Here is a 144,179-nt window from a genome sequence, read left to right as displayed (position 1 = left end):
CTTGGTCCCAAAAATTTATTTTTCATTAAAAAATCTTAAAAATGTCAATAGTGATTTGTCTTGAGAGATGAAATCGAGAAGGCAAATGATCAGCAAGCCAAAGAACGCATTTGAACTTTCGTCTCCAGAGACGAAATTTTTAGATTTATAGCGAAAAATTGACAAAAATGACAAATAAAAATCATTTTCTTGGTCCCAAAAATTTATTTTTCATTAAAAAATCTTAAAAATGTCAATAGTGATTTGTCTGGAGAGATGAAATCGAGCAGGCAAATAATCAGCAAGCAAAGGAACTCATTTGAACTTTCGTCTCCAGAGACACTTAGATTTATAGCGAAAAATTGAAAAAAAAAATAAAAATCATTTTCTTGGTATCAAAAATTTATTTTTCATTAAAAAATCTTACAAATGTCAATAGTGATTTGTCTTGAGAGATAAAATTGAGCAGGCAAATAATCAGCAAGCAAAGGAACTCATTTGAACTTTCGTCTCCAGAGACACTTAGATTTATAGCGAAAAATTGAAAAAAAAAATAAAAATCATTTTCTTGGTCCCAAAAATTTACTTTTCATTAAAAAATCTTACAAATGTCAAAAGTGATTCGTCTTGAGAGATGAAATCGAGCAGGCAAATGATCAGCAAGCCAAAGAACTAATTTTAAATTTCGTCTCCAAGAACACTTAGATTTATAGCGAAAAATTGAAAAAAAAGACAAATAAAAATCATTTTCTTGGTCCCAAAAATTTATTTTTCATTAAAAAATCTTAAAAATGTCAATAGTGATTGGTCTTGAGAGATGAAATCGAGCAGGCAAATAATCAGCAAGCCAAAGAACTAATTTTAAATTTCGTCTCCAAGAACACTTAGATTTATAGCGAAAAATTAAAAAAATAAAAATAAAAATCATTTTCTTGATCCCAAAAATTTATTTTTCATTAAAAAATCTTAAAAATGTCAATAGTGATTTGTCTGGAGAGATGAAATCGAGAAGGCAAATGATCAGCAAGCCAAAGAACTGATTTGAAGTTTCGTCTCCAGGGACACTTAGATTTATAGCGAAAAATTGAAAAAAAAAAATATAAATCATTTTCTTGGTCCCAAAAATTTACTTTTGATTAAAAAATCTTACAAATGTCAAAAGTGATTCGTCCTGAGAGATGAAATCGAGCAGGCAAATGATCAGCAAGCCAAAGAACTGATTTGAACTTTCGTCTCCAGGGACACTTAGATTTATAGCGAAAAATTGATAAAAATTAAATTTAAAAATTATTTTCTTGGTCCCAAAAATTCATTATTTATTAAATAATCTTTAAAATCTCAAAAGTGATTCGTCTTGAGTGATTAAATCGAGAAGGCAAATAATCAGCAAGCGAAAGAACTCACTTCAACTAACGTCTCCTGGAACACTTACATTTATAGCGAAATAATTTTGATATAAAAAATTATTCTAAAATAATTCATGAAAAAAAAGTATTTCTGGATAGCTTTTTAAAAATTTCATTATACAAAAAATTCAATTTTAAATCTGAAACAGTTCAATTATTGTTAAAAATAGGAAGATAAAATCTTTTCAATGTTGAAGAACATAACATTCAGAATTTTCTTATGAATTTTTGAAATTGAATATTCAAGAAATATTTATGTGAAATTCACTTTGTCAGACAAAAAAAAATTAAAAGGACATTAAATATTTAGTTTTCATTAATTAAATGATAAATAATGAAATGAATAAGAGTGCAGTCCCATGCTGTGCAGAAAACAGAATTCAAAGCAGAATTTCGTGAGTGCAAGAGAGATAGTCAGATATCACTATCCTTTCCACTCTCACGACATTCTGCTTTGCATTATATTTTCTGCACAACATGGGACAGTACCCTCATGGAATAAATTTGTAATGATAAAAAGCGCCACAAGATGGCAGCTATTAATGGACAATTAAAAAAAACATTAATTCAAGAGTAAACTATTAAAAATCATTTTTCAATATAATAAAATGAGAAAATAATAGAAATAACTAATATTATTAATTAATTGTTCATTAACCAATTATTTAAAATTAATTAACAATAATAACTTTAAATTATTTGTTTAAAAATGATTATTTTTATCACTGAAAAATTAAATGCAAAATTTAATAAAAAGAAACAGAAAAAAAAATTTCAATCGACCCAGGAGTCAAACGCAGATTTTAATATTACAAGTCCGTCATGGTCGCCACTGAGCCATCACAAGTGATGTTAACCTTTACGGTGATGAAATATTTATGTGAAATTCATTTTGACAGACGAAAAAAAAAATTGATCCTGAAATTGATCAACTGATTAATTCCAGGATCAATTTTTTTTATAAATTTATGAATAGACTGAAATTAAAAGGAATTTAAAATTCTTGTTTTCATCAATTGAAAACGGAAATAATTGTTTCTAAAGAAAGAAGAAATAAATTTGCAATTACAAAAAGCGCCACGAGATGGCAGCTGTTGATGAGCAATTAGAAAAATGTTTCTTCAAAAGTAAACTATTGAAATTTATTTTTCAACATAATAGAATGGGAAAATAATAGAAATAACTAATATTATTAATTATAAATTAATTGTCCATTAATGAATAATTTAAAATTAATTTACAAAAATTACTTTCAATTATTTATTAAAAAATGATTATTTTTGTCACTGAAAAATTAATTGCAAAATTTAATAAAAAGAAAAGAAAGAAAAAAAAATTCAACCGATCCTGGAGTCGAACGCAGACTTTAAATTTTCAAGTCCGTCATGGTCGCCACTGAGCCATCACAAGTGATGTTAACCTTTACAGTGATGAAATATTTATGCGAAATTCATTTTGACAGACCAAAAAAAAATTGATCCTGAAATTAATCAACGGATTAATTTCAGGATCAATTTTTCTTTAATTTTATGAATAGACTGAAATTAGAAGGAATTAAAAATCTTGTTTTCATCATTTGTAAATAAACAGATATAATTGTTCCTAAAGAAAGAAGAAATAAATTTGCAATTATAAAAAGCGCCGCGAGATGGCAGCTGTTGATGGACCATTAGAAAAATATTTGTTTATGAGTATGATATTATAATTAAATTTTCAACATAGTTAATTACAGAAAATTAATTGATAATAGAAAATTTAAAGAATTAATGAATAATTAAATCAATTAACAATAATTATTAAATATGAAATGAATTAATGAATTTTTTTTTGTTTAATTAATTCATTTTTATATTTATTTATTCTAATTCATTAATTAAATTGATTAATGAATTTTTTGTTCAAATAATTAATTGTTTAATTATTTATACAAATTGATTAATTAAATCAATTAATTAATTTTAATTAATTAATTAGATTAATAATTATTAAAGAAAAGAAAAATTTGTAATGATAAAAAGCGCCACGAGATGGCAGCTGTTGATAGGCAATTAGAAAAATGTTTATTCAAAAGTAAACTATTAAAATTCATTTTCCTAACTTAATAAAATGAGAAAATAATAGAAATAAGTAATATTATTAATTAATTGTTCATTAACCAATCATTTAAAATTAATTAACAAAAATAACTTTAAATTATTTGTTAATTAATAATTATTTTTATCACTGAAAAATAAAATGCAAAAATTAAATAAAAAACGGAAAAATAATTAATCGACCCAGGAGCCGAACGCAGACTTTAAATTTACAAGTCTGTCATGGTCGCCACTAAGCCAACACGAGTAATGTTAACCTTTACAGTGATGAAATATTTATTGGAAATTCATTTTGACAGACCAAAAAAAAATTGATCCTGAAATTAATCAACGGATTAATTCCAGGATCAATTTTGTTTTAATTTATAAATAGACTGAAATAAAAATTCTTGTTTCCATCAATTCAATGAATTTCAACATAAATAATTGTTCCTAATAAAGAAAGAAGAAATAAATTTGCAATGAAAAAAAGCGCCGCGAGATGGCAGCTGCTGATGGACCATTAAAAGAAATGTTTATTTGAAAGTAAAGTATGAAAATTAAATTTTCAACATAATTAATTATTGACAATTGTTAAAAGAATTAATAAATAATTTAATGAATTAACAATAATTATTGAATTAATTATTCAAATTTATTGTTCAATGAATTAATTTTTTAATAAATTAATTCAATAATTAAATTAAAAAATTAATTCAATAATTAAAGTAATTAATTAATTAATTAATCATTATTAAAGAAACAACAAAAAATAAATTTGTAATGACAAAAAACGCCGCGAGATGGTAGCTGCTAATGGACAATTAGAAAAATATTTTTTAATGAGTAAAATATCTTGATTTATTTTTCAACATAATTAATTAACAAAAATTACTTTCAATTATTTGTTAAAAAATGATTATTTTTATCACTGAAAAATTAAATGCAAAATTTAATAATAAGAAAAAAAAAATTCAACCGACCCGGGAGCCGAACGCAGACTTTAAATTTACAAGTCCGTCATGGTCGCCACTGAGCCATCACAAGTGATGTTAACCTTTACGTTGATGAAATATTTATGTGAAATTCATTTTGACAGACCAAAAAAAAAAATTGATCCTGAAATTAATCAACGGATTAATTCCAGGATCAATTTTTTTTTTTAATTTATGAATAGACTGAAATTAAAAGGAATTTAAAATTCTTATTTTCATCATTTGTAAATAAACAGAAATAATTGTTCCTAAAAAAAGAAGAAATAAATTTGCAATGATAAAAATCATTGCAATTAATCAATTTAATTAATTAATTAAATTAAATAATAATAATATTAAATTATTTAATTAATTAAATTAATTGAAAAAAACTTTATTTATGTAATAAAAAATTGTATTTAAAATTTTTTTAACCTAACTATTTTTAAAATATTATTAACATTTGTTTATACTTACCGATATTAAATCATTTATCGCCACACTTGAAGCACTTGAAGCACTTGCACTTGTTATTTGATTTTCACATTGTTTTTAATTTCCATTATTGTTTATTGTATTAATTAATTTAAATTACTTTGCAAAGTTGTTTGTTTACATTTTGCAAATTGTTTTGACGTTTCAAGGCAATGTTACACAACATTTTTCAACCAGAAGTTGGCTTTAGGAGAAGATATGCAATTTATTTTGACAATCATTTTTTTCAACAAAAATTCCTCTCGAGCAAAATGGATGCTCTGCCATTCGCTAATTTTATCCAATTTTCAATTTCATCTCATTTAAAATCTATTGAATTAATCGAAAAACTAATTTGTACGTTTTTCTCAGCGCGTTTCAAACTTTCTAACCCTATAGTGGGGGACACTTTTTCTGAATCACCCTGTATATACCCCCACAGCACCGAAACTTTCTTAAAAATTTATTAAATATTTACTTGCAATGTTTGGAATATGTAATTGCAATGTTTATTGAAAGTTGTGTAAAGAACAATTTTCACTAAACATTTCAGTTAAATATGCCGAATATTACAAGTAAATATTCAATAAATTTTTAGGAAAGTTTCGGTGCTGTGGGGGTATATATCCCTACTAAAAAAATAATGAGGAATCATGACAAAACATCAGAGTTCTGATTATTCGTCAGATTCTCTGATGCTTTTTCTTGTCTCTGATGATTTGTCATTTTTCAGATTTTTTCTGACAGAATTTTTAGAATGGATTTGATGTTTTGTGAGAGCTCTATCAGCTTCTCACTTCACTTCACAAACCAGGCTGACCATACTTAAAGCGTATCTTTTAATTTCTTTAAAATAAAGTTTCTTAGAATAAATTTTAGATATTTGGAATCATGAAATATCACAGATTTTGAATTTTTAAATTATAAACTTCAATTAGTTAAATTAAACAAATTTCAAGTCATAAAATTTTTGTTTAAAAAATCATAAACCTTCAGAACAATGCCTTTTTTTGCCCACTTGACTCAACTCAGTCACAATGACCAATTTGATACGCACCTTTCTTTAACAATAGATTTTCCGAATCTATTGTGATGATTTAAAAACAAGAATTTTATAACTTTAAATTCTGCATTTTAACTAATTCAACTTTGTAACATAAAAATTTAGAATATGGTATTTCATGTTTCCAAATATCTAAAATTTATTCTCAAAACCTTCATTTTGAAGAAATTATAAGCTATCTTGTGAACTACACGGAGAAAAATGGAAAAATGATTTATGCAGTCAGTGTAGTACTCCTTTATAGAATAATATGTGACAGGTACACACTATAGTATTAGAAGTTTCATAGCTGAACAGTTTGGGACTCAACACAAGTTATCCCATTCATCAGCTTAAACAAGACTGTTTATATAGTCTAAAAGGGAATAAGAGTATAAAAAATTGGAATGAGAAATTACTTTCTCATGTAATTGTTAAAAGAACGCGGCAGTGTACAAAACACAAGTCAATAATAGAAGCGAATATTGAACAAATAGTACTCAGTCCAGTTCTTTCAAAAAATGAATGCCGTGCACATAAAGTAGATACCTACTCGAAAACCACAAGTTATTCTCTCTCTCTCACACTAATGGTCGTTCACTTATCTTACCGTTTCACTTACTCTTACTACTCTCAACTATTATGCAGTGCAGATAAGTTAATTAAATTATTAAATATTGCTGTGAGAATAATTAATTATACATTTCATTCAAGGTCAATTCACTATTTTGTACACGAAAAAAAAAGAATAATCAAATTTACCATGAGGACTGTCAAACTTAAAAAAGGTTTCAAGGTTATTAAGAAAAAATTAATGTTTTTTATTTATTTATTATTAAATTCTAATAACCGTATCAAATTTAAACTAGTTGACAATATTATTTATTCAATATTATGAATATTGTTGACATCCATACTTACATTAATTACAAAGTAAAATCGACGCATATTCTAATTTATTTCATTGGTAAGGGATGTTTCTTAAATAGGAAATTTCCCCCATCGATTGCGTAGCCGAGAGGCTTAATGTAAAAGCGTGCGATTTATAGTTATGCGTATATTTAGTTGTATGGTTAGGTAGGTGTTCAATCCCGTATGATTGTAAGATTTTCCGATGCATTTAGTTGTTAATTGTAAGTATGAAGATGTGGGAAGAATAAAACTTGTGAATTAAGGAATATGAATATATAAAGAGTGCATTTAACATATTTTTCTTTTTTTTAATGATTGGTTATTGTTTTTTTTATATAAAATTGACGAAGTGAATACAAGGAAACACTCGTTTCGCGTCACGTTGGCCATTTATTTTGACAGGTTCCGCACCTGCGTTCCTTTATTGTGAAAATTTCGAAGTAGGGGACTGAGTCCAGTTTCTCTACTATGCACACTGCAGCGTGCCTTATAATCTTCGCCTGTGTTTCAATGCTCTTTACAGTGACATTTGGAACTAAGACCCTCTATCCACTATACGCAACACCTTAAGATGCTTGATGGAAATGAATTAATGTACTTTTACTGGACTGAGTCCAGTTTTTTCAATATTGACTCCCAGTTTTTCAAACTCTATTTTTCTCAGTGTATAACTGATATGTAAGAACTGATATCATTTTTGAATTTTAATCCAAGACAGTATAAGGTTCCAAAAAAAGAACATTGTTCTAGAATAAGTGTTACAATTTTATTATAGAACAGTTCTAGAGCTTTGTTCTAAATTTGTTCTGGAACAGTTGTTCTGTATCTGTTCTATAACAGACATGTAACATTTGTTCTAAATTAGTTATAGAATTTTGAAGTAACATTGTTCCTACAGTGCTCTAGAACACTGTTACAAAAATTTAATATAACTGTTCTTTCACTATAAACTTGTGTTTATTTTCACTACACGGAAAGATGTTATTATTAAATTTTATAAAAGTATTTTACAAGTGTAGGAAAAAAAGAAAAAAAAAAAAGAAAAAAAAAAAGAAAAAAAAAAAAAAAAAGGAAAATTTTGCTATCAACAAAACTAACACAGTAAATCTTAATTTAAGATCGGTCTTAAATTTAGCACTGTCTGATATAATGTTAAAGGATACTTAACTTATGTTAAACTTATGTTTAACTTTTTTTTATTTAACTTATGTTTAACTTATGTTTAAGGCTGCTTTCCTGCTTTAAAATAAGACTTTCTTTTTACTGTGAAACTTTAACAAAACGTACCTATATAAAATTTAGTAAAGTTATATTAAAATTTGTTAAAAGTTTTCGACATTTGATATAACTTTACTAAATATACTCTCTAAATTTGAATCAGCGAAAAGTCGCTGATTCACCAGCCCAGAGTATGCAGCTGATGAAATAGCGTATATACACTGATGAAACAGCGTATATGCACTGATTTTCCAGCGTATATACGCTGTTTCATCAGCTGCATACTCTGGGCAGGTGAATCAGCGACTTTTCGCTGATTCAAATTTAGAGAGTAGTATAATTTTTATTAAAGTTTAATACTTCTAATATAATAACTAATATAATAACTTTCTTTCCGTGCACTGAGAAAACTGGAGTATTGGACTAAACATCTGGAGGGACAAATCGTTCATATTTGAGAGTTAGCTATTGGATAACAATCTAAATGTTCAAATACACCATTGACAGATATTCGTGCCATTTCTCTTGAAGGGAAAATGAGTTTATAACAGAGGGACAAATTAACCATCTTGAGAAATCCCTTCCTTATCCGGCGCGAAATGAATAAATATGTCAACCTAACCCCTAAATTAAATACATAAAATGTCAGAAAAATAATTTCGCGCGCATCAGATCGTACACATTTTCTGCGCAACTTTTAACCCTCAGTTATAATGGGAGAGAATATACAAGTAGATTTCCATTATCAATTCAAAATTTATTTTAGAAGGACTATTTTTTAACTCTCTTCATAAGCAAAGGAAACATACACTTTTTGAACCTCTGAATTTGACTCTCCAGTTTTCTCAGTGTGTAGAGTGCAGCCGCGTTTTTGCATGAATTACAAAAAATCTTTTGAATTTAGATACTTAGAAAGACTCGTATCGATGATTCGTGAAAAATTAAATAATTTTTCACTGTCAGCTTGCATAAATTTTTAAGATTTTTAAAAACATTATTCACCAACAATAACATCAAATATTTAATTATTTTATTATCAATTATTAATTAATAGGTATACCCTACTAAAAATAAAATCAGGAATCGTCATGAATGGTCAGAATTTCTGAACATTCCTGAACAGTCTCACCACTTCTGACGTTTTCGAACGTTTCTCACCATTCCGAACCAAATACTTTCCAAGCTCCTCCCACTTTACCCCCACCATTATCGAAGCTGTGACCATTTCTGAAATTCCTGACCATTTCTGAAATTCTTGACTATTTCTGAAATGTGTGAACACATAACCTATAAAAATTTTGGTACATCTTTCTAATTTTGGTAAAGTCTCATGAAAATTTATATATACATATAAAATCTTTCAAATTTATTTTTTACATTTCAGAATACATTATTCTATTATAAAAATTGTTCTTTTAACTTAACAAAAGTTCTCATTTTTCAAATTGGTATAATTATTGAATTAATTATACAGCAAAAGTAGGTAAATAAATCAAAACATTCGGACCGTTATTTTAATATATTTATTTAATGTATATTTATAATATATTAATTTAATATATGTACATTTACTTGTAATTATTTAATATAGTTAATTAATAATAAATTTTGTTTCATAATATTAGTAATTTACTATACCAGTCAGTACTTATTATGAGAAGTATTTGCATTATAATTGAAATACAGTTATATTTAAATTATTATTAATCATTAATAGAATAATTTCTTACTATAATGATTATTAATAATTTGAATTTTAAATTTATAAAATTTCAATATTGCATTAATAATTCATTATTATTATAAATTATAATGTTAAATTAAATTAATATTAAATACTAAATTTATTTTAAATGCAGATATAATAAAAATTATTATTAATCTGTATTCGTATTATAGTTTATGAAACATTTCAAATTGTAAAGTTAAGACTTAATTTATTATTGATTCAATTAATAATGTTAATTTTTATTAATTCACATAACCTATTATGACTAAATTGAAATATAATTAATTAATAAAAATTATTTAACAGTTTATTCTTATTTATTGATAATATTGGTAATTGAATTTTACTATTTTACAGTTGCTCTTTATATAGACAGTTGAATCCAGAAATATGTAAGTCGGTTCGGTAGTCGCAGTCGTTAGGGCAGTTAGTTCGAGAGACAGAATAATAACAACTAATTCAGATGACCTCCTGGCAAACCCACAAATTGAATTGCGTTACTCCCAGGACATGCGAAAAAAAGACTCATTAAAGAATTATAGACTAAATAAAAATAAATACTGGTGGCTAAAAAATGCTCCATTGTAAATAAAAGGAAAATGTAAAGAAAAAATCTAATAAGAGGAGTAAGGAAATAAAAATATATAATCAAAGTTTTAATTATTTATTTATTGTTGCATGTTATTTATTTATTTGTTTATTCTTTGTTATTAATAAAAAATATATATATGCATACACCTATAAATTTGGGACGTAAAAGAGAGAGATTACTGATTCAGTTTTTTTTTATATAGTTATTTTAATTATTTTTATTTTAACTTTTTTTCCTGAATCATGAAGCTAACTAAAAAAGGAGCATATAAAAAGATGAATGAAGGAGAAAATGCAAAAACGATATTAATATTATAACAACGACAATTCGACGAGAAGGCTAAATAGCCCGTTCGATAATAAATATAATATGTATAGAGTCACAACGAATTTTTGTTCATTTCTTCGTCAAATTGTATCTATTAATTATATGACTAAAATAAATGAAAAAAAAAAAAATTAGGGCAGTTAGTTTAGGCACTAGGTTAGGTCATGCGTCGGGGTTCGATCCCCGTAGGGTCCAAATTTTAATTTAATTCCGGGAATTAGTTTCAAGTTGTTCCGTATGTAAACAAACTGATATTAATTAATAAAATATATTTTTTAAAATTAATTTGTTGCAACTTTTTGCATATTGTTTAAATAAATAAAACAGAAGTGGCTTAAAAATATGGTCAAAAATGAGATACAAATGGTCTCAAATAGTCACCAATTATGGGCGGGGTCAACAAAGAGGAGGGGATAGTAGCAAACTTGTGACCACTTTACACTTCTTCCTGATCAGTTGTGATAAATTTCTGACGAGATCCATCCAGAATCGTAAGAAAACTGGATTAAAGTGGTCAGGCGGCCTGACCATTCCTGATTTTATTTTTAGTAGGGTGTCATAAAAATACAATAATAAATTATTATTATTAACTAATTAATTAAAATTTGTTATTATTTGTAGCCTAATTATATATTATTATTTGTAATAAAAAAATTTATATATATATATATATATATATCTCCTATATTACAAAAATCTATCGCTGTCGCCGCTGTTTCAAGATTCCATCCCCCCTCCTCAAAGGTCAAAGGTCAAAGGGCAAACATAACCTCAAAAACCCCTTCCCACTCAAGGTCAAAGGGCAAACATAACCTCAAAACCCCGTTCCCACTCATAGGTCAAAGGGCAAACATAACCTCAAAACCCCCTTCCCACTCAAGGTCAAAGGGCAAACATAACCTCAAAACCCCCTTCCCACTCAAGGTCAAAGGACAAACATAACCTCAAAACCCCGTTCCCACTCACAGGTCAAACATAACCTCAAAACCCCCTTCCCACTCAAGGTCAAAGGGCAAACATAACCTCAAAACCCCCTTCCCACTCACAGGTCAAACATAACCTCAAAACTCCCTCCCTACTCATAGGTCACATGGCAAATATGACCACAAACCCCCCTCCCCACTCATAGGTAACATGACAAATGTAACCTCGAAACCCCCTCAAAACATTACCTTAAACCCTCATTTATATTATTACATTACACCCCTTCTTCCCACTCACAGGTCACAGGACAATCATAACCTCAAAATCTCTCCTCTCCTCTATTCTCACTCACATGTCACACGTCAAATATAACCTCAAAATTGCCCCTCCCTCTTTATCCCCAAGGACAGGTCACAGGGCAAGTATAACCTCAAAGGCCTCTTGCAAGTGAAAGCTATAGTATATTCAAAACAACCTTTTTTTTACTTTTATATTAATTATTAATAAATTATAATTATTATAATTAACAATAATAATAAAATTCATAATTTCAACATAGAATTTTATGTTATTTATGTTATTTATTTATGAATTTTATGTTTTTATTTTTTTTTAAACCAATAATTATAATTTTTAAATATTATAAAATACTATTGACGTAAATTATTAAAGAAAGAAGAAGAAAAAACAAGGGGGTTGGCGCGCGAAGCGCGCAGGGGGGCGGAGCCCCCCTAGTATATATATATATATATATATATATATATATATATATATATATATATATATATATATATATATATGGGGCATTCCAGGCCAAATCGAAAATTATTTTGCTTTTGCATCTCAAAAATATTTTTATTTAAAACTACGTGTAAAAACAAAACTTTTCATTATAAAAATGTTCAATTTGATCAATTTTTGACCGAGTTATAAGCATTTAAAAAAAAATTTACGTAAAAAACGTCATTTTTCATAAATCTGTATCTCCTGAACCACTTTATGAAAAAATTTGAAAAAATTCAAGGTAGCTCATTTCAAAGAGTACTAAAAGAAAAAAAATTTGAGATGCAAAAGCAAAATAATTTCCGATTTGGCCTGGAATGCCCCTTATATAGTTATTTTTTTATTAAGTATGTTACATTTCAATTTATAATTTTAGCACTGCACATAACGGTCCCACAATTCAAAAGAAAGTTGAAGTAAAATCACTTCCAAGCTTGCGTGGCTATGCGGTATGCGTATTCGACTTGTGTCCTCTAGGTCTAGGTTTCGATCCCCCGTGCGTGCGAAATTTTTTATTCTTAGTTTTAAGTGTTCTGTGTATAATTCTGAATATTAATACATAAAGTATAAGTTTAAATAATTATTAACAATGCTAATAATAATTAAGTCATTAATTTTGACCTGCCTGTTCCTCACCAGTTACAGAACTTGTTCTTTTTGTTCTGGAATAGTTATAGAATTATTCTGTAACTTTGCACACTGGGAAAACAAATGAATGAACTAAACTTGGTTGCGGTTAAAATTGTCGAGTTTAGTTCATTCATTTGTTTTGCTTCAAATTTCTTTAACTTTTCAAAAAATTTTGTAACTAAAAATATTATATTTTCTAAAGTGATAGAGAATCCCACTTTTTTATTGTTGAAATAAAATCTTAAAAGTATTCTCTATTTGATTATTAAAAAAAATCAAAAAAAAGATGGAGAACAAATTTTTTTTAACTTTAAAAATTAAAAAGTTAATTTATTTAAACAAATTATAATTTTTAATTAAAATTTTGATCATTTATCTAAAGTACAATTCTTCAGGTAAACTCTCCTCCAATTTTTATTAAAATCGGTTCATCCGATCGCGAGTAATTAGCTATTTACTAAAACGCTACAAATTACTTTGATCTTGAATAACTTTGGCAAATATTCGAATTTCGGAAAACTATTTACAAGTTTTTATTATGCCATCATAGGCTATCGAAACATATAAGAATGAGAAAAATCCACCGACCATATGAAAAATAGGGGCCCACTTCAGGAATTCTTACCCTACTACTCTTTAAATCTAAAAAAGTGAAAATTCACTTAGAATACATCAAAAGTATTCCACGTAAGATAATAAGTTTGTATATATATTTAAAAATAAATAAAAAATCATTTATAAATTAGTCTACATACACGTACTTTTTACGTGAAAGACTTATGACGTAACTTTTTAAGCGAATTTTCACTTACTTAAATTTAAAGAGTAATATTTAGTTTATTTTTACTGATTTAAATTTAAAAACTGTTAAATTAGAAAAATAATTTTTCTTTAAAAATTTACGAAGCTCTCAAATTGAAACTTCATTAAATACAGTTGAGCATGTTCTTGTTAAATTTAGAGCTAATAACAATCTTTATATTATTGGGTGTTTTTACATTCCTCCTAATTCGTCTCTTAAAGTTTTTTCTGATGTTTGCAAAGTAGATAGGCAGGGCCGGTTCTAACTCTAGATCCCTGCACCGACATGTTACCGACACTTTTAGCCCAGACTCAAACCACTTAGCCAAGACTTAAACCATTGGGGGGGTAAGAACTTGATGACTAGGCGGAAATGACGTCATACACATTCCTGCACCGACATGTTACCGACACTTTTAGCCCAGACTCAAACCATTGGGGGGGGGGGGAAGATCTTGATGATTAGGCGGAAATGACGTCATACACATTCCTGCACCGACACTTTTAGCCCAGACTCAAACCATTTGGGGGAGGGTGCGATTCAGACCATGATTCTGAGGCGGATATGACATCACAGGTGAGGGTGCGATTCAGACCATGATGCTGAGATGGATATGATGTCACACTTCCTAGAATTTTTGCTTGTGTAATTTGATATATTCTTATCTAAGGAATTTTTACTATTTACTTGTTGTTTATAATGTCTTTGATTTATTGCTTCCGGTTTAGGATTTATCTAAGGAATTTTTCCCACGTGTAATTTGATACCTATTTATTTCTTGGAATTATTGTCTTTATTTAAGCTATTGTTTTACATGTAATTTGATATCTTATTTATTAGATTCTTATCTAAGGAATTCTTTCCATGTACTTGTTGTTTATGATATCTTTGATTTATTGCTTCCGGTCTGCTTTATACAGTTTATTTATTTTGTTTTGACTAAGTTTTATCTAATGAATTTTTACAAACATTTTCGGTACTTTTCATAAGCTTTTAATCATACCTCAATTCTACGAAATATATAATTAACTTCAAGGAAAAAATAGGTCATATCTTGTGTATATAAAGAGAGCAATTTCTCTAAACAAAATCATTCTTGCAGTTTTAGTTGTGTGATGAACATATTAGCAAAGCATAGTGAAATTCAAGTGCGCTTAAACATCTCGTTTTAAAAAAATCGCTATAGTTAAAAGTTCAATTTTAGTCTGATCAGAGTTAATCATTGTAGAGAAAAATTGACAGTTTAAATACAAGTGATAAAAATGAATTTCGATAAATTAAACAAAGCAAGCAAAGTTATGGAAACTGATAAAAGCTCCAGTTATTGTAAAGATTTTGTGAAAATTATGAACGATGCTTTTAAAACATTAGGTAAAAAAACTACAACGGAGGAATTAAATTTTTGGATAAATAATAGTGTAAAAAACATTAGATTGCTGAACAAATTGTTAAGAAATGGATCCGTGTCATGTGGAGAGAAAAGAAAGATTTTGTCAACTATTGGACTACTGAAAGCAAACAGCAGAAAGTTTAAGAAATTAAGAAGAACAGGAACGGGCTTATTTAAAAAGGATGAGAGATAGATCAGGTGGGAAGAATTAAAGAATGCTTTTGAGAATCGAATTAGAACAGGTGTAGTTATAAATTTAAAACATAAAAATATAGATAGTTTTCTAAGTGATGCAAAGAAAATGATTATTTCTCGATTAAAAAATGCATTTAAAAAGACGGGAAACATAAAAGTTAATGTTATTCTTGCAGCAAATTTTAGTGCTCTAGAAGAGGGTAGGGAAATTGAAGAAATTGAAGATATTAAATATTTCAATACTAAAAATTCAAAAATTTTAGAATCAACAAATTTTGACGAATGGTTTGATCATAAAATTCGTGAAAAGATTCTAGTTAAGATTGATGATTTTCAACAAAAAAAGTCAGGTTGGTCTTTGAAAGAAATTATAAACTTAAATGTTAATACACGGAAAAAAAAAGTACGTGAATCCTTCCTTGAAAGTGCTTGACTTTTGGATAGGACACAAAATACAAGGCTGTTCCATATACTTTTTATTAGAAAATATAAGAAAATCCTAGAATTATTCTAGTACTAGTATGGGCAACAGTGTTTTTTAAATTTTAACGAAAAGTCATTTGTTCAGTTTTATAAAGTACGTGAAAAATTAGTTGACTGCGCTTGAAAATTCTGTAGAGCATGCGCAGTGTGCGTTGCGCGTTTCTACCCAAGGTAAATGCCAGCTGATCGTCTGTTTCCACTTGTGTTAATTTGAGATGTGAATATACTATTATTTTATGAAAAACAAATAGTGTTAATATATATTTGTCTTCAAGAATTGACTTTCAAAAAAATATTTTTTATTTTGTGTTTCTCACAAAACAGAATGTTATGTAAGTCTCAGTTTTCAGTGAAATAGCATGTCTCAGAAGTCGTGAAAAATTTCACCATGTGGTATATAAGAACAATTCGATACGTACTTTTAAGTGTTAAGTGTGTGTTTATATTTAAGTTATACGCGAATATATGTGTGTGTTATAGGTTAGTTCATAAGTGTTGATGAACGTCGAAAAGTGATACAATAATTGTTCTTTGTTTGTGTGATTAATTATCAATATATGTGAATGAATGAGTGAATTTCAGAAAAACTCTGTGAACAAGTGGAAATTATTTTTTTATTTTACAGTTTTTTTTGAAAGTCAATGAAATTCTCAAGCAAGGTACTAGAAATTTTCATTGACTGCTTTTGAAACTCTCATGCAAAAGTACTAGACTGTTTTTAGTATTTTGTGTCGTATCCAAAAGTCAAGTACCGAGTCAATGAAAAATTCACGTATTTTTTTTTTCCGTGTATAAATAAGTATGTCCCTTTTGCGGCTGGGTACTCAACTTTTATAAGAATGCCAAAGTTTATAATTGATAAAAGAGCTGTTATTAATGTTATAAATAATGATAAACACTGTTTTTTATGGTCCATCATTGCACAACGTTATCCAGCTGAAATGAATAAGGAACGTACAAGTTCATACCCTCACTTTAAAGATACTGATTTAAAGTTTGATGATTTTGAATTCCCCATTTCTCTCAGCGATATTCCAAAATTTGAAAAATTAAACAACCTGAGTATTAATGTTTATGGAATTGATAAAAGTAATAAAAAGAATGAAATTGTTCCACTTTATTTAAGTAAAAACAAATCAAATGAACCTACTTATCATTTGTTAATGATTGAAAATACTGAAATTGATTTAGACGATGATGATGATGATAATAGTGTTCAAAATAACAAAGTTTATCATTTTGCATTAATCAATAATTTATCTCGATTAGTAAATTCACAGATCTCAAAAAACAGTCATAGAACGTTACTTTGTGATAGATGTTTAATGCCATTTTAAATATGAAAAATCATTTAATAATCATAAATTGGATTGTGATAAAATAAACAAGTGTCGAGTAATTTTGCCTAAAGAAGAGGATTAAATTTGAAAATTTAAAAACTATAGAAATAAAGAAAGTGTTTCCTTTGTCGTGTATGCTGACACTGAAAGTCTCTTAGAACCTATAGTAAGTACACACACAAACACATCAACATACCAAAAACATATCCCAACAAGTTTTGCTTTCTATGTACATTGCAATTTCGACGAATCTCTTTCAGAATTTAAATCATATCGGGGTCCAGATTGTGTTGATTGGTTCATGGCTGAATTAAAACAATTGGCTGAAAAAGCAAATACTTATTTTACCAATATTGTTCCAATGGAAAATTTAACTATTTTACAACAAATTCAATTTAATACTGCAACAGTTTGTCATATTTGTGAAAAACCTTTTGAAAAAGATGACATTAAACACCGTGATCATTGTCATTTCACGGGAAAATATCATGGTCCGGCACATCAAGGTTGCAATGTAAATTATAAAGATTCACATGTTGTTCCCATAATTTTTCACAACTTGTCAGGATATTATTATATATTATTATATTACATTTCATTATTAAAGCTTTAGCAACGTCTTTTGAGGGTAAAATAAAACTGTTACCAATAAACAAAGAAAAGTACATTTCATTTTCAAAATATGTCAAAGGCACAAAAGTAGTATTAAGATTTCTGGATTCATTTAGGTTTATGCCAAGCAGTTTAGACAAATTATCCTCCTATCTTGAAAATGATGAGAAAAAAATTACGAAAAAGTATTGTAAAAATGTCGACGAGTTTAATTTATTAACAAGAAAAGGAATATTTCCTTACGAATATGTTAGTAGCTGGGAAAAATTAGAAGAAGGTCAATTGCCAGTAAAAGACTCTTTCTACTCTAAATTAAATGACTCTCATATTTCAGACGAAGACTATGAGCATGCTTGTAACGTATGGAAAACGTTTAATTTAAAAACAATAGAAGAATACTGACTTGTATTTACAGACTGACGTTCTACTACTTGCCGACATTTTTGAAAATTTTAGAAAAACATGGTTTACAACTTATAACTTGGACGCGTTACATTACTACACGCCCCAGGACTGGCATTTAACGCTATGCTCAAGTTCACAGACATAAAACTTGAATTATTGGCAGATGTGGAAATGTTGCTTTTTATTGAAAAAGGTATAAGAGGTGGAGTTTCACAATGCTCAAACAGATACGCGAAAGCTAATAATAGATTTATGGAAAAAGATTTTAATCCCCTAATACTAGAATCTTATATTATGTATTTCGATATAAATAATCAGTATGGTGCTTCTATGAGCAAGAGCTTGCCATATACAGATTTTGAATGGTTAGAAAATTATAGTAATGACTTTTTCTTGAATATTCCAGATGATTCTCCTGAAGGATATATTCTTGAAGTAGATTTAGATTATCCAACTCAACTTCATGATTCACATAAAGACTTGCCGTTATGCTAGGGCATTTCATACCTCCTCTCCCAAAATGTAAAATTCCTAAATTAATTCCAAATTTATTACCAAAGAAGAACTATACAATTCACTATAGAAATTTAAAGCTATATTTATCTTTGGGAATGAAATTAGCTAAAATACATAGAGTTTTAAAATTTAAGCAAAAGCAGTGGTTAAAACCCTACATTGATTTAAATACCGAGCTTAGAAAAAAATCGAGTAATGAATTTGAAAAGAATTTTTACAAGCTAATGAACAATTCCGTATTTGGCAAGACAATGGAAAATGTTAGAAAACACAAAGATGTTAGATTAATAACAAAATGGGAGGGAAGGTATTGCGCGAAAAATTTGATTGCTCAACCAAACTTTCATAGTTGCACCATATTCGATAAAGATATGGTCATTATTGAGATGAATAAAACAAAGGTATACTTTAACAAACCAATTTACATAGGATTCACTATTCTAGACATATCAAAAATAATAACATATGACTTTCATTACAATTACATTAAAGAGACTTTCAGTGATTTTGCAAAATTACTCTACACAGATACTGACAGTCTTGTTTATCATATTACAGTGCTAAATTTTTATGATTATATTAAAACATGAAGTATTTACTGTTAAACAAAATAAAATTGCTTTAAGTTGGCAGGATGATAAAAGAATTTTGATACCAGGGAAAACTAACACCTTTCCTTGGGGTTACCAACAGCATGATCCAATGGAAATAGATGAAATTAATGTATAAAATGTTAGTTTGTATTAGTTCTCTACTGTTCGCTTTATACAATTTTTACAATAAATTATACTTAAAAATATTGTAATTTATTATAATAAATAAATGTAATCAAAATAAATGTTGTTGTTTCTTATACCTGAAAATAATAGGGTTAGGTTAGGAATAATAATTACAGTCCAATTGATATTTTGTAATTTTATTGAGGAAAAAAATAGAATACACATTTTAAACTAAAATACTTAAATATTTTTGCAAGGATTCAAATTACCAATTAATAAATTTGTTTTAAAAGAATTAGCTATAGTTTCTGTAAATAATGATTCAATACCAATAAATATGGTTTTCCAACCTCCTTGTCCATGGAATTGCGTCACAAACAAATATAAATGTATCAATCGTTGGTTAGAAAATAATTTCCATGGTATTCGTTGGAATGCTGGTGATGAACCGTACGTTTATTTAAAAGAAATTTTAGAAAATGTGTTTAAAGAAGTAAAGACAATTTATGATTTTCAAAATTTTTTACATCCGTATTCTTAATATATTGATTAAGTATATTTTACAAGGCTTTCATACGGTATTATGTTGTTTATTTATTTAATTAATTGACAACGTTTCAATGCTTTTAGAATCCTCATCAGGTCTTTTACATAAACAAACATAGAAAGAAAGAAAGAATTCATTTCACAATTAGACTTTACATTATTTTTAAAGATTAATTCTGCAATAAACTTTACAATTATATCTTTACTATACTGCAAATTGAATTTTGATAGTTCTACATATTTTTGTTCAACACAAGGAATAAGTTTATTAAAAATTGCAAATGAAGTTTCACTAAATGTAAATGATTGATCTAAACGCTCAATTGATATTAAACGATATGTAACACTAAAACGTATTGTAAACGTTTCACAATCCAGCACTGATGCATCACAATCTCCGTTGAAAAATCGCATTATATGTTTTACTGCATCACACAATAGGCGCCATTCTTGAAGCTCCAAAGACAATGATACTCGTGGATGGCTGCTTCTTAGTTGAATTTTTGGTATTATATTTCCATTTGTGTCCAGTTCTGCTCCAACGACAACTTGCTTTGTAAGTGATGGATTCAAGTTGTAAATTTTTGATAATAACATTTCTCTGCATGGTAAATATGACATTTTTTTGTCTTCTACTGCGGTCAACTCCCTCAGGAACAAACTCTATTTGATTGTAAGGTCCTCCACGATTTCTTAAATATACACCACCTCTTACAGCTTCTGCTTTCAGACTGTTGAAAAGATTTGCATCCTCTTCAAATATTTTTAGCATTCTTGGTGGTAGGAAAATGGTAAATTCATTATTTATTTCAGCAACAATTTTCGGACCAAATTTCGTATCAATTTTTCGAATGTCTGTTACTTTATAGAATGCACCGATGGTTAATTCCTTTGTTGTCTTGGTGACAAAGACTTTGCTTGCCTTGTTTAATTTATCGAAATTCATTTTTATCACTTAAATTTAAATTTTCAAATTTTTTCACTAAAATATTTAACTGTGACCTTTCTTCAATTAAACTTTTAACTTTATCAATTTCTTGTATTAATTTGTTAAATCGCACTTGAATTTCACTATGCTTTGCTAATAATATGTTCATCAGCCAACTTAAACTGCAGGAATGATTTCGTTTAGAAAAATTGCTCTATATACACAAGATATGACCTATTTAACCTTGAAGTTAATTATAGTTTTCTTAGAATTGCGGTAAGATCAAAAGCATTTTTATGAAAAGAAATGTTTGTACAAAAAATTCCTTAGATAAAACTTAGTCAAAACAAAATAAATAAACTGTATAATAAGACCGGAAGCAATAAATCAAAGATATCATAAACAACAAGTACATGGAAAGAATTCCTTACATAAGAATCTAATAAATAAGATATCAAATTACATGTAAAACAATAGCTTAAATAAAGACAATAATTCCAAGAAATAAAAAGGTATTAAATTACACGTGGGAAAAATTCCTTAGATAAATCCCAAACAGGAAGCAATAAATCAAAGACATTATAAACAACAAGTAAATGGTAAAAATTCCTTTGATAAGAATACATATATCAAATTACACAAGCAAAAATTCTAGGAAGTGTGACGTCATATCCATCTCAGCATCATGGTCTGAATCGCACCCTCACCCGTGATGTCATATCCGCCTCAGAATCATGGTCTGAATCGCACCCTCCCCCAAATGGTTTGAGTCTGGGCTAAAAGTGTCGGTGCAGGAATGTGTATGACGTCATTTCCGCCTAATCATCAAGATCTTCCCCCCCAATGGTTTGAGTCTGGGCTAAAAGTGTCGGTAACATGTTGGTGCAGGAATGTGTATGACGTCATTTCCGCCTAGTCATCAAGTTCTTACCCCCCCCCGAATGGTTTGAGTCTGGGCTAAAAGTGTCGGTAACATGTCGGTGCAGGGATCTAGAGTTAGAACCTATCTACTTTGCCTATCTACTTTGCAACATTATTGAAGAAGTCCATGATAATTATACTAATGCTATTTTTTTAATCCTTGGGGACTTTAATTTACCATTTATATTTTTTAGTGACTTAGTTTCACAAATTGATTTACCCTGACGTAAGGATGGACTGAAAAAGTACTGAAATTGTACTGGCCTCCAGTACAATTTTAGTCCGTTTTTTAATGTTTAGGTAGACATTTTTAAGGTCCTTTAACAATAGTTTCAAATGTAGGTTATGTCAACAAACCCCTGCTTCAACAATAGACCCGAAAGCCTATTGTTGTATGAGATTATAATTTTATGGCTTAAAAAGTTTACAATTTAAATAATTCAATTTTCAAAACAAAAAAATTTTAATCTGTGATGTTTCATAATTACAAATATCTAAAATTCATTATAAAAAATGTTTAATTAAAAAAGTTATAAACTATCTCGCAAATTTTTATGATTTATGTTTTATAAGGATGAATCTGGTGACACTCCTCTTGAAATCTCTAATCTTTTTGCTAAACATTTTAAAGCTGTTTATACTCTACCGTCGTTAGAAGTCCCAGATTTGACCTTTAATTGCAATGCAGATGTAAGTCTAAATTTTTTAACAATTACTGGGAACGATATCTTTGAAAAAATAAAGAATTTGGATATAAATAAGGGTTCAGGGGCGGAAACAGTACCTTCCTCTATTATAAAGTTATGTGGTTACTCATTTATTGAACCACTATTTATTATTTTTAATAAATCCATTAAAATCATGCATTTTTCCTTTTGAGTGGAGAAAGGGTGTGATAGTTCCTGTTCATAAGTCTGACGATAAAAATAATACCCAAAATTATAGACCTATAAGAATATTAAGTTCATTTGCTAAAATCTTTGAAAGTATTATATTTGATAACTTTTATGCATCGGTCTCAGGAATTATAATTGATGAACAGCATGGATTTGTAAGGGGAAGATCCACATTAACTAATGTTGGTATTTTTACTACTTTTTTAACTAATAATATTGAAAAGGGTCTTCAAATAGACACTATTTATGCTGATATGTCGAAGGCATTTGATAGGGTAGACCATAATATACTATTAAGCAAATTAAATTCACTAGGCATTTCTGACAACATGGTTTCATTTTTTAAAAGTTATCTGTCTGACAGGTATCAAGTTGTAAAAGTTGATGGCGAATATAGTGCACCTTTTTTAGCGACCTCTGGGGTATCTCAGGGATCGCGTCTTGGTCCTTTAATGTTCATTTTGTATATGAATGATGTAAAACCTGTTTTCAGGCATTGCTACTTTTTGCTCTATGCAGATGACCTTAAGTGTTACAAAATAATTATCTCACTTTCAGTAGAAAAAGACACTTTAGATCTGCAAAAGGATCTGAAGAGGTTACAAAAATGGTGTGGTAAAAATCATCTAAGTATTAATATTAAAAAAAGTTATGTTGTTTCATTTTTTAAAGGTAAAGTTAGCTCATATAACTATACTTTAGAGGGTCAGAACTTGGAGAGAGTAACTAGGATGCGTGACTTGGGTGTATTATTCACTAGTAATCTTAGTTTCAATGATCACGTCACTGAAATTGTTTCAAGAACCTCAAAATCCTTAGGATTTTTCGCGCACCCAGATAGCAAAGTGCGCGCATAGTGACGGACGCATGCTCGCACGCGTGCTGATTAATCCGCACGGCGTGTGCTCATTTGAACACTCAGATGCGTCCTCATATGCGACGCATATGCCACGCATGGTGTGAAAGTCGCATGCGTGACGGCAAAAAGCTTGTGCATAATGTGTGTGTCTTTATTCACCAAATAAAATTAGTATTTAAATTATACATTTGAAATACTGTTTAATCAATAAAAATGCGTATTTTATACTGAAATTTAGCATATAATACTCTTTAGAATCTAATCTTAAAGTTAAAAATATATACTATAAATATATTATTATCTTAAGAAAAACATATTCTAAACTGAAAAACATTTTTTGGTTTAAATTAGTGATTTATTGCATATTACACTGGTCGACAAAATTAAGGTTTTTTCTTGCTACAAGAATAAACGAAAGTGATTCTTACAGGATTTTTGACGTAGATTACGAATCTGTAAGTAAAATTATCCCATCACGTCTCAATTTTGAGAAAAACTGGGTCAAAGTGATAAAAAATGGCATTTTTGGCACTTTTTGAAGCACAATAAAAAAGAACGCGACGTGATAAAAAGCTCAAATATGGCTTAAATGAGAGCTCCAACCCTCAACTTTAACAACCAAAAGCAAAAATCCATGTAGAAAGAACTCAAAATTGTGGGGAACAACTTTTTACCAATTTTACCCTACACTGTAAAAAAGGACATTGCTTTATAACACGCCTCGTGTAATTTCACTCAGCAAAACTACAACGTCTGATGTGATAAATTTACGTTGCTACACGTAGTGATATAACCTACAAGTGCAATTCTACACAACTTTGTGTAACTTTATGACGTCCTCACTGAGAGAAAAGAAGGCACACTGCTGTTCATTTGGAGGTTGTGTATCGCAATTCAAATTTGGATCAACTGCGCACTCTATAGGGGCGTGTAACGCCCCTATAGAGCGCGCTGCTGACTCTTGAAGGAGAGTCCAGAATAGAGTCGAAGTCGGTATGAACGCGCTGATACAACGCGCTCGTCCTATGTATTCCATATGGACGAGCGCGTTAATATCAGCGCGTTCATACCGACTTTGACTCTATTCTGGACTCTCCTTCACATGGGACGCAGTGAGCTCGCATGGTCTCCATAACCTAGGTTATTTGACCATGCGGTATCACTGCGTCCCACGAGTCAAGAGTCAGCAGCGCGCTCTAAAGCGGCGCGTTACACTCCCCTTTAGAGTGCGCAGTTGATCCAAATTTGAATTGCGATACACAACCTCCAAATGAACAGCAGTGTGCCTTTTTTTCTCTCATTGTCAGTGCTATAATGTTATTTAACTGAGATCTTGTAATTTTACTAAGTGGGACATTGGAAATAATTTGCTTCACGTCCGACGTAGTAAATTTACATTTTGATGTAAATGTATTGTAAGGTTGCAATAATACATTGTTTGTGTTATTTTACAATCGGGTGATTATTTAACCTGTCGTGCGTGCAAAGAAACATGTCGATTATTGTAAATTCACATTTCACATAAACAGCATATATTGCAACTGTTCACAAGTTCACAATAAATTGTGGTCATTATTTTTGTTCAAACAGCAAGGTAAGCCAATTTTAATTCATTTTGACAATAATGTTAACCTATGCAGTGAAATATATATTAACATTAAGCAATGTTTCCTATGTTATTTACAAATTAGAAATAACTTTAGAATAATAGAAAATAATGCATAATGAATTCGATAACATTAGAAATCAACATATATCATTTCACTGTATGAAGGAGTTTACACCGTAAGCCTTAAATATAAGCCTCCGCAAGCATAAACGGATATGCCTCCATGAGGATATACTTGCGTCTGCGCAAAGTGTTTGCCTGCAGCTGTGTTGTGAAAGAGTTTGCCTTGACCACGTGTTCGCGCAGGCGCAAATATATGCTCCTGGAGGTATATCCGTTTATGCGCGCGGAGGCTTATATTTAAGGCTTACAGTGTAAACTCCTTCTATATTAATAACTGTAACATGAAAGTTTTGAAAATTAAAAAGTAATATTAGATATATTAAATAATAATTTAAACGAAAAAGAAATATAAATAAATTTGTAATAAAAAAGATATATTTGTTTCAGTGTTCAATATTTGAAACGCGACACACGCTGGAGCTGCATGAAAAACAATTTATTTTGTGTAATAAATAATATGTTTAAAACAACTTTTATAAAACAAAAAATATGTTTAATTTAATTCAGTTTGAAATTTTCCTGTGTTTTTTCAGTGATAGAAATTAATTCCTACAAATTTTGAGAAAAATACGCGAACCGCTTACATAACCTTATTTATAGTAATATAACCCAATTTTTTGATATATTTACACACGGCATGTTTCATAACGCAAAAATTGTAATTTTACTTTGAGGTTGTGCAATAACACGCGGATTGTTTCATTACATTTAGGTCCTGTTTTACTACTAGCAGCTTGTAAGCTTACTACGTTGGACGTGAAGCAAATAATTTCCAACGTCCGACGCTGTAAATTAACAACGGAATTTTTTAGAGTGTATATCGTGTATATGATGGGACAATTTCACTTATAGATTCGTAATCTACGTCAAAAATCCTGTAAGAATCACTTTCGTTTATTCTTGTAGCAAAATTTTGTCGAACAGTGTTATCAAATAAGTATTTACTTACACTTTGGTGTAAGTAAATATTTATTTGATTTATTTATACACTGGACAAAGATTTTCTTTGGTCCCGAAGCTTTTTTCCAAATTAATTAATTTTAAACTTTTCACTATTTTTATCACGTTAATACATGTAATTTTTAAAGGACGAAGTTAGGTTTTTTTGTTTAATCGTCTTAAAACAACTCCTGTTTTAAAAATATCACATGTAATAACCTGATAAAAATAGTAAAAAGTTTAAAATTAATTAATTTGGAAAATAGCTTCGAGACCAAAGAAAATCTTTGTCCAGTGTGTGTATTTAGTGATAAAATAATTATTGCCCAATTTTCGTAATTTTTCTGCAAGAAAGTTATTTACATATAAAAATCGTGAAAATAAGCAAAGTGCCAATTTTAATTGCTTATTCTTTTACATTTAGGAAGAAAAAAGGAAGAAAGTGATAAGAAAAACTAAACGTTAATCACAGGTACATACTTATTATATTTGATAAAGTTTTATTCAATTTAATAATTTCTGTTTCTCGCATTAGGGAATGAAATTTTAGAAATTAGGTTATTTGGCAATTTAACTTTAACATCATTTTTCATTTAATAGTTTCTAACAATTTATAATAATAAATTAATTAATCTTAATTAATTCCAATATTTTTTTTACATTTTCATAGTAAATTATGTGTTTTATTTAATATTTTGAAATGAAAAAGTGACAGTTTTTACGACCTTATATACTTTAGATGCTTATTTTACAATAAGTACTGAAAATATTTAAAAAATTATTTTTGTTCAGTAATCCTAATACCTTTAAAATCATTCCTGCAAAATATTATAATTTTTTAAAAATAGTCGGCAACGACTTTAGTCGAAATATAATGAAATGACTCCCTAATATTTTCTGTTAGTGGAGGAATATATCTCATGATTGAAGGAAGGTAAAAATGGTAACTTTTGACAAAAAACTTTGTCAAAAATTAAAATTTCAATTTCCTTAAAAACCCGTTATCTAATCAATATATTACCCCGGTAAGAAGCGAGGAATAGAAAAAGATTAAATTTCCAAAAATATTCTGTTAAACGAGGATTTTTTAATCTTTCTGAATAGGCGAATTTACAAAAAAACCCAATTCCTCTGTGAACAGCAAAATATCAGAAAAATTAATTCTTCTCTATTGTTCGTGTCAATGAGATGATAAAAAAGAATTAAGAGTTTCCATTTTTTTGAATGCGCAAAATTTTTCTGCTTCTCAACGTTCCAAAAAAATACAGAATCCTATCCTTTTGAATCGACAAAGTAAATCTTGTAAAAGCGAACTGAAAAAAATAAGAAATAGCTATTCTTTTCAATCGACTTTAAACGATTCTACGTAGTCAATTCAAACGAATAGAAATTGTTTATTCTTTTCAAATTACTGCTTCGTATTTTAGAAATGCAATAACCTTTAAAGTGCTAAGTGTTGAAAAATCACGCTCAGTGCTAACCCCGGTCTGTCAGACCGCTATTCCCTTTTGACAGTTTTTTAGTCATTTATAATTTTTAAAAGACAACTATTATAAATATTTTTTACTTTTTAACAAAAAAAGTCATTTCTGTATTATGCATTTATTTATTTTATTTATTTTATAAATGCAGTCTATGACAACTGTCAGTAGAACTAGCTGCGCGTCAAGTTGCGCAGACGTCACTCATGGGAATATACTGGAATATACTTTCACTTAAAGCTAACCCCGGTCTCACAGACCGCTTTACTTCAAATATTTATTTATATTACAAAATTTAACGAATAAAAATTTTTGAAAAAGTTGTCTCCTAACAGATTTTCATAAAATATAAAGCTACTAAAAGGTTCAAGTTCTTATTAGGGGAGAGTCTCCAGTTGTGAGACGGGTTTCATTTTTGACCCGTAAATTGTAAACGGGCAAACGAAATTGTAAATAAAATACACCGTTCGAAAGGTAACAGAAATACGCAACTTTTATTAAAAGAAAGTATAGTGTTTCGATGAACTCAAAAAATTTTACGATACATTTTCCGAGCACATCGATTTTTTCAAAAAAAAAAAATGTCTCCAGTTGTGAGACACTCATTAAAAATTGCTAAAATTTAATAAGTTTGACATAAAACGTTATGTTTAGTAGAAATAATTAAATATATTAATAATATATATTATTATATACTAAATAATAATATTTATTCGCCAAAATATGACTATCAAATAAACACAATTTAATAGCTTCAACAAGAGCATTAAAATTGATTTCTTCTGAATCAATTGACTTTTTTCCACTTGACATGCCCAAAAATACTAGAAAAAAGAATCAAAACAACATTTAAATAGTATGCCTGCAAAGTAGTATTTTTTATGCTGCCCAGATGGGTGTTGACACCGTCTCACAACTGGTGATATGCTGTGTCTCACACCCAGAAATTGGCGCTATTTTGAAAAAGGAGAATTAAATTATTTTCAACCGTAGATTGGAACAATGCAATGTTGCATCACAAAATATAAGGAAAACACTAAAAGAAAATGCATTACATTTACCTTTTTCAATTAATTAAATTGCAAAAAAAGTACTTTGCATTTATTGAAAAAACGCTTTTTAGTCGATTATCACACACAGTGTTGGTATTTAACAAAAACAGTTTATATATCCGCCTCGGTGTACACGAAATAGTTGGCTCATATAAAAAGAAATGTTTTTATATAAACCAATCGGCTTTTTAATATTGCATGTTAAAAAAAATTGACTGTCTCACAACTGGAGGTGTCTCACAACTGGAGACTCTCCCCTATACTTTGAAAAAAAGTTACAAGCAAAGAAAATTTTAATAGCGGTCTGTCAGACCGGCATAGCACTTTAAAGGCTAATATTATTATTACCTATTTAAATTATTAATAGAAATATTTATATTAATTAATTAATTATTTTATATATAATTAATTAATTAATTATTAAAAATATTCTTTATAAGTATTAATTATTTTTATTTTAAATTATTGTTTATGATAAAGTTTGTAATGTTATACATATATTTGTTATAAATTTCAAAAGTTTAAATAAATTAAAAATACAAAAACTATAAAATTAATATTATAAAAGAAATAAAAATAATCAAATTTATTATAAAATCTTTTATTAAAAATAGAAAATACTATCAGAAAATATCATTTGCGGAAGAATAATATAAACCTTGTAGAAGACAAATCTATACAACAGGAAATTATAACGTCACTTTTTCCGTCGATGAAATTGCATATATAAAAAGCAAATATAATTAAAATAAATTTTCTATTTTGTCATTAATTTTCATCTAACCAATAGAAATGAAACTTTTTATTTTACTGTAAGTTTCTTTTGAAATAAACTTTTTTAAAATAAAATGAATAAATAAAAGCTCTGCTTTCTCTAAATAAAAACTATATTTTTAATCAAATAAATTAATTTTAATTAAATTATAGAAGTTGCACGATAATTTTCGTCTCAGGAAGATCATCAAATTGGGACATTTTTCATATTCCATTTCGTCAGAATAGTTTGAAAACTTATTTTCATTTTAATTATGAAGAGAGAAAAGCCGAGACGAAAAAAGATTACTCCGTTTGTAGATCACAAGATTGTTTTAAAGTTGGTGAGTCTATTTTATTTTTCATTATGTAATATTTATTTATATTTTTTACTTATTTTATTTATAAATTTTTTATTCATTTATTTTTTGTTTACTTATTTGTTAAAAATTTTGTTATTGATTTTTAATTTACAGTATTTAAAAAGTATAATAGTATTTTATTAGTAAAATAATTTAAGTCCGAGAAAAAAAAATTTTAAAATCTACTTGCAAAAAAATTTTTTGCCTGATATGATTTAATTTTTTTTATTTATTAATAAATTATTTTTTTAATTTCCTGCTGAAAACTATTACAATGACGACAGCTTCAGAATTCTGGGAAAGTATGAACAAATCAGTGGATCCATGTGATGATTTTTATGAATACGCTTGTGGGAACTGGGTGAAAAATAATGCAATTCCACCAGCGGAAATGAAATGGAATACTATTCGAAAAATGACAAAAGAAGTAGAATACAAAATTCGAGGTACACAATTAATATTAATATTAATATTAATATTAATATTAATATTAATATTAATATTAATATTAATTAATACTTTTCCTTTAAATATTTTTTTCTATTTTAATTTCAGATTTTTTGGAAGAGGAATTGAATGCGAATGATTTGTTACCCATAAAACAAGTGAAAAAATTTTACAAATCCTGCATGAATGACGGTAACTTTTTATAACGACTTTCTACATATTTCAATCTTTCTTATTTTTTTTTAATTTAATTTTTTGATACTACTTTTTATGTGATGTATTTAGACGAACTGGAGAAAACAGGACTCAAGCCACTCGAAGCAATAATTTCGAGAAATGGAGGATGGCCTTTACCCAGTGAGAAATTTCTCACCGGTCCAATATCGGTCCAATATTGGGAGCCAAGAGACCGATCATCGGTCCAATAAAGGCTCCCAATATTGGACCAATATGGGCTGATGCTTGGGATGTAACGGCATCGCCAATCATCGGTTGTCAATATTGGTCCAATATTGGCCGAATATTGGCAACCAAGAGAAAAAAATTTTTTTAAATAAATTTTTTTTAATTAAATAATAATAATAAAAAATTAATGTTTATAATTTTTGTTTAATATATTTATTTGTTTAATTATTTATTTTTAATAATTCATGTAAATAATAAATAATTTATTATTTAAAAATTATAATTATTTAAAAATGCAGCAGCTATTAGAAAATAGCATTCTGCAAAAAAATTCTATCATTGAAAAATCAATGATAGGCGAGAGAAATCCGCGTCTTTAAATAGATTCGCAGATGATAGACAAGAGATATCCGCGTCATTAAACGGATTCGCAGATATACTCTGGTCTCGCGACGAATCTCTCGATACTTATATACACTGGAGTCGCCGTGTCAGTTGCGAGAACGGTTACAGCGTCCCTCTTTCGGCGGAGATAAGAATTGTCACGTAAACTGCGGGTATAATAAGGCGGTCGGTAAAGCGATTTAGCAGTTTACGTGACAATTCTTATCTCTGCCGCAAGAGGGACGCTGTAACCGTTCTCGCAACTGACACGGCGACTCCAGTGTATATAAGTATCGAGAGATTCGTCGCGAGACCAGAGTATATCTGCGAATCCGTTTAATGACGCGGATATCTCTTGTCTATCATCTGCGAATCTATTTAAAGACGCGGATTTCTCTCGCCTATCATTGATTTTTCAATGATAGAATTTTTTTGCAGAATGCTATTTTCTAATAGCTGCTGCATTTTTAAATAATTATAATTTTTAAATAATAAATTATTTATTATTTACATGAATTATTAAAAATAAATAATTAAACAAATAAATATATTAAACAAAAATTATAAACATTAATTTTTTATTATTATTATTTAATTAAAAAAAATTTATTTAAAAAAATTTTTTTCTCTTGGTTGCCAATATTCGGCCAATATTGGACCAATATTGACAACCGATGATTGGCGATGCCGTTACATCCCAAGCATCAGCCCATATTGGTCCAATATTGGGAGTCAATCGGCGCCCAGCACGGCAACCAATATTGGACCGATATTGGACCGATTAAAGTCTATTGGCAATTTCTCACTGGGTAATCATGGAATCAGGAGAATGGTTCGAGGAAAATATTAGTTGGCAACAAGTCGATGATATTTATTCGCGTCTTACAGGATCATCATTTTATTCTTTTGACATAACGAAAGATAAACGGAAAATTGAATCGTTTCAAGATTTCAAAATTATCAATTCATCAATAATCGAAGTAATTTCTAAATCTTTATTTCAAAAAGGTCCATTTTAATTTTTAACAGAAATACAAAAAATTAAAATAGAATTTTTATAACTCAATTATTTAATTTTCTTTGCAATTTACAATTTTTTTCGAAATTAAAAGCTGAAATTACCAGAATTACCGCCAGTTATTGCATTGGAAGATGGAATGAAATTCGATCGAAAGAAAATATATGATGATGGAAGTTATGGAAAATTCATCAAGGAAATTGCTCTTGTTTTTATTGAAGAGAGAAATGCCCATGTAAGTGAGGAAACATTAGATGAGGATATTGAGGATTTAATCAATTTCGAAAAAAAATTAGGAGCCGTGAGTTAAATATTTATTTTATAATTATTGATGAAAGAAAAAGTATTTTTTGAAAATAATTAAAAAATTTTTGTTAACAGGAAAGTAAAATTAATCATTTGACTCCATTGTTTACTCCATTAGAATATTTTTCAAAAATGTGCAACACAGAGGAGGGGGAATCTGAATTTCTAAGCAAGCCACAGGTATAATTTTTTGTCTTCAAAATTATAGTTTTATTTTTTACCAAAAAACTTTTTTTTTATTTACTTAAGTATATAATTTTTTTTGCAAAAAGTTACTTTCTTAATTTTGTTTTTTTTTTTTACAAAAAATTCCCAGTGAGAAATTTTTTACCGGTCCAATATCATTCCAATTTTGGGAGCCAAGAGACCAATCATCGGTCCAATAAAGGCTCCCAATATTGGACCAATATGGGCTGATACTTGGGATGTAACGGGTTCGCCAAGCATCGGTTGCTAATATTGGTCCAATCTCTCGATATTTATATACACTGGAGTCGCCGTGTCAGTTGCGAGAACGGTTACAGCGTCCCTCTTTCGGCAGAGATAAGAATTGTCACGTAAACTGCGGGTATAATAAGGCCGTCGGTAAAGCGATTTAGCAGTTTACGTGACAATTCTTATCTCTGCCGCAAGAGGGACGCTGTAACCGTTCTCGCAACTGACACGGCGACTCCAGTGTATATAAATATCGAGAGATTCGTCGCGAGACCAGAGTATATCTGCGAATCTGTTTAATGACGCGGATATCTCTTGCCTATCATCTGCGAATCTATTTAATGACGCAAATATCTCTCGCCTATCATTGATTTTTCAATGATTGAATTTTCTTGCAGAATGCTATTTCCTAATAGCTGCTGCATTTTTAAATAATTATTATTTATAAATAATAAATTATTTATTATTTACATGAATTATTAAAAATAAATAATTAAACAAATAAATACATTAAAAAAAAATTATAAACATTAATTTTTTATTATTATTATTTAATTAAAAAAATTTTTTTCTCTTGGTTGAAAATATTCGGCCAATATTGGACCAATATTAACAACCGATGCTCGGCGAATCCGTTACATCCCAAGCATCAGCCCATATTGGTCCAATATTGGGAGTCAATCGGCGCCCAGCACGGCAACCAATATTGGACCGATATTGGACCGATTAAAGTCTATTGGCAATTTCTCACTGGGTTGCTTCCTTAATTTCTATTTTTCATTAAATTTTTCCAGCTGAATTTGACCAAATCATTTAAGAATTTACTTTTTGAAGCGAATATTGAACTTAGCGGAGAAAATGAATTTTCTGTAATTCCAAAAGTAAAGATGTATTTGGATAATCTTTGTGAAATTCTAAAAGAAACAAAGCCAAGAACGATTGGTACAATATTCTTCGTATTTAAATTATAAACTTTCTTTTGCATTCGATTTCAAAATAATTTCATTTTAATTATAGATATAATTACTAATCATTTGTTAATTAAAAATCTTTTTTCACAGTTAATTATATTCATTGGAATTTCTTAAGTAAAATGTTACCACACACAACATCGAAAATTCGAGAATTCTTCTACGAGTTCAAAAAACATTTGACTGGTGTGAAAATTCAAAAACCAAGGCAATGATGATAAGAAATTAAAGAATAACAGTTTTATAATTTTTAATGTAGTGAATTAAATAATTAAATAATATAAGGCAAATAAAACGAAAACATTCGGACAATAAATAAATATATTTATTTACTTTGACGTTTCTAAATCGAAATGATTAAATAATTTTTATTAATTTTTAGATGGGAGACGTGCATTGTTAATATACAAATGCAACACGCAATGGCTTACTATTTTGTTAAAAAATATTTTAAGGAGAGTATGAAGAACGATGTAAGAATTTTAATTTCCTTACTAACTAAATATCACTGAATAATTATAAATTAAGTTTATTAATTAGGCAAAATAATTAAATATTAAACATTGCCCAAGTTTGCCGTTAATTTTGTCCAAGAATATTATTATTAATATTTCATTTTGGAGCGATATATTATGCTATTTCCCAGGAGGAAAAGTCGGACGAATGTCGGATTATACAACCGCCTGGGATCCGCGCCCTTACGGACCGCCAGCACCGATGGTCTGTACCGATTCGGATCCTAAAATGCAACCGGCGCGGAACAGATTAGGCTCCGACTTTTGGATCCGCCTTTCTACTTTCGTCAGTACTGGCGCGGTACTGGATTTGTTCCGCCTGCAGATTTCATTCTTCTACGCGCGTCGGAAGAATGACGGATGTTAGGTCTGTACTGGCTCGGTGCTGGGGTGGATCCGACTGCGGATCTCGTCATTTATTGTTATAGTTTACATTATCAGTATAATCATAAATTTATTATATTATTATAATTAATTATTACAATAACTATATGAGTCATTCCATTATATTTCGACTAAAGTCGTTGCCGACTAATTTTATAAAATTGTAATATTTTGCAGGAATGATTTTAAAGATATTAAGATCACCGAACAAAAAGAATTTTTTAAATATTTTTTATATTTATTGTAAAATAAGCATCTAAAGTATATCAAGTCGTAAAAACTGACACTTTTTCATCTATTAGAAAATATTAAAGAAAACACATAATTTACTATAAAAACGTAAAAAAATTATTAGAATTTATTAAGAATGAATTATTTTATTATTATAAATTGATAGAAACAATTATTAATAAGAAATATTAAATGAAAAGTAATTTTAAAGTTTTCATGGAAAATAACCTATTTTTGCAAATTTCATTCACTAAATATAAGAAAGAGAAATCATTAAATTGGATAAAACCTTATGAAATATAAAGTACCTGTGATTAACTTTTAGTTTTTCTTATCACTTTCTTCCTGTTTTCTTCACAAATATTAAAAAATAAGCAATTAAAATTGGCACTTTGCTTATTTTCACGATTTTCAAATGTAAATAACTTCTGCCTAGAAAAATTAAAAATTACGAAAATTTGGCAGTAATTAATTCATCACTAGATACACTCACTGGAAAAGATTTTCTTTGGTCCCGAAGCTATTTCTCGAATTAATTAACTTTAAACTTTTGACTATTTTTATCAGGTTAATACATGTGTTTTTTAAAGGACGAAGTTAGCTCTTCTTGTTTAATCGTTTTGAACCAACTTCAGTTTTAAAGAAATCACATTATGTATTAACCTGATAAAAATAGTAAAAAGTTTAAAGTTAATTAATTCGAGAAATAGCTTCGGGACCAAAGAAAATCTTTTTCCAGTAAGTGTATCTAGTGATGAATTAATTATTGCCCAATTTTCGTAATTTTTCATTTTTCTAGGCAAAAGTTATTTACATTTGAAAATCGTGAAAATAAGCAAAGTGCCAATTTTAATTGCTTATTTTTTAATATTTGTGAAGAAAACAGGAAGAAAGTGATAAGAAAAACTAAAAGTTAATCACAGGTACTTTATATTTCATAAGGTTTTATCCAATTTAATGATTTCTCTTTCTCATATTTAGTGAATGAAATTTGCAAAAATAGGTTATTTTCCATGTAAACTTTAAAATTACTTTTCATTTAATATTTCTTATTAATAATTGTTTCTACCAATTTATAATAATAAAATAATTCATTCTTAATAAATTCTAACAATTTTTTTACGTTTTTATAGTAAATTATGTGTTTTCTTTAATATTTTCTAATAGATGAAAAAGTGTCAGTTTTTACGACTTCATATACTTTAGATGCTTATTTTACAATAAATATAAAAAATATTTAAAAAATTCTTTTTGTTCGGTGATCCTAATATCTTTAAAATCATTCCTGCAAAATATTACAATTTTTTAAAATTAGTCGGCAACGACTTTAGTCGAAATATAATGGAATGACTCATATAATTGCATTTATTATAATATTATTATTAGTTAACCAATAGATAAATTAATAGTATTCATGCAAAGGAAGAATATAAGAAACTTAATTTTTTCATTATATATATAAAAATCCAACTTTATTAATGTGCAATTAAATAAATAATTTTTAATAAATAATATATTAATTTGAAAGAAGTAAAATATATTTAACTTGAAAGAAAATGTGATCAATATATTATACACGGAGAAAAATGGATAGTTAAAAGTAGATAGTTAGAAAATATATAATCAAATTTATTATCTGTATAGTCAGAAATATTATCTTCCTGAAATATTATATATTCCCGTTTAGTATATCTAGATAATCAAATTTATTATCCTGGATAGTCAACTTGCCGAGCGCTTGCGCAGAAGTTTGATTACCGATCACGCGCAAGAAAAACGGCACTGCCTGTTTCAAATGACGTGAAATTGGTAAACATTCATTTTCTAACAAATTTTTCTCTGTTCACAGGCACTTTTTACAGAATTTGACAACATACATTTGTCACAAATGTTTTTAATTGTCTGAATTAAAAAGATTTTGTTAATCCATGCAGAAACGCGGTTGATTGGGGTACAAAAGATCCAAACCAAAAGATCCAAGACAAAAGGTCCAAACTGAAAGATCCAAAATTTGTAAGATCCAATAGACAGAAAATCCAATAGACAGAAAATCCAATAGACAGAAGGTCCAAGTTACTAAAAGTTCCAAACGTACAAAAGATCCAAAAAAAATAAATTCAAAAGAAGGATAAATTTATTGAATTGTTAAATATATAAAAATATAAATGTATAACCTAAAAATGTAAGTGGTAACCCAATGTATTTAAATATTTAATTTCTTCATTTTGTTGCACGTATTGATCGTACTGTGATACGATATTAAAAATCCGGTTTTCTATTGTTGAAAAATAATTTGTCGGCAAAGCCCTTATTTTTTGACCCAACTGAAGTTGCCTTTGCATGCATTCTGTTTCGCCTTGTTCCTGTTGCAATTTGTTTAAAAAAGCGTATAGACTCGGATGATATCGTCCAAGAAGAACTTGGAATCTATTATGCCATCCCTCAGACGCGTTATTTGTTCTCGCAATTCCTTGAAGAACGGCATCATATTGGTTCCACAGTTTTGGCTCGTATCTTACAGGCACAGCTTTTCTTCTACCTCTAGCAGTCTTGCCACGAATATAAGTAACCTAAGAAGAATCAATTTATAATTATAATACATGATTAAATACATTGTAATATATTAAAATAATTATTGAAATTGTAACCTCGAAGTATTCTGCAACAGGGACAAATTCCTCTGGTACTTGGTCGAAAAATATATCAAAAACCTTAGGCACATCCGTGGCAGGTACAAACGCAAGAGCGCACATTGTTCGCGTTGCTTCTCGAATACTTATATCGTCCTTGTTGTTATACATAGCCTGCAATCCTTCTGCTTGTATTCTTCTATACACGCTCTGACACAAATGAAATAAACATAAATGTACGATGTTTCCAATGTGGGTTTGCACTGCATTTATTATTGCCAGTTCGAAATCTGACATTATTGTTTGTGGATGAAGAGTTTGAATGCCTAGACGATTTGCCTCAGATATTACAACTTCGATTACTTTTGAGTACGCCTCTTCTTGTTTTCCTTCCAGCAAAGCGTAGACAAATGGAAGTGCTATGTCACGTTCAATTCCCTTGTGAATTTGTTTAACAGTGCCCATTATAACAAAAAGTTGAAAGAAAATAGATGGGACGACCTTGAACGTGCCATCTACAAACCACGTGGAACTTCGAAATAACGATCTCAAGTTTTCTCGGGTTGCATAAACTATAATTCTTTCACAAGACAAGTTATAAGATTCATCTCCATAAGAGTCGTACATTAGGAATTTATCTCCAATTTTAGTTTTTACATATTGATCGGGTATCTCTTGTAGCTCTTCTGCATTCCGAGGGTTAGATGGCATATGCTTTAAACGTTCTCTTTGAATCATTTTAATTGCATTGGTTCGATCAGGAAGTTTTGCTAATACAGCATCAGGTATGTTCTGCAGTTTTCTGGCAATTCTCGAGGGTGGACATTCTGGATGTTCGACGGCAAGTCTTTTTAGATCAATTTTCTCTTTGAGAGCTTCTACTTCTTCAGGATCTGGTGCATGACCGCACGGAAAAAAAAGTTCACGAATCTCTCGTGAACTAGTATATCACTTTTGGATGGGACACAAAATTCTTGAAAATCAACAAACACAGTTCGTCAAAATTTCATCAACTCCGTCACTAGAAACATAGTACGGTTTCCGAACTTTTCGTCAAAGTTAACGAAAAATTTGTGAACTTTTAAAAAATGCTAAAAACAAGAAAAAATAATTTCCAGACACTACTTTTTTATAGTATTTCACTTTATTTGATAACTTGACGCCTATTACGCACCCAACTACACAGAATACACAATTTTATCGCCATTAAAATTCGTAATTCGCTTCACGGGATTCGAACCTAGTACCTATGTATACCCTATGACATAATATTTCTAACAACTAATCGCCACGGCTAAATCTAGATACACTGTCCTTCGACAAACGAAACGATTAGCTTTGTCTGCTGTAAAACTCAGGACCGTGCAAAGTAGAAAAAATCCCTTATCGTAACTTTTAATTCATTTTATGAATTATTTGTTTCACAAAGGAAATTAGCAAACAAAAATATTCACAAAGTAATAAAAAACACTGATTCTAAATAATAACTTTCATCAAAGAATTTTCCCGAATGTAAACACCGATGACACCGGCTGAATCACGAAGTAGTATAAGGAGCTTCCACTCTCCGTAAATAGTGTTTCCGATTTTTCTTTTCTGTTTGACGTCATGGTTAGTTAGCGACAAGAATCCATCTCACATGAAAATGTGCAACTCAAGAATTTTTCTCTTTTTCGTCTGCTAAACGGAAAGACGCATGCGCAGATCAACGCGGTCTTTTTTGAATTTATTAATTCACATATCCGCCATTTGTAATGGCGGATCTCTCACCTGAGTTGTAGGTGTTTCCCCGCAAGAGCGCTAGTTTCGCTAACTAACCACGAGCCGAACAGAAAAGAAAAATCGTCATCAAAATATTTCAAACTACCCATTGAGTGGAAGCTCCTTATACTACTTCGTGGGCTGAATGATGAATGCTTGATCAGCCATATTTGATGCGCATTACGAACTGCGCATACTACTGACACTCGCGAGTTCACGACTTTTTCGTGAACTTCTCCAGAAAGAATTTCAACATTATCTCCTATACTAGTTGTAGTTGCCCTAGCGCCGCATTGCTTTTTTTCTTTGCATCTCCAATATATTTTTGTCCCAACTCCAGAACTGTGCTTTGTGTATAAATATCCACTTACATGTAAATATCTCGTTTTGCCTTTTGTTAAAATTTCAATTTCCATTTTAAATATAATTACTCAATAATTTTGAAACACAACAAATTTTGAACTACGTTGACAAACCTAAACTGACGGAAACTGTTATGAAAAGACGGTTATTCGAACAACTTAACAACTTCAAGTGTAAATAAAAAAAAATGAAGGTCTGAATTGAAAAATTGTTTCCTTTAGTATTTAAATTTAAATTTTTGGATATTTAATTCCTTGGACTTTTTGTGTTTTGGATCTTCAAAGTCTTGGACTTTTCGGTTTTGACCTTTTGTTTTGGATTGGTTGCAGGATTGGAAATAAAAAAGTAATGTAATGACAGGCCACTATACGTATGTTACAGCCATTTTGACAGTAGAGGGCAGAAGCATGCAGGGAGCGTAAAGTCTCAGCTGTCAAAATGATTCGCATTACATTGCTATGGTAATTCCAATCCTGCAACCGCGTTTCTACATGGATTGACAAAATCTTTTCAATTCAGACAATTAAAAACATTTGTGGCAAATGTACGTTGTCATATTTTGTAAAAAGTGCCTGTGAACAGAGAAAAATTTGTTAGAAAGTGAATGTTTACCAATTACACGTCATTTAAACCGGTCAGTGCCGTATTTGTTGGGTGATAACTGTTGGTCGCACATTATCGAGAAATTTGAGAGACCATCGAACACCGTATTATTCGAAATTTAAATATTGTCAAGCTTTTTTATACTGAATTTCAGATATAATATTGCTTAAAAAATATTGTTAAAAAATATATAAAACTTACAATTAGCAACATAACCTTTAAACCTGTCAAAAGAATTTAAACATTTCAAGGGTATCGTTAAATTAATGTATTTTGTTCTTTAAAATTTTCAGATTTTCCATAAAAAATTGTTTATCTAGGCAAAATGTTCACTAATTTCTAAAAAAATTAACTTTTATCATTAAATATTTCTTATTGATCAATTTAGATGTGTATGTAGGTATAAACACAGCAACTTGCGTTTATTATCTAAGATAGTCAAATGTGAACATCTTGGATAATGGCAATTAGTATGTAAGTTTGATTATCCCAAGATACTAAATTTGAATATCTAGATAATTGTCCTATAGTTGAGTATCCAAGATCATCACCCATGATTATCTAGATAATAAATTTGACTATCCATTTTTCTCCGTGTATAATGCCTACAATAAATAACATATTAAATACAATATATAAAAAAGAGATTATTATTAATTAATTTATTATTAATTAATTAATAATCTCTTTTTAATTTAAACAATATATTAAGTAATTATTTATTGACACTTTTCTGCAAATTAAATAATTAAAAAAATGTGTTGTGCATTAAAATTTTATTCAATTTAATACTATTACTTATATGTTATAAATTGTTTTGCAGTGAAGTTATGTTCATATTAGTCGATATATTATGTAATAAAATATTAAAAAACATAATAATAAAAATATAACATCTTTTTTAAACGAAATATTGAAATATTCATAAATACACATTCAGTAAAGTATTGAAAATATACCGGTATTACATCAGTTCGTATTTCCAAATTGCCTATTGCCGCGTAGTAATTTTACAATTTTTATTTCAGCTAGTGAGACTTGAAAGCATTTAAGGTTTGAGAGTTCCATGCGAGCGTAGCATAGTGGTTAGCGTGCGAGATTTCGGTGCGTAAATATTCGGTTAGGCGTAGGTTCGTACCCCCAAGCGTTAGGATTTTTCAAATGTGTATGTAATAAAAAATTGCGTTTAAGTGTATAAAGAAATGTGTAAAGTGAACTATCAATGAATTGTTATCAGTATTTATCTTTTGCAATTAATTATTATTTTTTTATTGATATTTGTTGAAATTATTATTTTGATCCGAGCCGGTTGTCAGGCGGTAGAATGCCAGCATTGCCAGCGCATATCTGGCTAGGAAATGAAAGATCCGCAGTCGGTACAGTGCCGGGTCCCAGCCGGTTGAATTATACACGGAACGGCTCTTCGCGGCCGGTTACCGGGCGGTAGAATGCCAGTTCCGAGACGGATGGCCAGCCAGCTCCTGGCCAAGTCATCTTTTGGTAGAATACCAGTTCTCGGGCGGTAGGCAGGCGGTTCCCAGCCAGTACCACTACTCCGGCGTCGGTACAGGCGAGGATCCGCGCCGGTTGGAAATTTCCCACTGGGTTGATGTAATTTTAATAAAGTTAAATACTTTTTAAAAAAGTTAAAATTTGTTAATTTTCAGGGAGTGGAAATGCTTCGAACAATTCAGAAAGCGATGATAAAGCAAATTTTAAAGTCAGACTGGCTTAGCGAAAATGCGAAAAAAATTGAACTTGAAAAAATTAAGAATATAGGTACCATTTTTGGTTACCCTAATTGGTACAATAATGATGTAGCTTTTACAAATTATTATCGTGGGGTATGTATTCTTAAATTATTGTTCAATTTCGAAATCAAATAATTATTTGATAGCAAAATATAAGTACAATAACCGTTAAACTAAATTAACATAAACTAATTACTAATATATATATATATATATATATATATATATATATATATATATATATATATATATATATATATATATATATATATATATATATATATTAGGGTGGCCGTTAAAAATGACATTTTGGAAGTTTGTCCATTTCCGGATCATATTTTGTCACAAATTGAAAAAAATTAGATACGTATTTTTTATTTTTTTTTAAATTAATATTTGGGCAATTCTCTGTAACCTTTAACTTTAGGCTTGGAAACAAAATTTAAAAATTAAAATTAATTAAATTATTGCGGAGAAGTTTACTAAAATGTTTAAAAAGAACTGAATTTCTGTGAAAAATTTTGTTATTTTTGAACACACCTGTTTATGCTTTAGTTTTAAAGGACTGTGAACTCGTCCCCACTCTTTACAATACTCACTCATACTTCATACTGTCGACAGTATAAAAATAGTTGAAATTCTTCGATGAGTTTTATTATTTATGAAAATAATTAAATTCAAGCTTAGAATTATTTTATCAAAATTTTTTTTAAAAAATTGATTTTTCATGAAAAATGTTATTATTAGTGAAAGTAATTGAATTATTGTAAAAAATAAATTGTATAAAATTTTGTTAAATAATTGATTTTTTCGAAATGGTTTTGAAAATGCTATTTTAAATTAATTCAATTATTTTGCGAGATTTCATGAAAATACTAGATATTGAAAATAATTGAATTTCGAATATTTTTTGAAAATAATTGAATTTTTTTAAAGAATTTGATTATAATTTTTGAGAATAGTTTTTTGATTTCTACACAGTAAAAAGAAAATCTTATTTTAAGGCACGAAAGCTACCTTAAATTAAGATGCAACATTTTTAAGACAGTCAATGTTGAATTTACGCACGTTTTTCGTATTCTTTAACATTATAGCAGACAGTGTTGAATTTAAGGCAGCTCTTAAATTAAGATTTACTTTTTACTGTGTAGTATTAGCGACTTTAAAGTAGTGAAAATTCTTTAAAAAATTATTATTCATATTATATTAAAGGAGGAAGAAATTCTTTGTTAAAAAAGTTAAATATTATAATAATTTTTTTACCTCCTCTATTCTTCAGAATAATTAAAATTTTCGTAATGAAGATTATGTTTAATTTGAAAATGAAAGTATAAAACAACAATTTTTGCAAAATTCAATTTCTCTTGTACAAGAAAATTTAATTATTTTCAATTTAGAAAATCTGATATCAAATTGGAAATTAGTATCAAAATTTGTTAAAGTTTTTTTTATATACGTTAAAGTTTAAAAATAATATAAATTGAAAATTTAATTCTAATTAGTTTTTCAATTATGTGTCATAATAATTATTTCTTTAAAAATTACTTAAATTAAAATGATTTGAAATTGTTTGCAATAATCAGTGCAATACAACATTCTCGCGCGCTTGCGCTCGGATAATTTGGCTAGTTAAAATATTAATTACAGTAGAGACCCATTAGTCCGGATAATAGGGTCGTCTCTACTGTAATAGAAATTTAATTTCCATAGATGCCAATTGGACACCAGTATCTGGATAATATATTAGTGTACAAAATATATTTATTGAAGAAAAAATTACGAAAGTTAGGAAATTATGAAATTGATTTAGAGTAAGTTTTATTTATATATATCATTAAAAAAATGTACACTGAAAAAAATGATATTGTCGATTTTGTCATACTAGCTCCTCCGACGGCCGCAAGCGGCCGTCTACGGTGCTAGTTTTTATATGTCCATTGTCCAAGTCCATTATTTCATTAATAATAATATTCAAATTTTTTCAGTTAATAATTTGCTTATTTATATTTGAAATGTTGACGTTTTTTTTGACAATGCAAAATAAGATTTATAATGAGTACTTTCTCTTAACAAAAATAAAATTTATATACACTCTTAGATTGAATCAGTCAAATTTGACTGATTCTCAGTCAAAAATGACTGATTCAATCAGTCCAGACCCGCTCACTGGCGGACCAGTCCGTTTGACTGATTCAAACCAATCATATACTGTTATTGATTGAATCAGTCAAATACACAGAAGAAATCAGTTGTTTTGAATGATAGAAATTGTTGAATCTATTATTTCATTCAATTGTTTGTATTATTTAAATCATTAACTTTTATTGAAATTTCAATAATTTTTGTCATTTAAATCAGTAATTTTGACTGTCTCAAATAATGATTTTTATTGATGAAATTAATAAAATATACTGTTTGTATAGTTTAATTTGACTGATAGCATCAGTCAATGCTAATGAAAAAAGCAGTTGTTATGAATGATAGAAATTGTAAATTTAATTAATTTAACAAGTTATTATCATTATTTACATAATTCATTTTCATCAAAATATCAATTATATTCACTTTTTAAAATTAGTTATTGTCACTAAAGAAAATAATGATTTTTATTGATAAAATAATAAACTTTATTGTTTAAATCAATTATTTTAATTATACTTAACAATAATTTATTTTCATGAAAGTAATCATTTTTATTTTCAAAATCCGTTATTTTTATCAAATTTAAGAATAAATTTTATCAATAAATTTATGAAGTTTTACTGATTTGTAAATTGGATTAATTAATCGATCAATGGTTTCCACTGCACTTAAAAAATTTTTTTATTAATAATAAAAGCATAGGTAACAAAAATTATTATTGTTACAATATTTATTAAATAAAATAAAATATAAATTAAATAAATATAAATTTTTATTGTTTAAAATAATTATTCTAATTGAAGTTATTAATGATTATTATTGATATAATAGCAAATTTCATTGTTCAAATTGATTATTTTTAATAATATTACATTAATTCAATGACTAATTTATTAAAATATTTAATAATTTTAATATAAGGTGTGCAAGGTTTCAAAACTCTTAAACAAATTTTTAAAACATTGTTTATTGAACAAAAATTAGATAAGTAACTGAAATTTGTTTAATGCACAAAAATTGTTATATAACAATCATAAATAAGTAAAGACAACTAAATTATTTGAAAGCACTACCACTCAATTTTGCAAAATTATAAATTAATTTTGTCTATACAATTCTTAAGTACCGTTCTAAAATATTTAACTCCAATCAGTTGGAATTAAATACTATTGAATCACTTCACAATCACTTCAGAATATTACTATCACTATATATTGAACAACTTTGAATAATCAGGATGAAAAGAAGAAATATCAGTCATTAGTCAATTACTAAAACTTAAAATATTTTTCTTACTCGCGGCGTCAGTTTTCCTCATGCCAAAGCTGAAGAGCAACTGACGCTTCAAAGCATCTTGAAAGACTTTTTAAAGAAAATGTATGAAATTTTCGTATACTTCCATCTTATATTTAAGTACAAAAAAATTTCACAAACTTTCTACCTAAATAAATTCATAAGAAAAAAAGGGTCCCGAAAAAGTCATAAAACACGGACCTATTGTAACGAGAAACCTATAGTTCGACATCCTAAGACAAACCAGATGTGGCAAACCTTTTGAAACGAAGGAATTCTTTCAAATATTTTATTTTCGAATAGTATATAATATAAACTACAAATATTTTACAAAACATAACTATTTACAGCAATGCATTTTATTAGTAAAAGAAAAATAGTTGCTTGTATTTTTTTGTTTAAAAAAAGAAAGTTTTTGATTTTTAATAAACAATATATTTGTTAAAAAATCATAATAATATATCATTTAATGTAAAAATTGTCAACAAATATATTTATATTAAGAAATAATGTTATTTTGTCTATATTGCAGATAAATATAATTTATTTGCATATTTAAAAAAAACAGGTGTATTTGTTAAAATGACTGATCTAAGTCAGTTAAAATAATCAACAGACAAATCAGTTAAATGAAATGACTGGTTTACAGTTAAATTCAGTGACTGATTGAATCAGTGACAATATTTGACAGATTTACCAGTCAAAATGATTATTGTGCCAATGAAAATCAATGATTTGTCAGTGAAAATGTGCGTGACTGATTGAATCAATCACATTTTGACTGATTCAAACTAAGAGTGTATTCGCGCTCTTTTTAAATAACATACGACTGCAGCGCCACCTTCACATGTACAAACAATTTTAAAAACACCCTTCTATTAAGATTTTACATTCTCATTGCCCATTCTTTACTTCGATACTTTTCGATACATTCGACCTTTCCACTCCATGTCTTTTTTAAGAAAGGACTCGTATGGTTAGGATGTATAGCTGAATCAGCAATACTGTATTTTTGTTCTTCAAATACAGTATTGGTGTCCTTCACATTGGGTAAAGTGCGGATAGATGCCCCCTTTCTCAGATCTCCAATATGAAAGAAACGTCCCACACAGCACATGATATTTCCTGAATACTTCCTGAATATTTCACTGAAAGATTGAAATATTTCATTGCAAGATTCAGGAAATATTTCTGCAAACAGGAAAATGTCCGCTTATGTAGGAATATTGACGCGAAAATTGAGAAAATATTTCATTGAAATATTCCTGCAATATTACACATAAAGATTCTGCAATATTGTGAAAATATTTCAAAAAATGGAAAAATTTGTTAAACACCTCAAATCAATAGGAATTTTCTGAAATATTTTAAAACCCATAGGATATAGAAGCCCTGCTGGAAGTAAAGAGATACAAAGAGATTAAAAAAAAGGGATAAAAAAAGATTAAAAGGTATAATAGTTTGGAGATGCAAAATGGATACTTAAAAGAGATACAAATTGTTTATCTCTTTCTATAACCTTATATTTATATCTCTTTTTATCCCTTCTAATCTCTTTATATACAGTTTCAGATATAGAAATATATACAAAAAAATATATAGAAAGAGATAAAAAATTGGGGATGCAAAGTGGTGAATTAAAGAAGATAGAACTTTTCTATTCATACATTTCTATCTTTCTCTATCTATTTTCACATCCTTTTTAATCCAAAGGAAAGTAAAAAAGAGATATCCCTTATAGAAGAGATTGATTAATTTCAATTAAAAACTTTCTCTACTGTTGTTAATTGAGTTTCTTAACCGTGTTGTTCTCTAATTCATTACGATTAACTATAAAAATTTTGCAAGTAAATCTGTAATATATTTTTAGAAAAGTTTGGGTGCTGTGTGAGTTTAAAACTAATTTTGGTTGTCTATATTACTGATAAGCATTTATTGGTTAAATATATTTACAATAAACTACAAAAATATGAAAGTTAAACTCAAACAAAAACGTAAAATCGCACAGTGCATAACACACGCTATCTGATCCTCGGATCTACTGACCCGACGCCATGACACATAACAGCTGGGAAGATCGACGCATGCGCGTATAAGTTGATTAGTATGTATATAGAAAGAGATATACTATAGTAGATTAGAAGAGATAAACTTATTATATCTCCTCAAATCCCCATATTCTTGTCTATCCCTATCTCTTCTAAATGAAGTAAGAAGATAGAATATGGGATTGAAAGAAGATAAAAAGAATACCATTCGGAAAAGAAGAATGATAAAAAGGAATAGAAAAAGTTTATAGTTTTGCAGTCTCGCATTTCTATCTTTTTCTATCTTATTATAATGGGAATAAATAAGTGTCAATAAGATCCTACATAAAAAGCGATGGAAGCTTATAAATAGGATATTAATAGTTATTAAGAAAAGGTTATAAATGTGGACAAAGAAGATTATCAAGAACTTCTGTCATAGAAAGAGATAAAAGTTTAAAGACAGGTTATTAAAAGGTATTGAGAATAGGTTATTAATAGGTATAAAGAATAGTGTCTATAAAGTCTAACATTGAAAGAGATACAAGGAAATAGACAGGATTTTAAAAGTAATAGAGAAAAGGTGATTGAAAGGGATAACAAAAAGTTGTGATAAGATTGTATATAAAAAGAGATAGAAGGGTTTAAAAAGGCTATTAAAAGTTATTCAAAAAACGTGATTAAAAGAAATAGCGAGCAAGTTGATAAAGGTAGAAATAGAAAGGCATAAAGAAGTATAGGTAAGAGATTAAAAGTTATACAATATTCATATCTCTTTCTATATTTGCAATAGAAAGGGATTAAAAGAGAAAAGGTTTCTATCTATTTACTTCCAGCAGGGAGGAGTTTACACCGTAAGCCTTAAATATAAGCCTCCGCGCGCATAAACGGATATACCTCCAGGAGCATATATTTGCGCCTGCGCGAACACGTGGTCAAGGCAAACTCTTTCACAACACAGCTGCAGGCAAACACTTTGCGCAGACGCAAGTATATCCTCATGGAGGCATATCCGTTTATGCTCGCGAAGGCTTATATTTAAGGCTTACGGTGTAAACTCCTTCATAGTAAGCCAAAAACTACTGCGCAACTCTACAGGCCATAGAAACTGAGTTCGACCAGTGCGCATCATTTCAGTTGAATATTTCCAAAATATTTCAATGAAATATTTTCTCAACTTTCGCGTCAATATTCCCACATAAGCGGACATTTTCCTGTTTGCAGAAATATTTCCTGAGAAATATGAGAAATCTCTCATACGAGCCTTTTCCGTAATGAGAAGTGTATTGATGCTTGTATACGAGGTGACTTTTAAAGCATTTTTATTAATGTAACACTATTTTAAAGTAAGTGTAGATAATAGAAATGAATTTTCTCTTTTAAAACAAAGCTAAATTCATAAGGGAAATGAAGTTTTAAGAAAAAAAGGATAATTTTGTTCAAAAAATTTATTCACACTGAAAAAAGGTTAGAATTTGATAATTCCTTGCTACTCTTACTTACCGACATTAGATATTTCTCGGATGCAGTAAGCACGATTTTGTATTAGCGGTAGAATAAATAAGTTTTTCTTCATTACTAATTAATAATATATTATTATTTATTTATTATATAAATGTTCTTATATAAAATAATTAAATTTAATCCAAAATCGTGCTTACCGCATCCGAGAAATATCTAATGTCGGTAAGTAAGAGAAACAAGGAATTATCAAATTCTAACCTTTTTTCAGTGTGAATAAATTTTTTGAACAAAATTATCCTTTTTTTCTTAAAACTTCATTTCCCTTATGAATTTAGCTTTGTTTTAAAAGAGAAAATTCATTTCTATTATCTACATTTACTTTAAAATAGAGTTACATTAGTAAAAATGCTTTAAAAGTCACCTCGTATACAAGCATCTATACACTTCTCATTACGGAAAAGGCTCGTATGAGAGTTTTCTCATATTTCTCATACGAGCTACCGAGCTCGTATACGAACTCCGCGGTCCGTGTATCGAATTTTTTTACCCAGGTGGGATATATGGCAAAACGCAGACCTTTTCTATTTTTATTCTGATTAATTTATTATTTATTGTAGGTATTTAGTCCATATACATATGTCAATGATAAATAGTAATAGTGTGTAAAAATCGAACAGTCAATTAAAAATAATAATTGTTCAATTTAGATGTAATCTTCAAATTGGGGGGCATCTATCCGCACTTTCCCTGACAGAATGTGTTGAGTGAGATTTAAGCGAATTCTATCAAAATTCTCTCAGGTTTGATCAAAAGGTTACATTAGAGCTAATAAGTGATATTGGGTAAAAAAATCTATTGAAATTAGTAAATTAAGATTTAGGGAATTGATTTGTGTAATAATTAAGTGTAACAAAGTTGTTATTTAATAATAAACAGTATTTGAAGCGAACGATGTGCGGTGGTTTCCTGTCAGTTTGGAACTGCTTGAATTTTCTCTATTTTAACGATAAGAATTCCCAAAATATAAAAAAAAACTGTTTTTCTTATAATAGAGTAATAGTTAAATTATAAGAAATCCTTAAAATAATGTCTATTCCAGCAGAACGTATATATTTTTGGCAGAAGTATAGACATATAAATATGCAGGCTGAGAGACTTGTCAATATAACATATGCGTGATACTTGTAGCGATTATTAAAATAAATGAATTCATTCAAATAAATATTATTCAAAGCTAAAAAACAGTATTTTACTTAAAAAAATAAATCTGAATAAAAATCTTTTAAACAATTTCATGTAAAAAATACATAACCTGCACAATTAATTTTGATTGAAAATCAATTATTATTATTGTATTTAGTAGAATTATAAAAAATAAAAATGCAGAAAATAAGTAGAATTAATGCTACAATCAATTATACTAAAAAAGATAAAATAGACAATTTTTTCCCATCTTTCTAAAATAATTAGAAAATTTACTTTTCAGACCAACTACAATGAGATTCTAACTCCACCTACTTTAAGAAAGCAATTTTTTTATTCGTTGGTTCAACAGTACAAAAAGGGAGTGAATATTTAATTTTTAAAAAGTTACATTTAGTCTTAACTCATTAAGAAAAAAAAGACTTCTGGCCAAAAAATATAAGCTCCTCCTATTTTCAAAGAGCAACTTTTTATTTGTTGGTTGAGTTAAAGAAAATGGAGAAAGCAATTAATATTTAAAAAATAACACATATATAATCCCAACCCCCTAAGAAAAAATGGATGATTTAGACCAATAAAAATAATAAACAAACTCCTCCCATTTTCAAAATCAATTTTTCTATTTGTTGGTTGAGTTAAACAAACTGGAGAAAATATTAAACTTTAAAAAATATAAAATTTAGTCTCACTAATGAATAAAAATATAGGAGTTTGATTTTTTTATTGGCTAATAGAAGTCTGTTTTTTCGTGAGGGGTTGAGACTAAATTTTATATTTTTTAAAGTTTAATATTATCTCCAGTTTGTTTAACTCAACCAACAAATAGAAAAATAGGTTTCTTTAAGAAGGAGGAGTTTAAATTTTATTTTAATGGGTCTAAATCATCCATTTTTCCTTTTAAGGGTTGGAATTATATGATTTATTTTTTCTCCATTTTGTTTAACTCAACCAACAAATAGAAAAATTGATTTGGAAAATGGGAGGAGTTTGTTTATTATTTTTATTGGTCTAAATCATCCATTTTTTTTTAGGGGGTTGGGATTATATATGTGTTATTTTTTAAATATTAATTGCTTTCTCCATTTTCTTTAACTCAACCAACAAATAAAAAGTTGCTCTTTGAAAATAGGAGGAGCTTATATTTTTTGGCCAGAAGTCTTTTTTTTCTTAATGAGTTAAGACTAAATGTAACTTTTTAAAAATTAAATATTCACTCCCTTTTTGTACTGTTGAACCAACGAATAAAAAAATTGCTTTCTTAAAGTAGGTGGAGTTAGAATCTCATTGTAGTTGGTCTGAAAAGTAAATTTTCTAATTATTTTAGAAAGATGGGAAAAAATTGTCTATTTTATCTTTTTTAGTATAATTGATTGTAGCATTAATTCTACTTATTTTCTGCATTTTTATTTTTTATAATTCTACTAAATACAATAATAATAATTGATTTTCAATCAAAATTAATTGTGCAGGTTATGTATTTTTTACATGAAATTGTTTAAAAGATTTTTATTCAGATTTATTTTTTTAAGTAAAATACTGTTTTTTAGCTTTGAATAATATTTATTTGAATGAATTCATTTATTTTAATAATCGCTACAAGTATCACGCATATGTTACATTGACAAGTCTCTCAGCCTGCATATTTATATGTCTATACTTCTGCCAAAAATATATACGTTCTGCTGGAATAGACATTATTTTAAGGATTTCTTATAATTTAACTATTACTCTATTATAAGAAAAACAGTTTTTTTATATTTTGGGAATTTTTATCGTTAAAATAGAGAAAATTCAAGCAGTTCCAAACTGACAGGAAACCACCGCACATCGTTCGCTTCAAATACTGTTTATTATTAAGTAACAACTTTGTTACACTTAATTATTACACAAATCAATTCCCTAAATCTTAATTTACTAATTTCAATAGATTTTTTTACCCAATATCACTTATTAGCTCTAATGTAACCTTTTGATCAAACCTGAGAGAATTTTGATAGAATTCGCTCAAATCTCACTCAACACATTCCGTCAGGGTTACCCTACATATTACTGTCTCTCATATACATATGGCTGTTCTACACTGCGTATGGCTGAAACAGCAATACTGTATGACTGTTCCATAATATAATAAGTGAGAATTGGACATATTTATGGCAGTACCATAAATATATTTTTTTCAGTGTATAATAAATTGTTTGTAGGAGAATAATTTTTTTTATATTTTAGGTGGTTTCCAACTATCGTAAATGCTGCTTACAACACATTGTACCATGAATTATGTAATAAACTTTTAGATTCAAGAATTTCAAAAATGAATTAAAATTTGAAAGAAAAATTCCTCTACGAAAGGAAGTAGGGATAATAATTAAATTATTTATTCATTCGCAGTTTTGCCAGCCAGCCTGTTTCAATATCCATTTTATTCTCCAACTCAACCCGAGTAAGTAATAATATAATCTATAGTATAATGAAATCAGACAATCGTAACCGCAAGCGTAAGAATGAGTTAGAGAAGGATAAACAATATACCTATTCTTCTTTAACTCATTCTTACGGTTACGCTTACGATTGCGGTTCCGTTTAAAGTCGGTTCTACAATGAGCACGGTTGTTCGTGTTCGCTATCGTGAACGTGTACGTGCTCCATGCTAAACTAAATGGAACGCGTACACGTTCACGACAGCGAACACGAACGACCGTGCTCATTGTAGAACCGACTTCAAGGCCTAAGCACAACTGGTTCGGTTTCGGGAGACGGTTTCGGGATATGTAAGATTTACATATATTTTGTACGGAAGCGCCTATACGCGCCACGAGGCAAAGAGAGGAAACCTGTTTCTGCTAATGTCGTTTTAGCTTGTGGAACATAGGAACACGTTCGATGGTTCGCTGGTTCGGTGGTTCGATGATGTGATTGTTGCTAAATAAAAAATTTAAAATAAGAAATAAAAAAATTGGACAAGTGCGAGTTGTACTCGCACTGCAATAGCGGGTTCCGCACACAAATATTAAAACAATACTTGCAACATTGATCGGTAATTGGTAGAATTAAAATAAACAATTATAAAAATATATTAAAATCATTTGATAAAAAAAAATAACTAAAAAAAATTAAAGTATTGTATATCTAATATTGTAAACAATAATAAGCAGAGGAACTATAATAAATTTTGAAAATTTTGTTCCTCTGCTTATTATTGTTTACAATATTAGATATATACAATACTTTAATTTTTTTTAGTTATTTTTTTTATCAAATGATTTTAATATATTTTTATAATTGTTTATTTTAATTCCACTAATTACCGATCAATGTTGCAAGTATTGTTTTAATATTTGTGTGCGGAACCCGCCATTGCAGTGCGAGTACAACTCGCACTTGTCCAATTTTTTTTTATTTTTAGTTAAGAAATTAAAGTCAGAAAACAATCTCTCATTCATTCTCTTAAAATTTCACTCTCTTCCTTAAAATATTTAATGCCACGTGTTTAAACTAAAAAAAATTAAACAAAAATTTTTTTTGATTTTTTTTCAAAAAGTTTCTTAAATAAATTTTTTGTCGTCAGACTGTAATAATACACTAGGATACCAATTTTCAGCTCATTAGGTCAAATAATGTAAAAGTTAGGAAAAAAAAATTTTTTTTTAAAAATTTTTTAGTTTTTCCTTGACAACGCTATGGCCATCATTACATATCAAGTTCTCTATATTTTTCCTGTAATATTCGAGTAAAAATACACCAGCATGCAAAATTTCAGCTCTCCATGTCGAATAGTTTAGAAGTTAAGGGGGGGGGGGGGGGAATGGTCACTTTTTATGCATTTTTGGCCAAAAATCTTGTTATTTCCTTGACAACGCTATGCCCATCACGTCCAATCACATTCGCTATATTTTTCCTGTAATCTACGTGTGAAAATACATATCTGTACCAAATTTGAGCTCTTTAGGTCAAATAGTTTAGCCGCTAGGGGGGGGGGACACGATTTGGCTACGGACAACAGAGTCTCACCAATAGGGTTCCGCCGATACACCGTAGGTGTACGGAACCCTAAAAATGAACCAAATTAATTTAAATTGACAATTTTAATGTAATAAAATATTTTTTAGGTATTATTTATAACAGATATTAATCACGCGAGGTAAATTAGGTGCTTTAAAAAAAATCATATATTTTGAGGTTATAAAATGTTATCACATTTAAGGCCTAATGTTGACCTTTTTCCATTACTTTTCCATAACACATTTTATAACCTCAAAATATATGATTTTTTTTAAAATTTTTTTTTATATTTTTTTTCCTCTCTTCCCTGCCAGATTTGGTTCTACCATATGTCCACTTTTAGAGTAGACAAATGGTAGACAAAAGGTAGACATACGGTAAAAGTGGAAATAAACTATTTAGAAGGTGTTTGATAGCAAAAGGAAGTATTGATAATGTAAAATGGATATTTAGAGATTCGATTTAATCAAAAATTGCAATAAATAAATCTCTAAATAATTAATAATTACTTGAAATTCCTGACAGATTCGATAAACATAAATGTACATAGGTGGTTAGACTTTAAATAGTGGAAAAAAGTTCATCAAAAAAACTAAAAATGTTAGAAAAAGCTCTTATAATTAATAAATTAACTATTCTACAGTCGATTTATCCATTATTTAAGTTGAATTAAATCGTAAATTGTTCAATTATTAATGATAAATATGCGAACTGTGAGACCTGTCAATGTATTGGTAACATGCGTGATACTTGTAGCAGACTACGATTCACTACGATCATATTCTGAACGGCGGAACGAAAGGAACTGATTTGGATAAACGCGCGAAGTTTCAAAATGATGTGTAAATATAGTAAACATTGAAAAAAATTGCTTTCTTTGATTTAAGAGATATTACTAATAAATCATATCTTTTACTTTTAAAAAACGTTTTTTTAAAACAATGTGATCAAAAATTAGAAATTTAACAAAACTTTTTCAATTATTAAAAAAAATGAATTTATTTAAATAAATATTATTCAAAGCTAAAAATCAGTATTTTACTTAGAAAAATAAATTTGAATAAAATTTTTTTAAACAATTTCATGTAAAAAATAAATAACATGAACAATTAATTTTGATTGAAAATTAATTATTATTATTATATTTAGTAGAATATAAAAAATAACTCCTCCTACTTTAAGAAAGCAATTTTTTTATTCGTTGGTTCAACAGTACAAAAAGGGAGTGAATATTTAATTTTTAAAAAGTTACATTTAGTCTTAACTCATTAAGAAAAAAAGGCTTCTGGCCAATAAAAATAAGCACCTCCTATTTTCAAAGTGCAATTTTTTATTTGCTGGTTGAGTTAAAGAAAATGGAGAAAGTAATTAATATTTGAAAAATAACATATATTACCAACCCCCAAAGAAAAAATGGATGATTTAGACCAATAAAAATAATAAACAAACTCCTCCCATTTTCAAAATCAATTTTTCTATTTGTTGGTTGAGCTAAACAAAATGGAGAAAAAATTAAATATTTAAATTTAAAACATACTATTCCAACCCCCAAAAGAAAAAATGGATGTTCTAGACCAATTAAAATAAAATTTAAACTCCTCCTTCTTAAAGAAACCTTTTTTCTATTTGTTGCTTCAATAGAACAAAATAGAGAAAACATTAAACGTTAAAAAATATATAATTTAGTCCCAACCCCCAAAAGATAAAATGGATGTTTAAGACCAATTAAATTAAAATTTAAACTCCTCCCTTTTAATAAAAACTATTTTTTATTCGTGGGTTCAAAAGAACGAAATAAAAATTTAGGAGGAGTTTGATTTTTTTATTGGCTAATAGCAGTTTTTTTTCTTGAGGGGTTGAGACTTATATTTTTTAAATTTTAATATTTTATCCATTTCGTTCTTTTAAACCCACGAATGAAAAATAGTTTTTATTAAAAGGGAGGAGTTTAAATTTTAATTAAATTGGTCTTAAACATCCATTTTATCTTACGAGGGTTGGGACTAAATTTTAAATTTTTTAAAGTTTAATATTCTCTTCATTTTGTTCTATTGAACCAGCAAATAGAAAAAAGGTTTCTTTAAGAAGGAGGAGTTTAAATTTTATTTTAATTGGTCTAGAACATCCATTTTTTTCTTTTGATGGTTGGAATAGTATGTTTTAAATTTAAATATTTAATTTTTTCTCCATTTTGTTTAGCTCAACCAACAAATAGAAAAATTGATTTTGAAAATGGGAGGAGTTTGTTTATTATTTTTATTGGTCTAAATCATCCATTTTTTCTTTGGGGGTTGGTAATATATGTTATTTTTCAAATATTAATTACTTTCTCCATTTTCTTTAACTCAACCAGCAAATAAAAAATTGCACTTTGAAAATAGGAGGTGCTTATTTTTATTGGCCAGAAGCCTTTTTTTCTTAATGAGTTAAGACTAAATGTAACTTTTTAAAAATTAAATATTCACTCCCTTTTTGTACTGTTGAACCAACGAATAAAAAAATTGCTTTCTTAAAGTAGGAGGAGTTATTTTTTATATTCTACTAAATATAATAATAATAATTTTCAATCAAAATTAATTGTTCATGTTATTTATTTTTTACATGAAATTGTTTAAAAAAATTTTATTTAAATTTATTTTTCTAAGTAAAATACTGATTTTTAGCTTTGAATAATATTTATTTAAATAAATTCATTTTTTTTAATAATTGAAAAAGTTTTGCTAAATTTCTAATTTTTGATCACATTGTTTTAAAAAAACGTTTTTTAAAAGTAAAAGATATGATTTATTAGTAATATCTCTTAAATCAAAGAAAGCAATTTTTTTCAATGTTTACTATATTTACACATCATTTTGAAACTTCGCGCGTTTATCCAAATCAGTTCCTTTCGTTCCGCCGTTCAGAATATGATCGTATTGAATCGTAGTCTGCTACAAGTATCACGCATGTTACCAATACATTGACAGGTCTCACAGTTCGCATATTTATCATTAATAATTGAACAATTTACGATTTAATTCAACTTAAATAATGGATAAATCGACTGTAGAATAGTTAATTTATTAATTATAAGAGCTTTTTCTAACATTTTTAGTTTTTTTGATGAACTTTTTTCCACTATTTAAAGTCTAACCACCTATGTACATTTATGTTTATCGAATCTGTCAGGAATTTCAAGTAATTATTAATTATTTAGAGATTTATTTATTGCAATTTTTGATTAAATCGAATCTCTAAATATCCATTTTACATTATCAATACTTCCTTTTGCTATCAAACACCTTCTAAATAGTTTATTTCCACTTTTACCGTATGTCTACCTTTTGTCTACCATTTGTCTACTCTAAAAGTGGACATATGGTAGAACCAAATCTGGCAGGGAATTTGCCTCGTGGCGCGTAGGCGCTTCCGTAATTTTGAGGTTAGGAAGCCCATATCCCGAAACCGTCTCCCGAAACCGAACAGTTGTGCTTAGGCCTTTAAGATTCTATTCTGCGTTGGCCTTTATGGGGAATCCACACTTCGATCTAAGATGCATATAAGCGGGACGCTCTTTCGTGACGCTCTTATGTATATAGATATAGTAAAATATAGGAAGCGCCACGAATAAGCGTCCCGCTTAGCTTCTTAGATCAAAGTGTGGATTCCCCATTAGAGCGCGCTGCTGACTCTTGACTTGTGGGGATTGGCCAATAGATCTCGCATCTACGCCAATTTCCCATATAGATCTCTCACAAGTGCAATACGGGCTAGTCTTGTAGCATATATACAAGTTCCGAATTTGCTTAACCCGTCTAGGGCAGGTCTCCCACTACGTAGCCTTACTGATGAGTCCAAGTAGTGGGGACCGGGACGAAACGATATAAAGTGGTCTTAACCACTTCACTGGCGGGGCGTTCCAAATGGCGTTCCACGCGCCGAGGCCCAGACTAGCAAAAACACCAAAATGGCGTTCCTAATAAAACTTTATTTTTAAAGAGTGTACACTACTTTTTACTACTACAAAGCAATATTTCTATAGTTTAGACATCAGGGAACAAGATTATCACAATGAAAATTTCAGTTTTTGAGATTTTCAATTTTTCTTCGAACGTTGAAATAGTCGATTTTTAACACTTTTTAACAAATGGCGTTCCACTTTTGTTATTATTAATAATTATTAAATTTTATTTATTAATTATTAATATTTATTTTTTACTTATTACATTATTATATTATAATGTTTTGTATGTAAATATATTTTTTAAATAAAAAATATGAGTTTTACTGCGTAAAAATTGAAAAAAAGTGGAACGCCATTTGGTGAAAAGTGGTAAAAATTGACTATTTCAACGTTTAAAAAAAAACATTGAAAATCCCAAAAACTAAAATTTTTATTGTGATAATCTTGTTCCCTGATGTCTAAACTATAGAAATATTGCTTTGCATAAGTTAAAAGTAGTGTACACTCTTTAAAAATAAAGTTTTATTAGGAACGCCATTTCGGTGTTTTTGCCAGTCTGGGCCTCGGCGCGTGGAACGCCATTTGGAACGCCCCGCCAGTGAAGTGGTTAATACCACTCTATGGATGATATACTTTTAAATCACCACCCAATGGGAAGTAAACGATTGGTTCAATAATGGGCCATTCTTGGCGAACTCCGTTCCATTATTGGAACATTAATGGCAACCATCATTGGACCACCAATGGTTTAAACTTGGGATGATCACGCTACTGCCAATGATCGGTAGCCAAGCATCGGGCCAATATTAGTTGCCAAGGAATTGCCAAGGAACTGTTTTCTGGCGCGCATGCATATCCTGACGTTATCGACACAGCGCTTGGCAACCAACGTTGCGCCACTTCCGACAAGCGCCGCCAGAGTGCATGCTAGTGATTTGTTCTCGCTTGTGACCTTTCTCACTGGCTCTATATAAGTACCTGCTCCTCTCTCGCAAAGACATTCACAGTCATCCCTCCACTGTAAGATATAAAGTGAGGGAATTTATCAGTCTTTCATCTTTGTTTTACCAGAGGTGACAAATTAAATTAATATGTTCTATTAATTTAAAAAAATATATATTTTTGAAAAATATATTTTTCTAAAATAAATTTTTGAACAATATATTTTTTAAAAATAAATTTTAATTAATAATTAAAAAAAATAAATTTTCAAAACCTTGGTTTTTTGTTGGCTGCCAATAAAAAATCAAGCTTTTGAAAATCGATTTTGTCTCCTTGGCAATTCCTTGGCAACTAATATTGGCCCGATGCTTGGCTACCGATCATTGGCAGTAGCGTGATCATCCCAAGTTTAAACCATTGGTGGTCCAATGATGGTTGCCAATTGTTTTGCCAAGAAAAAACCATTGGGTACCAAGCATGGCCCATTATTGAACCAATCGTTAACATTGGCAACTTCCCGTTGGGCATAGACTCGTGGGACGCAGTGAGATCGCATGGTCTCCATAACCTCGGTTATTTGACCATGCGGCACGGAGTAATAATGAGACTGTACTACCAGTGAGATACCGTGCCAAATGTCTGCCTTGGTTCACTGCAAGAAGGCTAGAGACAGGGGGTGAAACTTCGGTAGTGGGGATGAGTCAAGAACCTTTCTTTAACCAGGCGTTTTTCGTTTCGAAAAGTCGCCGGCGCAATGCTTCTGCACATCACTCACACATTCAAATTCTTGTATACCGTGTGTTTCACATGTGTATGATATGATTTTAATTTAAGGTTAACTTTAAAGTGCAATCGAGACACAATGTGTGTCATAACGGATATATACACAGAAAAAAAAGTACGTGAATCCTTCCTTGAAAGTGCTTGACTTTTGGATAGGACACAAAATACAAGGCTGTATCATATACTTTTTATTAGAAAATATAGAAAAGTCCTAGAGTTATTCTAGTACTAGTATGGGCAACAGTGTTTTTTAAATTTTAACGAAAAGTCATTTGTTCAGTTTTATAAAGTACGTGAAAGATTAGTTGACTGCGCTTGAAAATTCTGTAGAGCATGCGCAGTGTGCGTTGCGCGTTTCTACCCAAGGTAAATGCCAGCTGATCGTCTGTTTCCATTTGTGTTAATTTCAGATGTGAATATACTATTATTTTATGAAAAACAAATAGTGTTAATATATATTTGTCTTCAAGAATTGACTTTCAAAAAAATATTTTTTATTTTGTGTTTCTCACAAAACAGAATGTTATGTAAGTCTCAGTTTTCAGCGTGAAATAGCATGTCTCAGAAGTCGTAAAAAATTTCACCATGTGGTATATAAGAACAATTCGATACGTACTTTTAAGTGTTAAGTGTGTGTTTATATTTGACCCTTTAACGCCCAGTGGTACATACGCTGTACCACAAATGCATTAAAGTCATCATAACTTTGAAACTAATACATATTACTAAAAATTTTAAATTCTTAGCTCTAGTAAAACTTTTCCAGCAGATAATTAAAAAAAACAAAAGTAAAAAAATAATAATAAATAAATAAAATAATAATAAATAAAAAAAGTGTCAAGATACATTTTCTCCTATGACGGACGAAAAAATTAATCAGATTCGTTTAAAACTTGTTACTCGGGGGTTTTTGGGGTCGCTGATTACGAATATGAAGTCAAAATTGCAAAATTCAAAATGGCGGATCCAATATGGCGGACGTAAAAATAAAAAATAATAGAATTTATATGAAACTTGTCACTCGGGGGTTCTTGGGGTCGCTGATTACGAATATCAAGTTAAAATTGCAAAATTCAATATGGCGGATCCAATATGGAGGACAAAAAAATAAAAAATAATGGGATTGACATTAAATTTGATGCTTGGGTTTTTGGGGTTTCTGAAATTAAAATGGTAAGAATCATAATGGTGGATCTAATAGGGCGAATTATGTTTAATAAAAGTAAGAAATTTAATCCATTTGTGAAAGGAAACCTGGAACGCTTGACTCAAACGAAAAAGAACAAATGAAAATCAGCTGGCCAATCAATAAAAACAATTGACAGCCCTGGAAAGCATGACTTAAATCAACAAGAACAAATGATAGTCAGCTGGTAACAATATTCAAGTAAATCCTATTTAATTTTTAATTGTCGTCCGCCATATTGGATCCGCCATTTTGAATTTTGCAATTTTGACTTTATATTTGCAATCAGCGACCCCAAAAACCCCCGAGTAACAAGTTTCATATAAATCCCATTATTTTTTTTTATCCGACATTTTAAATTTTGCAATTTCGACTTCATATTCGTAATTAGCGACCCCAAAAACCCCCAAGTGACAAGTTTCATATAAATCTTATTAATTTTTAATTTTTTTGTCCGCCATATTGGATCCGCCATTTTGAATTTTGCAATTTTGACTTCATATTCGTAATCAGCGACCAAAAAAAACCCCGAGTAACAAGTTTCATATAAATCCCATTATTTTTTATTTTTTCGTCCGCCATATTGGATCCGCCATTTTGAATTTTGCAATTTTGACTTCAGATTCGTAATCAGCGACTCCAAAAAACCATTATATACCAAGTGTGGTTGAAATCGAATCGGTGGAAATAATTTGGGCTTTAAAGGGTTAAGTTATAAGCGAATATATGTGTGTGTTATAGGTTAGTTCATAAGTGTTGACGAACGTCGAAAAGTGATACAATAATTGTTCTTTGTTTGTGTGATTAATTATCCAAATATGTGAATGAATGAGTGAATTTCAGAAAAACTGTGTGAACAATTACAAGTGGAAATTATTTTTTTTATTTTACAATTTTTTTGAAAGTCAATGAAATTCTCAAGCAACCCAGCTGGAAGGGTTTCCGGAAAGTTTCCGGAAAACTTCCGGAAAATTTCCGGAAATTTATTTTTTTTACGGAAATCTTCCGGAAAATTTCCGGAAATTTATTTTTTTTTACGGAAATCATCCGGAAATCTTCCGGAAATTTGTTTTTTTTACGGAAATCTTCCGGAAAATTTCCGTGTTACATCCCGAGCAGAAGGCGAGTTTGATAGGTTAGGTTAAAGAATTTTGGAGGAATGGTAGGCTGATTATGGTCAAGTTGGTAAAGCTTGACCTTTATTTTTAAGTAGGATCGTTTGTACTTGTCAAAACTACGGGTTTTGAGTTACAACAACAATAAATATTCCCTTTTTAACAATTTATTTAAATATTCAAGAGTATGTTTACAAAATTATACAATGTTACTTACTTTTAGTTTACAGATTAGTCGTAGATTCAAAATTGAAGCGCTGGTCGATATAAGTTTGGTTTTCAAGATGTTGTTTCAATTGAATGAAACTGAGAAAGTTTGTTATGTTACACTTATGTAACTTTCACAACTTTAGGGTTTTTGCGTTTGTTTCAAGAGTTAGTACCGTTTCTAAGTGTTACTTATCGTCACTTGCACCTAATTATGGAAAGAAACTTGTTTCTAAGTGTGAGAAAAGCAACTTGCACAATAATTGAGTACAATTCGGTCTGCAATTGCCAATTAAAGAAAGAATTGGTGAAAAACTACAATTAATGAAACTTGACACGCAAAATACGACAGTTAATACATTAAAATTATTGATTCTAAGTGTCAAATTGCTTTTCTTGCACCTTTTACGGAAAGAAACTTGTTTCTAAGTGAATAACAAAATTGACTTGCACAATAACCGAGTACAACTCGAACTGCAGTTGCCGATTAAAGAAAGAATACAATAAATAATGAAAAACTGAAGGGTCGCTCTACAATGACTACTGGTCTTATAAACCGCACCGGAACTTTTGACAATTTGTGTTAAAAAGCTTTGCCTTATATACTATAAAATTATTAAAAGTGGGAGAGTTTGTAGACAGTTATGGGGGTAAAAGGTGTCAATTCTTTAGAATAATACTTATTCATTATAGTTCTATTTATAATTAAGATTCGAAGAAAGAATGCGTCTCATCGGCAACTAGCCAACATTTTACCTCATATATGGAAAATATGATGCTCGAGTTACAAGCGATTTTTCCTAGAACTCGGGTTGCGGGAAAGAGGTCATAGCCGGCGCGCTCGAGCTTACGTGAGTCACTTTTTGATTCAACGCATTGTTCTTTATTTTTGTTAATTTCTATCTCTGGTTTTGTTTTTTTGATCATTATTCTAATATGTAGGACAAAGTATAAGATTTCAGTTATAACTTCTATCTCATTTATTGTATTTTTACGTTTTTTACTTGAGTATTATGTGTTGAAATTAAGATAGTGAAGTTACATTGCAGATATGCCTTTATAATCAAAATAAAAAATGTATCTGGGATGTAACATTCCCGAAATTTATTTTTTTTTACGGAAATCTTCCGGAAAATTTCCGGAAATTTTTTTTTTACGGAAATCATCCGGAAATCTTCCGGAAATTTATTTTTTTTGTACGGAAATCTTCCGGAAAATTTCCGGAAATTTGTTTTTTTTACGGAAATCTTCCGGAAATTTGTTTTTTTTTACGGAAATCTTCCGGAAAATTTCCGGAAATTTGTTTTTTTTACGGAAATCTTCCGGAAATTTTTTTTTACGGAAATCTTCCGGAAAATTTCCGGAAATTTTTTTTTACGGAAATCTTCCGGAAATTTGTTTTTTTTTTACGGAAATCTTCCGGAAAATTTACGGAAATTTTTTTTTTTTTACGGAAATCTTCCGGAAAATTTCCGGAAATTTATTTTTTTTTACGGAAATCTTCCGGAAATTTTTTTTTTACGGAAATCATCCGGAAATCTTCCGGAAATTTTTTTTTTTTACGGAAATCTTCCGGAAATTTTTTTTTACGGAAATCTTCCGGAAAATTTCCGGAAATTTATTTTTTTTTACGGAAATCTTCCGGAAAATTTCCGGAAATTTATTTTTTTTTGTACGGAAATCTTCCGGAAAATTTCCAGAAATTTTTTTTTTTACGGAAATCATCCGGAAATCTTCCGGAAATTTATTTTTTTTTGTACGGAAATCTTCCGGAAAATTTCCGAAAATTTGTTTTTGTTTAGGGACCGTCCATAAACCACGTAGCCCCATTTTTGGGGAATTTTGACCCCCCCCCTCCCCCATGTAGTACGCTATTACATATATTAGCGCCATTTTTTCCTCTTGTCGTAGTCAATTGCTTGACCCCCCCCCTCCCCCTCAAGAGGCTACGTGGTTTATGGATGGCCCCTTACGGAAATCTTCCGGAAATTTATTTTTCTTTTACGGAAATCTTCCGGAAATTTATTTTTTTTTTTACGGAAATCTTCCGGAAAATTTCCGAAAATTTGTTTTTGTTTAGGGACCGTCCATAAACCACGTAGCCCCATTTTTGGGGAATTTTGACCCCCCCCCCCCTCCCCCATGTAGTACGCTATTACATATATTAGCGCCATTTTTTCCTCTTGTCGTAGTCAATTGCTTGACCCCCCCCTCCCCCTCAAGAGGCTACGTGGTTTATGGATGGCTTCTTACGGAAATCTTCCGGAAATTTATTTTTCTTTTACGGAAATCTTCCGGAAATTTATTTTTTTTTTTACGGAAATCTTCCGGAAAATTTCCGGAAATTTTTTTTTTTTTTTTTTTACGGAAATCATCCGGAAATCTTCCGGAAATTTATTTTTTTTTTTTACGGAAATCTTCCGGAAAATTTCCGGAAATTTGTTTTTTTTTACGGAAATCATCCGGAAATCTTCCGGAAATTTATTTTTTTTTTGTACGGAAATCTTCCGGAAAATTTCCGGAAATTTATTTTTTTTTACGGAAATCTTCCGGAAAATTTCTGGAAATTTATTTTTTTTTACGGAAATCATCCGGAAATCTTCCGGAAAATTTCCGGAAATTTGTTTTTTTTTACGGAAATCTTCCGGAAATTTGTTTTTTTTTGCAGAAATCTTCCGGAAAATTTCCGGAAATTTATTTTTCTTTTACGGAAATCTTCCGGAAATTTATTTTTTTTTTACGGAAATCATCCGGAAATCTTCCGGAAAATTTCCGGAAATTTGTTTTTTTTTAAGGAAATCTTCCGGAAAATTTCCGGAAATTTATTTTTTTTTTTACGGAAATCTTCCGGTAAATTTCCGGAAATTTATTTTCTTTGTACTGGTATCTTCCGGAAATTTATTTTTTTAACGTAATTTTTCCGGAACATTTCCGGAAATTTTTTTTTACGCAATTCTTCCGGAAAATTTCCGGAAATTTATTTTTTTTGTACGGAAATCTTTGGAAATTTTCTGGAAATTTATTTTTTTTTACGGAAATATTCCGGAACATTTCCGGAAATTTTTTTTTTACGCAATTCTTCCGGAAAATTTCCGGAAATTTTTTTTTTTGTACGGAAATCTTCGGAAATTTTCTGGAAATTTATTTTTTTTTTGTGGAAATCATCTGGAAACTTTCCGGAAATTTATTTTTTTTGTACGGAAATCTTCCGGAAAATTTCCGGAAATTTATTTTTTTACGGAAATCATCCAGAATCTTTCTGGAAATTATTTTTATTTTACGGAAAACATCGGGAATTTTTCCTGAAATCTATTTTTTAAGGAAATCAGTCGGATTTCAGTCACACTTGTAGTTAATATTATTTGATATTCATGAATTTTATTATATTGCGAAAAATCAAACTCAAGTGATAAAATTTTGTAAAGTAATTAAACTCATTGTGGAAATTGATTCTTATAGGCAGGTATTAAGATATAAATCATCTTTTCTAAAGGTAAGTAAAACTTTTACAATTGATACCCATTACAAAAAATTCATATAAATATTTCAGCGATTTTAAAAATAAGTTTTAAATATTCTGGAATATGACCCAATTTTTAAAAATTTGATTTTTTCCGAGCATGGTAAAAATATGACGAACTACGGAAATATTTATTTTTTATTTTTAAGTAATTATTTCAAGATAATTTAACCTCGAAAATTAATTTTTTTTAAATATGGATAATTTAACCTTTAAATGTTACTATTGTAAAGTATCAACAAAGTTTTAAAGATTGTGATTGGGAATTATGAAGGAAAAAAAAGTATTTTTTAAACGTTTTTGAGGAATTATTTTTTGTTCATTTACACGGAGAGAAAAATCAAACGTTTGTAGTATGGACAGTTAACCTTATTTCGTAGAAGAATGCACATGCGCAATAGGCGTAAAATGTGTGCTGTATTTGTATCAATTTCTACGTTATCAGCATAAAAGTTCTACCTTTAACGCATGGGACGTCAGTATACTACAATTGCAAGAGAACCATGCTTTTTTAGTATATGTTTCATACAACTGAGATATAAGGACACGCCTCTTTAGCAGGACGTTCATACAAAATTACCATAGGAAGTCTCCATACTACAAACGCTTGATTTTTCTCTCCGTGTATGACTACAATTTTACTGCACGGTACTGTCAATTTTGTAGCATGGCACTGTAAATTCTATAGCATGACACTGTCAATTCTATACCATCTGTTTTTGAACGTATTTGAATACATATTTTGTAATAACAAAAGCACATGCTATTGATTCAAAGGCATATTTCATCGTCTAAAATATACATCTATATAAACTGTAAATACTGTTTAATAGAGATGTGCAAAAAGCTCGAAATGTCGAGCCGAGCCAAGCCGAAATGTTTTCGAACCGAGCCAAGCCCAAGTCGACTCGATGTATCGAGTACTCGGGTAAATTCGATTACTTGATTAAATTCGAGTACTCAAATTCACTCTAGTACTCAAAAAAATTCGAGTACTCGAATTTTTCGAGCTCATTACACAGTTCGGCTCGAGCTCGAACTGATTAGGCTTGGCTCGGCTCGAAAAATGAAAAGCTCGAAATAGCTCGATCGAGCCTCGAGCTTCACACTTTTTGCACACCTCTACTATTTAATAATTTAACAATATTGTATTTAAAATAATTGTAAAAATTATTTCAAACTAACTACTATCCGTGAGAAAATGATAGGCCCCTGAAAAATGTTTGAGTTTGACTTGAAATATCTCTGTTAAAAAAATTATTTGAAAAAAATGAGAAATATTTTTGAAAAGCGTGGAATCTCATATGTTTGTATACGAAAATCCAATACTAAAAAATTTTTTTGCACCGTACAGGTGCAAAATTACATCACAGTGTACCCCATTTTTCGACATTTTCAAAAATGGTCGACTTTGGTACAAGATTTTACATGGAAGCGATTATTCAAAAACTTCGAAAAAATAACTATTTATTAACTGAAGCTGTCCAAACGAATTTGCTTTATAATTATTCAAAAATCTTAATTATTATTGCATTTATTAACAATAATAGGATACAATGTTATCTCTGGTTCTAATAGTCTAATTGAAATAAATCAAATTGGAAGTTGTAATTAATTAATCTTTTTATTATCTTAGCTCATTAATTAAAGAAAACAAAATTCTTCTATTAATTACATTTTTCAACATTTATTTGGACATTTTTTTCAGAACAAGTATAAAACAGTTGCAAAAACCAAATTTTTTTTCGACAAAATCCTTACCCTGTCATAAATAATACTACGTACTTCTCCAAAATGTGGGCTCAGAATAAAGCTTAGAATTTTTTCACATAGGCTCTACAGTGCATGCCAGATTTTTATTTATGACAGGGTTAAGATTTTGTCGAAAAAAATTGGGTTTTTGCAACCGTTTTACACTTGTTCTGAAGGAAAGAAAACTGTCCAAATAAATGTTGAAAAATGTAATTAATAGAAGAATTTCCTTTTCTTTAATGAGCTAAGATAATAAAAAGATTAATTAATTACAACTTCCAATTTGATTTATTTCAATTAGACTGTTAGAACCAGAGATAACATTGTATCCTATTACTGTTAATAAATACAATAATAATTAAGATTTTTGAATAATTATAAAGCAAATTCGTTTGGACAGATTCAGTTAATAAATAGTTATTTTTTCGAAGTTTTTGAATAATCGCTTCCATGTAAAATCTTGTACCAAAGTCGACCATTTTTGAAAATGTCGAAAAATGGGGTACACTGTGATGTAATTTTGCACCTGTACGGTGCAAAAAATTTTTTTAGTATTGGATTTTCTTATACAAACATATGAGATTCCACGCTTTTTAAAAATATTTCTCATTTTTTTCAAATAATTTTTTTAACAGAGATATTTCAAGTCAAACTCAAACATTTTTCAGGGGCCTATCATTTTCTCGCGAATAATAATATTTTATTAATAAAATTGTATCAACCTTACATCTCAATCAGTTTACATGTTTTATTAGACAACATTATGCTTCTAGTTCTAAATGATAAATTAATATATTTTAACATATATTTTCTTAATTCAATACACAAGTTATTCTCTCAACAAAATTAAATTCAATAGCTTTGGTGCTATTGGGCCAACAGTTTTTTTCAAAGTGTAGATTTGTTCATAAATCTTATATACACGGAGAGAAAAAAAAGTAAGCGGCTCTACCTGTCGGTAGAGCGGTTGCGTTAAATGCGAAACAGCCGTTCAACTTGAGGTTAAGCACGCTGCTTACTCTCGAGGGGAGAACGGTTCTCCTTTTTGGGAAAAGCGGGTACACTTTTTGGAAAGTAAGCGGCTCTATTTGTGTGGAGAAGAGAACCGATACTCCTCAAAAAGTATAACCGTTCGACGTTTGCGGCGCAACTGCTGCGCTTTATAAAGGGAAAACAGCGCTCTCTTGCCAAATCAAACGGCTCACTTTTTTTTCTCTCCGTGTACACATGCGGCGATCCACTTAGCTGTTATGTGTCATGGCGTCGCGCCGTTTGATTAAACAGCGTGTGCCCAAATAGCACGTAACATTACGTAATGTAATGTTACAGTAACATTACATGGTAATGTTGTTACCTAATTATGTTGTTTTCTCTGTAAAATATAATTTGTTTTCTAAATGTACACTTAAAAAATGCTTTTGTATGTTGATTTATATACTACAAAATTGTTTCAAAAAATGTTCTTAAGATAATTTAATTTCGAGAAATCAATAAAAGGAAATTTCTGCAATTGTTTTCTTTATACCTTTTTTGTTTTATCTATTCCTAATCCAAAATCATTAGTTTATTTTTAACATTCATACACGGAGAAAAAAATCAAGCGTTTGCAGTATGGATATGGTTCATACTTCAAAAGCACGGCGCTGTTTATCTAGATTTGTAAAAATATATGTTGAAAGAGTAGAAATCTATACTTTTTTAGCATAGATTTCGACAAATCGAGTATAAACAGCACCGTGCTGTTTATACGCTGTTTAAACAACTGCTGTTTAAACGTTTGATTTTTCTCTCCGTGTAAATGAACAAAAAATAATTCCTCAAAAACGTTTAAAAAATACTTTTTTTTCCTTCATAATTTTTGAATGTTCAATTCCTTTCAAATCCGATTATTTCTAAGAATAAACTGAAATATATAGAACTTAACATTTTCTCATGTCTGCCAGTGGAAAAAAGGCTCAGAATTAAAATTAGGAATTTCCAATACAAGTCCTCAAACTACAAATCCTGAAATATTGCGTACGCATTCCCAATCACTTTAAATTATTTATTTGTTTCTAAGTGAGAGTTAAGAAAAACAATCTTTAAAACTTTGTTGATACTTTACAATAGTAACATTTAAAGGTTAAATTATCCATATTTAAAAAAAATTAATTTTCGAGGTTAAATTATCTTGAAATAATTACTTAAAAATAAAAAATAAATATTTCCGTAGTTCGTCATATTTTTACCATGCTCGGAAAAAATCAAATTTTTAAAAATTGGGTCATATTCCAGAATATTTAAAAATTATTTTTAAAATCGGTGAAATATTTATATGAATTTTTTGTAATGGGTATCAATAGTAAAAGTTTTACTTACTTTTAGAAAAGATGATTTATAACTTAATAGCTGCCTATAAGAATCAATTTCCACAATGAGTTTAATTACTTTACAAAACTTTAACACTTGAGTTTCATTTCTCGCAATATATTAAAATTCATGAATATCAAATAATATTAATTACAAGTGTGACTGAAATCCGACTGATTTCCTTAAAAAATAGATTTCCGGAAAAATTCCCGATGTTTTCGGTAAAATAAAATTAATTTCCAAAAAGATTCTGGATGATTACAGTAAAAAAATAAATTTCCGGAAATTTTCCGGAAGATTTCCGTACAAAAAAAATAAATTTCCGGAAAGTTTCCAGATGATTTCCACAAAAAAAAATAAATTTCCGGAAAATTTCCGAAGATTTCCGTAAAAAAAAAAATTTCCGGAAGATTTCCGTACAAAAAAAATAAATTTCCGGAAATTTTCCGGAAGATTTCCGTAAAAAAAATCAATTTCTGGAAATTTCTGGAAGATTTCCGTACAAAAAAAATAAATTTCCGGAAATTTTCCATAAAAAAAAAATTTCCGAAAATTTTCTTAAAGATTTCCGTACAAAAAAAATAAATTTCCGGAAGATTTCCGTACAGATTCCGGATGATTTCCGTAAAAAAAATCAATTTCCGGAAATTTTCCGGAAGATTTCCGTACAAAAAAAAAATTTCCGGAAGATTTCCGGATGATTTCCGTAAAAAAAATAAATTTCCGGAAGATTTCCGAATGATTTCTGTAAAAAAAAATAAATTTCCGGAAATTTTCCGGAAGATTTCCGTACAAAAAAAATATAAATTTCCGGAAGATTTCCGTAAAAAAAAAAAATTTCCGGATGATTTCCGTAAAATAAAAATAAATTTATGGAAGATTTCTGTACAAAAAAAATAAATTTTCGGATGATTTCCGTAAAAAAAATAAATTTCCGGAAATTTTCCGGAAGATTTCCGTACAAAAAAAATAAATTTCCGGCAGATTTCCGTAAAAAAAATAAATTTCCGGAATATTTCCGTACAAAAAAAATAAATTTCCAGCGGGCGGAAAAGTCGTTTTTCCGCCCGCTAAGGCCATGGAGGCGGGCGGAAAAGTGATTTTTCCGCCCGCTGCTGGTAAGCGGGCGGAAAAGTAGTTTTTCCGCCCGCTGTTGGTAGTCGGGCGGCAAAAGCTTACTTTCCGCCCGCTTTGCATGCACGGAAAGTCGAATTTATCACGCATGTAGGACAAAAAAATTTTTTTTTAAAAAAAATTTTCAAAAAAAATTTATGAAATTTTCAAAATTTTTTTTTTGGGTTATTTTTTAAAGTGACCACTTTCTATTTTGTTGTAAAAAGTACCTTATAATGTCCCCTTTAACATATATTTTTTCCAAATTTTTTAAAAATATAGTTTTTTAGTAAAATGGCAAAAACCATGGTCATGCTATTTATCACGTACGGTAATATTATATGCACATATATGTATACATATGGGCAATTTCATGTGATAGGGTATAGCAAAATAAGTAGGGAAAAAGTGACCCGAATATATTTTTTTCATTCATTCCTACTGACTTAACAATAACTTTTTGTTAAGCATTGTTTAGCATTTTTCTCAAAAACTACTGTATGCATTTTAATCAGCTTTGGATATGTTGAAAAGACAATTAAAGAGATTCCAAAAAAATTTTCAAATTTTTTTTTCAATAAATTCGAAAAAAAAAATTTTTTTGAAAATTTCAAAATGAAAATTTTTTGAAATTTTCAAAAAAAAAATTTTTTAGTTTTATAAATGTACCAATTTTATGTATTTTCTCATTTTATTCTCTTTTGTGATCTACTTAATAAAAAATTTTTTTTTGTTTGTCTAAAATATTTTTTTATTTTATTTAGCAACCTCAATAACCCACTAGTAAGTAAAAAAAAGATTTCCGGATGATTTCCGTAAAAAAAAAAATTTCCGGAAATTTTCCGGAAGATTTCCGTAAAAAAAAACAAATTTCCGGAAATTTTCCAAGAGATTTCCGGATGATTTCCGTAAAAAAAAAATAAATTTCCGGAAATTTTCCGGAAGATTTCCGTAAAAAAAAACAAATTTCCGGAAATTTTCCGGAAGATTTCCGGATGATTTCCGTAAAAAAAAATAAATTTACGGAAATTTTCCGGAAGATTTCCGTAAAAAAAACAAATTTCCGGAAAATTTCCGGAAATTTTCTGGAAGATTTCCGTAAAAAAAAAATAAATTTCCGAAAATTTTCCGGAAGATTTCCGTACAAAAAAAATAATTTTCCGGAAGATTTCCGGATGATTTCCGTAAAAAAAAAAATTTCCGGAAGATTTCCGGAAGATTTTCGTACAAAAAAAATAATTTTCCGGAAGATTTCCGTAAAAAAAAATAAATTTCCGGAAATTTTCCGGAAGATTTCCGTACAAGAAAAAATAAATTTCCGGAAATTTTCCGGAAGATTTCCGTACAAAAAAATAAATTTCCGGAAATTTTCCGGAAGATTTCCGTAAAAAAAAATAAATTTCCGGAAAGGGACACGCACTTTTTATATTAAATTTGGCTTTCAGCCAATTTTTGTTATATTTTGTAGTTTTGTAGTTTATGATCCCCTGAACAAAAAATGTATATGACAAATTAAAAAATAATGAACAGTTTTTGAGTTATTAAGCCCGAAAGTTGCAAAAAACCCCAAAAAAATGTAAACTGCAGTTTTTCGTAATTCTTATTCAAATCGGCCAAATTGTTTAAAAAATTGTTACTCTTGCGTTTTTGAGGTTGATCAGGACAAAAATAAGAGATGAGATTTAAATAATTCAGGATGGCGGATATAAAATGGCGGCCAAAAATGAAACTTATTGCTTACAATTGCTAAAAACTTGTTACTTATGTGTATTACGGATTGTTAATAAGCTATACTCTAAGTTCTGTTTTGCGGGAAATAAACATTAATAATTCATTTGTTTTGCAAAATGTAAACATGTACTTAATATCGTTTGTCCAATTATTATTATTTTTATTGGCCAAAAGTCTTTTATTTTTTTAAGGGGTTGAGACTAAGAGTTATATTTTTAAAAATAAAATATTCTCGCCATTTTTGTAATGGAGAAACGAATAAGGAGACAGTGTTTTTTAAATAGGAGGAGTTTAAATCTCGTTTTTATTGGCCAAAAGTATTTTTTTTAAGGGGTTGAGACTAAGAGTTATATTTTTAAAAATAAAATATTCTCGACATTTTTGTAATGGAGAAACGAATAAGGAAACAGTATTTTTTAAATAGGAGCAGTTTAAATCTTGTTTTTATTGACCAAAAGTATTTTTTTAAGGGGTTGAGACTAACAGTTATATTTTAAAAAATAAAAAATTCTCGCCATTTTTTTAATGGAGAAACGAATAAGGAAACAGTATTTTTTAAATAGAAGGAGTTTAAATCTCGTTTTTATTGGCCAAAAGTCATTTATTTTTTTTAAGGTGTTGAGACTAAGAGTTATATTTTCAAAAATAAAATATTCTCGACATTTTTGTAATGGAGAAACGAATAAGGAGACAGTGTTTTTTAAATAGGAGGAGTTAAAATCTCGTTTTTATTGGCCAAAAGTCTTTTATTTTTTTAAGGGGTTGAGACTAAGAGTTATATTTTAAATAAAAAAATTCTTGCCATTTTTTTAATGGAGAAACGAATAAGGAGACAGTGTTTTTTAAATAGGAGGAGTTTAAATCTCGTTTTTATTGGCCAAAAGTCATTTATTTTTTTAAGGTGTTGAGACTAAGAGTTATATTTTCAAAAATAAAATATTCTCGCCATTTTTGTAATGGAGAAACGAATAAGGAGACAGTGTTTTTTAAATAGGAGGAGTTTAAATCTTGTTTTTATTGGCCAAAAGTATTTTTTTTAGGGGTTGAGACTAACAGTTATATTTTTAAAAATAAAATATTCTCGCCATTTTTGTAATGGAGAAACAAATAAGGAAACAGTATTTTTTAAATAGGAGGAGTTTAAATCTCGTTTTTATTGGCCAAAAGTCATTTATTTTTTTAAGGTGTTGAGACTAAGAGTTATATTTTCAAAAATAAAAAATTCTCGCAATTTTTTTAATAGAGAAACGAATAAGGAAACAGTATTTTTTAAATAGGAGGAGTTTAAATCTTGTTTTTATTGGCCAAAAGTATTTTTTAAGGGGTTGAGAATAAGAGTTATATTTTTAAAAATAAAAAATTCTCGCCATTTTTTTAATGGAGAAACGAATAAGGAAACAGTATTTTTTAAATAGGAGGAGTTTAAATCTCGTTTTTATTGGCCAAAAGTATTTTTTTAGGGGTTGAGACTAACAGTTATATTTTTAAAAATAAAATATTCTCGCCATTTTTGTAATGGAGAAACGAATAAGGAGACAGTGTTTTTTAAATAGGAGGAGTTTAAATCTCGTTTTTATTGGCCAAAAGTATTTTTTTTAGGGGTTGAGACTAACAGTTATATTTTTAAAAATAAAATATTCTCGCCATTTTTGTAATGGAGAAACGAATAAGGAGACAGTGTTTTTTAAATAGGAGGAGTTTAAATCTCGTTTTTATTGGCCAAAAGTATTTTTTTAAGGGGTTGAGACTAAGAGTTATATTTTTAAAAATAAAATATTCTCGACATTTATGTAATGGAGAAACGAATAAGGAGACAGTGTTTTTTAAATAGGAGGAGTTTAAATCTCGTTTTTATTAGCCAAAAGTCTTTTATTTTTTTAAGGGGTTGAGACTAAGAGTTATATTTAAAAAAATAAAAAATTCTTGCCATTTTTTTAATGGAGAAACGAATAAGGAAACAGTATTTTTTAAATAGGAGGAGTTTAAATCTTGTTTTTATTGGCCAAAAGTATTTTTTTAAGGGGTTGAGACTAACAGTTATATTTTAAAAAATAAAAAATTCTCGCCATTTTTTTAATGGAGAAACGAATAAGGAAACAGTATTTTTTAAATAGGAGGAGTTTAAATCTCGTTTTTATTGGCCAAAAGTCATTTATTTTTTTTAAGGAGTTGAGACTAAGAGTTATATTTTCAAAAATAAAATATTATCGCCATTTTTGTAATAGAGAAACGAATAAGGAGACAGTGTTTTTTAAATAGGAAGAGTTTAAATCTCGTTTTTATTGGCCAAAAGTATTTTTTTTAATGGGTTGAGACTAACAGTTATATTTTTAAAAATAAAAAATTCTCGCCATTTTTTTAATGGAGAAACGAATAAGGAAACAGTATTTTTTAAATAGGAGGAGTTTAAATCTTGTTTTTATTGGCCAAAAGTATTTTTTTAAGGGGTTGAGACTAACAGTTATATTTTTAAAAATAAAAAATTCTCGCAATTTTTTTAATGGAGAAACGAATAAGGAAACAGTATTTTTTAAATAGGAGGAGTTTAAATCTCGTTTTTATTGGCCAAAAGTCATTTATTTTTTTTAAGGAGTTGAGACTAAGAGTTATATTTTCAAAAATAAAATATTATCGCCATTTTTGTAATAGAGAAACGAATAAGGAAACAGTATTTTTTAAATAGGAGGAGTTTAAATCTTGTTTTTATTGGACAAAAGTATGTTTTTAAGGGGTTGAGACTAACAGTTATATTTTTAAAAATAAAATATTCTCGCCATTTTTGTAATGGAGAAACGAATAAGGAGACAGTGTTTTTTAAATAGGAGGAGTTTAAATCTCGTTTTTATTGGCCAAAAGTATTTTTTTTAAGGGGTTGAGACTAAGAGTTATATTTTTAAAAATAAAATATTCTCGACATTTTTGTAATGGAGAAACGAATAAGGAAACAGTATTTTTTAAATAGGAGGAGTTTAAATCTTGTTTTTATTGGCCAAAAGTATTTTTTTAAGGGGTTGAGACTAACAGTTATTTTTTTAAAAATAAAAAATTTTCGACATTTTTTTAATGGAGAAACGAATAAGGAAACAGTATTTTTTAAATAGGAGGAGTTTAAATCTCGTTTTTATTGGCCAAAAGTCTTTTATTTTTTTAGGGGGTTTAGACTAAGAGTTATATTTTAAAAAATAAAATATTCTTGCAATTTTTTTTAGTGGAGAAACGAATAAGGATACATTATTTTTTAAATTGGAGGTGTTTAAATCTCGTCTTTATTGGCTAAAAGTCTTTTTAGTCTCATCTTGAAAAAAATAAAGATTAATTAAAATAAGGCTGATACCTTTTGTGAATTTCTAATGTTTGTTTGTAGTTGAATCACTTCTTTATGGTGTATTTGCTGCTTAGAACCAAAATATATTTTTTACTCATTAATATTATTATATTATAATAATTAACAGGAAATGTGTAAACAAAACCATAGTATTATTTAATGAAATTCTCCAGTTATTAAAAATATTAGAAAATATTGTCTATTGCATTCGCAACTTGAAAATATACATCTTTGGAAGTCCTGCACTTGCGTGTTTGTGGTAGCCAATCAGAGAACTTCTTGGTGAACGCGTGAGGTTTCCCCCACTATTATAATACCGTCTAGGACGTGTGTGAGTAGCAGGCTCGTACATTGTTTAACCTGAACGCCAAAGAGCTTTATTAAAAATAGTTTACAATTGATTTAAGAAATCTGATTATTAACATTTTGCTTTCTCATATGTATTCGACATTTACAAACCGTAATTGAACAGTCATAATAGTATTTCTTTAGATTTGAATGTGAACTTTTATGTATTTTATGTAGTCTTGTTTTCTTGTCAATTATTGTTGAATGCGTTTGTTTTGTTTCACACATTTCAAATAATTTAGAGATTTGAACAAATTGCCTTACTTATATTTCATGTTTATTTGGAATTGTTTATTAAAAAGCCAAAAGAATTAATTTTTGTTATTTAGTTGATGTTTGTGCATAAATTATTATATTTAGTATACATAAAAATAATTTTTATCGAGTGTCTTTATATGTTTTGACAAAAATTATTTTTTTTATTGCTTATAATTAAGAAACAAAATGGCGTTCAGGCGTCGATTCTTATGTTACACATGTAACAGACAATTCCAAGGACAGCAAATGCGATTATTAAACGGTGTCGAAAATATTATTAGACGTCAAATTGCTATAACAATGAGAGAAGGTTTAAATCATCCTCCTCTTCCTGTTAATGAAGATTCCAAATTATGTTTTAATTGTTATACGTCAATAACGAACGAAATCAATGCTATGCAAGAAGATCCAAATTGTACAAGACTAAATGTAGTCCATCAGACATCGAGTCATTCTTGTATTATTTGCAATGCACAGGATAATGTGCAAAGACTCTCTGTTGAATGCAGAGTAAATGTCTTTATAGTAAGAAATATTTATGTACCCGAGAATGTGAGATCTTGTGCACATCATTTAGATGAAAACGGGCTTTTTCTTGGTCACTTTTTAGTCGATTTCAGGTACATTAATAGACCATATATTTTAAAAGGTAATATACTAGAATCATTTTTACAGAATCTAAGAGAAACTTCTACCAAAAAAGAAAGATTTTAAAGTGAAAATGATTTTACAGATGAAGAATTTGAATGCATTGCACCTATTACAAAAGAACAATTTCATGATCTTTATACTTACTGCGAACCAGTTCTCCAGTATGGAAACAATAGAGAAGTTTCGAAAAAGGATCTTATGACTTTTTTATGCAAATTAAGGCAAGGTTTACCCGATAATTTGTTAAAAATAATATTTGACTATCGTAGTAGACAAACTGTCAGTTTAGTTGTTGACAATGTTCGAAAATCTTTACTTCAAAGGTTTACTCGAGAGAATATTGGGCTTGAATCTATAACTAGACAAGACTTTATTGCAGCTCATGTCACGGAATTTGCTCAGCATTTATACAATGCTGATCCAGAAACTCCTAAAGCCATTGCAGCTATTGATGCAACATATGCATACGTGGAAAAAAGTTCAAACTTTCGCGTTCTTCGTCAAACATATTCGATGCACAAAAGCAAACATCTTGTAAAACCAACGATGGTGGTTGCACCAGATGGTTATATTTTAACTATTTTAGGGCCACACTTTGCAGATTCAAGAAATAATGATGCGCGAATTTTAGAAAGCGACTTGGATAAAGATGTAGACTCTTTAAGAGACTGGTTCGAAGACGGCGATATTGTTTTAGTGGATAGAGGGTATCGTGACGTAATGCCTCTTCTAGAACGGTTAGGAATCAATGTAAAAATGCCATCTTTTCTTAGACGTGGAGAAAGACAATTATTGTCTACAGAAGACGCGAATCAGAGTCGCATTGTCACTAAAAGTCGATGGATTGTAGAAGCCCGAAATGGTCATTTGCAACTGATATTTAAATTCTTTGCCAAAAGAATTGGTATCCATCATTTGAAAAAATTACAGAGCTACTACTGTATAGCAGGAGCTCTAATAAATAAATATCACCCTACTATTCAAATGGAAGGGGCAAATGCAGACCTTGCCAGACAAATTCTTCAAAGATCTCAAGTTCCTAATGCAGTTCAGAATCGAGTGCAGTTGGAAAATCTGCGGACAAGAAACGGACAATGGCGAAGACTTAATAATGGTCATGTAGGAGATTTCCCAATTGTAAGTATGGAATTTTTAAAAGAACTTATGATTAGTTGTTACCAAATCAACTTGGCGCCATCATATGCTCAAGACAAGATTCAAAAAGAAAATGACTACGAATTTCAATTGGATGAACATTTCAACGAACACGGGTTTCTAAGAATCCGTATGTATTCTCGATTCCGAAATAGTACAAAACATTATGTCTTCATAAAATACACCGTGCAAGAGCTAGAAGATGAGCCAACTGAAGAACCAATTAAAGGCTACTACTGTACATGCCAAACTGGAGCAAGAACAGTAGGATCATGTTCACATGTCGCATGTGTCATATGGTTCTCAGGTTTTGCCAGACATCAAGAACGTGTCAAATATCTAGACGAAGCTTTATTAAATATAATATTAGACGCAGATGGTAGAGAACCACCAAGGCAATACGAAAATCCGGTCGATTGAAATTCCAACCTTAATTGGCCGAATAACATGCTATTCTTGCCTTTGCTGGCTGGAAAATCGCCAATTCTGCATTAATTAGCCGAATAACATGCTATTCTTGCCTTTGCTGGCTGGACAATTATCAATCCTGCCTTAATTGGCCGAATAACATGCTATTCTTGCCTTTGCTGGCTGGACAATCGCCAATTCTGCCTTAATTGGCCGAATAACATGCTATTCTTGCCTTTGCTGGCTGGACAATTATCAATCCTGCCTTAATTGGCCGAATAACATGCTATTCTTGCCTTTGCTGGCTGGACAATCGCCAATTCTGCCTTAATTGGCCGAATAACATGCTATTCTTGCCTTTGCTGGCTGGACAATCGCCAATTCTGCCTTAATTGGCCGAATAACATGCTATTCTTGCTTTTGCTGGCTGGACAATTATCAATCCTGCCTTAATTGGCCGAATAACATGCTATTCTTGCCTTTGCTGGCTGGACAATCGCTAATTCTGCCTTAATTGGCCGAATAACATGCTATTCTTGCCTTTGCTGGCTGGACAATCGCCCATTCTGCCTTAATTGGCCGAATAACATGCTATTCTTGCCTTTGCTGGCTGGACAATTAACAATCCTAAAAACACTCAATTAACAAGTTGCAAGCAAATCTTAGCGATAATTATAATTTTATCAGAAAGGTTAATCCCGCCATCTTGAATTTATAAAATCTCACCTGAGATTTTTGTTCTAATCAGTCTCAAAAGCCCACGAGTAACAATTTTTTAAACAAATTGGTCGATTTTTTAAATAAGGACAAAAACATAAGTTAACATTTTTTAAAATTATATTACAACTTTGAGGCTTAATAACTCAAAAACTGTTCATTATCTTTAATTTTGCTATTTACATTTTTTGTTCAGGGGATCATAAACTACAAAATATAAAAGAAATTGGCTGAAAGCCAAATTCAATATAAAAAGTGCGTGGTCCTTTTCCGGAAGATTTCCGTAAAAAAAAATAAATTTCCGGAAATTTTCCGGAAGATTTCCGTAAAAAAAATTAATTTCCGGAAGATTTCCTTAAAAAAAAACAAATTTCCGGAAATTTTCCGGAAGATTTCCGGATGATTTCCGTAAAAAAAAAATAAATTTCCGGAAATTTTCCGGAAGATTTCCGTAAAAAAAAATAAATTTCCGGAAATTTTCCGGAAGATTTTCGTAAAAAAAACAAATTTCCGGAAATTTTCCGGAAGATTTCCGGATGATTTCCGTAAAAAAAAAATAAATTTCCGGAAATTTTCCGGAAGATTTCCGTACAAAAAAAATAAATTTCCGGAAATTTTCCGGAAGATTTCCGTAAAAAAAAATAAATTTCCGGAAATTTTCCGGAAGATTTTCGTAAAAAAAACAAATTTCCGGAAATTTTCCGGAAGATTTCCGGATGATTTCCGTAAAAAAAAATAAATTTCCGGAAATTTTCCGGAAGATTTCCATACAAAAAAAATAAATTTCCGGAAATATTCCGGAAGATTTCCGTACAAGAAAAATAAATTTCCGGATGATTTCCGTAAAAAGAAAAAATTTCCGGAAATTTTCCGGAAGATTTCCGTAAAAAAAACAATTTTCCGGAAGATTTCTGGATGATTTCCGTAAAAAAAAATAAATTTCCGGAAATTTTCCGGAAGATTTCCGTACAAAAAAAATAAATTTCCGGAAGATTTCCGTACAAAGAAAATAAATTTCCGGAAGATTTCCGAATAATTTCTGAACAAAAAAAAATTTCCGGAAATTTTCCGGAAAACTTCCGGAAGCCGCTTCCGGAAAGTTTCCGGAAACCCTTCCAGCTGGGAAGGTACTAGAAATTTTCATTGACTGCTTTTGAAACTCTCATGCAAAAGTACAAGACTGTTTTCAGTATTTTGTGTCGTATCGAAAAGTCAAGTACCGAGTCAATGAAAATTTCACGTACTTTTTTTTCCGTGTATAGAAATAATGTGAGTGATTATTAAATTAAGTGTTATTCAAATAATTAAAAATTCCGAAAACGTGCTGTGTGAAAAGTTGTAACAAGAAGAAATAAGATAAACACAGCACTATGACTATTACTTTTTGTTAACTTTTAATACACTTCATGCTACAGTTTACAAATTTTTTTGTTTTTAAAACTTTTTTTTTTAATAACTAAAAGATGTTTGAAAATATAAACACTTATATTTCATATTGTATTTGTATAGAATATATTTTCCCGTGTTTACGTGTGTAGCTGCGCAGAAGTCCGTGTGGTCTATTGCGGCGAAAACTTTTTTTGAAAGTAAACGCCTGACCATACATCAGCTGAGCGACTCAGCATTGCCATACCCCCACTACCGAAGTTTTACCTCCTGTCTCTAGTCTTCTTGGTTCACTGAGTATATAGTAAATTATTATTATAAATGCGATAGTAGATCGCATGCGTTGGCCTTGTGTGGACATGATGTCCTGTACATATAGCCATAGTATATAGTAAAGACTTCTCAAAAATAAAGCGCATGCGCAATTTGCAACTATCTTCGTCACTCTTGAAAGAACGATGAGAGAGATCATTATTTTGACGTGCGAGTTAGAAAGTGTGGTTATGTTTTATTGTTGACAACTGCAACTATACGGGAAAATCAAGATTTAAATAAGAAAAAACATTAATTCGCTTGCTGGGTGTAAAATCATGATACCTCGGATTAGCGTTGAAAAACATGATACCACGGATTTGATTTGAAAAACATGACATATCGTCGTTTGGTTTGAAGAACATGACACGTCGAAACAAAAATTTTTTATTGAAATTTTGTTTGGTACCACTGACCGCGAAATTTAAAATGATTTGTTATATTACATTTTTAAAAAATATATGATAAGAGATTAAAATCAAAGTAAAATCTTGCACTTTACTCATACACGGAAAAAAAAGTTCACGAATCTCTCGTGAACTAGTATATCACTTTTGGATGGGACACAAAATTTCAAAATTTTCATTCACTTTTGATTAGAAATGGCGAACGTCAACGAAAAACTGAAACAAAGTTAATGAATTTTTGATGAACTGTTAATGAAGAGTAGTTCGTCAAAAGTAGAGGTACAAGTTGACGAAAAAATCGTGAACTCGCGAGTTTCAGTAGTATGCGCAGTTCGTAATGCGCATCAAATATGGCTGATCAAGCATTCATCATTCAGTCGGTGTCATCGGTGTTTACATTCGGGCAAATTCTTTGATGAAAGTTATTATTTAGAATCAGTGTTTTTTATTACTTAGTGAATATTTTGTTTGCTAATTTCCTTTGTGAAACAAATAATTCATAAAATGAATTAAAAGTTAAGATAAGGGACTTTTTCTACTTTGCACGGTCCTGAGTTTTACAGCAGACAAAGCTAATCGTTTCGTTTGTCGAAGGACAGTGTATCTAGATTTAGCCGTGGCGGTTAGTTGTTAGAAATATTATGTTATAGGGTATAGGTACTAGGTTCGAATCCCATGAAGCGAATTACGAATTTTAATGGCGATAAAATTGTGTATTCTGTGTAGTTGGGTGCGTAATAGGCGTCAAGTTATCAAATTAAGGGGCCATCCATAAACCACGTAGCCTCTTGAGGGGGAGGGGGGGTCAATCAATTGACTACGACAAGAGGAAAAAATGGCGCTAATACATGTAATAGCGTACTACATGGGGGAGGGGGGGGGTCAAAATTCCCAAAAAATGGGGCTACGTGGTTTATGGACGGCCCTAAGTGAAATACTATAAAAAAGTAGTGTCTAAAAATTATTTTTTCTTGTTTTTAGCATTTTTTAAAAGTTCACGAATTTTTCGTTAACTTTGACGAAAAGTTCGGAAACCGTACTATGTTTCTAGTGAAGGAGTTGATGAAATTTTGACGAACTGTGTTTGTTGATTTTCAAGAATTTTGTGTCCCATCCAAAAGTGATATACTAGTTCACGAGAGATTCGTGAACTTTTTTTTTCCGTGTATAATTTTAAATATTTCACGACATGAAATTTATTTTAATTCCCTATATTAAAGAACCAGTTGAGACTAGTAGAAATTGAACATGGATCTACTGGTGTCTACTGGTTTTAACTTCGAAATCCGATTTATGTAACTGAAATGAATATCCAATATAAAATTGAAATGGATTTATTCTGGATTGTCCTCTTCAATTTTTGTTTCGACTTGTTTTAACATGGATTTCTAATCTTATAATTTCTACTTGCATTTCCAAGTTCGCACATACTAAAAGTATCAGCTTGCAATTCCAAATACAAAAATTAAGTTTAAGTATCTACTTGGTTCAATTTGGATTCTCGAATACTACATTCTACTTGACATGTCAAATTAAAAATCATCAAGCTAAGTTTAATTTGAATCGGGGATACATTCAGTTCTATGTGGAATTTCAAGTCTAAATTTAAAGAGTTTGATTTATAGCGAATTGGAAGTCACAGAATTGTTATTTTCGCCAATTGTTATTTTGTAAATTGTCATTTTTGCAAATTTCCATTCTTACAAAATATTAATTTTTTCACTGTTATTTTTGCAAACTTGCTTTCTTCGCATTAACAGTCTAAAGAATTGATAGATGCTTCTGCTAATTGTTAATTTTTGCGAAATTGTTTTGTTATGAGTTGTTATTTTTGGTAATTGTTGTTTCGCTAACTTGCATTTCCCTGTTTAAAAAAATTATTTAAATGGATAGGATTGGATAGAATTTTCTTCCTTCAATCCTTGAAATTCGAATCCAATTTAATCAAATATTAAAAATCCAATCCACTTCTATCCAAAGTAGAAAATTAAATCCATTCCTATCATAAGTTTTGATGTATTATCTATCAAAGTTAATAATATACTAAAATTCAATATTTTACTATCAAGAGTTTGGATACAAATTCTATCAAATTCTATGAATCGAAAAATCTTATAATTTTCTATCCATGAGTTTTGATTGAATACCTATCAAATTCTTTCCAAATGAAAATTTAATATTTCTCTATCCAAGATTTGGATACAAATTCTATCAAATTTTATGAGTCGAAAATTCTTATAGTTTTCTATCCATGAGTTTTGATTGAATACCTATCAAATTCTTTCCAAATGAAAATTTAATATTTCTCTATCCAAGATTTGGATACAAATTCTATCAAATTTTATGAGTCGAAAATTCTTATAGTTTTCTATCCATGAGTTTTGATTGAATACCTATCAAATTCTTTCCAAATGAAAATTTAATATTTCTCTATCCAAGATTTGGATACAAATTCTATCAAATTCTATGAGTCGAAAAATCTTATAATTTTCTATCTATGAGTTTTGATTGAATACCTATCAAATTCTTTCAACAAGAAAATACTATATTTCTCTATCAAAGATCTGGATACATTTTCTACCAAATCCTATTATCTGAAACGTCTTATAACTTTCTATCTATGAGTTTTGATGGAACACCTATTAAATTCCTTCCACATGAAATTTCACTTGTCATGTCAAATTAAAAATCAACAAGCTTGAGTTTGGATCTTGAATAATGTCATCTTGGTTTAATTTTATTCGGGGATGCATTCTATTTGGAATTTAAAGAGTTTGATTAATCGCGAATTGGAATTCATAAAATTGTCATTTTCGCCAATAGTTATTTTTGCAAAAAATTATTATTGCAAATTTACATTTTTACAAATATTTATTTTACTAAACTGTTATTTTGCAAATTTGTTACTTTTGCAAACTTGCATTCTTCGCAATTGACAGTTTTACAAATTGTTAGATACTTTTGCTAATTGTTATTTTTTCTTTTTTGCAAAACTGCTCTGTTATGAATCATTATTTCTGCTAATTGTTGTTTTGCAAATTTTATTTTTGCAAATTTGCATTTCTGGAATTGATATTTTTATGAATTTGTTACAGTTGCTATTTGTAATTTTGCCAATAGTAGGGTCAGACCGGCTAAACTGTGTTAAAAAATTTTCTCAATTTCATGCAATTTCACATGTAAAAATTCATTGTGTCACGTTTAGTGGAGACCCCCCCTCCCCCCAAAAACGTGACATCATTTGTGAACGCTCCCAATGTACATAACGAATTTTTTTATTAAAAACGCGCGCCAACTCCATAGTGGGAAAAAGTTGATTGTTGTGGAAAATTCAGTCTATAGAGGTCACAAATATTATTTGTTTTTAATAATTTTTTTTTTAAATGAAATTTTGTAAAATTGCGCACCGATCTGTGGCGGTAGAATTTTGAAAACTGTTAACAAATATTTTTTATTTAACAACATATATGAACAAAAGAGGAAAAAATTTCCAAAATATTAGTTAACAAATGCGTAGCAATAATATTTTTTAAAGTTAAGATATCAGATTTAATCTGATTGGTGCACAATTTTATAAACTTTCATTTAAAAAAATTTATTAAAAACAAATAATATTTGTAACTTCTAGACTGAATTTTCCACGACAATCAAATTTTTCCCATTGTGGAGTGGACGCGCGTTTTTAATAAAAAATTCGTTAGGTACATTCCAAATTGAAAATACCAAAATTGTTTATTAGGAGCTTCAAGAAAAGACTACTGAGTATACTTCCTATGAGTTTTATTGCATTTGGAGGGGTAGAGAACACAAAAATAATTCAAATTGTTTATAAAATTGTTATTAAAAATAGGGAATTTTTAAATTTACAATCATGCAAATATTTTCTTTTAAAAGAGTGAACAATTTTGTGTAATCAGTGTTAATTTTATTAATTTATGGTAAACGACTTTTGAGTTATTAATTTTTTTTAAAGTTTGTAATATTTTGTTAATGCAAAAAAATAACAAAAATTTCAAAAAACGATTAAAAGTGTTTTATTGTTTTGTTGTGAACTACAGAGTTTCATAAAAGTTTTAATATTTTAGAAAATCATTGAAATTTTTTTAACACAGTTGAGCTGGCCTGACCCAGTCATTTTGCGAATTTTAATTTTTACGAATTTTCTGTTTTTTATTTCGCTTAATGTTATTTTTTGCAAATATTTGCAAAAAATTACAAAGCGGTCAAATGACATTTGAGCAAAAATGTATTAAATATTTAATTAATATTTTTAACATAATAGCATATATTGCAAATCTCTATAAATATTTTAATTTCTGCTTGTATTTTTTTAGGTACTTACAAAAATTATAATATTTTACATAAACTTACGTTTTTCAAAGTTGCAGTTAATATAGACAGGTCGAAAAATATTTCTCACGTCGATTCGATAGCCGCGGTCGTTAAGCGTTTAGATAGATAGGTCATAGGTGCGGGGTTCGATTCCCATAGGGTACAAGTTTTAATTTAATTCCTCCAGTTTAATTTAGAATGTTTGTATGTTTGGAGTGTGCTAAGAATATAATGTTACTAATGGTCATAAGAATCTTTTATTATTTTTTCCACAAATTTTTTTTTAAAACTATGTTTTCAATCGGATACAATGGGAAAGAACTTTTTGTTATTTTTCGATACAGGATTTGATAGAATTTAAATCAAAAAATCTTATTGGATTGGAAACAATTTTTAATAATCAATTTTGATAGAATTTGATAGGACTTTCTTCGAAATCAGTGGGACAACGCATGGGACAATTTTCGGATAGACAAAGTATTGATTTGGATAGACTTTCTATTAAAATTATGTGATAGAAACTGATTGTAATTGTTGAAAATTTTTGATTCAGAAACAGGATTGAAATGGAAAGAAATTTTTTTCTTTCCATTTCTATCAAATTTTTTAAACAGGGTTCTCGAATTGATATTTTTATGAATTGTAACTGTTGTTATAAAAAATTATTTTACCTTATTCTCCTTCGACCTGACATATTATGAAGCGAAATTATTTATTTCATATAAGTTTCAAATATTTGACACATTTTAAATTTCGCGGTCAGTGGTACCAACCAAAATTTGAATAAAAATTTTTTGTTTTCGACGTGTCATGTTCTTCAAACCAAACGACGATATGTCATGTTTTTCAAATCAAAACCGAGGTATCATGTTTTTCAACGCTAATCCGAGGTATCATGATTTTACACCCAGCAAGCGAATTAACAAACTGCAAAGAGAAAAGTAAGTACAATATATTATAATATTAATAAATTGTAATATAGGTGTGAGTAGATATTAATAAAAAGATTATTTTTGTCGAACCGGAGTAATTCCAGTAATTCTTTTCTTTGTATGATAAAGTGAATGAATACAATATAATATAATGCTATAATCGCTATAATGCTAATATAATTAATATCTACTCACACATTTCCTATATTACAATTTATTAATATCATTTAATAGTATAATATATATTGTCAACAGTAAAACATAACCACACTTTCCAACTCGCACGTCAAAATAATTATCTCTCTCATCGTTCTTTCAAGAGTGACGAAGATAGTTGCAAACTGCACATGCGCGTTATTTTTTAAAAGTCACCCACATAGCACAATAGTATGAGGTAAGGTTATGTTGAGTACTAATCGTAAGGCTCATAAGGTTACACGATATTGCTGTGGTAGACCTGAGGTGAACTAAAAACTTCCGCCATGGAGGTAAGGTTACATGTTAAGCTGAGTCCAGAATGAGAGAGTCTGTGCACCGATGTTCATAGCTATAGGTATACTACAGCATGCTTTAGTATATCTATAGATATGAACATCGGTGCGCACCCTCTCTCATTCTGGACTCAGCTTTAGAGTGTGGTAAGTATATATGATAACCCTATATTAAAGAACCAGTAGAACCGGGTAGAATCAGGAGCCTACTTGCTTTAAGTTGGTTATTGTCACGTAAGTTCCAATTTCAAACCAGTAGATAAGTATTTTTAGCTGGTTTGAATTTGGAATGTCAAGTTCAAAATGAACTGGTCTCAGTTTGAACATTACAGTCAACAGGAAATTCCAAATAGGTTACATTGTACAACATGAACTTGTTTCAACTTGGATATCGATTCACAATTGGAAATCCAAGGTGGTAACAATTGAGCAGATATTTTTGAAAAAAAAATATTTGTGGAAAAAATAATAAAAGATTCTTATGACCATTAATAACTTTATATTCTTAGCACGCTCCAGACATACAAACATTTTAATTAAACTGGAAGTATTAAATAAAAACTTGTACCCTATGGGAATCGAACCCCGTACCTATGACCTATCTATCTAAACGCTTAACGACCGCGGCTATCGAATCGACGTGAGAAATATTTTTCGACCTGTCTATATAAACTGCAACTTTGGAAAACGTAATAAGTTTATGTAAAATATTATAATTTTTGTAAGTACCTATAAAAATACAAGCAGAAATTAAAATATTTATAGAGATTTGCAAATATATGATATTATGTAAAAAATATTAATTAAATATTTAATACATTTTTGCTCAAATGTCATTTGACCGCTTTGTAATTTTTTGCAAATATTTGCAAAAAATAACATTAAGCGAAATAAAAAACAGAAAATTCGTAAAAATTAAAATTCCCAAAATGACTGGGCCAGACCAGCTCAGCTGTGTTAAAAAATTTCATTGATTTTCTAAAATGTTAAAACTTTTATAAAAATCTGTAGTTCACAACAAAACAATAAAACACTCTTAACCGTTTTTTGAAATTTGAAATTTTTGTTATTTTTTTGCATTAACAAAATATTACAAAATTTTAAAATAATTAATAACTCAAAAGCCTTTTACCATAAATTAATAAAACTTACACTGATTACACAAAATTGTTCACTCTCTTACAAGAAAATATTAGCATGATTGTAAATTTAAAAATTTCATATTTTTAATAACAATTTTATAAATAATTTGAATTATTTATGTGTTCTACCCCTCCATAATTGCAATGAAACTCATAGGAGGTATAGTCATAGTAGTCTCTTTTTGAAGACCCTAATAAAAAATTTTCAATTTGGAATGTACATAACGTATTTTTTAATAAAAACGCGCGTCCATTCCACAATGGGAAAAATGTGATTGTCGTGGAAAATTTAGTCTAGTCGTTACAATTATTATATGTTTTTTATACATTTTTTTTAAATAAAAGACTGAATTTACCACAACAATCAACTTTTTCCCACTGTGGAGTTGGCGCGCGATTTTAATAAAAAAATTCGTTATGTACATTCCAAATTGAAAATACCAACATTTTTTTTAGGGTTTCAAGAAGAGACTACTAAGTATACTTCCTATGAGTTTCATTGCAACAGGAGCGGTCGAACACATAAATAATTAAAATTGTTTTTAAAAATACGGAATTTTTAAATTTACAATCATGCAAATATTTTCTATTAAAAGAGTGTAAACAATTTTGTGTAAATAGTGTAAGTTTCATTAATTTATTGTAAACGGCTTTTATGAGTTATTAATTTTTTTTAAATTTTGTAATATTTTGTTAATGCAAAAAATAACAAAAATTTAAAATTTCAAAAAAACGGTTAAAAGTGCTTTATTGTTTTGTTGTGAACTACAGATTTTCATAAAATTACAAATAATTAAAATAGCAACAGTAACAAATTCATAAAAATATCAATTCGAGAAATGCAAATTCGCAAAAATAAAATTATCAAAACAACAATTAGCAGAAATAATGATACACAACAAAGCAGTTTCGCAAAAAATAACAATTAGCAAAAGTATCTAACAAATTGTAAAACTGTCCATTGCGAAGAATGCAAGTTTGCAAAAATAACAAATTTGAAAAATAACAGTAAACTAAAATAAATATTTGTAAAATGTAAATTTGCAATAATAATTCTTTGCAAAAATAACAATTGGCGAAAATGACAATTTAAAGAATTCCAATTAGCGATTAATCAAACTCTTTAAATTTGAACTTGAAATTCCAAATAGAATGCATCCCCGATTCAAATTAAACCAAGATGACATTAATTCTTCACTGTGCTATATAAATTTGGAGTTGGAAGTTCCAAACTCAAGCTTGTTGATTTTTAATTTGACAGGACAAGTGAAATGTAGTATTCGAGAATCCAAATTGAACCAAGTAGATACTTGAACTTAATTTTGTATTTGGAAATGCAAGCTGATACTTGTAGTACGTGCGAACTTGGAAATACAAGTAGAAATGATAAGATTGGAAATCCATGTTAAAACAAGTCGAAACAAAAATTGAAGAGGATAAGATAGAACCATTTCAATTTTATCTTGGATATCCGTTTCAGTTACACGAGATCAAGCATTTTTAAAATGATTCTAGAAAGTTATTTAAATTTCTTTACAAGTTTAATTGTTGAAAAAGTAGATAATGTTAGTGACTTAGACGGGAAAGTTGTTAATTTATTACTTGCATTTCTTAATTACAAAAAAGAAAAATCATTTTATATCACTAAAAAGTAGTATTTTACACAATTTTTAAAAACTTACCTCCTTATCCTTATTTTTAATCACAAAAATTTTTTTCGTCTTTTAATTTTAAAAAGAGAAAAAAAGTGTTCTTCACATTGCACTTTTATTTTTCTGTATTATATAATGCGAAAATCTGTTAATAAACTATAACTACACTGTAAAAAAAGAGAGTTAAATTTTAACTCCCCAGGGGATTCTATAAAAGTCGCACCCATTGGGGAGTTAATGCCAGGGGAGTTAAATAAAGAGAGTTAAAGCTTCACACCTAAATGCTAACTCCCCAATGAAAAAATAACTCGCGCGGGTGTTGAATGAAGGGAGTTAGAAATTAACTCTCTTTTGGAGTTGATTTTTAACTCGAAAAATTTCACTCCAAACTCCCGAGTCCGTTAACTCCCTAAATTTTTTACAGTGTATATATGTATACTCAAGTATAAAATAGACTACCAACTCTCTCTCTCTCTCTCTCTCTCTCTCTCTCGTCACTCAATAGACTGCCTACTGGTTGAAAGAAACCCTTCAAACAATAGGCCAGGTACTCGAGCAGGCCTTTCGTTTCTCTTTAAATTTTATATATATATATATCTTTCAAATATCTTTCTGTCTTCTTCTTTCTAAACAAATAACATAAATCGGTCCCTGTTTATAACGCAGAAAATCTAACGCTATTGCTTTCTTTCTCTTTCGAGGATAAGCAACATTGGACTGTCTCTCTTTACCTAATTTGCATATCTACTCGTTTCATATTAAGGATAAATAGGATTTCCAAGTTAAAACCAGTAGAATTGCTACACGGAAAAGTTTTTCAATTTGGAAAGTAAGTTGACACCAGTAGATCCATGTTCAATTTCTACTGGTCTCAACTGGTTCTTTAATATGGGGAAGGCTATGGTAACCTTACACGTTAAGGTTGAGATAACCTTACACGTTAAGGTTGATGTAACCTTACACGTTAAGGTTGATGTAACCTTACACGTTAAGGTTGAGGTAACGTTACACGTTAAGGTTGAGGTAACGTTACACGTTAATGTTGAGTTAAGGTTATATGTCAAGGTTAAGGTAAGGTAATTATTAAGTTGTAAGGTTGAGGTAAGGTTAAGGTAAGGTAATTAATAAGTTGTAAGGTTAAGGAAAATATTGACAAAATAATTAATAATATAATAAATAAATATTAAATTAGAAAGTTAAGTTTGTTGCTCTTCTCTATTTTGGAAACCTGACATGAAGCAGAAAATTTTGAAAACAGATTTGGGGGGACTGGGATTCGAACTCGGGATCGACGCGCATAAACCTCCCAGGCGCGAAAGACCAGTGCTGACGATGGGTTGAAACTTGACTGAGTCTTGAACGCCCAGCGTGGGTAACCCAGAGTTGAAGCAGTCTTTATATCATTGTCACTCAATATTGGTTCAGCATGGGACACCAATGTTGGTCCCATGCTCGATTTAACACTCGGTCAATCTTCGTGAGTGGAGCTTCAACATCCAGTCTTTATTCAAGCTTGAATCAATCTTGATAGTTTATTTATTACCGTGTGCACTTAACAATATTAGATATAAATACTTATAAATTATTTAATATTAAAATATTATTTCTGATAATTTTTAGTAATTTTTTATACTATTTAAAAATTATTATTATTAATTATTATTAAATAATATAATAAGTATTATTATTATTGTTATTAAGATATCAATTGGTAAATAAATATTAATATTTATTTAGTGTATAATATTTATATTAATTACATAAGATTCATATCAATAAAGTTAAATTATTATATATTATTTTTTTTCTTGCACAGAGTCAAATTATTATTTCAAAGTTCAAGAGTTTCGTTTATCTGAAAAATTTTCAGTGAAAAAAATGCTCATTAGGTAGTAATAAATATTTATGCCTAGTACTTTTACACTAGGTTTAACTGTTTACTGAATATTATCAAAAATATATTTTTCGTCAAACGCGCGCGACTAAACACAAATAACCTTGAGACGTTGCGATTGTCGTGCTCCCACCATCCCATCTACTCAATGCTTTCCCCTCATGACGTCACATGCGGGGAGTGTATTGAGTAGATGGGATGGTGGGAGCACGACAATCGCAACGTCACGCTGTAAAGTCTCAAGGTTATTTGTGTTTAGTCGCGCGCGTTTGACGAAAAATATATTTTTGATAATATTCAGTAAACAGTTAATCCTAGTGTAAAACTACTAGGCATAAATATTTACTACTACCTAATGAACATTTTTTTCACTGAAAATTTTACCGATAAACGAAACTCTTGAACTTTGAAAATAATAATTTGACACTGTGCGAGAAAAAAAATAATATATAATTTAACTTATAAAATTATCAGAAAAAATATTTTAATATTAAATAATTTATAAATATTTATATTTAATATTGTACAGTGCACACGGCAATAAAGGAACTGAATATTGTAACAAGATTGACCGAGTCTTGAATCGAGCATGGGACGAACATTGGTGTCCCATACTGAGTGACGGCACTGGCATTGATATAGTAGATTAGGCGAGAAGCCTTCCAGCCATCTGTGGCCGAGCGGTTTAAATGCGTGCGTTGAGAACTTCCGGTATGCGTTAGGGGGGCGGGGTGCGTGAGTTTCGATCCCACATGCGAGCGAATATTTTTCATTCTTTGTTATATAAGCGTTTATATAAAAAAATAAAATTGTGTGTTGTGTCGTGAATAAAAAATGTGAACATGTTTATAAATAATGTTAAAAGTATGTTAAAAATCAAGAAAAAAATGTAACGATTAACAGAAAAATTGTCTTTTTTTACTAAAATTATTTTTTTAAAATTACTATTCAAATGATATTTATTGTTAGTAATATATTCTTATTTATATGAAAATAATATAATATTATTACAAATAATAACTTATTGTCATTAAATATATATGTATATATACGCACATGAATTAAAATAATAACAATAATATTTATTATTATTATTAATAATTCATATATTCACATTATATTGAATAAACGTGAGAAACGAGTAAATTTGGGAACAGTGGAAGCAGTCTTGTTTCAGTCCTGCATTAGGCGTCCGCAGCATTGATTGAGCATTGATGTCCAATGCTGAATCAAGGCTCGCGCTGCAGTCTGGAATCAGTGTTACATTAAAGCTTCGATCATTCCTGCTCTCGCTGATTCACTCATGCTCAATCAATGTTGACCAATGCTCGGCCAATCTTTATAAAGCCTGAACTCGGCGTCACTTCGTGCCTGGGCTAACATCCTAACTAACTGAGCTAAGTGGAGAACTGGTAGCAAGAAAATTAATTTTGCCTTTAAGGAGTTAATCATATTCTTGGTTCACCTTAAAGGCAAAATTGATTTTCCTTCTGACAGTTCTGTGCTTAGCTCAGTTAGTTAGAATGATTGGTTTATGCGCGTCGATCCCGGGTTCGAATCCCAGTCCCCCCAAATTTGTTTTCAAAATTTTCTGCTTCATGTCAGGTTTCCAAAATAGAGAAGAGTAACAAACTTAACTTTTTAATTTAATATTTATTTATTAATTATATTATTAATTATTTTGTCAATATTTTCCATAACTGGTAAACTTATCACAACCTTACCTTAACCTTACAACTTATTAATTACCTTACCTCAACCTTGACATATAACCTTACCTCAACCTTAACGTGTAACGTTACCTCAACCTTAACGTGTAAGGTTACCTCAACCTTAACGTGTAAGGTTACATCAACCTTAACGTGTAAGGTTATCTCAACCTTAACGTGTAAGGTTACCATAGCCTTATCATATATACTTACCACACCCTAACATATAACCTTACCTCCATGGCGGAAGTTTTTAGTTCACCTTAGGTCTACCACAGAAATATCGTGTAACCTTATGAGCCTTACGATTAGTATTCAACATATAGGCCAGTCGGTGAGTGCAAAAACTGCCCAAAAATGCAAACAGCAAAGTCTCAACGGTTTCTGGTAGTTTGGGGGCTCCTTATAAGAGCCCCACAGTTTGCTCTCGATTTCCGGGTGCGAAAAACAGTGTAAACAATCGCCAAAGTTTGTAAAACATGGTTTTTCGATGCTCGTTGCTTCCGGTTAAGTTTTAGGGGAAAAAGTTGTTATTGAAAGTTATAGAGCTTGGAAATACCTTTCAAATGATGGGTCATATGTTAAAAAAGGTTAATTAGTTTAGTTGCAAATGAATTTAAACCATTAAAAATAGCACTTCTTTAATTGTTTAATAACTTTGTTAATAATTATCGAATTTGTTCATAACTTACCAGGAAAGTTCTCCTTGCGTAGCTGAATAAATCCCAAAAAAAATTAACTAGATCGGAGAAATAGTTTATGCATAATTCCATTTGTTAACTAAAAACATGTAATTTTTCAACGGAATTTCCCCACTTTTGGTACATCGAATTTCGATTTTTTTTTTGGAAAGTACACTTAAGAAGTCAAACTTTCATCCTATTTAAATGGCCAATTGATTTTTTTTTATCTAAGTGCATAATAAAAAGGGGTAAAAAAAGAGTGTGTTTTTTTGTCATAAACAAATGGAATTACTCAGCCAATTTTCACTTTATCAATTAGCTATAAACGGCATAAAATTCCATTTGTTTCCACAAAACTTTTCAAAAAAAAAATCCGACTTAACTTGAAGGGGGGGGAGTTAACTTTTTTTAAAAAAAAATTCCTGAGAAGTTAATTATTAATATTTTTTATTAAAACTCGCACGACTTTTAGTTCAAAACATGTATTTTATGAAAAAAAATTAAACTTAACGTTTTGTGCTTTTATTTTTCATTTATATCAAGACAGTGAAAGTACTTGAATATTTTTTCAACCCTTGGACGGCGGAGTGGGGGAACTCGGTACGCGGGAATTTCGCCCGCCACAAACAGAATTCAGCCGTCAAATTCACAAAAATGGTCATAACTTCGTTAATTATTGACCGATTTTAATCTTTTTTTTTTAATTCCATGTATTTTTTTATGCTGAATCCAAATATGAATTTATATATTTTTTAAATAAAATATTTTTTGTAGAAATAAAAAACTTAAACTCGATGCTACACGCTTATTGGTAAATAATTTCAGTTTTTTTTTTAAATAACATTATTTTAAATTAAATGAAATAAGATGTACGAAGAAAAATTTTTGTTATATATAATAAATAATAATAAAAATTTGTTGTTAAAAAAATATTTTTTTATTTCTACAAAAAATATTTTATTTAAAAAATATATAAATTCATATTTGGATTCAGCATAAAAAAATACATGGAATTAAAAAAAAAAGATTAAAATCGGTCAATAATTAACGAAGTTATGACCATTTTTGTGAATTTGACGGCTGAATTCTGTTTGTGGCGGGCGAAATTCCCGCGTACCGAGTTCCCCCACTCCGCCGTCCAAGGGTTGAAAAAATATTCAAGTACTTTCACTGTCTTGATATAAATGAAAAATAAAAGCACAAAACGTTAAGTTTAATTTTTTTTCATAAAATACATGTTTTAAACTAAAAGTCGTGCGAGTTTTAATAAAAAATATTAATAATTAACTTCTCAGGAATTTTTTTTTAAAAAAAAGTTAACTCCCCCCCCCCCTTCAAGTTAAGTCGGATTTTTTTTTGAAAAGTTTTGTGGAAACAAATGGAATTTTATGCCGTTTATAGCTAATTGATAAAGTGAAAATTGGCTGAGTAATTCCATTTGTTTATGACAAAAAAACACACTCTTTTTTAACCCTTTTTATTATGCACTTAGATAAAAAAAATCAATTGGCCATTTAAATAGGATGAAAGTTTGACTTCTTAAGTGTACTTTCCAAAAAAAAAATCGAAATTCGATGTACCAAAAGTGGGGAAATTCCGTTGAAAAATTACATGTTTTTAGTTAACAAATGGAATTATGCATAAACTATTTCTCCGATCTAGTTAATTTTTTTTGGGATTTATTCAGCTACGCAAGGAGAACTTTCCTGGTAAGTTATGAACAAATTCGATAATTATTAACAAAGTTATTAAACAATTAAAGAAGTGCTATTTTTAATGGTTTAAATTCATTTGCAACTAAACTAATTAACCTTTTTTAACATATGACCCATCATTTGAAAGGTATTTCCAAGCTCTATAACTTTCAATAACAACTTTTTCCCCTAAAACTTAACCGGAAGCAACGAGCATCGAAAAACCATGTTTTACAAACTTTGGCGATTGTTTACACTGTTTTTCGCACCCGGAAATCGAGAGCAAACTGTGGGGCTCTTATAAGGAGCCCCCAAACTACCAGAAACCGTTGAGACTTTGCTGTTTGCATTTTTGGGCAGTTTTTGCACCCACCGACTGGCCTAATGGAGAGTCTACAATAGGTGCAAAAGGCAAGAAGTGCAAGTGCGAACCAATGCTAAATGTATAGGAATCGCACTTGCACTTGGACTTGCTACCTACATATTTGCACATATTGTGGACTCTCCATAATAACCTTACCTCATACTATTGTGCTATGTGGGCATTACTACTCAGTGAACCAAGGCAGAATTCTGGCACCAGTCTAACTAGGGGATACGCTGGAGAGCAGTCTCCTTATTATTACTCCGTGCCATGCGGTCTCACTTGCGTCCCACGAGTTAAGAGTCAGCAGCGCGTTACACGCCCCTTTAGAGTGCGCAGTTGATCCAAATTTGAATTGCGATACACAACCTCCAAATGAACAGCAGTGCACCTTCTTTTCTCTCAGTGTGCGTACTCTGAAAGGGGCTTGTAACGCGCCCCCGAGGGCGCGCTGCTGACTCTTTTCTCGCGGTCCCACAAATCAAGTCAACAGCACGCTCTCGAAAAAGTCAGCAGTGCGCTCTCAGGGGCGCGTTACACGCCCCTTAGTACGGAAGCGCCTACGCGCCACGAGGCAAAGAGAGGAAACCTGTTTCTGCTAATGTCGTTTTAGCTTGTGAAACATAGGAACACGTTTGATGGTTCGCTGGTTCGGTGGTTCGATGATGTAATTGTTGCTAAATAAAGAATTTAAAATAAGAAATAAAAATGAACCAAATTAATTTAAATTGACAATTTTAATGTAATAAAATATTTTTTAGGTATTATTTATAACAGATATTAATTACGAGGTAAATTAGGTGCTTTAAAAAAAATCATATATTTTGAGGTTATAAAATGTGTTATGAAAAAGTAATAGAAAAAGGTCAACATTAGGCCTTAAATGTGATAACATTTTATAACCTCAAAATATATGATTTTTTTTAAAGCACCTAATTTACCTCGTAATTAATATCTGTTATAAATAATACCTAAAAAATATTTTATTACATTAAAATTGTCAATTTAAATTAATTTGGTTCATTTTTATTTCTTATTTTAAATTTTTAATTTAGCAACAATCACATCATCGAACCACCGAACCAGCGAACCATCGAACGTATTCTTTAATATGAGCGGTGAGCGCCTTTGGGCCTGTCACTGCTACCCGATTGGTATTAGCGCATGCGTTTAAGCGCTCGGCGATAAAGGTACACTCTCACCTCTACTGCTTGCCTGCGCAGGCAGGCGCAATGAGAGTGAGAGAGAAAAAACATTTAATTTGAATTTTTGACTCTCTTACTCTTATGTGTTACCATGACAACTTGCAGGCAGGCAGGCAGTAGGAGCTGTGCTTGCGCCTTTACACTTGCAATCAGAATACTTTATTTGTTAAAAATTGAATCAGTTTATTTTGAATAGGTACTTAATTTTTCGCTACATATTTGATATAATTACACAGAACCAAAAAGGGAAATTGAGGTAGACATGTTCTAAGCATAGGTGAGCTTTATGTTTTTTGGGTCGTTGATTACGATGCCGTTGTCCGTATGACCTTATCACGTCAGCATCAAGGTCAACTTAAGGTCAAACATCTCATTTTGCAATATTTAATTTTTTTGACCCCTGATTCGGAAAGAGCGGAAAATTTTACGTCCGAATACGTTTTGACCATATTTATGAACCAATATTTAAGGGGACATTTCAGTTCAAAATGTCAAAAAAATCGATTTTTTTTCTTTTTTTTCGGATTTCTTATAATAGTGTCAAGAATACTCTCCTAAAATATTATTTTATTGCGGATAAGCAATCGAATGATTTAAATGTTTTCTTATTTGCATTTTTTATGAGACAAACAAAAATGTATTTGGTGTTGCTGATCACAAATTAGATATCAAATTTTCAAAATTCAAAATGGTGGATCCAATATGGCGGAAAAGAAAATTTTTATATTTTAAATAATTGTAGATATTACAATACATAATAAATGACTTATAAAAAACGAAACGAAAATTTCTATCAATACACAGATATTTTTTATATTTTAATTTTTTTTTCGTTTAATTTTTTTTTCGTTCACCATATTGCATCCGCCATTTTTAATTTTGAAAAAATTATGTCATATTCGTAATCAGCGACCCCAAAAACCCCCCGTAAGTAACGATTTTCAAGCAGATCTAATGATTTTGAAAAAAATGGCCGCCATATTGGATCCGCCATTTTGAATTTTAAAAATCTGATTCCATATTCGTAATTAGCGACACTAAAAACAAAGTCTTCCTTTAAGCCCGAAATTTGTCTTTTTTCAAGGTGTAAACGGAAGTAGACCATGTTGGCTGAATGTCAGTAATGATTAGAAGTTTAAAAAGAATACTCCCCAATTGATACAAGTAAGGTGTTAAATGAACTGAAATTCAACTGTAAGCTAGTAAGAAGGCTATAATTTAGCCAAACCATCTAGCTAAATTTCAGCCTTCTTACAAGCTTACAGTTGAATTTAAGTTTATTTAACACCTTACTTGTATCAATTGGGGAGTCTTCCGTTTACACCTTGAAAAAAGACAAATTTCGAGCTTAAAGGCGGTGTCAAAGTCGATGCGATTTTTCCATTGAAGCTCAATGCAAAAATCCAATCCACTTTGACACCGCCTCAAAGAAAGACTTTGTTTTTACAGTGTATGTTCATATTCTTGAATAAAATAAACATATGTCACATTTAATTTCTTATAACAAACAACAATTATTAAATCTATCAGTGGAAATTTCTCTCTTTAAGATAAAGAATTAAATGCTAAAGCACATATATATTAGGTGAAATTAAGATTATAAAATGTTTATAAACTTGTTTATAATCGAATTAAAATATTAACATACTAATAAAACTAAACTTTCTGTCTAAGATTCACCAATTATAAATATAATTTATGGACTTATATATTATTAATAAAACACGAGTCAAAAGTAAACCGACAAACCGGCGACGCGACGCGCTATTCAGACTTTTCATGCGTCCCTTGTGACGTCACAATAAACTTTTTCAGCCTCGCCAGACTTACAGTCAGCTGTTAGCGTACCTTATTAGAAGTTAACTTCATCTAACTTTTTATTAATAGCATTGGATCTGAAATTAAGTCCGGTGTATTACAAATAAATTACAAACTGAGTTTTATTTAAGTAAGAGTACAACTAACTTTAATTTTCAGTTAGTTTTTACACGGAAAAAAATTTCCTGTGAAAATTACAAGATTTCCTGTGCCATCTATGAACGGCGGTTGTAGTATCCACAAACGGCTGAGTTTGGGAAATACACAAACCAGAATGGGTCTTGTCACAAACTTCAGTTTATGATTCCAACAGCTTAAACAGTCACGCAGCAGACGACAAGCAGACGTTCACTTGAATTTTCTTGCGCATGCGTGGATTTCTTGGTGTAAGGTAGTCCAAGTTGGGTGGGGGAAATGCAATATGGCTGACATCAGCTGATTTACCGGAGGACAAACAATGCATTGAATTCAATGGGACAAATTAGTTTTTTAACCATAACTTTTTAAATATTCATTTTTGAACCATAGTGTAATGGAAAATTATTCTTTATTTATCGAAATCTATTTTTTAAAACAATAAAACCAAAAAATTTAATTTTATTGTTTTAAAAAATAGATTTCGATAAATAAAGAATAATTTTCCATTACACTATGGTTCAAAAATGAATATTTAAAAAGTTATGGTTAAAAAACTGATTTGTCCCATTGAATTCAATGCATTGTTTGTCCTCCGGTAAATCAGCTGATGTCAGCCATATTGAATTTCCCCCAACCAACTTGGACTACCTTGTTATAACAGATTGGTTTGTGGTACACACAAACCAGCTTGTTGGAAACACAAAACTCGCCTGCATAATGCACAACTTAACCTATTTGTATATTTTACGAAAAAGTTTGTGTTTTCTATAAGAAATTTTTTTCCGTGTATGATTATAAATAAAGTTGATAGCTTAAGATAAGTCAAAAATTAAAACTAGCCACCATTAAATTTAAGACTTTGTTTTTACTGTGGACCTCAAAAACCCCCGAGTAACAATTTTCAAGCAAATACGATGATTTTTTTAAAAAAATTTCGAAACTTATGAACAAAAACTTTAAATGCGTTTTTCTCAAAATGTCTTTTTTTGATCTGGTAAGAGTGATATCTCGAGTTCTTCTGAAGCTATTTTAAAAAAACAAACAGCTTTTGATTTAGCGTCATCATGCCTATAAGTGGAACCTCAAAAACTGGAAAATTTCCAACTCCCCTTTATTTTATAAGAGAAATTCTGAATAAAAACATCTTTCTTTTGCATATTTTGGGGAAAAAGTACTCTAAAAAAAGGGGGGAAGAAAATTCCACTTTTTGGAGGTTCCACACCTAAAGAAATATCTAACGAAGAGAATGTCACTTCGTTTTTGGTTTTATCTGTTTTAGAAAGTTTGGAATCGATCTTACCACCGAAAATGGGCATTTTCGAAAATGGCGTATATCGCCGTCATTTTGAAATAAAAATAAAAAATTTTTTTTTTACAGATTCTTAAATAAATTATTTATTACATGAAAAAGAAAATGTTTAAATAAATGTCATAGTTATTTTAATAATATATACTAAAAAGCCTTCTTTTTGCCTGTTTTGAACTGGAATGTCTCCTTAAAGGCCAATTGAAGGTCATCTTTGTCCAGTGTTAGAAAAATGAAATATTTCGAACTAAGGTTCTTGACCTTGACGCTGACATAATGGAGTGATATGGACACCTGGATCGTAATCAGCGACTATAAAAACATAAAAAGCAATTTGTTTTAAAATCCATTCCTAGCTAACTTTCCGGAGAAGAGAATGAAATTAAAATTTGACCTTCTAGATGACCTCCATTTGACCTTGAAAGTTGGTTTCCTTTCTTTCCGAATCCGAGGTTAAAAAAACTAAATATTGCAAAATGAGGTGTTTGACCTTGAGTTGATAAATTGACCTTTATGCTGACGTGATGATGGTCATACGGACACCGGCATCGTAATCAGCGACTTCAAAAACATAAAGGTCACGTATACGCTTAGAGCATGTCCACCTCAATTTCCCTCTGTGGTCCTGTGTTATATACATAGGGTGATGTGGGGTGATGTGCAACGTTTTTTTCGTTGGACGAAAAACATGTCAAATAATTAAATTTTTAAACATTTCAAAATTGAATGAGTTAGAGGCATTATAATAGAATATTCCTGCATTATTAGATTTTCAGAATTTTAAATTTTTCCTACAAATGTTTCGCTTTTTCAAAAACGTCTGTTTTTGCATTTTCCAAAAAAGTTGGGGTAATGTGCAACACCAGTAAAATTCAGGTATGTAATGCATTAAATATCGATGAAAATCTCTTTAATTATTAATTTCAGGCTTTTTCAATGCAAACTAATCAAAATCTGCCACAAAAAAATTTACTAAGGTATAGTTGACCTCTAAAAAGTGGAGATTTCACCAAAGAAAAAAAAATTTTTTTGTTCAATTTTTTATTTATTCATAGTAGCTGAATAAGGAATATAATTAAAAGAAAATAACTAAGCATTTTTTATTGATCATGTGAATCGCAGTTATGGCACGTAAATAGTATATTAAGCAACAAGGGTATAAAGGCAGCCATTTGTTTACGGTGATTTTTGTGACACGAGTGGAGGTCGAGGGCGCCGTAGGCCCCGAGACCGGAACAAGTGTCTCAAAAATCATCGTAAACAAATTAGCTGCCTTTATTCCCGTGTTACTTACGATATTTTTTATTCCTAATGCACAAAAGTGGCGATTCAGATAGCAGACGACAGGGAATAAAAGTCAGTCACTTGTTCGACTTATATGGCGGCCGTTTTCTCCCTTGGACAAAAATAACGCATGGGATCAGCGGTTATGTTTGCACATGGGAGAAAATGGACGCCATTTTCATATGGTCAAACAAATGAGTGACTTTACTCCCTGTCGTCAGTTATCTAAAAGCGCCATTTTTGTGCATGTGGGATAAAAAAGTAGTTACGTCCACCCCAAAAAAAAGTGTTGCACATCACCCCAAATATGATATTTTGCGAAAAATGATTTGTACGCAATACAATGCAATGGAAACACAAAATATAAACAGATATTTAAAAACACTTAAAAACCCAACAATAAACACACTCTTATCTATAATATAGTATATTGTGCAACAAGTACAGAAAGAAGCTGTTTTCCGACGAGTGCAAAGTTTGTTGCTCCGAGCGAAGCGAGGGCAGTAATTTGCGCACGAAGTCGGAAAATCTTCTTTCGTACGTGTAGCACACAGTACTTTGTGCAACACCTGTTTACCGAAAAAATAAATTAAAACCCTTCACGAAACGACTAGAAATGTAAAGCGCGAGAAATTTAAGTCAACTTACGTACAGCAAACCTAGCTGCGAGCTGTCTCGTGAATTTTATATCAAAAACAAGCTATTGAGGACACAAACAAATAGCAATACTTGGCTTTTTCAATATCGCCGAACTGTAGATCAGAAATCGGCGGTGTTGCACATCCCCCCATGTTTCACATCACCCTACCTATAGATTTTATTAAGGATAAAAGACGAATTATGCAGAATGTAATTTTAATTGATATTTACAGAACAATTAATTTTGGTAGTCTTGGTACTATAATGGGTCACGAAATTGCTCATGCCTTTGACGGTAGTGGTAAGTATATGTATAAATATCCTCGGTATGTACACGGAAAAAAAAAGTTCACGAATCTCTCGTGAACTAGTATATCACTTTTGGATGGGACACAAAATTCTTGAAAATCAACAAACACAGTTCGTCAAAATTTCATCAACTCCTTCACTAGAAACATAGTACGGTTTCCGAACTTTTCGTCAAAGTTAACGAAAAATTCGTGAACTTTTAAAAAATGCTAAAAACAAGAAAAAATAATTTTCAGACACTACTTTTTTATAGTATTTCACTTAATTTGATAACTTGACGCCTATACGCACCCAACTACACAGAATACACAATTTTATCGCCATTAAAATTCGTTATTCGCTTCACGGGATTCGAACCTAGTACCCTATAACATAATATTTCTAACAACTAACCGCCACGGCTAAACCTATATACACAGTACTTTTGCAAATGGCACGATTAGCTTTGTCTGCTGTAAAACTCAGGACCGTGCAAAGTAGAAAAAGACCCTTGTCGTAACCTTTAATTTATTTTATGAATTATTTGTTTCACAAAAGAAATTACCACACAAAAATATTCATTAAATAATAAAAAACACTGTTTCTAAATAATAACTTTCATCAAAGAATTTGCCCGAATGTAAACACCCGAATGTTCAAGAATGGACTGAAATTGTACTGGGGAATTAGTACTGAGAGCTCAGTGCTATTTCAGTGAAAATTTGCTGCGTTTCAGCACTGAAATTGTACTGGGAAAAATTACCTGCAAAAGGGTCGCTATCGGTGATGTTTATGGCCTGACCGTCATTAAATTGAAGGACGAATATTTCTTTGTTAATGTTAAAAATAATTTTTATTTATATTTCAACATTATATTTGTTTTTCATGAACTCAGATTCTTTACAAGTAATTATTATGTATGCTAAATATTCATGTTAATCTAAATTCAAAAATAATATCCGTTTTTACGTAACAATTAGAGTTTGCGAGATCCCAGTAAACGAAAACTAATTGAAATGAATTAAAAAGAATTCACAAAGAGCTTTCGTGAATCCCGCTTTGTGACAAATACGAATTGGAGCCATGATGCAATTTTCCTGAATTCGTGAAACTGTATTGAACTTCCGAACCTTCTATCGGTACCAATTCACTGGACAAGTTTTGAGCCTTTAATTTTTTTCAATTCGTTAGCACGAATTCAATGCATTCCTTGGCCATTTCTTTCGAATGCGAATTCGTTTGGACAAATTGGTACATATTGAATTAAATTCAATTGAATATACAAAGAGCTTGAGTGAATCCCGCTTTGTGACAAATACGAATTGGAGCCTACCAAAAATGTTAATTCGTTTCAATTCATTTAAATTAGTTTTTTTTTACTGGGATAGTTTATAACTTTTTTAATTAAACATTTTTTATAATGAATTTTAGATATTTGTAATCATAAAACATCACAGATTCAAATTTTTTTGTTTTGAAAATTGAATTATTTAAATTGTAAACTTTTTAAGCCATAAAATTATAATCCCATACAACAGTAGGCTTTCGGGTCTATTGTTAAAGCAGGGGTTGCAATATAAGTTTAAAATTTAACGGGAATTTCGTTAAAAATTTTGTTAACCTTTTTTTATTTTCACTTCCAAACGGTTAACAATGGTTTGTTGACATAACCTACATTTGAAACTATTGTTAAAGATCTTTAAAAATGTCTAACGAAACATTAAAAAAAACGGACTGAAATTGTACTGGAGGCCAGTTCAATTTCAGTACTTTTTCCATCCATTCTTCCGGCAGGGATGACACTGACTGAATGATGAATGTAGATCAGCCATATTTGATGCGCATTACGAACTGCGCATACTACTGAAACTCGCGAGTTCACGATTTTTTCGTGAACTGGTACCTCTACTTTTGACGAACTACTCATCCTTAACACAGTTCATCAAAAATTCATTAACTTTGTTTCAGTTTTTCGTTGACGTTCGCCATTTCTAATCAAAAGTTAATGAAAATTTTGTGTCCCATCCAAAAGTGATATACTAGTTCACGAGAGATTCGTGAACTTTTTTTTCCGTGTAATAATTCTTGGAATTAAAAAATATTTATGTGAATGTGAAGCAAATTTGACTAAAAAAATAATTATCAGGAATAAATTTTAATTTAACAATAGGAATACTTTTCGACAAGAATGGAAATCCTGTTGATTGGTCGGAAGAAGATGGAATGGAATTGGAAAAAAATGCAATGTGCTTTTTCACACAGTATGGAAAATTTTATCAAATTGATGAAGACGATTCTTTAATGGTTAGTTATTGAAAGATTTTAAAATTATTAATAAAATTATTTTAAGATATTTTTTCTTAATTTGTAAGTAATTTTTTTTTATTTAAGGGTGGTCGAGAAAAAACATTGGATGAAGATATGGCTGATTCACTAGGAGTCGATATAGTTTTTGAGGCTTTTGAAGAAATGGAAAAGGAAAAAAATGAACCACGATTGCCAGGATTTGAGAAATTAAGCAATGAACAAATTTTCTTTTTAAGGAGGTTCTCCGGCTGCTACTCTTGAAAAAATCGATTTTCTTCCAATTTTATTTAAATTTTGAGAAAATGTTTCTTCGAGTGCGCTCTAAATGTGGTAGAAATTTCAGAACCCTTTGCCATGCTAAATTTTGAAATATTCAAGTTCAAACTTCAGCTTCTACATGCGATTATTTTGAAAATGAAAAATGCCAACTACGATATCTCGTTTTTTGACATGGCAAAGGGTTCTGAAATTTCTACCACATTTAGAGCGCACTCGAAGAAACATTTTCTCAAAATTTAAATAAAATTGGAAGAAAATCGATTTTTTCAAGAGTAGCAGCCGGAGAACCTCCTTAAGTTACGCCAAAGTAATTACAAACAAGTTGTTAATTTCATGACCATTTAGCTTCCTCAACATATAAAATATAAATTCGTGACGTAATTCACTTACAAAATTTTAGCAAACTCCATCTAAACATATGTATAAAATTAAATTTATCGCATAGAATCGGGATAGAATCCAATCAAACATATAAAATATTTACTAAAGTTAATAATATATTCATTAGTTCATTTTAGGTACAAATCTCCATGAAAACCAAATTATGATTTTTCAAAAGCATAACAATCAAAGCATACATTCTTCTTAAGGAAATATCTTTTTGATGCAGCAAGATATATTCATAAATTAAATGTAATTATATTGCGGTTTGCAAACTTTTGCAATTCGAAATGATTCGAATTTTCTGTTGTCGAGTCGATTAATGTTCGGTTCGACTCGATTAAATGCACACCTCTATGTCATATGCAAATTGCTTCTTTTTTATGATAGAATAATCATTTAAAAATATTAATATTAAATAAATTATGAAAAAATACAAAATTTGAATTTTTTGTGAAAAAGAAAAATTTCTATTAATTTTATAAATTTTGATAAAAAATATACTTTGTATACATCAATCGATTCGTTTTCTTGTCAGGAATGTAATTTTGAGAATAATTAATTAAAATATTAACAAATAAAAAAATTATTTACAAAAATAAAAAAAAAAAATTTTTTTGAATTTTAAAAAAATTGTATAAAAATTTTTTTTTTAGATATTTTTGAAAATCCTTGTGTCAGATTTTAGGTATTAATGACTGCAATAAACCTGCAAAATTTCAAGACAATCCATCAAAATTTGTTTGAGATAATTTGTACACAATTTTTGTGACATACACACACACACATACATCTGGACATTTGCTCAGAATTGAATATACATATGTTATAGATGAAAATGAGTCCATATAACCTTCTTTTGAAAAATTGAAAATCGTCACGAATGCAAAGCTTCCTTATGAGGAAGCAAAAAAATATTTAAAAATCAAAAAAGAAAAATGTTAGTTAAGAAGATTTTTTAATTAAAAATTTTTTTTTTTAATTTTCTCTTAGCAAAATTAGAATAATTTTATTTGCTTAATTATTATTATTTCTTTTTAATTTGCATCAATGAAAGTAAAAAAGTTTTTTAATTTACTTTTTGGATTTAATTAAAAATTAGTGTATTAGTAAAATTAGTATTTGTTTCTTAAATTATAGATTTGGTGCACCAGCGCAACTCCAGAATATGAAGAATTGGTTGGAAAAGAAGATGTACACAGTCCATCGCGTTATAGAGTGATTACAACTGTTCAAAATTCTGAAGGATTCTCCAAAGCTTTTAATTGCCCGAAAGAAAGTCCAATGAATCCAAAAGAAAAATGCCGACTTTGGAAAAAATAACAAATATGTGAAATTAAATAATCGAATTTTTCCTGTAATAGATAATTATTATCAAAATAAAAAAAACCATTTTTAATTCATGAACAGAAAAATTATAACTTAGGGAAATAGTTGTTAATTCATTTTTTGAATTAATAAATAATCTTTTTATCCGGTAAGTTCTCAAATGCGCCACTGGACAAATGCGCCACGGACAATTGCGTCACTGGACAAAGGCCCCACATTTGTCATATTTGAGGAAAGTGAAAAGTTTGTTCGAGAGATGGAGCTAGGTGTTCTTGGTATAGAAATTTGTCAAGTGAATTCAATTTCTTGCCAATTTCGCTCCATATAGTGAAAATAAATTTAAGTGATGTGTTAATTAACTGGTAATTAATTAAATGTTCTATATCAATTGCGGATAACATTTTTGAGGTAAGTTGCTGTTTTTATTTTATATTAATAATAATAATAATAAATATTATTATTATTGTTTAAAGAAATGTGGAAATTTTTTTTAATAACTAATTTATGAAACATTTTATTTTTAAATCGTTTTTATTTATATTTTTTCTTTGGAATAATTTAATAATTCCTTTAATAATAAGATTTTTTGATATTTTCAAAAGCTCTTTATTTTTATAGAATTAGTTTGTATTTTAATTAAATAACGAGATTAAGAATTCTTTATTGTATTATACTTAATTTTACTTTCATAATTATAAATTAATTGCATTTATTTTAAACTTAGAAAGTACTTAAATTTTCTTGAAGACAAATAAAATATAATTTATTAACAATTGTAATATTGAATATAATTCTATTTTCTAATTTGAATTTCATTTAATTAATTTTTTAAATTAGCTAACGTAAAAGTTTTTCTGAATTCACGTTCATACTTTTAGAAATGATAAGACTTCTTATAAAGTTTCCAATATTACGGAAGTTTAGAAAAATTATTCCAATTTTTATTTTATAATTAATGGTATTTATATTAAAAACAGTAATATTTTAAAAAATAATTTTTTTTTTGGAAACGTAATATATAAAAAAAGCAGGCTTCGCACTCATCTACTAAAATCTATACTATTTACTCCTTTTTTTTGTCAAATTTCTGACACTAAATTATAATTATATTTGTTATTGAAAATTCTTTTAAACAATTGGAAATTGAAGAATGTTCGCAATGTTTTTTTAATATTAAATTACCATGTATTGATGCGAAAAACTCCAAGGATTAATTTAAAAAATGACAAATCAGTAAACTCCAATATTATATAGAAATTGTGTAGAATTTTCTGCCAAAATGCAGCCGAAAATCGACTTTTAATCTTAAAAATCCGCTTGGAAGCGTGAAGTTTTCAACAAAACAAGAGAAGATCTTATTTATATTCGTTTGCAATTTTATTTTTTTCCTGGAGCTCGAGTTGATTGTCGTCTGCATTTTGGCAATAAAATAATTTTTTTGCCAATAAATTTATATTCTTAATTATATTACAATTTTTATACTCACTTTATAATTTTTCTATAGTTATTAATATAATTTTTCTATAATTTTTCTATAGAATAATGCAATTTGTAATTGTTTTTGTTTAATATTTTTGAGAGATAGGATAGATATTAATTTAGCAATAATAGAGGGGTAAATAAGGATTTTATTTAAAAAAATTTAATTGACGAATAAAGTTACAAAATTTGGTCGAAAAATTGAGATTCAATTTTAACATATTTTTCAAAACTTTTAATTACATTATTTGGCTTTAATATAATTTTTAAAATTGTAACGGTCTGTGATGCCTAATTGAGTGCTTGGATACAACAAGGGGACGTACGCTCGGCGAGCCGCTTTAAAGTCAGTCAAAGGTACCGTAAAGTGTAAAAAATGAAAATTCAAAATTTTGAATTTTGAAAACTGCCATCTTATTGGAAATAGAAATGCGCATCTTTTTTTCCTTTGAAATTTCTTTGAATAATTAATATTTTTATATGATAATGGAAAAAATGTGATAAATTTTCATTGTCAAATTTCATTGAATTTTAAAATATAAATCGTCGTATCTCCGACAAAAATGAATGAATTCTTTTGATTTTTGGTATACAAATGCATTTGGACCTATAGAAGACGACAATATCACGAAAATGTTAAAAGCAATTAATTGTTTATTGATTTTTAATTGTTAATACTGACCGGTCAAAAATAATTTTTTCTTATCTTTGACTGCAAAAAGTATGCGGGGAACTTTAAAATTCAAACAACTTCCAGTGAGACATTTGTTTATTACGATGTAAAGAAGTTTTCTGTAAAATTGCAGAAAGATTAGTTTTATATTTACAGAAATACAATAGTTTTAAGAAAAATGCTCGCGCCGCCAACGATCCCTACTCTCTAAATTTGAATCAGTGAAAATACTACTGAATCAAACAGTAATAAAATATTTCACTGATGAATCAGTGATTGAACAGATTTTGACTAATTAATTCAGTAGTTTCTTGTTACTGAATTAAATCAGTGAATTCAACGCAGGCGCAGAAGCTATTGACAGAAGAAATTAGTTTTCACTTACCAACGCGTGCGTCAAAGCGTCTGTTTTGTGTTTTTTTCTTTTGCACTTCGTGATGGTAAATAAAATTGTTTAAACTGTTGCAAAATAGTTCGGAGAAATACAAATAGTGTTATTCGTAAGTATTTTACTAATTATATATTTTCGTATTTATGTAATTGTTACAGATAAATTGTATTGCTTTTCATAAAGAATTCTAACCTAAAATTTAGCATTTGTAAACAAAATTTTCTACTTATATTTAATAACAATTATATACACAATTGTATTGCATAAATTATGAGATTTGATAGAATAGAAATTGACGTTTTAAAATGTGGTTTAACCTTTTCTCAAGCTTAACTTTAAAATCTCACATTAAATAGAAAGATTATTGAATTTTTTTTAGCTAACTATTTCTTATGTATTATTTCAATATCTAAGTAATTTTATTATTGTCATTTAACATCATCAAAAGTATAATTATTATATTTAACTGAATTATCTTTTCGAAAATTAAACTTATATTTTATCTCAAGAATGATATTTGTAGTTCAATTAGAAAAATCGGTTATAAAAAAATAAATTAGAATTTGAAAAAACTTTTAATTTACTTTTATTTTATTTTTCATTAGTTAGTAACTGTTAAAATTTTTTATTATTTATTTCATTAGTTATTATTTTATTTTCATAAATTAAAACCAAAAAAATTTTAGGACTATTTTCTTTAATATATTTTATAATTAATTGTTAATTTAATTTATTTTTAGATACAATTTGGAAATAAAAAATGAATTTCGAGAGCTTGACGGTCGAGGAGCTAGCGACTCACTTAATAAATGGCCATAATATTGATCAGGAAACAATTGAGATCTTGAAAGGTACATAATTAATTTAAAATCACTTAAGTTCAAAAGTAAAAAAATAAATTTTTATTAAATTTATCTATTTTAATAGGAAAACAAATTTTATAATATCAAATATGATTTTTTGCCTTACTTTGATATAAATACTTTTAAAAAATGGAGCGTATTCGATGTTTTAAATGCAGAGAATTTGTAAACGGAGGTGTTGATGGTTTAAGCATACATCTAAAATTTAATCATGGATATACAATAAATAGAGGTTATGGTAATACTGGATTTGAATGTGCACAAGGTGAATGCCGAAAACGGTTTGCTCTTTTCAGTTCATTGAGAAGACATATTGTACAAAATCACTCACAACATGAAGAATTCGAGGAAAATAATGAATTGTTAAATGAAAATAATGAATTTTTAAATGAAAATAATGACAGATTTGAAAATGAACTTGAGGTTGAGAATGCTAATAATGAAGAACACAGAGATTTTGAATTTCAAGAATATGAAAATGTAAATTTCGACATTCATTTGCGTTCATTAGTAGCATCTATGATAAGTAGATTACAGTCAAAGCCTTCCATGACTGGAGCAACTGTAGCTGACGTATTAGACGAATGTGAGCAATTGTTAATAAATTCAACGCGCTTTTTACAATTTAAAGTAAAAAACTTTTTACGTGAAAGAGAAATTGTGAATACTGAAGAAAGTCAAATCCTGCTAGGTCATTTCAATTTCGAAAATGTTTTTTCCGGACTAGAGACTACCGAACAGCAGATGAAGGTTCTAAGAGAAAATTATAACTATATTGACGCCATAGAAATTCCTCTTGGTTACAGGGAAGATACAGTCCTTGACAGAGAATCAGGAACCTTCATTCCAAAATTGATAACGGAAACGTTTCAATACGTTCCAATAATTAAAGTTTTATCACTGGTTTTACAAAGTGATGAAGTTAGAAACTCCATTTTATCGGAAACTGGGTCTGAAGAAGGAGTTCTTAATTCCTTTGTCGATGGTCAACATTTCAAACAACATGAGTTCTTTCAGAGGTATAAATCCGCCTTAAGAATCGAACTCTATTTCGATGATGTTGAAATAGCTAACCCCTTAGGCTCAAAAACCGTTATACATAAAATGGGAGTCGTCTTATTCAGAATTCAAAATATGCCTGTTCATATGAATTCTAAACTAGGAAGCATTCATACAGTTTGTATAGCTTACAGTGACGATATAAAAAAATACGGTTTTGAGAAAATTTTTCAACCATTAATGCGTGATATAAAAAAACTGGAGTCAGATGAAGGTGTGACCATTCAAATAGGAAATGAAAATTTTGTTCTTCGAGCTAGCATTGCTGGATTATGTGGAGATGGGTTAGCTATTCACCAAGTATGTGGACATCTTGATCCTTCTGCCAATAAATTTTGTAGAACATGCCTCATAACCCGTGCAGAACTTCATCGAAAAGATTTTACACCGAAACAAGAAAGAACGAAAGAGATTTTTGAACAGCATGTCGCTCAAATAAAAAATGCAAGAAATAGAGTACAAGAAATTATGACAGAAACAGGAATTAAAAATAGCTGTCCATTAAATGAATCGAAATATTTTCACAATTCGCGTAATAAGATTTTTGACCCAATGCATGACTTTTTACAAGGTATTGTACCCATGATTTTGAAATTAGTTCTACATCAATTTGTATTTGTGGATAACTTGTTCAATGTTTCGTATTTAAATAATCGAATTTCTGCATTTAATTACGGCGTAACTGAATCCAAAAATAAGCCTTCACCAAATTTTACAGAGGCAATACTTCGTAACACCAATGACCATTCTCTTCCACAGAAAGCTATGCAAATGTGGTGTTTGATTAGAGTATTTCCCTTTTTAATTGCTGAAAAAGTAGCCCAGGGAAATAAATATATGAATATAATCATTTTACTTCTACGAGTGATGGAAATTGTCATGGCACCTAAGGTAACAAAAAGTATTTTGCCATATTTAAGGAACTTAATCACAGACATGTTTAAAGTCTTTGGAAACTTATTCCCTACTGTGAATTTTATTAATAAATTTCATCACGCAAGTCACTACGCAGATTTTATGGAGTGGTCAGGCCCAATGTCTCTTTATTCTTGTATGAGATATGAAGGAAATCATGCTCCAATGAAACAGAGAGCTCAAGTTATACATAACTTTAAAAATTGTCCAAAAAGTCTCGTCCGAATTTATCAAACCACTCAATCTGCATTCTGGGGAGCAAAAGACGTTCAACTTCATACTGTAAAATGTGAAGAGGGTGAAATCGTAGAAGTAGCAGATTGTTTAAGTTCAAATGATTTACAAAACCTTGGTTTCTTAGAGACAGATAAAGTTTTTAGTTTAAAGTCAGTAAGAGTTGATGGCGCTCTTTATAGGACAGGTTTAGTTGTTTGCCTTGATGTAAAAGGTGAAAAAGACATTAACTTACCAAAATTTGGATGTATTAGAGAAATAATAGTCTTAAATAGGAGAGATGTGTATCTCCTGTGCATTCAATGTGAAACAAATCACCTTGATCCTGATTTAAATGCTTTTTCTATTGAAATTGATGAAGAAAGGGGTTTAACTTGTTTTGTGTCTACAAATGCTCTTGGTCATTACAAAACATTCTCTATTTGGTCGCACGCTATGTCAAATGAACTTTTTGTTAGTTTGCGATACCTATTACTTTAAAACTTATCATAATTCAATCATATTTTGCAGACCAGTATATTGATGGAAGCAGTTTCTTAGAACTAACACTAACCGATTTAGTGGATTTAATGAAAATAAAAATTGGACCTGCAAAAAAAATACAAAAAGTAATTAAACAGAATAAAGGAGCTAACATGCAAATGGTCGAAAATGTAAGTTTATTACTTGATTATATTAGCACTAAAGATTCTTAACACTCGACAGTAAACTATTATATTTTTCTAGGTGATGGAGTTTATTGTGGATCCACAAACTGGAGCATTAGATGATGTCCCTCCTGTTGCAATTAATGTCCCTCAAGCTCCACAACATATTAATCGACCAACAACTGGGGAAGATATTCCATTTTCAGTAAGTATCTTTACAAAATTGATATTAATAATTTTTACATATAGGGCAATGAAATAAGTTTATTTACATTTTTATATAGAAATATACAACAGTCAGGGAAACACTGGAACAACACACTCAAGGAATTTCTCTGATAAGTGCTATTAACAAAGGTCATTTTGGGGAAGAAGACCGACGTGCCTTGGTACGAATATTGGTTTCGGAATTGATAAGCAAATATGAAAATCTGTAAGTAATCATACACATAATAATAATTAATTCAGGGTGGCCACATGTCAGTAATGCCAGGGAACTGTCAGTGAAACAAAATTTCTATCAGTTAAGTCAGGGAAATAAATTTTTTGTCAGTAAAGTCAGGGAAATGTCAGGAAAAAAAATTTGTTGTCAGAGAATTTAAGAAAATTGCGACTTTTTTGACTTATTTTCAAAAATTGTGACTTTTTGGATTTTTCTTCCAAACATTGCAACAAAATCCCACAATTTTTAGCAAAAAAAGTGCAATTTATTAGGATTTTTCTAATGCGAAAAGTAACTATAAACAAATCTTTCAAAAATTGTCTTTGAATAATTTTTTAAGGAAATTAAATTTTTCAAATATATCTATAATAAAAATCTTTTTGAATAATTGAAATTTTGTACAATTTAATTAAAAATAATTAATTTTTTCCAAGTATTTTGTTGCATTTTTGAAAATCAACTTTTGAAGAATTTTCATTGAAAATTGTAAAAAGAATTGTATTATATCAATAATGTTAATGAAAAATCTTTAGATGTAAATTTAAAAATAAAAATAAGCTTATAATTTTTCAAAATTCAATATTTTAAGTATTTTTAATTACATATTTCCGAAGATTCAAATATATATACTAAAAATAATAAAATTTTAGAATTATTTTTAACATTTTGAAGAAAAAAACCATGTTCAAAAATTTTTAATTAAAATTTTTTGAAAAATTAATTAGTTACTATAAATTATACAAAAATTCTTTTAAGAAATTCAATTATTTTTGAAAAATTACATTAAAATATTGTTAAAAACTAAGTATTAGAATTTGATCATTTTCAGAGCTCGCATTGTGCAACTTTTTCGACATTTCTAAGGAAATATGATTTTTTCTACTTTTTTGTGAAAAAATGCGACTAATCGACTTTTTCGAGATTTTTTTTTAGTAAAATGCGACTGAAATTAAAATTTTTTTTAGAAAATTAAACGAAAAAGTTTTATTGAAAAAAATGTTCTTTTACATTTATTTACAAATTTCTTTCAAATTTTTCGAAAACATCAATAACTTCTTTTTTAAATAAATATTTAATTATTATTTTTAAAAATAATTGAAATCGTGAGGAAAATTTAAAAAAAAATTTTGAAAATAATTGAATTTCTGCTAAGAATTTTCTTACTTTTGAAGATAATTGAATTTTGCAAAGAATTTTGTCAGAACTTTAGAAAATAATTAAATTTTCATGATGAATTTTATTATTTATGAAGATAATGATAATTTTGACAAGAAATTTAAAAAGAAATTTGGAAATAGTTGAATAACTGCGAAGAATTTTATTACTTTTGAAAATAATTGAATTTCTAGGATGAATTTTATTATTTATAAAGATAATTGAAATTTTGACAAGAATTTTATTAAAATTCATTGCAAATAATTGAATTTTAGATAAGAATTTTATTATATTTATAATTTATAAAAATAATTGAAATTTTGAACAGATTTTTTTTAAAAAAGTTTAATAGTAATTGAATTTTGCAGAAGAATTTTGATATTTATAAGGATAATTGAAATTTTGAGGAGAATTTAAAAAAAATTTTATAAAATAATTCAATTTCTGAGAAGAATTTTATTACTTTTGAAAATAATTGAATTTTGCAAAGAATTTTATCAGAACTTTTGAAAATAATTAAATTTTCATGATGAATTTTATTATTTATGAAGATAATGATAATTTTGACGAGAAATTTAAAAAGAAATTTGGAAATAGTTGAATTACTGCGAAGAATTTTTTTACTTTTGAAAAGAATTGAATTTCTAGGATAAATTTTATTATTTATAAAGATAATTGAAATTTTGACAAGAATTTTATTAAAATTTTTTTTAAATAATTGAATTTCGGAGAAGAATTTTATTATTTGTAAAAATAATTGAAATTTTGAACAAATTTTTTTAAAAAATGTTAAAAATACCTAATTAAAATTTTGCAATGAATTTTATTAAATATTATTCCGGATTGTTTGATATTAATGATTTTTTTACAATTTTGACAATTTCGTGTTTCCTTTAAGACATTTTTTCTAAAATTTCATGCGACTTTTTTCCGACTTTTTCCGAAATTTTATGCGACTAAAGCGACTTTTTTGAGTCTTAAAGACGATTCGAGCCCTGCATTTTTATTTATATTTTTTAAAAATTCAATTATTTTTAAAAGATATAACCAAATCTTAATTTTTTAAAATTGAAAAACTATTTTATTATGCAATTATTATTAAAAAAAATTGAATTCATGAAGGTTTATAATGATAATTTTTAGAAATTATTAAAATTCACAAATTTTATTCATTTTCCGAAAACATTCATATTTTTCTGAAAAAGGAATTTTGTCAGAAAAAGTAATTTTAATAGCAGTAAATTGTCAGAGAAATGTCAGTGAAATTGATAAACTGAAACTTGTGACCACCCTGTTAATCCTCACATTTTTTAAACTCAAAATAATTTGTATATTTTTTTAGATATCCTCCAGATGACGCTAAATGGGCTTTAGCTAAAGCTATAGTTAGGGAATTTCCTTCCTTAAGAGATGTGAGTGTACCTGGATCAGCGGGATGTGTAAGTTTTCTTAGTATCTAAATTTTTCTAAATTTTCTTTCTAAATTTATGTTATATTAACGTTTAAAATTTTAATTTAAGGAACACTTTTTTGATAAAACAACCAGAAAAGGATTTCTAGAGTTTAGACTCTGGAATGCTCGAAAAGTTGTCAGCCCTTCAAAAAAAAAATATGTCACAACAAAAAATAAAAGTTCCAGGACGAAGAAGACAAGTGATGCAACTGTTGCTGATGTGGATAATTTGTTGCTTCCGGAAGAATTAGAAGAAAAAGTACAGACACACTATATATAAAATTTATACAGATTTATAAACTTTTAATATATATTATATCAGTTTTTATTTATTTCTCAATAAAATTCTTATACTTTTATTTTTAATCTCTTGTAGATAACTTGGATGCAACTCACTATGCCTCGTGTTGATAAAAAAAGGGGGATAACTGATTGTTTGATGGAAACTTATAATGACAGACGCAACTGGATTAAAACTGAAATCCCTACGATTCATGACATTATGTCGAAATACCCACGGCTGTTTGATTTTAATGGAGAAATGGTAATCATTTTTAAATAACTACTTTTAAGAAATTTTTTTGCAACTAAACAAAGTAATGAAAATTGTTTTATGAAAGTTTTATAAATTTTATTTATAACAGGGTTGCCACAAACATTTAATTTTATTTTTTCTTAATTTCCAAACAAAGTTTTCACTTTTTCCCTGACCCTAAGGAATATTCTGATTCTCTCTAAAAATTATTAGATACTCAAAAAAATGTTCTATTACATTTATTTACAAATTTCTTCAATTGTAAAAATATTCGAAAACAACAATAACTTCTTTTTTAAATAAATATTTAATACCAATAAAATCTTTCGCAAGAATTCACTTATTTTTACAAGTAGTAAAATTTCTCAAAAAATTCAATTATTTAAAAAAAATGTAATACAATTCGTTGCAATAATTCAATTATTTTCATAAATAATAAATCGATTATTCGGTAATTTATTTTTAAATCAATTTTTATTAGAAAATTCTAGAAGAATTCAATTATTTAAATTAAAAAATAAATAATTTATTAAATAATTGAATGTTTGTTAAAACTGAATTCTCATAAAGAATTTTATCAATAAATTTTTAAATAATTTAAATCTTTTTATAAATTTTAATAAAATTGTTAAGATCAATTGTATTTTTCGAGGAATTCAATTGATAAATTGTCTCAAAAGTAATTAAAATCCTGCGATGAGTTTTATTATTTATGAAAATAATTAAAATTTTTAATTTTCTCAAGAATTTTATTAAAATTTTTTAATTTCGGAGAAGAATTTTATTATTTATAAAAATACTTGAAATTTTCACAAGATTTTTTTCTAATTTTTGAACATAATTGAATTTCTGCGAAGAATTTTATTAATTCTTTTGAAAATAATTTAATTCTTGAAACGAATTTTATTCAGATTAAAAAAATTACTGAATTTTTGTGAAGAATTTTATTATTTATATAAATAATTGAATTCTTGCAAAGAATTTTATTGAAGTTTATAAAAATAATTTAATTTCGGTGAAGAATTTTATTATTTATAAAAATAATTGAATTAATTCAAAGAAATTTATTAATAATTTTGTAGATAATTGAATCCCTATAAACTTTTGCCAAGATTGAAATTGAAATTTTGACGAGAATTTTTTTTTAATTTTTGAACATAATTGAAATTGTGCGAAGAATTTTTATAACTTTTGAAAATAATTGAATTTTTAGAATCATTTGTAACTCTTCCAAAATTCAATTTTTTTAGTATTTTTAACAAAAATTCTTCTATCAATCTAGTATTTATGAAAATTGTAAAAATTATTCATTAAATAATAATTTATAAGTAATAATTTTATGATAGTTCTTAAAACATTAAGTTATTTGAAAAGAAATTATTGTAAGTTACAGCAAAAATTGAAGGTTTTGTGTTAAAATTCGTGGGAATCTTATAGTTTACGAGGCAAACAAAAAAACATCAAAATTTAGAGTTTTCTCATGAGTTTTAAAAATTCATTTTTTCCAGTACTTTTAATAAAAATTCCTGAGTTTTCCCTGAATTCCTTGACTTCCCTGACCTGTGGCAACACAGTATAAGTAAAAAGTATTAAATAATATTAATTCAATTTTTCACTCGTATGTGGTATTTTAATAGTAAGTTTCATTAAATCTATCACTCCGAGTTAGATAAAGAAGAAAATAATAAATATAGCTATTAATAATTTTTATATAATTTTTACATTACCTGACAGAGTAATCGATTTACTCAACTATACTAAAAAAATATTAAATGTGTCTTAAATGTTGTTTAGATCGAATTGGAGTTCATAAAGTTATTTACCGAAGAATTAAACAATAATTTTTTGGCTCGTTTCCCAACATACTACACAGAAATTATAATTGGATATTGCAAAACAAAGCGTCCCGATATTTTTCGGAAAACTTCTGTGTTAAAAGACGGTCAGTTTCAATATTATTCGATTTCAATTCATAACCAATATTCAAAATGTAATATTTTTACCGTTTATTATTATTTTTAATGAATTTTTACTATAATTATTTGTGTTCTATAGAAAATTGGAAAGCCTTAGCAATTTTAGATGCACTGCTGCCTTCTTCTAATTTTATAAAGAAAAGAAAAGCCAACGAAATTTCCAAAGGCAAAAAAAAGGTCAGTTCCTTTTTTTGTTTTAATATTCTTTGCACTTACATCAGAAAAATTAACACAGTTCTTTAATTAAATTATTGTACTATAAAACAATTTGAAGAAATACTTTACTTATTTTCCAAATTTATATTTGCAGGCCAAACTTTCAGAAAATCAGGCACAAGAAAAAATAGTAGCTGATGTCTGTTCATCGTCAAACAGTTTTCCAAACCCAGATTTAATTAGAATTCTCCCGGTAAGAAAATTGTTTTCATTTAAAATTCTTAATTTATTTCTTCTTATAATTCTGCAATGTAAATTGTATAATTTTAATGTTGAAAATATCACAAATTATTTTTAAAAGTTGACTATGATGGAAAGATTTCAAAATAGTTAAATTTTTATATTCTTTGTAAATATTTCTTGAAATATTGTATGTATAAATCTTATAATGAAGGAATTTCTTTCAGGAAGGAACAAATGTTACTGATTATATTCAAAACGTAATTAAGGAAGCAAGTGGAAGTCTTCAACCTTATGTTTTATGTGTGTCAGGTCAAAAATTGGATAAATATTTTATCCAAGTCGATGGAAAATTAATAGAAATTGATTCTAATGCACACCCGATCACTGCCTTTGACATTCTTTTTAAAATTCATTTTGTGACAAATGTTGAATTTGCAGATTCTCTTTTTTTCTTTTATAATTTCATAGAATATTATGTCTACAAAAGACAAGTGACATTAAAAAATTCTGTTGCGTCAATGCATTCTTCACTCAATAATTTTAAGGAACAAAACTAAAGACAATTTGATTGTTTTAATTTTTAAAAAAGTTTAGCTTTATGCAACTTGTTTTTCGATTTACAAAAATGTTCAATATTCATTAATGTATCATTTAATAAAAAATAAAAATTTTGTTTAATCTTTTCTAAAAAAATATTTTACTGATTTAAATAGTACATTATTGATTTTAACTAATTGATTCAGTAGTTTTTACTCACTGTTTCAATCAGTAATGGTTATATCACTGATTGATTTAGTAATATTTCACTGATTCACAGTCGCTAAATTCCAGCTATTTGAATCAGTGAAATCTCACTGAAAATCAGTGCAATTTCACTGATTCAAATTTAGAGAGTACCGCACAGATTTTAAGGTTAGTTGCACAGTAAAGTTTTATTTACATATAAATACATATATGTGTGTAATATTTGCATTGAATTATTTATTAACTATTACATACTATATATACAACATAGGTATAAACTTTCAATAATTTTGTAAAATATTATGTGTATGAATATAAATATTACAAATAATTCTAGCAGTATTTAATTAAATTAAGATTAATATCTGTGTTAAAAGAAATGTTTTTATTTTAAACATTATTAAATTTATAAAACGTTTTTAGATGTTAATATTATTGTTTAAAAACTAGGAAAAATTTTTATTTTAAACAATTTTTGACAATTGTGATATTTTGAACTATTATATTTTAATAGATATTATTAGATTATACTAGATTCAACATAGTATGCAATTAAAAAGGACATTAAGTCTTGTTGTAGCATATTAAGTAATAGTTTTAATACATTATAGAGTCAATAAAAATTGAGTTGTAAATAAACGATATACTAACAAAAATAAATTTCAGAAATAATCTTAATTTAATTAAATACTGCTAGAATTATTTGTAATATTTATATTCATACACATAATATTTTACAAAATTATTGAAAGTTTATACCTATGTTGTATATATAGTATGTAATAGTTAATAAATAATTCAATGCAAATATTACACACATATATGTATTTATATGTAAATAAAACTTTACTGTGCAACTAACCTTAAAATCTGTGCGGTAGGGATCGTTGGCGGCGCGAGCATTTTTCTTAAAACTATTGTATTTCTGTAAATATAAAACTAATCTTTCTGCAATTTTACAGAAAACTTCTTTACATCGTAATAAACAAATGTCTCACTGGAAGTTGTTTGAATTTTAAAGTTCCCCGCATACTTTTTGCAGTCAAAGATAAGAAAAAATTATTTTTGACCGGTCAGTATTAACAATTAAAAATCAATAAACAATTAATTGCTTTTAACATTTTCGTGATATTGTCGTCTTCTATAGGTCCAAATGCATTTGTATACCAAAAATCAAAAGAATTCATTCATTTTTGTCGGAGATACGACGATTTATATTTTAAAATTCAATTAAATTTAACATTGAAAATTAATCACATTTTTTCCATTATCATATAAAAATATTAATTATTCAAAGAAATTTCAAAGGAAAAAAAGATGCGCATTTCTATTTCCAATAAGATGGCAGTTTTCAAAATTCAAAATTTTGAATTTTCATTTTTTACACTTTACGGTACCTTTGACTGACTTTAAAGCGGCTCGCCGAGCGTACGTCCCCTTGTTGTATCCAAGCACTCAATTACACAGGCACACAAAAAAAAGTGTCGTGGCCGAGACACTACAGTAGTATATTCCCATGTATTTTTGGCCGCTGAATCCGAATCTGAAGTCCGAATGCTCAAATTGGTTCTTTTTTTGAGTTATACTCAAAAAACGACTCAAAACACGAATTTGAACCAAAAAAATTAAAAATTTTTTGTGAGACATGACAATAGCATATTTCCATGTATTTTTTCGAGCTGAATCCGGATTCGAAGTCAGAATTGACAGATGTACTCAAAATTATGAGCTAAACTCAAAAAACGACTCAAAAAACCGAATTAAAATGACGAAAATGAAAAATTTTTTCTGTGACATTGCAAAAGTATATTCCTATGTATTTTTTCATGCTGAATCCGAATTCGAAGTCAAAATTGACAGATTTGCTCAAAATTTTGAGATAAACTCAAAAAACCACTCAAAAAAAGACTCAAAAAACCGAATTAAGATAAAAAAAATTTTTTATGACACTACACTACTATATTCCCATGTACTTTTACCCGCTGAATCCGAATTCGCAGTCAGAATTGACAGATTTGCTCAAAATTTTGAGATAAGCTCAAAGAACTGATAAAAAAGCGATTTAAAATAAAGAAATGGAAATTTTTTGCTATGACACTACATTACAGTATTTCCATATCGGATCTCGCATTTAAAGTCAGAATTGACAGATTTATGACTGATTTGCTCAAAATTTTAAGATATACTCAAAAAACTGATAAAAATGTAATTTAATATGAATAAAGGAAATTTTTTGCTATGACACTACCAGGGTGGCCACTTTTTTTGTAAAAAAAAATTCACGGTCATTTCCCGGTCATAAATAATAACTCTGAAAATAAATTATTCCATGAAAGATTGAAAGAATTTCCTGATTTTTAGACAAAACTTTGACTTTTTTCCAAACCCTAAAAATATTTTAATTTACTCTAAAAATAATTTTGAACTTAAATAGATTTTTTGAAATAAATATTTAATTATTATCCATTATTTTTCCATATAGTAGGTATTCAAATTTCAAAAAAAAAATCAAATTTCAAATCCTTTAAATTAGAATAATTTTTAAGAATTGCTATACTGTAACTTATTAAAAATTATTTTCAAAATTTCAATTCAATTATATTCTAGAAATAACTAAAATATTTTTAAAACCCACTTGTTTACAAGACAATTTCATGAAATTTTGAATAATTTGAAAATTTTTCAATTAAATATTACATATTTAAAAACATAACTAATTTGAAAAAATGTGAATAAAAATATTTTTAAAAACTAACTTATTCAGAATTTTTAATTAAAATCTTTTAAAATTCAACTTTTATAAAACTTCAATTTGAAATTTTTTAAAATTCAGTCTATAATAATATTAGTATAATATTAATTTAACATTCTAAAATATAGAAAAATTTGCTTATGAATAATTGTAAAAAAACTAATTGATATTAATGAAAAATACGGTTTTTTAAAATTTATTTTCTAAGAAAAGAAATTTTATTTATTTTTATTTACTTTATTTATTATTCAAAAATTAATTTTTATAAATTTCGTATCACTTTTGTTCTAATTAGTTCAAATTTTTAATAATTCTTATTTGTTTTGTTATATAATATTATTGCAAAACAATTTTTAAATTTCTTTATTTTTCACTATTTTATAGGATGTAAAATTTTTTCTCTTTGAAATTTTTTTGACAAATTTAATTAAAATTATATTTTGTTTAATTATTGTTAGAAATAGAAAGAATTTAAAATTAAATTTAATATTTTCTTTTTCTAAGTCTGTTACGTTGGACAACAAAATTCATAATTTTCTTATAAATTCTAGAAATTGAATATTTTTATAGTACTTTTTATAAAATTCTCTGACAAAATATAAATAGATTTTATAGATCATTCAATCTTTTTTAATGAAATATAGTTAATACCAAAGTCTTAAAATAAATATTTCTATTTTTTCTCACAAAGTAATGTGTGTTTTTAAAAAAAAAATTCCAAAATCCCGGTCAAGATCAAAATTCACTGTCATTTCCCGGTTTTTCCCTGTCCAAAAAAATTCACTGTCATTTCCCGGTTTTCCCGGTCCAGCGGCCACCCTGCACTACACTAGTGTATTCCCATGTATTTTTTCACTGTGATTCCAAAGTCAGAATTTTCAAAGTGGCTCAAAATTTTGGATTTCATTAAAAGTGCTCAAAAACATGCATGCTTGTACCTGTAACCAGGGTTTGAGTTCTAAAAAATTTTATGTCATTCTGATAATTCTAACTTCGAATTTGTATTCAGCGTATATAAAATTCATGAGAATACACTACCGAATACCAAAAAAATGAACTCTTTTGCATTATATTAAATTCTGAGCATTTTTGGATTTAACTTAAAATTTTGAGCCAATTTAATAATTTTAACTTTGAATTTAGAAGCAGATGTAAAAACATGAGAATATACTAATGTAGTGTACTAGCAAGAAAAGTACCCTGCTAAAAATAAAATCAGAAATAAAGAGAGAACGTCAGAAATTTTGATGTTTTGTGACTACTTTGACGATTCCTGAAGCTTTTGGTTAATTCTGACTAAAGGATTTTTTATGCTCCTGTTAAATCCTGATGTTTATGGATTGTGATTATTGAGCATTGAAATCTTTTTTTTTATTTACAGCCCCTCACCGAAATATAGCCGGTAAATGTAAAGTACCGTTAAAACTTGAAATTTGTGCGTAGCCCTTTTTTCACAATAGAATTGCGGGTCTATTGTTACGAGGTTCGGGTCTCTAACCTAATTTTTATTGCTCAAAAGTTTTGCAATTTTAAAATTTCAAGTAAAATGAATATAAATTCAAAATCTAGAAATCTCCACAATTACAAATATCTAAAATTTATTATAAAAAACATTTTTTTAAGGAAACTGTAACGTATCTCGAAAACCGTAATTGTTAAATAAAAAAGGATATCATTTTTGAATTTAAGTTCTAAAGGATATACTGCATGCATAATAAGAGCATATATTGTTAGATGAATTCTAAGTCGATGAAAAATAAGTATAATGTTTAAATAAATATGAATATAAACAAATAAAAAGATTTCCCTTCAATTTTATGACGGTCAGTTGACCTTTTTCCAGGTAAAAAAGGGTGTCGACTTTGTATAAAAAAACCTGACTACTTTTGAAGCTGTCTGATGAAACATGACTCAATTTCTGTCGTTTTGTGATTTTATTTTTAGTAGGGTAGAGTTTCTTGACTTTAATTTTTGTAACTTAACAGATTTTCTTGTGTGTCTCAAAATTTTGAGCCATTAGAATAATTCTGACTTCAAATGCGAGATCCGAGTGTAAAAATATATGGAAATACTGTAATGTAGTGTCATAGCAAAAAATTGCCATTTCTTTATTTTAAATCGCTTTTTTTATCAGTTCTTTGAGCTTATCTCAAAATTTTGAACAAATCTGTCAATTCTGACTGCGAATTCGGATTCAGCGGGAAAAAGTACATGGTAATATAGTAGTGTAGTGTCATAAAAAATTTTTTTCATCTTAATTCGGTTTTTTGAGTCTTTTTTTGAGTTTATCTCAAAATTTTGAGCAAATCTGTCAATTTTGACTTCGAATTCGGATTTAGCGGGAAAAAATACATGGAAATATGCTATTGTCATGTCTCACAAAAAATTTTTTAAATTTTTTTGGTTCAAATTCGTGTTTTGAGTCGTTTTTTGAGTATAACTCAAAAAAAAGAACCAATTTGAGCATTCGGACTTCAGATTCGGATTCAGCGGCCAAAAATACATGGGAATATACTACTGTAGTGTCTCGGCCACGAAACTTTTTTTTTTGTGTGCCTGTGTTATTTATAACTTTTTTTTATCGTCACTACATCTTAAGGCTCGATTTTAATCATCAGAGCTTCACTTTGATAAGAATCTAAAAAAAAGAAGTCACATATTTTAAGAGGTTAAAATAATGAAATATTTATAGAATTCAATACCATTGTCAAATAATTAATAAATTATTACTCTTTCAGGCTTCGCACTCGACAATTACTTTTAAAAAAGTAGCAGAAAGTAGCTTTAAATCTGAAAATAGTAGTAAAAAGTAGCAATCGAAAAATTTAAATTTGACGATTAAAAAAATCTCGTTTTAATCGAATCACAAAAAATTGATTAAGAATAATTTTTTTTCAATCATTAGAGGATTTAAACTAATGTAATTTGTGAAAATGTATCTTTTAGTGTCAGAAATTTGACAAAAAAAGGAGTAAATAGTATAGATTTTAGTAGATGAGTGCGAAGCCTGTTTTTTTATATATTAAAAAAATTATTTTTTAAAATATTACTGTTTTTAATATAAATACCATTAATTATAAAATAAAAATTGGAATAATTTTTCTAGACTTCCGTAATATTTGAAACTTTATAAGAAGTCTTATCATTTCTAAAAGTATGAACGTGAATTCAGAAAAACTTTTACGTTAGCTAATTTAAAAAATTACCCAGTAAACGAAAACTAATTGAAATGAATTAAAAAGAATTCACAAAGAGCTTTCGTGAATCCCGCTTTGTGACAAATACGAATTGGAGCCATGATGCAATTTTCCTGAATTCGTGAAACTGTATTGAACTTCCGAACCTTCTATCCGTACCAATTCACTGGACAAGTTTTGAGCCTTTAATTTTTTTCAATTCGTTAGCACAAATTCAATGCATTCCTTGGCCATTTCTTTCGAATGCGAATTCGTTTGGACAAATTGGTACATATTGAATTAAATTCAATTGAATATACAAAGAGCTTGAGTGAATCCCGCTTTGTGACAAATACGAATTGGAGCCTACCAAAAATGTTAATTCGTTTCAATTCATTTGAATTAGTTTTTTTTTTACTGGGTAATTAAATGAAATTCAATTTAGAAAATAGAATTATATTCAATATTACAATTGTTAATAAATTATATTTTATTTGTCTTCAAGAAAATTTAAGTACTTTCTAAGTTTAAAATAAATGCAATTAATTTATAATTATGAAAGTAAAATTAAGTATAATACAATAAAGAATTCTTAATCTCGTTATTTAATTAAAATACAAACTAATTCTATAAAAATAAAGAGCTTTTGAAAATATCAAAAAATCTTATTATTAAAGGAATTATTAAATTATTCCAAAGAAAAAATATAAATAAAAACGATTTAAAAATAAAATGTTTCATAAATTAGTTATTAAAAAAAATTTTCACATTTCTTTAAACAATAATAATAATATTTATTATTATTATTATTATTATTATTATTATTATTATTATATACAATAAAAACAGCAACTTACCTCAAAAATGTTATCCGCAATTGATATAGAACATTTAATTAATTACCAGTTAATTAACACTTCACTTAAATTTATTTTCACTATACGGAGCGAAATTGGCAAGAAATTGAATTCACTTGGCAAATTTCTATACCATGTAACGCGCAACTCAATTTATTGGCGCGAAACTTTGGAATATTTAAAAGTTCCTATAGAAATTGGATTCGTTCACAATTAAGGGTATAGAAACCCAACCCATCGATGAGATCCTCTTCGAATAGAAATCCGGTGCCAACGTCGAATCGAATAATCTTTAAATTTTATACCGAAACTTCAAGAAAAATAGAGAAATCAAAAGCAAAAAGGCAAAAGAAATAAAAGCAATTAAAAAGTCAAGTAATTTGGGTTTTACATAAGAAAAACAATTTATTTTCTCTACTTCAAGCTGAATTAGCATATAATTACAACTAAGTACAACCGTTCGCGACAAGTTGCGACAAGTCCCAAATTCCTTCTGAGTAAACTGGCCGCTCAAGCGGGCCCAGGTACTTCTACTTTCTTGCTCTAGGTATGCGCGCGCCATCCAGGTTGGAAATTTGCCTGGTTCGAGCCGACTCAATGTTTTTGGAATCGTTTGCAATATCATAAGTATAATTATTAATAGAGATATTGAAAAAGAAATTAAACTTAAACATTTTACAATAATTAAAAATAGGTCTCTATTAATTAAATTTATAAGGATATTAGCTTTCGTTTCTTTATCTCTATCTTTGTCCCTATCGCTATCTCTATCTCTCGTTGAATTAAAATGTAGAAGACCTTTTGTATTTCTTTTAAGAAATCTCACTATCAACACTCATACATCGTACTTACAACAATCGTTTAATTCAATTATCATTCTTAAAAATTCTAAAAGTTTATTATATTTAATTATGAAGTTGACTAATCTATACACTTATGTGAAAATAGTCGTCGTTGCAAAAATGTTTATGATTTATAAAGGATTACATTTGTCAAATTTGTTTTACTAATGTTGAGTTATATATATTGAAAAGCAATGATCAAATATTAGATTTAAATTAATTAAGGATGTTAATTCAAAAGTTCAATTTTAAAATTGATGTAGTACTCATCAAGTTTCAATTTAATAATTAGATGTTAGGTGTTAATTCAAAAGCTCAATTTAAAATTGATGTAGTACTCATCAAGTTTCAATTTAATAATCGCTTGGATAGGTTGCAATTCTCTGCTTTGACATTTTATAGTTTTTACGTGACTCTTTTTAGCAAAAAAGGCTAAGTTCAATTTTATGAGACCCAGATGTTTAGGCTTTTGTTTGTAAAAAGGGGCGATACGAGATTGACCATTGCTATGTTATTTTTAGTTTTATTACTTTTACTGCAGGGTTTGGGTTTTTACTCTATTTATTGCCTTCTAGTCTGATTTCAATTTCTATAAAGTCATAAAGGGATTTGCAACCCACCGATTTCATACCATTCCTTCTAACTAGCCTAAAATAACAAATTCGAGAGATGAGATAAAAAATTGGTTTTCCCCATTTTCTCTGATTTCGTTTTTGTAAGAAAAAACGAAGAGAGAAAAGACATATTGTAATCTATATATATATAATATATATTCATTTGCTTTTTCTAGTCAAATTGTCCAACGCGTAACTGTTTGCCAATCATATTATTTAATTAGTTTAATTTATTAATATCATATACATATTTTGTTATTCAAAAGTTTACCGCGCTTTCATCTCCCTCGATAGTGCTGTTTTTAACGGCGAGCTCGCGAATCTTACGCGCTCGTTACAACCAAGAACACCTAGCTCCATCTCTCGAACAAACTTTTCACTTTCCTCAAATATGACAAATGTGGGGCCTTTGTCCAGTGGCGCAATTGATCCGTGGCGCATTTGTCCAGTGGCGCATTTGAGAACTTACCCACTACCCTTCTAAAGTCCAACGCACAATAGGCTCGCGAAAGTCGTTCGCGAACGAGACACATGAGATAGACAAGGACACAAATATATCTCTGTCCTTTTCTAACTCATGCTTTGCGTTCGCGAACGACTTTCGCGAACCTATTGTGCTTAGGCCTTATTAAAGGCCTAAGCACAACTGTTCGGTTTCGGGAGACGGTTTCGGGATATGTAAGATTTACATACATTTTGAGGTTAGGAAGCCCATATCCCGAAGTTGGTTATATTACCCAGAGAATATTACCGAGAATATAACCGACGATTAAATTCTCTGAGAATTTAAGAGAATGTGACATAACCTCACTTTTGTCATTACACTGTGGTAAATTCGATTGTCCGACGTTGTGTTTTTATTTAAGGCCAACGCAGAATAGATCTGTAACCGGTAGTGTTCTAAGTCGGTTATATTACCCAGAGAATATTACCGAGAACGAGAATATTACCGAGAATATAACCGACGATTAAATTCTCTGAGAATTTAAGAGAATGTGACATAACCTCACTTTTGTCATTGCTCTGTGGTAAATTCGATTGTCCGACGTTGTGTTTTTATTTAGTAGTTGTTATTTTGTTTATTTAAGTGACTATATATTTAAAGATTTAAAAAATGACAAAACCAAAGAGTGTAAAATGGAAATATTTTAAAAGCAATGAATACAAAAACAATTAAATTCTTCTGTAAATTTTGTAAATAATAATATGCCACAAATGCTATATATTAAAGGTACTTGCACAGCTCTACTGACTGCAGGTTGTCATGGTAACACATAAGAGTAAGAGAGTCAGAAAATTCAAATTAAATGGTTTTTCTCTCACAAATGGTACACTCTCACCTCACTGCCTGCCTGCCTGCGCAGACAGGCGCCATAAGAGTGAGAGAGAAAAAACATTTAATTTGAATTTTCTGACTCTCTTACTCTTATGTGTTACCATGTCAACCTGCAGGCAGGCAGGCAGTAGGAGCTGTGCTAGCGCCTTTACTCTCGCAGCAGAGCTGACAGAGAGCCTTTATTCACAAATAATTTCAAAATATTTATTTTAAAAAATTTTAAATTCATTGTATATAATGTTAAATATATTACTTATTCTTTATTTATATATGTCTATATTCAAAAGTATCTAAACTTTTATTCGTACTAAGTTACGCATATTTTATAAACCTTATAAATGTAAATCACATTAAATTTTTAACTTAAAAAATATGTGGTTTTACTTTTTTTTATTTACATAAATAACTTAAAGAATTCTTTTAGATAAAAGTAATCATCGCAATTGTGCTGAAATATATGTATTTATATTAATAAAAATAATAAATATACATTATTTAAATAAATAAACTTAAATTCTCAATATTCTCTTAAATTCTCTTATAGTCTCTTAAAAAAATTAAATTACCGTAATTTCCTTAGGGAAATTACCCCAACTTAAATTCTCGAGAATTGAAGAACACTAGTAACCGGAACCGCAATCGTAAGCGGAACCGTAAGAATGAGTTAGAGAAGGATAGGTATATTGTTTATCCTTCTCTAACTCATTCTTATGCTTACGGTTACGATTGCGGTTCCAGTTACAGATCTATTCTGCGTTGGCCTTTAGTAGTTGTTATTTTGTTTATTAAAGTGGCTATATATATTTGAAGATTTAAAAAATGACAAAACCAAAGAGTGTAAAATGGAAATATTTTAAAAGCAATGAATACAAAAACAATTAAATTCTTCTGAAAATTTTGTAAACAAGAATATGCCACAAATGCTACACGGAAAAAAAAATCAGCCTAATAATGCATGGAGTCTATTGGTTCGATTTTTACATGAGCCCATTTTGCAAATATCACACAGGAGTTTACTAAAAATGCATGGCTTTTGTGACTTTTGCCACAGCACCATGCGAAAATAGGATGGATTCCAAGCTAATCACGCATGGTAGTGTGCGTGCAATATACACAACAGACGCTCATGTGTTTTTAGCCTAGTATTTTTTTCCGTGTACACTGAAAAAATGTTGAGTACCGTGCAATCCCAATCGTCGGAAAGTAGAGGAACTATAGTTTGGATGCTGCGTTCTCAATTCGGGAAATCTACGTTCCCATGTCGGTGGCGCCGAACACCCAAAATTTGAGACCCAAACCTTGAGACTGCAATAGCCGCATCTTGGGCGCTCAGCACGCCCGAGTTGGAAATGCAGCTCCTCCAAACTAAAGTCGTATCGCATTCGTAAATTTTCGGTCTACTTGGAACGGCTCGTCACCCAAAATTTTTTCCGTGTATATATTAAAGGAACTTGCACAGCTCTACTGACTGCAGGTTGTCATGGTAACACATAAGAGTAAGAGAGTCAGAAAATTCAAATTAAATGGTTTTTCTCTCTTACTCTCGCAGCAGAGCTGACAGAGAGCCTTTATTCACAAATAATTTCAAAATATTTATTTAAAAATTTTTTTAATACATTGTATATAATGTTAAATATAATCCTTATTCTTCTTTATTTATATATATTCAAAAGCATATAAACTTTTATTCGTACTAAGTTACGCATATTTTATAAACCTTATAAATGTAAATGACATTAAATTTATAACTTAAAAAATAATATGTGGTTTTACTGTTTTTTATTTACATATATAACTTAAAGAATTCTTTTAGATAAAAGTAATCATCGCAATTGTGCTGAAATATATGTATTTATATTAATTAGAATAATAAATATACATTATTTAAATAAATAAACTTAAATTCTCAATTATTTCTCTTAAATTCTCTTAAAAAATTAAATTACCCCAACTTAAATTCTCGAGAATTTAAGAACACTACCGAAAATAAAGGAATAATTTCCGGTTTATATGCGACTATGTTTTTTCCACCTACTATCGGAAATATTTCCTATAAAATATTCGGAAAAACTGATTTCCCCCTAATTTAATTTTCCGTCATATATATTATTGGATAAAATTCGAAAATTTTTTACAACGTTTCGAAATTTAGGCTTGCAGGTTGACCAACCTTGAAAAATTGATAATAATAATATAATATGGAAAAGCTCAAATAAATTTATTAAATTTCACTAACATTTAATGTTTCTGAACATAATAATATTAATTTTAGTAGGTAAACAGGGAGCGTTCTAACTCAAGCTCCCTGCACCGACATGTTACCGACACTTTTAGCCCAGACTCAAACCACTTAGCCAAGACTCAAACCCTTGTGGGGGGGGGGTATTCAGACTGTTATGCTGAGCCAGATATGACGTCATACTTCCTAGAATTTTCGGGGGGGGGATATTGAGATCATGATGCGAATGTGATTCTTGGAATTTATCTAATTTCTTGGAATTATAAAACAATCCTAGAATTTGATGACACATTATCATTGGTATTTCCTGTTTTTGTTTTTTTACAGGGTGCATTCTTTAACGATGACGCATAATTTCTTTGTTTTTCGCAAAATAGGGTTGATGACTCAGAGTTTTGGAATTTTTTATTGATGACTCATTTCCTGTTTTTGTTTTTTACATGGTGCATTCTTTAACGATGACGCATAATTTCTTTGTTTTTCGCAAAATAGGGTTGATGACTCAGAGTTTTGGAATTTTTTATGGATGACTCATTATCATTGGTATTTCCTGTTTTTGTTTTTACTTATTTTATTCTTGGAATTATTATTTTCGTCTAAATATTGCAAATCACTGTTTATTAGATTCTTATCTAAGGAATTTTTACAAACATTTTTGGTTCTTTTCATAAGAATGCTTTTGATCTTACCGAAATTCCAAGAAATCTATAATTAACTTGAAGGTCAAATAGGTCATATCTCATGTATATAAAGAGGGCAATTTTTATAAACGAAATCATTCCTGCAGTTTAAGTTGGTTAATGAACATATTAGCAGAACAACGTCGTGAAATTCAAGTGCGCTTGAACAAATTAATTCAAGAAATACATAAAGTTAAAAGTTTAATTGAAGCAAGGTCGCAGTTAAATATTTTAATAAAAAAATTTGAAAATTTAAATTTAAGTGATGAAAATGAATTTCGATAAATTAAACAAAGCAAGCAAAGTCTTGGTCACCAAAACAACAAAGGAGTTAACCATCGATGCATTCTATAAAGTAACAGACATTCGAAAAATTAATACGAAATTTTGTCCGAAAATTGTTGCTGAAATAAATAATGAATTTAACATTTTCCTACCACCAAGAATGCTAAAAATATTTGAAGAGGATGCAAATCTTTTCAACAGTCTAAAAGCTGAAGCTGTCAGAGGTGGTGTATATTTAAGAAATCGTGGAGGACCTTACAATCAGATAGAGTTTGTTCCTGAGGGAGTTGACCAGTAGAAGACATAAAATGGCATATTTACCATGCAGAGAAATGTTATTATCAAAAATTTACAACTTGAATCCATCATTTACAAAGCAAGTTGTCGTTGGAGCAGAACTAGACATAAATGGGAATATAGTACCTAAAATTCAACTAAGAAGCAGCCATCCACGAGTATCATTGTCTTTGGAGCTTCAAGAATGGCGCCTATTGTGTGATGCAGTAAAACATATAATGCGATTTTTCAACGGAGATTGTGATGCATCAGTGCTGGATTGTGAAACGTTTACAATACGTTTTAGTGTTACATATCGTTTAATATCAATTGAGCGTTTAGATCAATCATTTACATTTAGTGAAACTTCATTTGCAATTTTTAATGAACTTATTCCTTGTGTTAAACAAAAATATGTAGAACTATCAAAATTCAATTTGCAGTATAGTAAAGATATAATTGTAAAGTTTATTGCAGAATTAATCTTTAAAAATAATGTAAAGTCTACAAAACATGCCACGGATTTTATTAAAAAACATTACAGTAGAATACTTCAAAAAGTGATGGGAAGAACTAATGTTTTAAATTTAGAGACATTATTGCTGGAACTTGTCACATTTCACTGTAAACAAATATCAAATGAAGCTATTCAACAAATGTCAAATATTCAATATATCAATGGTAAATTATTGTAAAGAGAGGATAAATAAATACAAAAATGCATACAATTCAATTTATTTTTATTTTAACCTTTCTTAAATACATTATAATTCAGATTCGTTTATCCAACTGTTATGAGAATTATCAAAACCCAACCATTTTACAAATACATTAGATCCTCGTTTTTTTAATACTTTTTTAACTAAATATACATCTGGATATTTAACTTTAGAAAGTTCTTGCTCGTAAAAGCATCCACTTATTAGATTTTCCTGATAATCCTTTAAGACATATGTTATTGGATTAGTATTTTTTACATCGCTTATAGTAAATATTTCTGTAGTCCAATTTGGTGTATAATCTTTCTCAAAAACATGTTTAACTTTACTTATACGTACTCTATCTCCAACTTTAAATTTCTTATTATATTGCCTGTTTACTGCAACTTTTTTAAATACATTAAACAACAAATTATTTTCATTTTCAGCATTTACATCTATTGGTTTCATTTTTATTGTTCGATGTTTACTATTATTATACGCATTTACTAAATCACTTAATATATCTATCCATTTGTAATTACCGCGTAAACTAAATTGCATCCACATTTTATTCTTCAAAGTACGATTAAATCGTTCACAAATTGACGCTTTCAAATTACTATGAGTAGAATACAAATTAATGTTATAATTTTTAATAAGATTTTCAAAATGTGAATTATAAAATTCTTTTCCTTTATCTACTTGCAAATTTTTCGGTATGCGTTTTTTAATTAAAATAGATTTCATTGCCGCAGTCACATCTTCACCTTTTTTAGACTTTACTGGAACAGCCCAGGCAAACTTTGAAAATGTATCAATGACGGTTAACAGGTACTTGTAACCTTTATTTTCTCTCGCATAAGGTTGCATTTCAACAAGATCAGCTTGCCAAGTCTCGTCAAAACCTCGAATGTCAACACTTCTTCGCTTATAATTTTTTCTCGCTGGTTTATGTAACTCTTTCACCAACTGTAGTTTTTGATCCTCCATTGCTAATTACCTTCAAGTGTGCGCAGTCTGCTGTCTAATTGTAAAATAATGTCTTTGTTGGTAGACATCATCTCTATATTTCTTTCAATACTGATTCTTAGATTTTCAAAATATTTTTTTATCAAATCTTCTAGATCTAAAATCTTTACTACATTGTCATTTACATCATTTCTCACGGAACCGATTACATCATAGATGGCGTTCGCTTTAGATTCAATAACTTTGTTTACAATATTCAAGTTTACTGCATCACCGTTGCTCTCGGCATCAGCTACGTTACAAAGTTTCTTATTTTCAATAGTAAAATCTCCTTCAGCAGTCAACTTAAAACCAAGTCCTGGTGGACCTCGATTTGAAGTTTCTGTGCTTTTAAACTGACGTCCGAATATGTCGATACTCATCATGAAAATGATAAAAATTTCTACAACTGTTAATTAATAAACAATTCCAGCTTCTCTCAACTCTTCAATAATTGATATAATCTCATTATTATGACTGGGATTTCCAGCTGCTTGAGATGACAAGAGCAATCTTAAACGATCAACCAATTCATTAGGATCATCCCAATAAACATAATCAATTTTTGCATCTTCTTGTTGAGTCATATATTCTGGAATTAAACCTTCACCAGAATGTACTGCTATATAGTTTAGATATTTTAAACTCTTTTTATCTCTAACAGCGCCATCTGCTTTGTAATATTTTCTATGAGCATTAGTTGATATTACAATATTTTTATAATTTTCCCGATCAACTACACTTAAAACAGCTTCTTCTGGAACTTTTTTGAATAAAAGCTCAAGTAAACCTTTCGTTGCAGGATATGTTTTATTACCTACACTAATATTATTTTGTTCAAAATTTATTCCTGAATTACCAATCATTAATTGCCCTTTAGATAATTTACGAACTCCATATGAAGGATCTAAATCTTTTCCCTTTTCATCCAACATTTGAAGATATAAAATAGCACCATCTTTCTCTGATTTATCTCCATCTCCATTATCATCTCCATCATCATCATCATAATCATCACCGTTATCGTCATCATCAGCAGCTGTTGCAAATGATAAGTCATCTCTTAAAAATGAATCATTCTCTCTCTTAACTTCTTGATCTTCTTCAAACTCTAAAGGAAGGTCTCCCTCTCTTTCAATTTTTACTGGTCGAATTTGTTTGACAATTTCAATGTCGTCAACTAATTTCTGAATTGGTGTCACTATAGGTTTAAAGGTATTATTTAAAGTCTGTTCAATTTCTTCCTTGCCCAATTTCATCAGTCTATGCTTTCGTCGAATAGCATCACTGGCTTTTGCAATTTGACCAAGAATATCTTTTTGTTTTCGCAAATGTTTCAAGTGTGTAGAAGACATGTTGATTGACCAATGTCTTGAATGAAACTGTTTATAAAGAATATCATTTCTCTAATTTTATAAAACAATCAAAACACTTTCTATATCTGCCTTCATTGATATCACGATCTTTATCAATCACTATAAAATCATGCTTATTTTTCCAACAAGAGTTGCAAAGTTTTTTAAATTCCATAAATGTCATATCAGTATTTACATGATCATCATAAATATGTCTAAGATTCATTTCATCTTGTTTGAATAAAACTAGTAAATTAACATTGTCACGTATTAAATGTTTTGGAATGCGCGCATATGTTTGACATAAATAAAAGCAATCCACCGCTTTGTGTCTTCCCATAGCAAAAAAAGCTTTAATATTATCTTGTTTTTCACATGCTACGTCATCAAATATAAATATTGAGTTTGGTAACGCATTGTTTGGTTCTACAACATCCACATGTTCATTAAATGGAAAGTAGCCAACACCCTCTACTGGTTGCAAAATGTTTTCTAAAAATTTGTATTTTGGTTGATATAACGATTTTGAGTACACATAAACATTTTCAAATCGTAATCCATTGGGATGTATTAAAAGAGCAAGTAAAGCATTTGTCTTTCCACAATTTGACGGTCCACAAAATATTGCTCGCACACTATTTGGCAATAAATTTCCATGACGATTATCTGTTTTTTTATTACAATCTTGAACAAGAGTGTCAAAATTGTAAACTGGTAATTTAATCGATTGTGCTTCGAACTCCATTCTTACGATAACTGAGGTTAAAACTATAAATACAAGGTTTTTAATAGTTTCAATGTCAGTTTACTGTAGTCGCTTGTAACGTTTGCATGCAAGTCCAATAATAAGGTCCATGCTACTTTACAGCATCTGATTGCTAGGTCTAGTTTTTTAGGAGAGGTTTGCGATTTGGTGTCGATCGTCAACTCTTTCATGCTTTGGACAAGGTCCACGTTTCCTACTGTCGGAGGCAATTGGGATAATTGACTATTACTGTGATAATTGACTATTGCTGTCATAATTTTTTTGTTAGATCATTAAAGGTCGACTGTTTGTAGTCAAATGGCAAAAAACTATAAATACATTGGTTATATAGATTTCCCCTTTAGTCTTGAAAAAGTTTTCTAACCGTAAAGAATATAAATATGGGTGTAAATAAAAAACAAATTAGTTTAAAGAAAACTTCGAAAAGAGTAAGACGAGGTAGAGGTATTTTGAATAAAATTATCAATAAATTACCTTTCGAACTTCATATACCTGGCTATCAATACTGTGGTCCAGGAACAAAATTAGCAAAGAGATTAGCACGAGGTGATCCAGGAATCAACCCTCTCGACGCTGCTTGTAAACAGCACGATATTTCTTATTCAAAAAATAGGGAAAGTGTAGAAGCGAGAAACGCAGCTGATAGAGTACTTGCTGATAAAGCTTGGCATCGTGTGTTTGCTCCTGACGCAAATTATAGTGAAAGAGCTGCAGCTTACGCAATAACAAATGCAATGAAGGTCAAATCAAAATTGGGCATGGGAATCAAGTCAAAAGAAAATATGAAGAAAAAGAGGGAAAATAAAAAATCAACGTTGAGGAAGATTGTAACCGCAGCTAAAAAATCTATGAAATTGGATACAAATGCCCAGTCTACTATTAAATCAGCACTTGAAGGTGCACGTTTGGCAGTTAAAATTGCTGGTGGCAGGCGAAAAATTAATAAACCTCGAGTTTTACCGATACCTTCTAAAGTGGGAGGAATTTTACCTTTTCTTATTCCTTTGTTTGCGGGTTTAAGTGCAACAGGGGCTCTAGCAGGGGGAGCAGCTGGCATAGCTAAAGCTGTAAATGATGCAAATTCTGCAAAACGTCAACTAGAGGAAAGCAAGCGACACAATCAAACAATGGAGTCTATTGCCTTAGGAAAAGGGCTCTATTTAAAACCATATAGGACAGGTCTAGGGTTACACCTTAAACCTTATAAAGCAGGACAAGGATGCAAGTCAAAAAACTTGAAGTAAAGCTACCTCACCGAGCCCTAACCGACTTAGATTTACTTAAATTTGCAAAGCTTTTAAAAATTCCATATTTTCGAGGAGTTTTTATGCGAAATGAACTACCTATGCGTGGTCCTAAAGAAACTGAATTTGCAATTATTAATCTAGATGATAAAAATGGTCCCGGTACACATTGGTGTGCATATAAAAAGAATAAAGATAAAATCGTATATTTTGATAGCTTCGGTAATCTTCGACCACCTTCGGATCTTGTTAAATATTTTGGTGTTGGTAGCATGAAATATAATCATAAACGATATCAAAACTATAATACATATGTATGCGGACATTTATGTCTTAAATTTTTATGTAAACAATTGAATATTCCTGATTTGTATACTCTGCATATAAATAAATGATATTCTTAGTTTAAACGTTAGTTATTACTTTGACGCTTTGATGCTAGTCAAAATAAATTTCTTGAAAATGTTGGCTGGTTAGAATTTACGAATGAACCAACCTTAACAAATGCACAAGGTTATTTTGATGTTTGTATTCCTTTAAGTATGATTTTTGGTTTTGCTGAAGATTACCAAAATGTTATTATTAACGCAAAACATGAGCTTATTTTAATCAGATCAAGAACTGATGCTAACGCAGTGTTGCAAGTAGCACCTTTAGAAGAGTTTAAAATTGTTATTGAAAAAATTAAATGGTTATTACCATACATAAAATTATCAGATGCTCGAAAATTTAAATTATTAAAATATATTGAAAAAGATCCATCTATTCCAATAAGTTTTAGAACTTGGGAATTGTATGAATATCCTTTATTACCAATTACTCCTAAGCATATTTGGAGTGTAAAAACTTCAAGTCAATTAGAGAAACCTAGATTTATTGTATTAGGGTTTCAGAGAAACAGAAAAAATAATACAGTTCAAAACTCTAGTTGTTTCGATCATTGTGATTTATCTGATGTAAAATTATTTTTAAATTCACAATGTTATCCTTATGGTAACATGAATCTGAATATTGGTAGAAATCAGTACTCTACTTTATATGAAATGTTTACAAATTTTCAAGCATCTTATTATAGTAAAAAGTCTCAACCAATTTTATCAAAAAAAGAATTTTTACAATATGCTCCTTTAGTTGTAGTAGATTGTTCAAAACAAAATGAGTCTTTAAAAAGTGGACCAGTTGATATCCGCTTAGAATTTGAATCAAAAGAAAATTTTCCCGCCAATACTTCAGCTTATTGCTTAGTTTTGCATGACCGCATCGTTGAATATAAACCAATCAGTGGAATTGTCAAAAAAATTGTTTAACTTTAAGCTTATATATATTTAACTCTTTACGCGTAATGAGATTAGTTGATTTAAAAATGCAGTACTTGATGGATGTGCAAGGATTCAAATTGCCAATTAATAAATTTGTTTTAAAAGAATTAGCTATAGTTTCTGTAAATAATGATTCAATACCAATAAATATGGTTTTCCAACCTCCTTGTCCATGGAATTGCGTTACAAACAAATATAAATGTATCAATCGTTGGTTAGAAAATAATTTCCATGGTATTCGTTGGAATGCTGGTGATGTACCGTACGTTTATTTAAAAGAAATTTTAGAAAATGTGTTTAAAGAAGCAAAGACAATTTATGTTAAAGGTTTAGAGAAGAAAAAATGGTTAAAAAGCTTAATCGATGAAAAATATTGTATTGAAATTATCGACATGAATGATTTAAATTGTCCTTCATTAAAAAAGTTAAACATTGAAACATGTATTAAAACTTGTTCAAAACATTTAATCAACAAGAAAACATTTACTTGTGCTCTTCAGAATGTTATAAACTTAAAAACTTGGTTCTGCAAAAACTGTAATATTTAAGTATTTTAGTTTAAAATGTATTCTATTTTTTTCCTCAATAAAATTACAAAATATCAATTGGACTGTAATTATTATTTCTAACCTAACCTTATTGTTTTCAGGAATAAGAAACGACATTTATTTTGATTACATTCATTTATTATAATAAATTACAATATTTTTTAAGTATAATTTATTGTAAAAATTGTATAAATCGAATAGCAGAGAACTAATACAAACTACATTTTAAATAAATATTTACATTTTATACATCAATTTCATCTATTTCCATTGGATCATGCTGTTGGTAACCCCAAGGAAAGGTGTCAGTTTTCCCTGGTATCAAAATTCTTTTATCATCCTGCCAACTGAGAGCAATTTTATTTTGTTTGACAGTAAATACTTCATGTTTTTTGCTGCGTATAAAGTGCTGAGATCGGATCAGGTTTTCATTTTCATTGAGAGTATGCTTAAAATCATCGAAACCTATTTTTTTTAAAGTTGAATATTTTACCCCTTTTGCTTTCTTTTTAGCTTCCTCATCACCCCATAACTTGAATGCATATAGTTTTGATCTTAAACCTATAAATTCGTCTACAATTTTACCGTTATTTTCGTCTTTCATAAGACCCAGGATTTTTTTATTTGCAAGTGGTATATCATAAATGTTGTTTTCAGGATAATCGGATGTATCGAATTTATGTAAATCTCTTTTAATATAATCATAAAAATTTGGTACTGTGATGTGATAAACAAGACTGTCAGTATCTGTGTAGAGTAATTTTGCAGAATCACTGAAAGTCTCGTTAATGTAATTGTAATGAAAGTCATATGTTATTATTTTTGATATGTCTAGAATAGTGAATCCTATGTAAATTGGTTTGTTAAAGTATACCTTTGTTTTATTCATCTCAATAATGACCATATCTTTATCGAATATGGTGCAACTATGAAAGTTTGGTTGAGCAATTAAATTTTTCGCGCAATACCTTCCCTCCCATTTTGTTATTAATCTAACATCTTTGTGTTTTCTAACATTTTCCATTGTCTTGCCAAATACGGAATTGTTCATTAGCTTGTAAAAATTCTTCTCAAATTCATTACTCGATTTTTTTCGAAGCTCGGTATTTAAATCAATGTAGGGTTTTAACCACTGCTTTTGCTTAAATTTTAAAACTCTATGTATTTTAGTTAATTTCATTCCCAAAGATAAATATAGCTTTAAATTTCTATAGTGAATTGTATAGTTCTTCTTTGGTAATAAATTTGGAATCAATTTAGGAATTTTACATTTTGGGAGAGGAGGTATGAAATGTTCAGGGCATAAGGGCAAGTCTTTATGTGAATCATGAAGTTGAGTTGGATAATCTAAATCTACTTCAAGAATATATCTTTCTGAAGAATCATCTGGAATATTTAGGAAAAAGTCATTACTATAATTTTCTAACCATTCAAAATCTGTATATGGCAAGCTCTCGCTCATAGAAGCACCATACTGATTATTTATATCGAAGTACATTATATAAGATTCTGGTATTAAGGGATTAAAATCTTTTTCCATAAATCTATTATTAGCTTTCGCGTATCTGTTTGAGCATTGTGAAACACCACCTCTAATTCCCTTTTCAATAAAAAGCAACATTTCTACATCTGTCAACAAATCAAGTTTTATGTCTGTGTACTTAAGCATAGCGTCAAATGCCAGTCCTGGGGCAGTATAGTAATGTAACGCGTCCAAGTTATAAGTTGTAAAACAGGTTTTTCTAAAATTTTCAAAAATGTCGGCAAGTAGTAGAACGTCAGTCTGTAAATACAAGTCAGAGTATTCTCCTATTGTTTTTAAATTAAACGTTTTCCATACGTTACAAGCATGTTCATAGTCTTCGTCTGAAATATAAGCGTCATTTAATTTAGAGTAGAAAGAGTCTTTTACTGGCAATTGTCCTTCTTCTAATTTTTCCTAGCTACTAACATATTCGTAAGGAAATATTCCTTTTCTTGTCAATAAATTAAACTCGTCCATATTTTTACAATACTTTTTAGTAATTTTTTTCTCATCATTTTCAAGATAGGAGGATAATTTGTCTAAACTGCTGGGCATAAATCTAAATGAATCCAGAAATCTTAATACTACTTTTGTGCCTTTGACATACTTTGAAAATGAAATGTACTTTTCCTTGTTTATTGGTAACAGTTTCATTTCACCCTCAAAAGACGTTGCTAAAGCTTTAATAATGAAATGTGCATCATATCCTGACAAGTTGTGAAAAATTATGGGAACAACATGCGAATCTTTATAATTTACATTGCAACCTTGATGTGCTGGACCACGATATTTTCCCGTGAAATGACAATGGTCGCGGTGTTTAATGTCATCATTTTCAAAAGGTTTTTCACAAATATGACAAACTGTTGCTGTATCAAATTGAATTTGTTGTAAAATAGTTAAATTTTCCATTGGAATAATATTTGTAAAATAAGTATTTGCTTTTTCAGCCAATTGTTTTAATTCAGCCATGAACCAATCAACACAATCTGGACCCCGATATGATTTAAATTCTGAAAGAGATTCGTTAAAATTGCAATGTACATAGAAAGCAAAACTTGTTGGGATATGTTTTTGGTATGTTGATGTGTTTGTGTGTGTACTTGCTATAGGTTCTAAGAGACTTTCAGTGTCAGCATACACGACAAAGGGAACACTTTCTTTATTTCTGTAATTTTTAAATTTTAAAATTTTATTCTCTTCATTAGGTAAAATCACTCGACACATGTTTATTTTATCACAATCAATTTTATGATTATTAAATGATTTTTCATATTTAAAATGGCATAAACATCTATGACAAAGTATGGTTCGATTTCGATCTTTTGTTATTTGAGATTTTACTAATCGAGATAAATTATTAATTAATACAAAATGATAAACTTTGTTATTTTGAAAATTATTATCATCATCATCATCGTCTAAATCAAGTTCTGTATTTTCAATCATTAATAAGTGATAAGTAGGTTCATCTGATTTGTTTTTACTTAAATAAAGTGGAACAATTTCATTCTTTTTATTACTGCTTTTATCAATTCCGTAAACATTAATACTTAAATTGTTTAATTTTTCAAATTTTGGAATATCGCTGAGAGTAATGGGGAATTCAAAATCATCAAACTTTAAATCAGTATCTTTAAAGTGAGGATATGAACTTGTACGTTCCTTATTCTTTACAACTTGATAACGTTGTGCAATGATGGACCATAAAAAACAATGTTTGTCATTATTTACTGTTATTATTTAACAGCTCTTTTATCAATTATAAATTTTGGCATTCTTATAAATGTTGAGTATCCAGCCGCAAGAGGGACATATTTATTTATATTAACACTTAAATTTATAATTTCATTTAAAGACCAACCTGACTTTTTTTGTTGAAAATCATCAA

The 144,179-nt window shown here is 29.0% G+C and overlaps 2 protein-coding genes across 2 annotated transcripts; both read left to right on the top strand.

The window, feature by feature from the left end:
- The first annotated feature begins 29,664 nt into the window (after positions 1-29,664).
- On the top strand, positions 29,665-107,874 carry LOC122499090 (membrane metallo-endopeptidase-like 1). Its single transcript, XM_043607168.1, has 19 exons — positions 29,665-29,690; positions 29,806-29,975; positions 30,278-30,439; positions 30,549-30,632; positions 30,726-30,862; positions 32,021-32,209; positions 32,342-32,548; positions 32,629-32,733; positions 33,783-33,930; positions 34,050-34,167; positions 34,342-34,432; positions 42,114-42,290; positions 43,908-44,008; positions 52,553-52,605; positions 52,715-52,766; positions 103,450-103,517; positions 105,675-105,808; positions 105,896-106,018; positions 107,612-107,874. Exons 1-19 carry the CDS (start codon positions 29,671-29,673, stop codon positions 107,792-107,794), a joined length of 2,322 nt encoding a protein of 773 aa, XP_043463103.1. The 5' UTR covers positions 29,665-29,670; the 3' UTR covers positions 107,795-107,874.
- Positions 107,875-110,198: 2,324 nt separating this feature from the next.
- LOC122499073 lies at positions 110,199-120,609 on the top strand. Its single transcript, XM_043607141.1, has 12 exons — positions 110,199-110,452; positions 111,084-111,194; positions 113,925-114,067; positions 114,141-114,266; positions 114,346-114,494; positions 117,001-117,097; positions 117,179-117,370; positions 117,488-117,655; positions 119,441-119,588; positions 119,702-119,799; positions 119,933-120,031; positions 120,246-120,609. Exons 2-12 carry the CDS (start codon positions 111,104-111,106, stop codon positions 120,576-120,578), a joined length of 1,644 nt encoding a protein of 547 aa, XP_043463076.1. The 5' UTR covers positions 110,199-110,452; positions 111,084-111,103; the 3' UTR covers positions 120,579-120,609.
- The last annotated feature ends 23,570 nt before the right edge of the window (positions 120,610-144,179 follow it).

This window comes from Leptopilina heterotoma, unplaced genomic scaffold, assembly GCF_015476425.1.
Source record: "Leptopilina heterotoma isolate Lh14 unplaced genomic scaffold, ASM1547642v1 Lhet_165, whole genome shotgun sequence".
NCBI lineage: Eukaryota > Metazoa > Arthropoda > Insecta > Hymenoptera > Figitidae > Leptopilina > Leptopilina heterotoma.
Note: the sequence above shows the minus strand (reverse complement) of the source record. Positions and strands in the feature narration are given on the sequence as shown.

Bases quoted from the DNA above. Each gene is read 5' to 3' on its own strand.
- LOC122499090 (XM_043607168.1), top strand. From the start codon at position 29,671: ATGAAACTTTTTATTTTACT. The intron at 32,734-33,782 runs GTATAATTTTTT...AAATTTTTCCAG, and splicing joins AATTTCTAAGCAAGCCACAG to CTGAATTTGACCAAATCATT. The intron at 106,019-107,611 runs TTAAGCAATGAA...CTTAAATTATAG, and splicing joins GATTGCCAGGATTTGAGAAA to ATTTGGTGCACCAGCGCAAC.
- LOC122499073 (XM_043607141.1), top strand. From the start codon at position 111,104: ATGAATTTCGAGAGCTTGACGGTCGAGGAGCTAGCGACTCACTTAATA. The intron at 114,267-114,345 runs GTAAGTATCTTT...ATTTTTATATAG, and splicing joins GGGAAGATATTCCATTTTCA to AAATATACAACAGTCAGGGA. The intron at 117,656-119,440 runs GTAATCATTTTT...AATGTTGTTTAG, and splicing joins TTGATTTTAATGGAGAAATG to ATCGAATTGGAGTTCATAAA.